We start from the raw sequence: 144,179 nt of genomic DNA on the forward strand, positions 1-144,179 counted from the left end.
TGCGCATCGGATCTGCGTCGGGTGGTCGGACCTGCTGCACGTCCGACCACCCGACTTGGGACCTAGTGGGGCGGCGCGGCGGTAGAGGGAGCAGGGGGGGCTGGGGACGCTGCGGGGGACACAGGCGGCATAGAGCCGGGCAGGGGGAGCCGGCGGGAGCTGTCAGTATGGAATAAAAAAAAAAAAGCCAATACAATGAATGGGCGGCCTGTGATTGGCTGAGCGCTCTCTCAGCCAGTCAGCAATTGGCTGAGAGCGCTCAGCCAATCACAGGCTGCCCATTCATACATAGCAGCAGCGGGGACGGGCAGCGCAGTGGCGGCTATTATATTTTTAAAATACTTGTCAAATGACCGGCCGCTCTCTGCTTGGCTGAGAGCTCTCCGGCCAATCAGAGAGCGGCCGGTCATTTGACAAATATTTTAAAAATCTAATAGCCGCCACTACGCGTCCCGTCCCCGCTGCTGCTATGTGGAAGTACACTGCCCGGCCAGATCAGCAGCGCTCACCGCACCCGCCGCCGCTGCCCGCCCCCGCCGCCGCTGCCCGCCCCCACTACTCCTCACCGCCCTGCAGCTCCCCGGGTTTTTTTTTTACATGGGATAAATCGCATGCGATTTATCCCATGTAAAAAATGGCACATCAAGTGCCAAATTGTATGTGAGCCTCCCGGGGAGCTGCCGGGCGGCTCGCAGGTAAATTGGGTCCGACTTGTCCCTAGGACAAGTCGGCCTAATGTATGGGGGCCTTTAGACTGGGTTTGAAAGGTGGCCGTTATCACTATTCGAATCTACCCCTCACAAAGCGTTTTCCATCTTTGCTCGGATTTGTCAGCCTTATTTGTGTAGTATGAAACTTCTTTGTAAATGTCACTGTACAGGTTGAAGTGCTTAATCTTTCAAGACGTGCATGTAAATGCGTATGTGTGTCTGAGAGGGGGGATAAATAGGATTGCACTGTAACACGTTAGGATTAGGTAATAATCAAATAATACATTTGTCACATTGCAGCTATGCAGGGTATCAGTGTCAAAGTTCACTTGTGATATTAAATGGGTCTGACTGGAATGACTTTCAATGACTTAATTTACTTATAGAATCTCTGGCCTTGGCTCTCCTGCAATCTGCAGCTCTTAAACCCATTACTGCTTGCCCAAAGCCTTTTAGGTGGGCAGAGGCTTTAAATCTATGCATCATTAAATATGGCATGTAGGAATGATGGCCAAAGACCTGGACTCCAGAGAAGTAACCCTCTGCTGTGTATGGTACTTCTGCACCCAGTATCCCGCTGCAGATCACATGATCACAACGCTCTCCTCATTGCAGTAGAGTGCACTACAGTCTAAAAGTCAGTCATAGTCTGACTTGCCCCCTGGGAGGCTCACTTACGATTTGGCAGTTGATGGGCCATTTTTGCATGCAATTTATCGCATGTAAACTCCCAGCCAGCTGCAGCAGCAGCAGGATCTGGGCAGCAGCAGGGGTGGGATGCGGCAGCAGAATTTTAATTTTTTATTTTTTTTTAAAGACTCTTTGGCCGGTTATTGGCTGAGAGAATTCTCTCAGCCAATCAGCGGCCAGTAGGGATGCCAATCGCGGGATCCCGGGATTACGGGATCAAAATGCGCATTTGATTCCCTTCTCATGTGTAGCACTGAGCAGGCCAGGGAGGAGGCGGTTAACTTGAAGTCCAGGCAGACGTGGCGGTGTTTGAACACTGTGTGGTTGCGCAGCGTGACCTCTAACATCAAGCTGCGCTGCATGGCAACAAGGTTGTGTGGCTACGCAGCGTGATGTGAGTGTTCACATCACGCTGTGCAGCCACACACTGATTCCCACGCCACTGCATCTGCCTGGACACAGTGTTACCCACCTCCTCCCCGGCCCGCCGAGCCACCTCGCCTCGAATGCTGCATGCCGCCGCAAATTTCCTCTATGCTTAGAGGTAACTTTATTAATCATTGGGCATATCAGGAGGCCCGGGATTGGCCTCCCTAGCGGCCAGCCAGTCTTTTGAAAATATTTGTTTTATATTCTGCGGTCGCTTCCCGCACCTGCCACTGGCCCGCCCCGTGGCACCCACCAATGTCCGCCCAGCACATAGGTGTGAAGCACCGCTGGCACACACCTACGGATCGGACCCAATACATGTGCCGCTGATGGGTCAAATCCCATAGATTGAACCTGCTGCAGGTTCAATCTGTGGGGTCTGACCCGATGCGCACGGAACCGTGCATCAGGTTTGATGGGATGACACACACATCCAATTTGGACCCATTTCTTGGATGAAATTGGCGCAAATCTTACTGGTGCATGGGGGCCTTAAGAAGCTCTGGAATAGAGGTAGGCAATAAGTGGCACTCTGACTGCTGTGAAACTACACATCCCAGCATGCCCTGGGATGTGTAGTTTCACAGCAGCTGGACTGCCACACATTGCCTTCAATCCCTTCAATATATTCAGAAGCATGGGGCGGCCAAACTCAATGTACGAGTTTGGCCGGCGTCCCACACAGCCCCCGAACTTGAACAACATAACATCCCGCACATAGGGCCTTATTCTAGTTCACTCTTTCTGACAAAGTCCTTCTTAGATGGACAAAACCATGTGCACTGCAGGGGGGTAGATGTAACATGTGCAGAGAGAATTAGATTTGGAGGAGTTATTTTGTTTCTGTGCAGGGTAAATACTGGCTGCATTATTTTACACTGCAATATAGATCTCACTTTGAAGTAAAACCCCACCCAAATCTAATTCTCTCTGAACAAGTAACATCTGCCCCACCTGCAGTGCACATGGGTTTTGTCCATCTAAGAAGGATTTTGTCAGAGTGAACTAGAATAAGGCCCATAATCTCACCCCAAAAATGTATGGCTTTTAATCTAACTTTGCATTTTTGGTACTTGTTTCCTAGCACGGCCACACCGATTTACATCGGGGTGGTCGTGTCGGAAAAATCGGGTCGATCGCATCGCATGCGATTTGGTCGCATGCGATGCGACCGACCGATTTTCGACCCGATTTTTTTATTGAATGAAATGTAAATCGGGTCCCTGGGACCAGATTTTACATTGGATTCAATGTAAAATATTCCCAACCCCCCCCAAATTTCACGGCGTACACCCCACCCCACGATAGACGCCATCCCGAAGCGTGGCGAGCGCAGCGAGCCCGCGAGGGGCGGCGGTGCGCGTCCTCCGACCTTTTCATTCCCCTACTATCCACGTCGGCGTGGAGTTGAGAATAGAATAGTGTGGCGAGCGCAGCGAGCCCCGCGAGGGGACGCGTATACCTGTGTAGTTATACGCGTCCCCTCGCGGGGCTCGCTGCGCTCGCCACGCTTCGGGCTCGGTGGCTCGCTGCGCTCGCCACACTATTCTATTCTCAACTCCACGCCGACGTGGATAGTAGTAGGGGAATGAAAAGGTCGGAGGACGCGCACCGCCGCCCCTCGCGGGCTCGCTGCGCTCGCCACGCTTCGGGTTGGCGTCTATCGTGGGGTGACGACGGGGACATCTATAATGTGAAATGGGTCATATTGGCCCATTTCACATTTTTCACATTTTTTCACGATTTCAATGTTAAAAAATCTTTTAACATTGAAGCCTATGTAAAAATCGGGGGCATCGCGTCGGGACCTATGTTAATGGTCCCGACCGACGCGATGCCCCCGATATTTTACCTTTCCCGACACGATTTCAATGTTAAAATATTTTTTAACATTGAAGCCTATGGAAATATCGGGGGCATCGCGTCGGTCGCGTCGGGACCAATGTTAATGGTCCCGACCGACGCGATGCCCCCGATATTGTCTCCTAGCCGGCAAAATGGACCTGATTTCAAAGGAAATCGGGTCCATCGTATGGATCGTGTACCTTAACTTAAAGGTACACGATCCATAAGATTGTGGCCGTGCTAGGAAACAAGTACCGCATTTTTTTATTATTATTTTTTAAATATGTGGACTAATCAATGATTATCTAAACTTTCTCCTTCTCTAATTCTTTGTCTACAGGATCTTCACCAGAATTTTCTCATGTAAAATATGCCCGGAAGTGATTGCATCAAATTTTTTTTTTAATTTTTTTTTTATATATATATATACAAAGAAAAATTTTGTAATTTTTTTTTCTATTTTTCAATAAATCTATTTATATGCACTATTTTTTAGCACTTGTATAAAATATGTATTTTGTAATATGCTGAGTAGCGTTTGGGGCTTGAGGCACAGTCACACTTTCCTCTCTTCAGGGACACAATGATTTTGGGAGATCACCGGTTGGTCAGTTTTTCTTTTTTATGTTTTGTTTACAAAACATGTTAAATCACATGTATAATAAGTGTTTTAACTGGAGAGTACAAACAAAGTTTTATATATGTCAATGTGTTTCTATCGGAATATTGTCCCCTACTACTTGTAATTGTTTCCTCCGTCTTCCTGTCCGCCCATACTAGTACAGTAAGTGTGGGATCAACCAATAAGTGGCAAATTGTTAATAAAGATGCTTTTTAGCCACTTTTTTTACATCGTTCAAATGTGTTTTTGTTTATTACTTATTGTCAAAAAAACATTCCCGACGAACGGACGCAAGTTTAGCAGGGCTCCTGCACTTACCCGCTACAGACTGCTTGCTGAGGGGTTTGCCGCCCGCCTTACACCCTCCAGATAACAGCCCCCACTGCCTGGACACCGGGGACACCCGCCGGGACGAGCTGCGGAGCCGGGGGACGCCGTATAGCGTCTTTGCAGGTTGCGGCCTTCCCGGCTGGAGAAGCCGGGGACTAAAGTTTGGAGGCCTGCCGGGTTCCGAGCTCCGTGGCGCCGACTGCCGATCGCGGACCCGCAAAAGGTAATTAATCACCTCCTCACACTCCCCACGGCCTCCCCTACCTCTGGAGACACCTGTGGAGGCCCCAGATAACACCCTCAAGGGGCTCTGGAGGAGAAAAGAAGCAGTACACAGGCTGCTCTCACTATAAGCCTGCAGCATTGGCGGCCATCTTAACTCTGCTGCCCTCAGTATAGTGACTCCCTGGCTGTTTTATAGACTAAAAATAACGGGCTGAGGTACCCATCTCCTCCCCACACATCTCCCACCACCTCCGGAGGCCTTCCCCTGTCAAGCGCTCCCTATAAAATCAAATAGTGGATGCGTCTCTGGACATCCAAGTCACCCGACCCCCAGAGACTGGCCGCCATCTTGGGAACGCTGCACCAGCACATAGCAGACCCTGGGCTGCCTGCTTCAGCCCCCAGGTTACAAACAAATCTCCACAAACCTCCTCCATTAGGCTGCTACAAGTGCCCAGATCGGGTGGAGCAGGACCCCCGGCACACACAGAAAGAAACACTGTGCCAGCTAAAGACACAGCGCCCAAACCCCCACCCAGCTAAAGGAGCCAAAAGAGAGAGGGGAGGAATTAGGCGGCTGCTGTTATCAGGCGAGCAGTGGGTGGCCTACTGACCTCAAGCTGGTAAACAGGGAGACAAGTGACATACTGCTACAGACCCTGTGACATCTGAACTACTAACCACTGAATCTGCCATCAGCTTTACACTAGTCTCCCCTGGGCATCCTTCTTAACTGTTATCTGTGTAGGTCATCCTAAACACTTCATTGGCCTTCGTCCTATAACCTCAGTGTAATACATCACCCCATCGTGCTACACTAAAGGGACCTTATTCTGAGAGATCAACCTGTAAATTGCCTGTGTACGTGGCTTACTGCTGCAGGTCGGAGGAGCTGCGACACACAGGAATACCAGTGGCACAACAGACTAATACTATCATAACAGCTATATTTTGTCCTACATTATGGATAAATATGTAGCAAAACCACAACGGGCACAGAAAGGTGGACAGCAGTCTAAAAGTCGGGGGAAATCGGTTACATCTCACTCCCCCACCTCTCCAGTGTCGGGACAAGAAGGAGATTCTGACGCACCATCATCTCCAGGCCCACAATCGACATCCACACAAGAACTCACGGCTATTTTAGCTTCATTACTGGATCAAAAGCTGGCACCTATACAGCAATCGATCGATTCTACCCTCACCCAGCTGACACAACATGCACAGAGGCTCTCGGAGGCTGAACAGAGAATCTCGGATCTAGAAGATGAACTGGCAGCCTCTAAGACGCTGGTAGCAACACAGGAAAAATTGGTGGCCACTATCCACGATAAGCTTGAGGACCTGGAAAACAGGAATAGACGGAACAATATACGCATCATAGGGCTACCCGAATCCGTAAAGACCGCAGAGCTTATGCCGTTGGTGTCGTGCTGGCTTCCGAGAGAGTTGGGATGTGTACCCCAGGAAGGATCATTAGTGGTTGAGAGAGTACACCGAATAGGCCCGGAAAGACAGAATACACGTGAAAGACCTAGACCGGTGATCTTAAGAATTCTTAATTATGCAGACAAGGTCCGCTTATTGGATGCATACAGAAAGCACAAAGATCTGAAATTCCAAGGTAGCAAGCTTTTGCTATTTCAAGACTTCTCTTTCCTCGTGGCAGCTCAACGGAAAGAATTTGCACCAGCATGTAAACAGCTATTCGACATGGGACAGAAATTTGCCTTACTCTACCCAGCCAAGTTGAGAGTAGTCCACGAGGGAAGACCATACTTCTTAGACACCCCACAAGCGGCAAGAAACTTCATTGACTCCTTAAAAGATGGTGCTGCTTCACACATGTCAGACGCGGATTGACCATCTGGATCTGGTAACATTCAGACATGTATATCCCTTGAGATTTTATATGTTGAGGGCCTCTTGCCCTGTTGAACCTGGGACTCGAAACCTTTCACTTATATACCACGTTATATTCTTATTACTCTCAATGACTCAGAGAATGCTGAGTTTAGATGTCACCGTTGTGACGTATTTTTCAGATTGGTGGAACTCTGGCCCATATCTACCAGGAAATGTTTGGGTAGACTTTACAGTACAGACAGTTGTTAATGTTTCGACACAGTGCTTTGGTGCTGCACTGTTTTTTCTTACAAGTATCCTTCATATGAGATTGATGTATTACCTAGTTACAATGCAGCTCTCCTGGCTGCGTTATTGGTTCTTGAAATCGATCAAAACTATATGGTTAATAATTACTAATGTTACTTACACGAATTACTCTATGTCCTCAGGTACAAGCTATTATAATGTTACTTATTCAGGGTACCCCGACCCGCTTGCTGGGACGGGAAGGGGACCAGGCACAAGTTATACATTTATTGTTATGTGGTTTAGAACAGGTATTGGATAGAAATGGCCACAGAGACCAATAAGGTCACTAGAGTACAGTCTTCTCTTAAATTTATTTCATGGAATGTAGAGGGGTTGAACACACCGATCAAGAGGAAAAAGATTCTGGCTCATTTGAAACGCTCTAAGCCGGACATTGCATTCATACAAGAGACACATTGGAATAGAAGCGACAACAATGTTCTGAGGGATAGTTGGGTCGGGGAATTTAGAGCAGCATCTTTCACTTCAAAAAAGCGGGGAGTACTGATCTTATTTCGAAAACACCTCCCCTATGATATTCGGGATGTATGGTCGGACCCAGAGGGACACTTTATTTTTATTAAAGTTAAGCTGCTTGGATCAGTTTACACACTGGCTGCAGTTTACGCACCATTGAGTAGGCATAAAGTGTTTTTCACAGATGTTTATTCTAAATTACTGACATGGGCGGAAGGTGAGATCATAGTGGGCGGCGACTTTAATTGTGTGCAATCGGCTGGGCTTGACAGATCCACAGGTAGAGGAGAAGGAGGTGAGGGAAAGGAGACCCCGCCAATAACACTCTTAATTGAGGGATTGGGTTTATGTGATCCATGGCGATGTCACAATCCAGTGTCCAGGGAATATACCTTTTATTCCCATCCCCACCACTCCTCCTCCAGGATTGATTATTGGTTAATGTCAAAATCCCTGTATTATAGAGTTCTAGACTCCGGGATAAACCTGATTACCTTATCTGATCATGCCCCAATATGGTTTACATTATCACTTAAGAACCCTCTACCTACCTCTTACAATTGGAGGTTCCCCTCTTATTTAAGTAACTCCAGTGACTTTAAGTTGCATCTGAAACATGTGATTCAATCGTACATGCAAGACAACGCAGAACATGAGCAAGACATTAATTTATTTTGGGCAGCCTCTAAGCCAGTGATAAGAGGCCAGATTATGGAATATGTGGCCAGGAAGCGCAAGAAATTGGCGAGTGCTATAGCAGATTGCAGTTCCCGTTTAACGGAAGCCTACGATGCTTTACTCCAAACAGACAATACTGAAACGCGTACCTCCTATAAAACAGCCAAACAGGCGTATGATGCCTTATGTACTGAGAGAGCTCAGTTCACCCATAATATTCAAAGAAATAGATATTATAGAGGCTCCAATAAGGCGGGGAAATTGTTGGCCAACTTAGCCAGGGCCCACACAACTCCCTCCCAGGTTCTCCAAATTGAGACATCCTCGGGGCTAACTGAGGAGGATCCATTAAAAATTACACAGACGTTTCAGAAATACTATGACCAACTATACGCACCCCAACCAGACAATCCAGAGGCAGGTACAGATTTCCTGAGGTTGGCAGACCTACCGATGCTAACCCCTGAAGAAAGGGAAGCACTTACATCCCCTGTCACCGATTTAGAGTTGACATCCATCATTAAATCATTACAGAAAGGTAAATCACCGGGCCCAGACGGGTTTAGCTCAGAATATTATCAGATGGCGAAGGAGCAACTACACACTCCACTAATGGCCTTAATCAACTCCTTACTATCGGGCAATTCTTCTCCTGGGGGATTCACAGAGGCTAGGATTGTGGTCTTTCCCAAACCTGGGAAGGACCCCAAGAAGGTTCAGTCATACAGACCAATTTCCCTGTTAAATCAGGACTTAAAAATCTTTACTAAACTAATAGCGCGAAGACTTCAAGACATTTTGCCCAGGATACTACATCCAGCTCAAAATGGTTTTGTACGGGGACGTACATCCGTCCATAACGTACGTATGATGACTGCTGCCTTGTACAAATTCCAACAACAAGCTAACAAGGAGGCCATAATAGTTAGTTGCGATGCGGACAAAGCATTTGATAGGGTTTCCTGGTCACATGTTCTAAGGGTTCTACAGACACAACAATTTGGGGAGGGATTTATAAACATTTTTAAAATGCTTTATTCTTGCCCCATGGCACAAGTAACAGTCAATGGGATAAACTCCTCCTACTTCTCACTATATAGAGGGACCCGACAAGGATGCCCACTTTCGCCACTATTTTTTAACCTAGCCCTGGACCCTTTGATTAGAGTATTCTTAAAAGAAGAAGCATGGAAAGGTGTCTCATTAGGACGCTCAGAAATAAAGGTCTCGGCCTTTGCCGATGACTTATTATTGTATGTTAGCAATCCCAAACAAGCCATCCCAAAAGTGCAGCAAATCCTAACGGACTTCCACGAAATCTCAGGATTTCTAGTTAATTTTGATAAAACAGAATCACTGGCACTACACCCAGAGGCCACTCAGGGGTGGACACCACCATTCCCGTTTCGATGGGCACAAAACTACTTAACTTATCTAGGTCTACGTTTCCCTAGACAAATATCCGATCTATACCTAGTGAATTATTCCCACTTCATAGCTCAAATGAAGAAAGACTTTGATAGATGGCAGCGCCTCCCATTATCATATCTGGGGAGATGTCAATTGTTTAAGATGGTTTCCTTTCCTCGTCTTCTCTATCCGGTCCAGATGTTACCGTATTTACTACACAAGAAAGAGATCATGTCAATAAATAAGGCAATCACAAATTTCATATGGGCAGGGAAACGACCGCGTATTGCTTTGTTTAAGCTTCAGCAACCCATGTCTCTGGGAGGCATCAATTTACCAAATATCCAAGACTATGCTTTAGCTTCAAACCTGCGTTATATTCTGGATTGGGTAGGGGGGACGAGTCATTATGCTAATCTAACGCTAGACAGAACCTTCCTGTCCAATATGTCACTGGTGACACTCATGCATATGCCATTGTTAAGTGTGGGACAGGAAGTGCGATCTAACCCCCTACTCTTCACCCCTTATCTAGCCTGGCGCACGATACGCAGGCGCTTCAGTTTACCCCCTAATTACTCTCTCTTTTTGCCGCTAATTGATAATAAAGGTTTTCAAGAGGGAAGCCCAGACAATGTGTTCGGGGAATGGTATGCTGGGGGCTTAAAATATGTTTACCAATTCTTAGATACAGAACGCTCAAGCGTGCTCACACTATCAAACTTAAAGGAAAAATTCCCAAATATTAACTTCCCACTCTTTGCATATTTCCAGGCCCGAAGCTATATATCTAAGCTGCTTACCACCTTACCCAAAGCTGAGTCAACTAACACACTAAATAACTTAATGATCACAGGCAAGGACAGATTAACATCCACCTCCCTGCTCTATGACCTAACACGAAAAAAATTGGACCTGTCAAAGCATACTACTGGATTAGCTAAATGGCAAGATACAACCCCCGAGTTGAGCATTTTTGACGTAATTAAATTGACAGTAAAATTAAATAAACAATTAGTGTCAGCGTCCTACGCTGAAATGCAATATAAGATACTGCATAGGGCCTACTATACCCCTAAACTAAGACAAGTCACAGGATTAGCTGACAACTCTAATTGTTTTAAATGTTCCTTACCGGGGGCGGAGATAGCTCACTGCTTATGGTATTGTACTACCGTTCAGATTTTCTGGGACAAGATTCAGACGTACATCACCAATACTCTGAATATCACTTTCAAAATTAACTTACCCTGGGCCTTATGGAACTATTATCCATTGTCTCTCACGCCTAAACTTACACAGGGAACACGCCTCCTCCTGGCTAAGGTCGCAGCTGCGGCTAAGAAAACCATACTATCACAATGGATAAAACCCGATAACATATCTCTAACCCTCTTTTTGCCTAGACTTTCCTATATGTACCAAATGGACTGGGTGGAATGTATGTTGGATGTTGAGACAAGAGCCTCGAAATTTTTCGATATTTGGCTGCCTTATGTCCATATCTTACCTGCTACCGATCAAAACAATCTCAGACAGGCTGTGAGACTTTCCACCTGGTATAATATGGCTGTCTTAGAAAAGGGAACACCACCCTTCTGATAGATTTTAATGGTCAAAGTTACGAGATGCCCTCCTAACCGAAAATTCACCTTTCCTCTTTACAGACTGTATTTTTTGTGACGAGCCGATACATGGCTGTCCCTGCTAATTTAAACTTGTTAACGCTTGTACCTACGATGTGACATAACCTGATTTGCTAAGTTGAGTCATCTTGTTGTATTATTCTTTTCTACTTACTTAACCAATAAAAAATATTATTGAAAAAAAAAAAAAAACATTCCCATTGTAGTGCCGACAATTTGCCTGGAACATCCAGACTGTTGGTCTTTTAAAGAAAGGCAATTCATTCCTTGACCGTTCCAGCAATTGAAGAAACAATCCATCTTAAATTACCCACCTAATTGCCCCGTGCCCTCAGAGACCCCGATGATTATCTTGTAGATCATCTTCTAGGCTTCTGTGTAACTAACTCTGGATTTTAGTTCCCCTTCAGTAAAAGTTTTATGTATGAAGTTTTCCTGTGGGAAATTCCTTTGACACTACAGTCTTTCTTTGCATTTTTCAAGAGACCCTTACATTGCTATTCATTGATTGATTAGTTAGTCTGTGCTGGATCTATTCCACAATAGTTCATAGCTAAAATAATCTGTGCTACTCTTAAAATTCTTTTTTTTTTTCGACTCTAAACAGAGAAATGGTACAAAATGAAATCACAATTGACATACAAGATACAGGTTTCTCATATTTTTAAAATGTAGCTGTATAAAAAAAACCACATATGGGGACTGGAAATCAAGGGGAAGGAAAGATGAACAAAAACAGGTACAGATGTATTGTGACTGGAGGAAAATATTAGTAAACCAGTAACCAAAATTGCAAATATACATAAATGTAAGACTTTTACTGTGACAGAGGCACATTCTTGTGGGGAACCTGGTGATGGCCTGAAATAGTAGAAATACCAAATCTAAAAACACACCAAGAATAGTTGCTGAAGATGTAGGAGAAGAAACATGAGCCATATGCAGGAGCCAAGGGCTCCAGATAATGTCAAATTTATGGGGACAATCGAGGAGGTAGTAAGTGATTTATTTTCTTCCATATTAGCCTATGGAAAAATATAATTTATCAGGTCCGAAACCAAAGAGGGGTTAGGGCATTTCTATTTCCTAGCAATGAGAGATTTGGCTTCAAATAAAAATTGGGACAATAATTTATTAACGGAAGAGTGGGGTATCAATCCAGTCCAAATTTTTAGTCCGGTGAAAAAAAAACTGCAGTTTTCTCCCATTTTTAGTGCGAATTCGACTAGCCCTATTCCATCCTCATGCCGACTTTTCACTTGGTTGTAAAATCCAGCATCTGCATAAATCTGCGAAATTCCTGCATATTCAGGTGTTGTTTTTTTTTACAACTTGCAGAAATTTTTGCCCATGGCATTGGTGAAGATGTACTCAAACGCCCATGATTGAATACTAATAGGCAAATCTTTGCAGTTTTTTCCGCCTGTCAAAAAATTTGTCTGCGATTGAATACCCCATTTGAAATAGGCAAGCGAATAGGAACAACAATGGGTCTAGGGAGAGCAGAATACCTGATAGAAATTTTAAGAGGAGTACATTATTCCAGAAAGGGAAGATAGAGGGGCAAGTCCACCGACTCCCCTGTGTCCATAATTACTCCAGCACACAGGATTAGAGGAGGGAATGCTTTTAGACGGGCTCACTGGAGTATAATACAATTTGTAGGATGATTCCTTAAATCGGGTATAGAAAAATCTTTTAGCTATAATTTTCTTAACTTCTTCCCATAATGAAGCCTAAGGGGGGGTCCTAAAGTTAGTTCCCAGTCCCTTTCAGGGCGACTAAGGGAAACCACCTCAATTAGCATAGAATACAGAGAGGAAGTAAGGCCCTTACATAGAGGGCAGTATAAACGGAGTCAAATTGGGAGGGAGCATGGAGGGCATCTGATTGAGGGAGGGACATATGTTAATGACTGAGTTGGAAATATTCAAAAAAGGTTGGAGATAAGGAGGGGAAAGAATGTTTTATAATCATCAACAGAGGCCCAAGAGCCTTGGACAGTAAGGTCATAGACAATATGTACACCACTCCAAGCTTTGAAGGTCTGTTCCACAGAGAGGTAAGGGGAGAGCAGGCAGAAGAAAGTTTGTGGTTCGAGTAAGAAGAATCCTAGATCGCCATACAAAATCTGAGAGAAGACACGCAACCTACAAAGATTTATGGAACTTACTCAACCCCCAAATAGAGGCAAAGAACCAAATCCCTAAACAAAAAGCTCCAGATCAACCCAAGAAAGAGGGATTTTGTACTTACCAGTAAATCCTTTTCTCCGAGTCCACAGGTGTCACTGGAGTTACACTGGGGAATAGAAGGCGACCACAGGGAGCATGGGCACTTTAAAAAAAGATTAGAGTGGCTAACTCCTCCCCTTCTACTTCCCCCCCCCCCCCAGGCCAGTCATAAAGTTTGTGCCCGGAAGGGAGCAGGAAGATAAAACACACTTCCAAGAGGAGGTTAATACCACATACATCCTTCCATACTAGAAGTAAAGAAGAAACAAAAAACAGTGAGAAGAAACACTGAAAACTCAAACGTTCATAGTCAACAGACAACGTAACATAATAACATAACCTAAGGAACCCTAGTAGGGAACTCTTAAGTATCTTGAAAGTAATTGGAGAGAACAGCGCTGGGCGGGCGTCCAGTGACACCTGTGGACTCGTAGAAAAGGAATTACTGGTAAGTACAAAATCCCTCTTTCTCCTTCATCCACCAGGTGTCACTGGAGTTACACTGGGGACGTCCCAGAGCCTTCAACCCGGGCGGGTGAGCGCTGAGAACCCCATAACACCCTGCGGCCAAAGACTGAAGCAGAGGCCGCAACGGTATCAAACCTGTAGAACTTGACAAAAGTCCTACAGCCCGACCAGGTAGCAGCACGGCAGAGCTGTTGGAGAGAAACCCATCGGGCAGCCGCCCAAGAAGAACCCACCGATCTGGTTGAGTGTGCAGTGATGCACGCAGGCGGGGTTTGAGAAGAGGAGACATAAGCCTGACGGATAGTCAACCGAATCCACCTAGACAGTCTGCTTTGAAGCCGGCCATCCACGACTTATCGGGTCGTAGGTAACAAAGAGAGTGTCCGACTTTCTAATGGGGGCTGTACGTCCTACATAGATTCGTAGAGCCCTCACTACATCCAGAGATCTTGCATCAGGTGTATCATCTGTAAGGGCTGGAACCACAATGGGCGGGTTCAGGTGAAAAGCCGATATCACCTTAGGCAAAAAAGTAAGACTTGTACGGAGCTCCGCTCTGTCAGCATGAAACTGAAGAAAAGGGGATCGACATGACAGAGCCCCCAATTCTGAAACTCGTCTGGCTGAAGCCAGAGCCAGTAAAAGCATGACCTTCCACGTCATATAGCGAAGGTCCACTTCCTCCAAGGGTTCAAAAACCGAAGTTTGCAAAAACTTAAGGACCAGATCCAGGTCCCAGGGAGCCGTTGGAGGACGAATGGGTGGCTGTAAACGAAGCACCCCCTGAAAAAAGGTTTGTACTTCTGGAAGGAAGGCCAATTTCTTTTGAAAAAAGATGGAGAGCCAAGACCTGAACCTTTAAGGTATTCAGTCTCAGCCCTGAAGTCAAACCCTCCTGTAAGAAAAGGAGGAGCCTCGCCTTTTTGAACAGGCATGTGGAAACCCCACGCCTCTCACACCAAGCCACATATGAACGCCATATGCGGTGATAGTGTGCTGATGTGACCTCTTTCCTAGCTCTAAGCATAGTTGGTATAACTGCTCGAGGTATGCCCGCTCTTCTCAGGATGGACCTTTCAGCAGCCACGCCGTCAAATGTAGACGACGTAAATCTGGGTGAAAGAACGGACCCTGACTGAGCAGGTCGTCCTGAAGAGGCAGGGGCCACGGCTCGTCTATCAGTAGAGATGTCAGATTGGTGTACCAAGACCGACATGGCCAGTCTGGTGCTACCAACAGAGCCGTGACACCCTCTCTCCGGATTCGCTGAAGTACTCGCGGATTCAACGGGAACGGTGGAAAGAGATACACATACTGGAAGGGCCAAGGAGCGACCAGCGCGTCCACCCCTTCGGCCTGAGGGTCTCGCGTCCTTGCGAAGAACCTGGGAAGCTGAAAGTTGTGGCGGGATGCCATTAGGTCCACTTGGGGGTAACCCCAGCGGTGGATCAATTTTTGAAAAACTTGAGGGTGCAAGCACCACTCCCCTTGATGAACGTCCCGCCGACTGAGAAAATCTGCTTCCCAGTTTTCTACTCCGGGTATGAACACGGCCGACAGGATCAGTGCGTGGTTCTGGACCCAGAGCAAGATTCTGCTGACCTCCCTCATGGCTGCACAACTGCGGGTGCCTCCCTGCTTGTTGATGTAAGCCACAGCTTTTCCCTGTAGAAGAGTCCTGGCCTGGAGAAGAGCGTAATAAACCGCTCTGAGCTCCAGGACGTTGATCGACAGGAGAATCTCCTGAATTGTCCAAAGTCCCTGGAACTGATGTTCCAGGGTGACCGCTCCCCAACCTCGGAGGCTGGCGTCTGTGGTGATGAGGGTCCAGTCCCAAATCGCAAACCTTCTTCCTTGATCCAGGTTGGAGGTGTTGAGCCACCAAAGTAAGGACAGACGAGCTTGAGGGGACAGAGTTACCATCTGGTGCAGGTGTAAGTGAGAACCCGACCACTGCTTGAGGAGCGACAGCTGAAACAGGCGGGAGTGAAAACGCCCGAACTGTATCGCTTCGAATGTAGACACCATCTTTCCCAAGAGTCTGGTGCACAGATGAACCGACACTCGTCTGCGACTCAGGACCAGCCTGACCAGGACCTGCAGGGATTGGATCTTATATCACAAAAAATGACAGAGTCACTCCTCAAGCGCCAAAACAAAGTCCCGCAGCTATATGTCCCCAAACGGTAGTACAACTGTATACTAGGCACAAACTTCAGAAAAAAATCAAACAAGATTTTTGAGGTTCTTCCACAGCGCTGGACCTTTGGAATCAGTATAACCAGGATGGTTCTTATACTCTCAGATAAATGCAATCCACTTCACTTTAAAAAGTTCGCAAAAAATTTATTCAAAAAAACATGAAAAACTCCACACATAAAAAATAGCTTCCATATATCGTAAAAAAACTTTAAAAAATGGACAGTTCCTTTCCACAACACGGTCACTGTTTCCTAGGGAAATAGGTGATTTTGGCTGTAACAAACCAGACCTTCTCTGGGCGACTTGTGATTATGCTAAAAAAGCAAACAACTCCTAGGGACAGATGTACTTCCCGGGTATCTCCTATGGGGCTTTTTAGACACAGTTCACAGTCACTTCTCCAAAGGCTTGGAGCAAAGATAGATAAAGAAAAGGACCACTCTCACCCCTCCATTATGAATACTGTTAGGGACCCCTCCTCGGATTGGGGACGTCACGGCCTCCCACGCTGCCACAGCGGTTGTCCGTGTTACCCCTTTCCTCTGGATGCTGTCTATTCAGGGGAAGATGTTGTTCCCAGAGGCTGCCCTGCCACTGCAGTTTCTGGATTCCCCTGTCTTTCAGTATCTCTGACTTCACTGGCGTTAATAGAAGCAGGGCCTGGATTTTACCAGCCCGTCTCTCACTTCGGTGCCCTGTATATTACACGGCTGTGATCAGCTGTGCGCCTCTTGCCTCCCCCGCCACTTATAGTCAGGTTCTTAACGGATGGGTGGTATCTGCGGGACTGTCCGTACACCTGTCCGTTCTAACCGATATCACAGGTGTCGCTCAGCTCACCGCCTGCCAATGGTCCTCCTCTCCTGCTGTCACCTTAAGTCCTTATCTGCGAAAAACAGTGGACCGATCATAAAACTCCAAGCTGCTGCCGCCAACGCGTTTCTACCCTCAATGGGTCTTTTTCAAGGCACAGCTGGAGTCAGCGTCTTCTAATTATTTATACCCGCCCTGAGAAAATCTGGTTTGCTCGTTCTGGGGCACTTCTATACATATTCCATGGTTCTCTTAAAGTGACATCACTCCTTTCCTACTATCCTGTTTCGCAACTCAATCTGATACTTTATTTCAGCAATGGGTTGCGATTTCAATCTCATAAAACCATACATGATACAAAATAATAAAATACAACAACATATAATAACAAAACTACCTAAAACTACATCTGCCGAAACAAACTCTAAAGTAGTAATGGTACATACTTAAATCGCTGGGGAAACACTACCTATCATTGCAAGAACCACTTCATTTCGAACTCTCCATTTAACCCATTGGTTTGCAGGGTGTCTTATTCATAGATCCAGCGCATTTCTGCGCGTGCCAAATCGCCCATTATATCCATTTTTCTCCAGTTTCCCTTTATACAATCAATGATTTTGAAACTGACTATATCACTAGGCGAGCACTGATGTATTTTTTTTTAAATGCGCTGACATACAGTGGGACTCAACACCTTTTCTTATATTATTCAGGTGTTCTCTTAACCTTATTTTAAAATGTCTTGTAGTTCTTCCCACGTACTGTTTCTTACATGCACACTCTATTAAATAGATAACGTTTTGACTATTACATGTAACGAAATGCTCTATTTTGTATGTTTTTTTGGTTACATTTGACATAAAGGTATCTATTTTATTTCCTTCAGAGCTTTTGCAGTGCTTACATCCTGCACACTCCCCGCATCTAAAAAATGTGAGGAGTGCATCAGCCCCCAAACCCAATATGCTAACAAGGATTAAAAGCAAGGGATTTTTTAGATGCGGGGAGTGTGCAGGATGTAAGCACTGCAAAAGCTCTGAAGGAAATAAAATAGATACCTTTATGTCAAATGTAACCAAAAAAACATACAAAATAGAGCATTTCGTTACATGTAATAGTCAAAACGTTATCTATTTAATAGAGTGTGCATGTAAGAAACAGTACGTGGGAAGAACTACAAGACATTTTAAAATAAGGTTAAGAGAACACCTGAATAATATAAGAAAAGGTGTTGAGTCCCACTGTATGTCAGCGCATTTTAAAAAAATACATCAGTGCTCGCCTAGTGATATAGTCAGTTTCAAAATCATTGATTGTATAAAGGGAAACTGGAGAAAAATGGATATAATGGGCGATTTGGCACGCGCAGAAATGCGCTGGATCTATGAATTAGACACCCTGCAACCCAATGGGTTAAATGGAGAGTTCGAAATGAAGTGGTTCTTGCAATGATAGGTAGTGTTTCCCCAGCGATTTAAGTATGTACCATTACTACTTTAGAGTTTGTTTCGGCAGATGTAGTTTTAGGTAGTTTTGTTATTATATGTTGTTGTGTTTTATTATTTTGTATCATGTATGGTTTTATGAGATTGAAATCGCAACCCATTGCTGAAATAAAGTATCAGATTGAGTTGCGAAACAGGATAGTAGGAAAGGAGTGATGTCACTTTAAGAGAACCATGGAATATGTATAGAAGTGCCCCAGAACGAGCAAACCAGATTTTCTCAGGGCGGGTATAAATAATTAGAAGACGCTGACTCCAGCTGTGCCTTGAAAAAGACCCATTGAGGGTAGAAACGCGTTGGCGGCAGCAGCTTGGAGTTTTATGATCGGTCCACTGTTTTTCGCAGATAAGGACTTAAGGTGACAGCAGGAGAGGAGAGGAGGACCATTGGCAGGCGGTGAGCTGAGCGACACCTGTGATATCGGTTAGAACGGACAGGTGTACGGACAGTCCCGCAGATACCACCCATCCGTTAAGAACCTGACTATAAGTGGCGGGGGAGGCAAGAGGCGCACAGCTGATCACAGCCGTGTAATATACAGCGCACCGAAGTGAGAGACGGGCTGGTAAAATCCAGGTCCTGCTTCTATTAACGCCAGTGAAGTCAGAGATACTGAAAGACAGGGGAATCCAGAAACTGCAGTGGCAGGGCAGCCTCTGGGAACAACATCTTCCCCTGAATAGACAGCATCCAGAGGAAAGGGGTAACACGGACAACCGCTGTGGCAGCGTGGGAGGCCGTGACGTCCCCAATCCGAGGAGGGGTCCCTAACAGTATTCATAATGGAGGGGTGAGAGTGGTCCTTTTCTTTATCTATCTTTGCTCCAAGCCTTTGGAGAAGTGACTGTGAACTGTGTCTAAAAAGCCCCATAGGAGATACCCGGGAAGTACATCTGTCCCTAGGAGTTGTTTGCTTTTTTAGCATAATCACAAGTCGCCCAGAGAAGGTCTGGTTTGTTACAGCCAAAATCACCTATTTCCCTAGGAAACAGTGACCGTGTTGTGGAAAGGAACTGTCCATTTTTTAAAGTTTTTTTACGATATATGGAAGCTATTTTTTATGTGTGGAGTTTTTCATGTTTTTTTGAATAAATTTTTTGCGAACTTTTTAAAGTGAAGTGGATTGCATTTATCTGAGAGTATAAGAACCATCCTGGTTATACTGATTCCAAAGGTCCAGCGCTGTGGAAGAACCTCAAAAATCTTGTTTGATTTTTTTCTGAAGGGATTGGATCTTGTCCGCCGGCAGAAACACCCGCATCTGGCTGGTATCCAGGATCATTCCCAGAAATAAGAGACGCTGAGTGGGTTGAAGGTGTGACTTGGTCAAATTGAGAATCCACCCGTGAGAGGCGAGAATCTTCTGTGTGAGCCGAATGTGTTCCAGCAGGGTCTCCCGGGAGCGACTCTTCAACAGAAGGTCGTCCAAGTAGGGGATGATAGTAACACCCTGTGTGCTAAGAACCTCCATCATGACCGCCATCACCTTGGTGAATACCCGAGGTGCCGACGAGAGGCCAAACGGTAGTGCCTGGAACTGCCAATGGCGATCCTGCACCGCAAATCGAAGATATGCCTGGTGCGGAGGCCAAATGGGAATGTGCAGGTATGCGTCCTTGATATCGATTGATACCAAGAACTCTCCCCCTTCCAAACCCTGGATCACAGACTGCAGGGATTCCATCTTGAACTTGACCACATACAAGTACGGGTTCAAATTCTTTAAGTTTAAAATGGGACGTACCGAGCCGTCCGGCTTCGGTACTAGAAACAGACTGGAGTAGTAGCCCCGGGTACGCTGATCTACAGGAACCGGGACCACTACTCCCATGTCCTGCAGTTTTGCAATGGCTGTCAGTAACTGATGCCCTTTTTCTGGAGGCAGGGGTAGACCTGTCTTGAAGAACCTGTTTGGGGGAGACAGACTGACACAGATCTTGTAACCGAAGGTTATCAGATCTCTTACCCAGCTGTCTGACGCTTCAATAAGAAAAGTGGAAGCCTCCTGAATCTGTTCCGACAACTGCATAATAGTTGCTGGATCTGAGCCGTCACGTACCTCAGTTGAGATCTGTGACGCCCATACCCCAATGGCCTTGTTCACCCAACATCCAATCTGCGCCGGACGTTGTAGAATTCCGGCTGCAGAAAAAATGTTTTTCAAGGTCATCTTCAACCTACGGTCAGAGATGTCCTTAAGGGTGGTAGCTCCTGGTACCGGGAGAACAGTCTTTTTAGACAGTCGTGACACAGATGAGTCCACCGTAGGTGGAATCTCCACCTTTTTACGGCCTTCTGGGTGTAAGGGATAATTCTGCAAAAACCTCTTTGGGGTTTGAAACCGTTTGTCTGGAGACTTCCAGGCTTCGGTAACATACTCATCCAATTCCTCCGCTAAGGGGAAGTTAGGGGACAGCTTTTGCTTTTTTCCCAAAAAGGGAAGGACGTGAGGATATTTCAACCCCATACGTCACATTGCAGGCAATCTTAACCATTTGGATTAGATCCTCAATCCCCTGAGAGGCCTGAACAGGATCCTGTGTGTCAGCAACCCCCATATCCTGCTCATCTTGCACATCCTGTGTGCCGTCCCCCAGGGGCATAGCATCCCCCCCTCCAGATCTGGCATATCATCCGAACCTATGGAGTGGTGAAATGGGGAGGCCCATCTCCTTTCTAAGAGAGGAGGTTGTGATGTGGAAGGGCGAGGCTCAGCCTGCGGGCCCAGGGCCTTGCTGAGGCTATGTACAGCAGAGGCTAAATCACTCTGCTGGCTTCTAGATGTCTCTCTATCTCTCTGAGATTGTGATAATTCAGAGGACAAGCGAGACATGACCTCTGTAAGCTGTGCAGCCCAGAAGGGGGGGTCCACAGGGACTTGTGACTCAGAGGGTCTTACAGTGCATTTATCACAGTAAATCACCTCAGGAGAGGAAGGAGTAAATTTGGAATTACATGTCTTACAGGCAATTCTCTTTGCACTTCCCCCTGCCATTGTTATAACACACATGGGGGGCTGCTGGGAGTTCCTTACGTGTTGCTCCGCCCCCCCCCCCGCCCGGCAGCTCCATCTCTTCCGGTGCCAGGAATTAACCCTCTGCTAGCCGCCAATTTTTTTCTTGACGACGCTGCTAACAGCGTGTCCGGGCTTACTTACCCGCTTCTGCCGTCGGCGGTCAGGCTGGACCGCGACGTGCTTTGGTGGGCAGCGTCCGTTGCCTCCCGAGACAGTGGTCTCAGCAGCCAGGGAGCTGGACGCAAACCCCGGGCAGCGGGCGGCTCCCTCCGGCAGGTCCCACGAAGCAGGCAGATAGTGTAACGCTATCTGCCTGATCTGCGTTGTAAAAATAAAAATAAAATCTTTTCTGAGTGCTCCTGAGAGCAAAAGTGTGTCCGCTCCCTTTCGGGCACGAACTAAGACTGGCCTGGGGGGGAAGTAGAAGGGGAGGAGTTAGCCACTCTAATCTTTTTTTAAAGTGCCCATGCTCCCTGTGGTCGCCTTCTATTCCCCAGTGTAACTCCAGTGACACCTGGTGGATGAAGGAGAAATACAGGTCAGGTAATAAAACTTAACATCAGGATAACCCCTACTACCCTCAGATCTAGGCAGATTAAGAACTGAAAATGCAATTCTTGGAGTCATGTTACTCAAAACAAATCTCAGAAAAACAATAACATAGAGCAATTGAGGGACCACATTCATTTTTATTGCGAAGATCCTGCCCAGCCAGGAAATAAGTGACCGGCATCTAGCACGGTCCTGTTAAAGCTTAGACCGAAGCCGAAGAAAATTTTCAGAATACAAGTCGTCATAATGTACACCCCAAGATATATAATTCCACGATCCCAGTGAATGAGTAGGAGGAACATCAAGTGAACTCCAGATCAAGGGGGACATGGAGGAGCAATTCATCAGATTTGGAAAAGTTATACAGTTATAACCTGACCGTTTGCCATATTCGAACAATGTCAGTGAGGGTCATTAGTGAGGATTGGGGATGAGTGAGCGATAGAAGGACATCCTCTGCGAACAGGGACTTTTTGAATTTTAGGGAACCAACCTCTATCGGAGAGTCTAATAACAGCTAGGGCTCTACTACTAAGGCCAAGACTAGTGGTGATAGGGGGCATTCCTGCCTCTTGCCACCGGATAGCGGGAAGGGGTCTGAGAGAAGTCCATTAGTGAGGACTTTGGCTATAAGTGGAGAGTGGAGTATGAAGCTGAAATCCCAGTAAGGAATTAATCAGAAATACCATATGCTTGTAAGGTGTTAAACAGAAAAGGCCAAGAAATGTGATCAAACGGCTTTTCGGCTTGTAGAGAACCTCAATGTTTACGATTAAGACTCTGGATCATATCAATTGCACGTCTGGTATGATCCCTTGCTTGGTGACGGGAATAAACCCCACTTGGTTATAATGTGTGAGGACACCATTTAATCTAGAGGCCAGGATTTTGGCGTATAAATTAATAAATGAGTTGAGAAGCAAAATTGTCCTGTAACTAACAGAAAGACAGACCACTGCTACTCGGGCCAATGTGTCACCCCGTGTGATTGCATAGGTCAATTGCACCTAGAAACAGCCCAGTAAATAGTCAACGTTTATCCAGAGAATTGACATGGGACAGGACAAAAACAAAAATTGTTAATGCGTTTATCTGGTATCCAGTCTTGAAATTTAACTTTTATTGTTTTGACTACTACAATTCAATATATTGCATTTTGTTCCTGTTTATTTAATTTTTATAGTCAGGAGAGAAATAAAATTCAGCTAAATGACATTAGGAGAAAATGACTAAGTGATGATAAATTAAAACCTTGTGGTAATTCCAGATTTTTAAACAGGAATAACAAAAAATACTATTGAATGAATACTTTTCCACAAAGTCTTCAAATGTAAAGAAATTATCAGGAGTAATATTCAGAATATGATAGAACTAAAGGTCCCCTTACACTTGCCCAACAAGTTTATTGACTCAAGATTTATCCTATGTGCAGGAGGATCAATATTTAGCAATCTCTTGGTTATACCCAATGGCACAGGATTGTGCATTGTGTCCTACACATCAGGCACATCAGATTTTGTCAGATAAATTGACCCAATCAACCTGAATTGGGTCAAATCTGACAAAATCTCACAAGTATAAGGGGTCCTTAAGTTCTTTAGTACACCTGCAAGCACTGGAAATAATACAGAAATGAAGTAATGAAGAATGTATCCCAAACACTCAGCAACCTGTCCTGAGAATTAAATCAACTTTCCTTCCAAATATCAACATCTGTCCTCTAGTTAGTCTTTCTGGATTTGGTTTCCCAAGATGTTGTACAAATCTACCGAGGGGAGTTTATACAATACTAGTAAGCCCGCTCGAAGCAAATGCTTCGAAAGCTAGTGTGCTACCTTGTGATTGTCTCTGTTTGTGCATGTGAGCGAGAGAGAAAGATGTAGCTTCACTCGCGGCCAACAGCTGACAGGGTTTTGGAGCCACACAAACGGACACTAGGCCTATAAATAGATGATGTACAAAGAGGAACAATAAGATATCCATGGTATACTATATAAATATTGGAAGGAGTGATGATGAAATATTCAGATAAGATATTGCAATGTTGCCCAAAGAGATGTTCCCCTCAGAAGTGATGATTAATGACTAATGTTCAATCTTTTAACTATTTTCAAATATACCAAAGGGCCTAAGTCTGAGGGTAGTTTGGAGAATTTGCGCTGAAATTAGTGATGGTGTTTAATTTGCTGCACGGTTCCTGGATATACTGCACAATATCCTGCAGAGAGAACTGGTATTGGGAGTGGTGGTGGAACCTAGAGATAACTGGTATTGGGAGTGGTGGGGGACTCGCCCATGGGACTGCCCAGCATTTCCTGGGCGTTCCCATGGAAGTGATGTGGTCGCCATGGGCCGGGTAGCTGACATCACAAGATGTCAGCTGCCCGCCCACTTCCTTCAGAGTGCACACGCACATCTAAGGTTGCTCTTAGCAACCTAAGATGTGTGTGTGCTTTCCACATCATTCGATGTTAGTGTTCCCCTGCAGGCTGCGAAAGGACGTTTGTGTCACACGCATTCGCAGCCAGTGCGTGCAAACACACGCTGCGAATGGGTGGCGGCCTGGCCACCATTCGCAAGGCGGGGTTTGGCGGACTCGACCAGAATAACCCCCATAGAGTTTCATTTTACCAGCAGCCTTGCTCATTGGTAGATAAATACATTGATGTCTGTTTCTCTGGTTCATTCAAGACATCTTATCTGTAACATCTTTTTTTTGGAGAATTACCTGGAATCAGCCAGATGCGGTGTGTTGGATATCTGTGTTCTATTAGGCTAGCTCAGGAACCACAGATGGGTTGTGTTATATTTTTGGACACTTTACAATAAAAGCATAAATATACCTATAAAAAATGATGTATCGTTATTTATGATTGTTTTGCTATAAAGCATAAAAATTTTAGTTGAAAAATATATATTTTCTAGTATTCTTGGCGGTAAATGCATCCCTAATTACTGCCACAATATGGAAACAGGCGTATTAGTCACAATGGTTATTAATCTATCTCATGTTCCGACTAGTGCACAGCTGTATTTGGCCACTATTATTTTTTGTACCATATGTTGTTATAATTATGAAGAGCACAAGTAATCTAATCATGGTAATCCAGTAAAGCTGAGATTATAGCCCAGACTATCGTTATATAGCATAAGAAAACTTCACTAGTTTCCTGTTTAATTAATGGCCCATGTATACAGCTTCTAAATAAATTAATTGATATTTTTTGTATGTCAGACACAATCCAGTTAAATTAAATTGTACAGTTTTGGTAGATACTGTATATATTAACTGCTATGGGGAAAGACAACGTATGCCATGCTAAAACAGCTCACAGTTTATTAATCCGCCCCATCCTCATAGTCCTCTATTTACTGTATTTCTCTATCATCCATAAGGGATACTGGGGATTCACTTGGTAAAATGGGATATAGATGGGGTCCAAAGGAGCCTGTGCACATAAAATTGTTTAGAATAATGTGTAATCTGGAGCTCCAGAGAATTGTCTTTATTACTTTAAACTTTTATTTATTTGGACATGAGCATGCCTGCGACGTGGGAGCTTAGGAGGGGGATGGATACCGACCTCCTCAGCTGCCACTGCCAGAACTTGTTCTGGAATATCGCCTGGCATTGCGCCATGACGCACATGCCCACATCTTGCCGCACAATCCTAACATGTCTGAAAACATCTGAGTGGTGAGCAGAAGCCGGGTACCCCAGTTAATTTGTGCAGCACATGCGCAGGGGTGCACACTGGCAGCCTTTTAGTAAACAATGACCTTCGGGCATGGTTTTTACATGTTATATACAGTATATTGCCAGTGTAAATATTCTCAGTAGCTCCGGCGCCTTTACAGGGGGCGGAGCTACTTCAGCGCGGGACCAGCAGTGACTCAGTGCCATTTCCTGCAAGGAACAGCGTGCAGCTTGTTCTTGGTCCTCCAAGGGACTCACCGATTCACTAGTACAGGGGTGTTAAACTATGGGAGAGTCGCTGAAAACTTTAGTCGCTTTAAGGGCTTGTTTCATTTTTATATCAGTGTAAATTCCACTGATAGCAACATTGCATTCCCTCTGGGTCTGTTTGGCAAGTGTGCTGGTTTCCTTCCCGATGGGTCCCTTACACGGCTGGGGCAGACTTGCTTTTATCCCCCCTGTGTTTTCCTTGTGTGTATATCTGTGTACAAGTCAGGGGCATAACTAGAACTTTGTGGGCCCCATAGCAAAATCTTGAAAGGGGACCCCAATGGCACAGATGGGGATGGGTATGTTCACATTGCACACCCCACTGTGCGCCCATTTCACATTACACCCACTGTGCTCCCAATTCACAATACACACCCCACTGTGCTCTCGAATCCCATGACACTCCCCACTGTGCCGCCAAATCACATTTCATTCCCTACCGTGCCGCCAAAATCATATTATACACCCTATCGTGCCTCCAAATTACATTCTACACCCCATTGTGCCTCCAAATCACATTATACACCCCCATCGTGCCTCCAAATCACATTATACACCCCACCCTGCCTCCAAATCATATTATACACCTTGCCGTGCACACATGTGAAAATGTGCCCCAGCTCTATTATGCTGCTGTTTCAAAGCAGCGTGAATGTACCTCAGCCAGTGGTTATAGTAACTACAGCCCAGGGAGATGGTATCTGAAGAGGAGAAGGGAGTGGAGCGCCAGGCCTGCAACTTGACCCTGACTGCCCATGCTCCTCTATACTGACGTGTGCTATGACAAGTGCTATGCAATCTTTGCTAACTCTGTACTATGTACATACAATTCATACAATCTACATTAGATTTGTACTATATAGTCATTGCTGCCCTGTCTATCTGGGTTTCGATTTGTGCTGTCACGGGAGCGCGCATCGGGATTCGCGTCATTTTAGCCCCACCCTTCGCTGCGGTCCCGTGAAAACCTGTATTTTGTGCTGCATGGAAGGGGGGTGCAGGGGTTGCCTGGCCAATGCGGAAGGATTGCCCACCTTCTGATTTTTGCGAGCCTCTCAGCAATTCCAGGAGGGTAGGCAAGCCTGTCTTCTCTCCACTTCATCTCTTTTCCAGGCTTAATACATTTACCCCATTCTCTGTAAAGCGCTGCGGAATATGTGTGCGCTATATAAGAAACTGTTAATAAATAAACTACCTCCAGATGGCATTACATATTGCAAGCAGGGACAATAATAATCATAATTAATTTGTATAGCGCTCTTTCACCAGTGGAACTCAACCACCGCCTGCATTTACATTCCAGGGAACACACTTTTTGGAGCGACGATGCCTATATAAGGGGTTAGCTCACACTGCTTCACACATTTCCCCCCAATATCCTCATCCTTAAAGCCTGCATGGCTTATAGGCTATAGCTCCATTGCAGCAGCTGTATCATAGCAGGTTCTCTGTGTGACTGACCTAGTACAACCACCAGGTGGCGCATGGCTAGGGAAACTTCACACTGCCACACACTGCCTATCACACCTCCAGTTGGGGTTACGCGCTGCGCGACCCTGTGCCCAGCACGTGTGGGGGGAAGAGTTTTATCCGCTCAATGAGTGCTCAGCGACATACGTTGTAACCAATAGGCCGATGAGGGGGCGTGGTTACGGGCGCACAGCTCGCCAGCGGGGGCGCGCTAAGTGGGTGTGCCTGCCCGCCGTAGTGAATGAGTGACGTGCGCTGCGCCGCGTTTCGTCCTGTTACTAGGCAGATTCCCGGCTCCCATCGCAACGCTCTTACACGCCCGGCTTCTCATCTGCGCGCACCGGGCCGCTCCCAAGCGCGCTCCCGAGGCAGGCCGGTCCTGTGGGGATGGGAGCGGAGGCAGCAGGGAGAGGAGGAGAGGCCTGAGCGGCGCCGGGCTGAGAGCAGCAGGCAGCGCAGACTGAGGAACGCGCACCGTGCACTAGGGGGCAGTGAGCTGCAGGGGGTTATGCGGGCTGTGTGCCGGGAGCGCTGGGGGAGAGCCGGCTGTTGTTGCCGCTGTTAGGGGACCGGGATGGCGGAGAGAGGGGGGTATGCGATCCTGGAGGCTCTGCCCGTGGAGATCCGGGAGAGTCTGGCGGAGCTGGAGCTGGAGTTGTCTGAAGGTAAGCGGGGGAAGATGCTGATGGTGCAACTATAAGGGTATATAATAATATATATCCTTGTGTCTGGGCAACTACAAATCCCAGCGTGCCGTGACAGCCTCTGTCGTGCAGGCCATGCTGGAACTTGTAGTGCTGCCAGACACTCCTGCATGTATTGTAATGTAACCATATGTCAGACGTGATGCAGACCCATGCAATACAGATATATACAGTATACACCCCCCAGCTGCAGTGCCCAGGCCTGGCTCTCTGACAGCTGTCATACCCCACTTGTACCACTGGCTCATACACAACTGCATATGGCAAACTTTGCTTTCTAGTAACCATTTTTTACACTGTTACATGCCCACTCTGCTAACCTACTGTGCTGCTCTAGACATTTAAAAGGGTCCCCACCATTTTTATATGTAAGGTGGACTTTGGGAATAATATTTGGCTGTCCCCTACCCTTGCTTATGTCCTGCAATTGTGGGGTGAAGCTGGCATGCCAGATGGCACCGGTACCTTAGTCCCTGATTGGCGTCACCTGTCAGTGCCCATCACAATGTGTAATAATGATTAGTTTTGTCAGACCTTGTCTGTCTGTAGAGATCAGCTTCCAGGCAGTGATCTTTCCTCCATTGATAAGGACTGGGTGATGGCAGTGCCGGCTGTGTGACATGACAGTGGAGGCAGTGATATGTCCCCCAATGATGAGGACAGGGTGATAGCAGTGCTGGCTGTGTGACATGGCAGTGGAGGCAGTGATCTGTTCCCATTGATGAGGACTGGGTGATAGCAGTGCTGGCTGTGTGACATAGTACTGGCTGTTGGCAGATCAGGCCGCTCTATAATTTAGTAGGATCTGTCTGACTGTTGGGATCCCCACTGTCGGAGTGTCATCTGGCACCCCACAGCTCTTGTATGTAAGGATTTCTGTATTCTCTCATTTATATTCTTACTATGATTCTCCTTATTTGCATATATATTGCGCCTCCACATGTTGCTACCTTTAGGGCTCATTGTGTGGTTTTAGAGATTCTCATTTCAGGTTCCAGGCGGTGTTACATGTGGGAGTCTATAGGAAAGCCATTGTTTAGGATATGTAACATGGAGCCAGGCAAATGCAGATTTACTTCTGCTGAAACTATGGAGGTTACAGACCAGTTTCTCAAACCTCCGCTATTGTATTCCTGGTGTTAAGGATATCCATGCCTGAGCACAGGTGACTTAATTAGTTTCTCAGTCAATATGATTTAGCCATTCAGACTCAAGCAAGGATACACTTTGGGGAACTGCCCTAAGGTACCCATACACGGTACAATAATTGAATGCGTTATTGGACTAGATCGCAATTTACATGCGATGCGATCTAGTTAAAAAGTATGTGCAGCACATCGTTTTTGAGCTGTATGATGGGATGTGCGCAGGAGCGCGCATCTCATCGCATCCAGCAATTGTACCCTTTATGGGCACCTTTAGACTGGTAAGCCCCATACATACTAGATGAAGTGAAAGGTTATTGTTTAGAAAGGCCTTTCTGAACGATCTCTTTCACAATATTGTCTAGTGTGTACGCTCCATATCATTAACAATGCGTGCTCCCACACTTCGCTAACGATGATTGATATCTACCGATTATGCAGGTCAATTTGGCAATATAGCCGAGTGACCTGCGTGTTTAGCGGGCCCTGGTGATGTCACTGAAAGATATGGGTGACCGATATTGTTCAGTGTGATGGCCGATATGGTTTAAGTACTCCAATCTGTAAGTGTGAAAAAAATATAGTTGTTAAAAAAATTGTTTTAATGTTCTTGCTGTACTTCTTGCAGTGTAGGGCAGGGGTGGGGAGCCTCAGCCCCAGGGGCCGCATGCGGCCCCCATAGCCAGTCTGAGTGGCCCGCCCGGCGGTTTTGCTGGGAATCAAGTAGAGGAGATTCTCACAAGAGGTCGGGAGTTCTCGCAATATTCTCCTTAATCAACAGCAGCCGGAGACTGTCAGTCAAATTCAGCGGCAGCCGCCGGAGCGTGGGACGGCTACAGCAGGACAATATGTGGGAGAAATTTTTACATATGGCCCCCAAAGGATTTTTTCCCCATACAAATGGCCCTTGGCACAAAAAAGGTTCCCCACCCCAGGTGAAGGGGATGTTACTGGTCCATAAAGCAATAACCATGAATGAATACAAGACCTATTTACATGACTGCAAATAAAATACAGAGTTGGCATCAAATGGTGAAAATGTTACTATCCACTAAAAACATTAATGGTGCTAAAGCATCGATGTTTATCACTATGCCACGCTCGGGGCTTTTAGTGAATACATTCTGACCTAGTACCTGGGTACCACAAATACTACCACATCAAGTAACACACAGATGTAACATTCTACTACAGTCATGTGTCAGGCTGGGCTTAAAAAATTACAGACAGGAGCTTGCCTTATTTGTTGGTACTTTACCTCTCTCTAAAAAAAATTCAAAATCTCCCCATAAGTTACTTCTGTGCTATTCCAGAAACAGTGCTCACCTGATCTGTTCCCTTTCTACATACGCATGCTAATAAATACCCTGTTGTACCAGGTGACAGATCACATGCCCCCGCCTTCTAATTACTGTTATTTGGTCCATCCTCTCCATTCTGCAAAGCTCAACACGGGTGTCTGGCGGTGACTGAGAAGTGCACCCTGGTGTCCTGCTCCTGTGAGCCCTGCGCGAATCAGGACGTTTGTTCTCTGAGCACCACCGTGTCCTATTGCTTGTACATGGCAGCAGGGAGCTCTGATATAAGCACTTAACACTGGCATCTGGTGTCCAGAATACTGAGGGCATGACCTGGTATTTTCGAGTGCCAATGTTTGATGGAGCTAGTACAACTCCACAATGGCATGGAAGTAAATGATGCGTGTTGAGGTCCTGTTTTAGTAAATATGTGTGTGGACGCAGCAGTGACTGAGGAGGTAATAATAAAGGATAACGTGTTATTGACAGTATAATAGGTTAATGTCGGGGTGCAAATCATTGATACAGGGAATATTAACTGTGGTTTGGGGGTTAATTAAGATTAATATAGCAATGATATGGAGATACTGGGTGCAGAGTGAAAATGGTGATAAAGGGATATTTTAATAGGGAATTATGGTGAGGGGGCAGTGCTAAACTGTAGTGTTTGGAGAGGGTCGTCCTGGTGCTTGGCATACCGGCGAAGGGTTTCAGGAGTAAATATGTCTTAGTGGGACTTAGTGTATAACAGTCCCACATGTACCTCATGCAGATGAGTTCTCATACAGTGTGGCTCAAGGTTCTTGCAACTTAAGGCCCATACACACTGGGTGATATTGAGCTGAAGGCCACTCAAAACAGCAAGTGGTGATGCGGGTACCAGCAGATAAGACTTAGCGCTGCACTATGCAAAGCCATCCTCCCCCCGCTGATGGCGCCGGGCAAGGGGAAAGCCACTCAGTGTGTATGCGATGACAGCAGTCATTGCTGGGCATAATCGCCCAGTGTGTATGGACCTTTAGGCTGCGACATAAGATCTATTTAGTAAAAGTTTCATCTTCTTTGCACTCTTAAAAATGACAAGATACGACAAAGCTAAATTAACAGCGGACACTGACCTCTGGGGCTTGCGGTACTTGTGCATCTTTGTGCAACTAATACAGTCACATTGCTCATATCATATGTTCCTTTTTACACAGATTTGCAACTCATGGTCGTACCGTATGGCGTATAGACGCCAGCTATATGGAGACATATTTGTATATGATTCCCACTAACTGTCCGCTATGTCTATAGAAGATGGGAGTGTATTGGAGCAGACTAGGTATTTACCATTAGTCCGTGTAAGGGTATCAATATTACAGGTAAGATATTACAGGTTGCTGTATAAGGAACGCCAATCCAGACAGCATATCTGCATGTGAAATAAGTGGTAACCAATCGTACGCCGCCGATAACTGTTTGACTTGTGTAAAATCCTCAGTTGCATCTGGACAAGATAGAATACAATGGAAGATGTCTGCTGGCGGTTACAGAATGCATCTTGTGATTGTACCCCACATGGACTGAACAATGCTGCTCTGTGCTCTACTTCTCATTGTGAGAGGAAGTCCTGTAACATCTGTATGTAAAGTCCAACAAGCTTTGTAAAGAACCTTTGACTTGGTTGAACCATATGAATAATGAATAAGATAAAAATCTAGGTATGGTATGATTAAACACATTCTTTCTTACCTGGGTCCCTCTGTTTTCCGAAGTGTTATGGGGTGTACACTCCATTCGATTTGGACACATTTTCGAATTTTGCTTCTTGAAACCAAATCGACCCTAAATAACAGTGTTAACTGCCTTCGACCTCGATTCGCGGCCCCATGACATCAGGATCGACAGCAGAAATAAATTTGCCTGGCAAGTCTGTTTCTGCTTCGATTTGGAAGATCGGAGGCAGAGTAATGTTGATGTCAGAGACCCTCTTCAAAAACACCTGGGCATGCCTGCCTTTTAGCGCAAACAGAAAATGTCAGGTTACCGCCCCCCCAAACGCCGGCTTCCTGTCAGTCAAACTGCGGCTACATTGCGTTTATGATTTCTACGCATTTTCAGTTCCTTTTTCCCCTTGCACAAGTGCGATGCGAATGGTACACTTGCCCAGTCGTTCTATAATCGCTCAATATGCAAATTCTCTAATTAGTGGTCGGTGCTGAATTAGGCCCCCAATCTGTGTCCACGGGGATGGCAAAGTATGATTATTTTTTTTATTATTTAAATTTGACTTTTGCAAAATGAAACAAGTTTAGCTAATGCCACCTTCTTCCTTGGCACACTTTTTCATACACATTGGGCCTTATTCTAGTTCACGCTTTCTGACAAAACCATGTGCACTGCAGGTGGGGCAGATGTTACTTTTGCAGAGAGAATTAGATTTGGGTGGGGTTTTACTTCACAGTGAGATCTATATTGCAGTGTAAAAATAAAGCAGTCAGTATTTTCCCTGCACAGAAACAAAATAACTCACCCAAATCTAATTCTCTCTGCACATTTTACATCTGCCTCCCTGCAGCGCACATGGTTTTGTCCATCTAAGAAGGATTTTGTCAGAAAGAGTGAACTAGAATAACCCCCATTGTCCACAGTCACAGGTTCACTGCTCTACAGACTAAATTGGGGCTTTAAGAACTTTGATATACTGAGGGACTTCATCAATGTAATTGTTAGTAGAACGTCTGATTATACCCCTTTCACACCAGAAAATGCAGGGACCCACCCGGGAAATTGGCCTAGGGATCATGCCAGGGCATTCCCAGGTAGGCCCCTTTCACACCAGAAAAGTCCCTGCATTTTCTGGTGTGGGGAGGTGGACGGGAGCTGGGATGGCGGCAGAGGCAGTTTACAATACTCACCCTGGGTTGCTGGTCCTCGGCGCAGGCCGGTGATCCACACAGGCGGTGGGCGCAGATGACGCAGCTGTCATTTGTGCCCGCCACCTGTGTTGATCCCTGGCCTGACAGCACACCGAAGACCGGCAACCCGGGTAAGTACCCCCTACCCCTTTCACACCAGCCAGGTCCCTGGGTTGAACACGGGAACAACCCTTTTGGCCCGGGAACCTTACACACCAGCGCTAGTCGCGGGTTGTTACCGGGCCCAACCCGGGAAATTAGGCTGGTGTGGAAGGGGTATTAGTTGTAACCTGTATATCACACACTGCTGAGAAGTGCTGCAAGGGGTGTCAGACCCACTAATAACCCTTTCACACGGTTTCCAGGTCACACCCAGGATTTAGACACGGGAGCGACCTTGCATTTGCGCTGTGTGCTGTTTACGTAAACCAGGTCACTGACATCATCCGGGGGGGGGTGAAGCATCAGGTGGGGGAGGAGGCAGCACTGAGGTGACGCTGCTGCTTCCTCCATAGAAGTGAACAGGACCCTGATTCCTCGACCCGGATTACCTGTTCACACTGCCCAGAAACACTGATCTGACCTGGGAATTTCGCTTCTTTTATCCCGGGTCAGGTTGCTGGACCCAGGATATTTAACATGGCCCTTTCACACCGTACAGTGGCCCCGGTTATTTTTGTGGTATGAAAGGGGTATAGTTTGGATGCTACATTTTGGATTAAGGATGCTTTGTTTTCCTCCTGATTGGAGCACAGTACGCAACTAGGAATTGATCAACAAGCAAAATGATAAATGTGGCAAAATGTCCACTTGTTTGAATTGATCTGAGCTCAACATCTAGAAATGTCTGCCATTGGTTTCATGCTATCGTTTCAGCTGCAGTAAGCAGCGCTGGGTGGGCACGTTAAGGGGGATCTACAAATGTGACCTGCCAGGATAGTAACACAGTCTCTAACAAGCCTTCATTCCTGCTGTCAGGCCAATGACCCACTTCCCTACATGTCATTTAGGGTTTAGTTTCACAGTCTGTATTTAAACACCCACACGACTCTCCTGGCACCTGCCCCGACATGCCGACCTGTGTGTATCACAGCTAATTTGTGTGTGAACAGTATAATCCTTCTATTCTTCACTCGGGAAACCATTTCTACTCTCATATAACAATTTGTATGGACTTAAGTGCATTTCTTGTCATCCGGTACAGAGGTTGGCTACTCACAATGTTGGGGGGGGGTTCTGCATGAATAATTTACATTCATCCAAACGTTAGTTTATGATCTAAAAATGGGTCTATTTACTAAGCCCCGGATGCAGAAAAAGTATACGGATTTAGGGGGGTAGTCAATAATGGATTATGTCTGTTGGAGGTACAGGGCTTCTGTCCTGCATTGGGGTTGCCTGGAGGTACAGGGCTTCTGTCCTGCATTGGGGTTGCATGGAGGTACAGGGCTACTGTCCTGCATTGGGGTAGCTTGGAAGTACAGGACTTCTGTCCTGCATTGGGGTTGCCTGGCGGTACAGGGCTTCTGTCCTGCATTGGGGTTGCCTGGCGGTACAGGGCTTCTGTCCTGCATTGGGGTTGCCTGGAGGTACAGGGCTTCTGTCCTGCATTGGGGTTGCCTGGAGGTACAGGGCTTCTGTCCTGCTTAGGGGTTGCCAGGAGGTACAGGGCTTCTGTCCTGCATTGGGGTTGCCTGGAGGTACAGGGCTTCTGTCCTGCATTGGGGTTGCCTGGAGGTACAGGGCTTCTGTCCTGCATTGGGGTTGCCTGGAGGTACGGGGCTTCTGTCCTGCATTGGGGTTGCCTGGAGGTACGGGGCTTCTGTCCTGCATTGGGGTTGCCTGGAGGTACGGGGCTTCTGTCCTGCATTGGGGTTGCCTGGAGGTATGGGGCTTCTGTCCTGCATTGGGGTTGCCTGGAGGTGCGGGACTTCTGTCCTGCATGAGGGTTGCCTGGAGGTGCGGGACTTCTGTCCTGCATGAGGGTTGCCTGGAGGTACAGGACTTCTGTCCTGCATGGGGGTAGCTTGGAGGTACAGGACTTCTGTCCTGCATTGAGAATATGTAGCTGTCAACATTCTGTAGTTCCCAAGTAACAGTTGACTTGTTTTTGATGACCGATGACCTAAAAATGTTTTTTGTTTATACCGTAGTCAGTGAAACGGTTAATAATATGTGCACTTGAGAGAATGGACTGGATATTGCTCTCTGTCCGGCTTATTGTTATTACAGGAAGAAAGGGAGGAAAGGGACCCAGATGTTGAAGTGCTCATTGTGCGGCAGTCAGGGTGACCTCTCTCTGCACTATTGATTCCTTTCTGTATGTGTCAGACCCCTCTTGTGTCTCACTTCCAGCCCGAGGATATAGTACACAGAGCTTACACATGCCTGATCAGACCGGCTGCCCGCAGGTCCTAGCAGTCGTCGGGGACACATGTACGTTTCCATTTGTGGATGCCGTGTACCAAGTGCAAACGTGTTTAACCAGATACAGAGCTGATAAGCCAACCAAAATCCTTATTTTCTTTACCGTATATTTATGGATTATTAAATGACCAATGTGACTGCTGGGAATGCTCACGTTGGTTTCATTTAACCATTTTTGATCATTTTGTATTTTTTCTTTCCCTTTATCTATACAAAAGGGTAAGCTTGTGAGCAGGGCCCTCCTACCTATATGTCGGTTTGTTTCTATTCTTTTTTTTTTTTCACTGTTGTCTCCAATTGTAAAGCGCAATGGAATATGCTGTGCAATATAAGAAATTGTAAATAGTTTGTATCCATTCATTTTGATATGCAGTTATAGGTTGTCCATGGGGTCTCTCCCCTGGCATTACGACTGTTTTGTGTAATTGCTGCCTCCTTTCAGTGCTTGAGGTGGAGCTAAACTATGACCATGGAGGCATCCAACTACTGAATTACAAATGAACTTATCTTTTTATGAATTTCTAAACATGAGTAATTACACCCCCCCCCCCCCCCCACCCCCGAGGGAAGTGTATGAGGGGCCTTGAGAGTGTGTATATTACAGAATAATATTTAAAAAATTGGTAGTTTTGTGCTTTTTAGGGAAGTGGTCGCGATGAAGAGCTGCTTATTCCATGAAGTAAATGTTCCATCTACTGTAAGGCACAGAGTAGTAGCTGCACTTCTCATCGTATCACTGTTATTTGTATAAGCCTTTATCAGTGGGGCTGTAACAATCCACCATTGTGCCATAAGGTGTACGAGGTCATTAAGCAGCTACATACTTGTACAGAGCAAACCGTCAGAATCGCCCTCCAGCCGCGCAGATGGTGTCCTTCAGGACCTGTAATCTCGGGGACTAATGGCTATTTATTTTAGATTTGGTCACATTGCTTTGTGTATGGATTATCTGTCCTGACAAAGACTAATTACACCCCCATTATAGCTTTATTGTTGGAGGGGTTCAGGTCAGCGAGATGGGAAGTTATCTGCCATTGCACAGCGGCAAACAATGCCTGGGTGCCTAAATATGAGGGCAGAGTATTGGTGGTACATTGGGAGCCGGATACAGTCGCTAGGTTGACACTATGAAGATCGGCAGGTGGTATTTCCTAACCTTCCATCCACTAGGGCAGGGGTGGCCAACCGGTCAGAGGTAAAGAGCCGAAAAATATTGGTAGTCAAGCTAAAGAGCCAACATCATGCGCGCGCCAAAGGCGCATGCGCCAAAAAAAGGGGTGTAGTCTATTTTGACCCCTTGGGTGGGTGTGATACAAATATGCCTCCAATAGTGCAGTGCCAGATACACATTTGCCCCCCACGGTGCCAGGTATGCACCACACGGTGCCGGGTATGCCCCTATGGTGCCAGAAAGCTGGTATGCCCCCACAGTGCCAAAAAGCTGGTATGCCCCCACAGTGCCACAAACTGCTATGCCCCCACAGTGCAAATTTCCCAGCAGCAGCACTCACCGTTGTTGCTGCTGCTGCCGGGTGGGGAGAGGACAGTCTGGTGTCCCCCTGCAGTCCTCCTGTCATGTCACCGATGGGAGGAGAGCACAGCACAGCACACCGCGCGTCTCCTTCCCCCTCACTTCCCTGTGACTGGGCCGTCCACCGATCAAAGCTCGCTGGCCGGCTCCTGATTGGCTGCTGGCCCGCAAGCTCTGATTGGCAGACAGCCCAGTCACAAGGATGCACAGTAAGGGGTAGGAGAGATGCGCGATGTGCACTCTCCTCCCCTCAGAAGGAGAAGGGATTCAGGGAACCGGCAGCAGGGGGGACTGGGATGGACGGTGGGCGGCGGGCAGCAGTGGGAGCAGGAGCCGCACTTTACAAGTGGGAGAGCCGCATGAGGCTCAAGAGCCACGGGTTGGCCACCACTGCACTAGGGCGTGGAGGGAGAATATAATAGTGTGCCAGAAGCATGGCGAGCGCAGCGGTACACTGTGATGTCTATGTCGAAATTTGGGACAAAAAAAATGTGAAAAACTCATGTTGACCTAATGCTTGATATCTTCCATCTGTAATGAGGGCCCGAGTGATCATATTGCCCAGAACTGATGTAGGGCTCTGGGTGCACAGACGTATGTGGTAATGGTGCTGTTGGTACTGCATCCCATGGTACAGTGTGTGCTACAGTAACCGTGTATCCGGTGTCATGTCAGAGGGAGATGGGTGTGGTGAGTGCTGGGGAGAAATGCACACTATGTAATTGGAATGAAGGAAGGGGTGTGCTCGCTGACCTAGTCTCAATATCTAACTAAATATGTGCGGTTGTTACACATGGGAGTTCTCTCACATCCCTAGGAGTGTAGTAAGATAAGCATTGGGGAAAGTGAGGATTATGACAACTGAGGAAGTGTTCTGTGAGACTTCCAGTGGCCGGGTAGCCGGGACGTGTAGGTGGTGGTCAGGGAAGAGCAGCATACAATGTGCTTGGATTATTACAGACGTGTATTCTGGTTATTATCATTACTGGGTTACACAGCATGCACGCCGTAACACAGAGCTGTACCCGCATCCCTGAGACACACAGCATGCACGCCGTAACACAGAGCCATACCCGCATCCCTGAGGCACACAGCATGCACGCTGTAACACAAAGCTGTACCCGCATCCCTGAGACACACAGCATGCACGCTGTAACACAGAGCTGTACCCGCATCCCTGAGACACACAGCATGCATGCTGTAACACAGAGCTGTACCCGCATCCCTGAGACACACAGCATGCACGCTGTAACACAGAGCCGTACCCGCATCCCTGAGGCACACAGCATGCATGCTGTAACACAAAGCTGTACCCGCATCCCTGAGGCACACAGCATGCACGCTGTAACACAGAGCTGTACCCGCATCCCTGAGGCACACAGCATGCACGCTGTAACACAGAGCTGTACCCGCATCCCTGAGACACACGGCATGCACACTGTGACACAGAGCTGTACCCGCATCCCTTAGGCACACAGCATGCACGCTGTAACACAGAGCCGTACCCGCATCCCTGAGGCACACAGCATGCACGCTGTAACACAGAGCTGTACCTGCATCCCTGAGGCACACAGCATGCACGCTGTAACACAGAGCTGTACCTGCATCCCTGAGGCACACAGCATGCACGCTGTAACACAGAGCTGTACCCGCATCCCTGAGACACACAGCATGCACGCTGTAACACAGAGCTGTACCCGCATCCCTGAGGCACAGAGCTGTACCCGCATCCCTGAGACACACAGCATGCACGCTGTAACAGAGCTGTACCCGCATCCCTGAGACACACAGCATGCACACCGTAACACAGAGCGGTACCCGCATCCCTGAGACACACAGCATGCATGCTGTAACACAGAGCTGTACCCGCATCCCTGAGGCACACAGCATGCACGCTGTAACACAGAGCAGTACCCGCATCCCTGAGACACACAGCATGCACGCTGTAACACAGAGCAGTACCCGCATCCCTGAGGCACACGGCATGCACGCTGTAACACAGAGCTGTACCCGCATCCCTGAGGCACACGGCATGCACGCTGTAACACAGAGCAGTACCCGCATCCCTGAGGCACACGGCATGCACGCTGTAACACAGAGCTGTACCCGCATCCCTGAGGCACACGGCATGCACGCTGTAACACAGAGCAGTACCCGCATCCCTGAGGCACACGGCATGCACGCTGTAACACAGAGCGGTACCCGCATCCCTGAGACACACAGCATGCACGCTGTAACACAGAGCTGTACCCGCATCCCTGAGGCACACAGCATGCACGCCGTAACACAGAGCTGTACCCGCATCCCTGAGACACACAGCATGCACGCTGTAACACAGAGCTGTACCCGCATCCCTGAGACACACAGCATGCACGCTGTAACACAGAGCTGTACCCGCATCCCTGAGGCACACAGCATGCACACCGTAACTTGCCACCCATCAGGCTTTCTGATTCCCTTACCTCCTTCAACCGCTCCCTCAAAACCCACTTTTTTCGACTAGCCTATCCCTCCTCCTAACCTCTTTTGATCCTCCTATCCTGCCTCCGTTCCCCTCTGTTCCTACTTATCCTGTTGTTTTTCGTTCGTCCACCCACCTATTTTTAGTATGTTAACTCTTATGAGGGTCCTCCTGCCTCACGTACTCACCCTACCTCTTTACCTCACCTGTGCTCCTGTCCTGTTCTTCCCTTCCTCTACTTCATCTTCAGTCTCCTCGACAATTTTGACACCTACTTCTGAACTGATGCTGATTTTATTTCTACCAGCTATACCCCTATTTATACTGTATTTTTCAACACACCCTGTACGTTACCTTGTCATTTGTTTTTTTGTTTGCTATGTACGGCGCTGCAGACACTTTGCGGCGCCTTATAAATAAACGTATACTACTACATGGTACATGCCTGTAGTGGGGGAGGGAGTTTTCTGGCTACGGTACTTGCGTGTATGGGAAGGTGCTTCTGTGTTTGAGGAAGGGAGGGGGGGGTTTGCAGTGTATGGTATGTGTCTGAAAGTTTGTGGGGGGGGGGTTGTTGCAGTGTATGGTGTGTGTGTGTGTGTGTATGGGGGGGGGTGGTGGTGTTTGGTATGGTATGTGCCTGTAAAGGGGGGGGGTGGAGGTTGCAGCGTATGATATATGCCTGTAAGGAGAGGGGGGGGGGGGGGGGGGTTTGCAGTAGGTGCTTGTGTGAATGGATATGTAGACTGCAGTGTTGAAGGTAATTGGTCAGTGCAGTGTACAGTGACTACATGGATTATTAGATTGCAGTGACCTCCAGCATGACCTTGTTATAGAACATTGTCTATATTATGCGTTCAGTTCTATTCCTATAGCAGTATACGGTACTTTCACCTTTTATCTTTTGCTCTGATTGTGCTCCTGAGTTACAGGATGGTCTGCGATACCTAATCCATTAGTAGCACCTTTTTCATTGAGTGGAATTCATGGTTGTTTTAAAATAAATTTAAGTGTCTCAGCAAATAAAAAATATCAATGAATAGAAATTCAGGACTACTGAATATATATATATATATATATATATATATATATATATATATATATATATATATATATATATATATATATATATATATGTATGTGTATGTATATATGTATGTGTATATATATATATATATATATATATATAGATATAGATATAGATATAGATATAGATATAGATATAGATATAGATATAGATATAGATATAGATATAGATATAGATATATATATATATATATATATATATATATATATATATATATATATATATATATATAGATAGATAGATTTACACAGTATAAACAGGACAACGACCGATATGTGCCAACATGTCAGATGTCCACAAACCACAAAGAGATAAGGCGTTGTGGCTCTGAATCTAGAACAAATGCCCCATGTGTATGACTATAGATTAGGGGTCCGGTCACAGAGCTGTATATATATATGGCTATACCATTGCATACTTGGCATGTGTATGTGTGTACATACGATGGGGAATGTAGACTAAGCTCCACTGGTGCAGGTGCTGATGTCAATGACTATGACACCTCACATATGCGCTCTTTACCTCTGACCGGTTGGCCACCCCTGCGCTATATAATATTTAAGGTTTAGTGTTCCACATTCAGGTCCTTAGGCCCGGAGTCTCTGTCAGACATTGGCTTGTGTGACTGTGTACAAGTTGTAACCGTTACCTTCTGTTGCTCTCTACTGTTACTGTAATGAGGGATGAGCACGTTGTTTGTAGAACCCAGAGTCAGGCACCTCCTGCTCCATGTAACTGTCATCAGGCTGAAAGTCTGCCTGCTTCATCTTCAGTTCTCCTTCAGTAGCCTGATGGGAAGGCGATGTGACAGCGCAGTACAGGCTGGTATAAAGTATAAACACACAACGCATTCATTGCTAATAAAGTACATGTCTCCAAATACCGACAGGAACTTATCAATCAATCATTGTGTTCACCCATTTTCACCAGTTAAAAGTAATTTGCCGGTTGCTACTGGTTACTGGTCCCTTTTTTTTATTTTTATATCACACCATGGCGTTATCAACTGGTCATGTGTAGTGTGATGCATGAGCCCATTGGAAGTGTAACTGACTCACCTAGCCAAAGACGTTGCATAGGGTTCTTCGTTTGAAGCTGGGCATACACTAAGCGAGTTGCCTGGGACCTTCCCGGCGGCAGGATTGCATGCGACATATCACATGCGGTACTTTTGAATGCGGTCCCAGCAAAGCCTGCCTGGCTCAGAAGCTATCTAGCAGATGGCTTCTGCAGCCGGTGCGAGTCGCAAGCTCCGCACCGCGCATCGCATCACACCTGCTATCAATCACATGCAATTTGGGCAATTTATGTGTGATTGATTGCTGCAATCATAGGAAAAGGGCCCAAATTGCATGTAAATCACCCTATTTTATACACTGAGGAGCCAAGTTATCATGATCACTGAGCGATGTTGTAAAAGTATCCATTCTACAGATAATGCTGACCTTGTCAGCCAGCCATCGCAGTTCACCAGAAAAGGAAAAAGAACCGTGCACTTGACATTTAAAGGAAAATATGTAACAACTGCATATACTTTTATCAAAGCCAGAAGAGCCAATACATGTTTTTGTGTTACTTCCTTTTGAACCTGATCTTGTTATGCAATGTAAAGAGAAGAATGTGGTTGCAGAAATTCTTCCTGTATAAAAAGCAGCGAGTGGAATAGTGATGTGATGGGTGTGTGGTATATTAGGGAGTCTTGAACAAAGTTTTTCAGGTTTTTTTATGTCCATGTCGTTATCGGAGTACGTGGACATCCAATTAGTGTAAAAATCTGATTACCGGGTGCTGTGGTGCGTTTGCTGTGGTGCGTTATCACACGTAGGGCCGGTTTGCGTGGCGGAAGTACTGTTGTGGTTGTGGTCACAATTCTTCACCCGGCCCTGTGAGATTAAACTGCCTAAGCCAGATCTACTGTTGGTCTCTGCTGTCGCCATGGTGACAGTAGCTGCCCCCAAACATGGGGTTAAGCGTTCCTGGGTATCTTTCTAACAGCAAACATGACTGTACGGAAGAACACCAGGCTACACATTCTTATACCCCTTTTAGACATACTACCCGGGAATTACCCTGAATTTTGACTGCTTGGTCATTTTTCCGGGTGCAACTTTTCACACTTAGACGCAAATTACTGGGTGAAGCAGTTCTACCTGGTAATTCTTATGTCTGAAAGGGTCAACCCAGGTCGTAAATCCCGGGTCCTCAACCCAGGTAAAAAGAAGGGTCAGAGAACCGGGTTTTAACACCCAGGTTGACCCTTTCAGACATAACAAAATCCCGGGTTGATGCGTGTTCATGTGCAAAGACCTGGGGGGGGTATGTCTGAAAGGGGTATTACTTGCTGCATGATCGTAGGAAGGGTATTAGTGTTCATTGTAGGACCCTGCACCTTTCAAAACCCATGCAGAGTTTCTTTCCTGCCTTGGTTGTCGCTCTCTGCTGTGGTGCTTGTAGCACAGTGTGTTCTATATATCAGTGCTGAGAAACAGACCAGACTGTGCTAGAAGCACCACATGCATGGGTTTGAAATGTGCAAGGTGCAAGAATGAACACTAGTTACGTTACTGGTTAAAGATGTCTTGCAGAAAGTAGAAACCTTAACCAACTGTATTGGGCCCCATAAGTCCCTCTCTCCATTCACCGCTGCCTTACAGGGAGATGATTATTCTAGACTGCAATTAGGCACTTGCAATTCCCCTGCCAGTGATTTCAGCGACCCGTGGAAGTAGCCCTCTCCGTGTGGTATCCGGTATGCGATAAGATTTTATTGGGCTTCAGTGTAGATTTCTTTGGCTTCAATTCCCATTGGAAAAGATCTGCAGAGCTTCCGCTCCAATAAAATGCTGCGTTTAACTGCATGTACTGGAATGGAGCTTATAGATTTCTATTCTATATGGATTTCTAGATCCAGTTTCCATGTGGGCAAACGGCTCAAACTCCAGATAAAAAGGCTCCACTCCATGATTGGATGATGATTAGACTTTACCGGCGATTGTCCAATAAATAATGGAACAAAGACATGTGTTTTAGTCACAGGTGTTCCCACATTATTATAAGATACATCTAGATTTGCAAAGCAAGAATGTAAATTTTCACTAGTTTAGCACATCACATATACTATCGCTCCGCTTCCTGGTTCCCTGCCGCACACTGGGCCTGATTCATGTTAGTGAGTAATACATTTAGATTTTTCTGTGCAAGGTAAATACTGTCTGCTTTTGCATGTAGCCCACACATGCAGCTTTATTCTTTCACTGCAAGTTAGATTTCAGTTTTGTCATACCCCACCCAAAACTGATGATAGATAGAGCTTAATTAGGTCTAGTCAATAGGTTGACATGGTGAAAATGTGGACATGTACAAAAGCTCTTTACATGTGGCTTTAAATGGTAACTGGCACCCCCAGGTGTCGACCCAGTGATCCATACCCAAATCTTGATCTCTCTGCACATGTTACATCTGCCCCCCTGCAGTGCAGCATGGTTTTGCCCAGTCGCTTGCTTTTTGCTGTACTCTTAAACATGAATAAGGCCCACAGTGCCATTAAACAGTGCACATGTCTGTGGGGGTGACAGAGAAGGATCAGGAGGATCCCTCCCCCCCCCCTTCCCAAAAAATAAATAATAATAAAGAAAATATCCATTGCAGCAGCACATAGGCTACTTTTAGGCAAACAGCATTTCAGATTTGTATTCTATAGCTTGTAAATCAGCCTTCATTAACACATGGTGTCAATTTTGAGAATCTGTGTTAATTATAGTGTGCACAATGGCCAGTGTGTATCAGAAGATATTATGAAGGACACCGTGCTCCTGGATGGTGGCCACTGAGAGCGCATAGCTCTCGTCCATGTGCTATAATGTTCCATGTATACAGGGTAGCTATGCATCCTTATATCTGTCATCCCGTCTGTCGACAGCCACATCATCTAGTGTTGGGGTAGCCAATTCCAGTCCTCGAGAGCTACCTACAGCTAATGTTTTCCAGATCTCACAGAATCACATGTGAAGTAATTAGCTCTTCCTCTGAATCTTTTGAACTGTGTCAGTGAGTAATGAGGGCACCTTTGCAGCAGCTAGGTTGTCTGTAAATGTGAACTGTTGGTAGCTCTCGAGGACTGGAGTTGGCTGCCACTGGTCTAGTGTGCACTCTGGTTACTAGTCGTCCTACGCGGACAACTCCTTTTCTGCCCTACATCTCCGCTGTATTGTGTACTGAGCATTGTGGTGTGACTTCTTACCTGTGCTATGTGGTAGTTCTTTTATTTACTGTGTGTGTTGTTCTAATGTGTGCTATATGTACGGCGCTGCCAACCAGTTGTGCTGCCTTTTATAAATAAAATGTAATAATAATCTCTCCAATGTCTGCCTGTGGACATTCTGACATGCAGCTTCTGGCCAGCCCCTATATATTTCCCATGTAGCTTCCTAAGAGCGTTATTACGGTCTGTGCTTGGCTGCACTTTCCAGGAACAGTGACCATAATGGTTTATTGCTGCTGTAATAATATCTATATAGCACGTGCTGGGGATCCCTCTGTGCAGACAGAATATGGAGAACTAATTTAAAGCCCGTCATGACAGCTTAGTCCCTATCTGCTCCTACCTCTAATCTCTGTCTTCACAGTTTAAATCCCATACACACTTGCTGAAGGCCCCTCCCGCCGATATTGGTGGCGGGGGGCGGCATTGCTCCGAGGTAAGCAATGGGAGGGGGCTGTCCTTAATGAGGACCTTCCTCGTACGACATGCTGGATGAGGGACGGCGTTATTAATGATGCGCATCATTAAGGACAGGGAGTGTACACACTAGGCAATCCTGTCCACAATACCGCTCAGAAAGCCCTTTCAGAGCGGTATTGGGAATATTGCCTAGTGTGTATGGGGTATAACTCTATATTCAGCAAGTTTGAAACAGATCATTTTGCTTTCAGTTTGTGGTAAGGATTCATTTGGTGCATCAAGTGGCCTCTAGTGCTCCCTGGTGGTATTTCACCTCAGAGGTGAGGAGTGGTGGTTAGGCTTTTATATATAGACTACTAGGTACACATTCTTTGATAGAATTAGGATCTAGCTCTGGAAACCACTTTCACACCCAGAAATAATACCCCCCTCCTATGTTGAACCAAGTTTCAGGACATTTAAGAGCATGAATAATTCTCTGACATATAAAGCTTACTTGGTAGCTTGTTATTGCATGATAACACATGCTCTTAATCATTTACGGGTTACTTTAATAAGCTTGTTATTTAGAGACCTTCATTGTTAACATTTATGACACCCTCTTCAAGCCTTTTAAATGTGTTGTGATGCTGAGCAGTGTAAAATGGATAGACGTATACTACACATACACTTCTCACAAGTATTCTGTGTGTCCATTTAACCCTAACTGCGGTGTCAGAAGTGATTATGTCCTGTGAAGTACAAGGAGTGCTGGGGGTGCTTATTACATAGTAAAGTGGTTCCCAAACTTTTTTGACTCACGGCACCCTAGAGCAGTGGTTCCCAACCTTTTTTCTCTCCCGTAGATTAGGCTTTTCATTTATAAGTACCCCTCCTCTCAATTTGAAATTTCCACAGTACTTATGAGTGGAAGTGAGCAGTATGCATGTCCTAATATTAAGGAGTAGCAGTGGATGGTCAGGAATCAGGTCCGTCTTTGTCTGGTCGCTGGCTGTGTATTGTCTCCAGAGTTCCCACTAACGCCTGTAGGATTAATTCTTCTTCCACCCATGTCAGTGCTGGGCAGATGTTCACAGGAAGCTCTCAGTGAATTGCTGGTTGGGCAAAACCACGTGGAGACGCCGATGACGCTGCAGATGGAACCGGAAATGACACAACATGGCTTGTTTCCATGTCAATGGTAGACTTCTTTTGCCATTGGGAGACTTTTTCTTCTTCTGCCATTACCAATATTATTTCCAAGTACCCCCAACTGGTCTGCAGAGTACCCCCAGGGGTACTAGTACCCCAGGTTGGGAACCACTGCCCTAGAGCATCAAAACATTTTCAAGGCACCCCTAGGCCAAATGCTTCTTATCGAGAAATTCAGAAACAAAATATTAAATGAAGTACATTGTTTGTATAGGTCACAGTTATCTGGTGAGAGACAGGATTTGCTTCTGTTTGTCCACATATATTATGATTGGCAGCCACCAGCACTGGTTTTGCCTGGTACATTGACCATAAATAATATGAATTGGTCTTGGTCCACCAACCCAAGGCACCCCTGCAAGTGTCCTGAGGCACCCCGGGGAGCCTAGGCACACAGTTTGGGAACCACTGACATAGTACGTTAGTAAGGTATTTGACAGACTGCTAAATAAACCTGAACGCCTGGGATTGGTTTCTAAAACAGTTAAAATGGATAAGAAGCAATTTTAAACAAACATACGTGGGATAGACATATGAATATCCTTACAAAGAAATAACGATCCAAAAGATTTGAGGTTGCCTAAAGCAGGGATGGGAAACCTTTGACCCTCCAGCTGATGTTGAACTACACATTCCAGCATGCTCTGCAGCTGTTTTAGCATGGCAACATAGATAAATTGCAGCAGGGTATGCTGGGATGTGTAGTTAAACAGCTGTAGGGCCAAAAGTCCCCCATCCCTGGCCTAAAGGGTAAAAAAGGGGCAGACTAGATTGGCCTAGTGGTTCTTAAATGCCGTCAATGTCTCATTTTGGAGACGAGTCAATCAATGCTCTGTTGTCTGCAGAAGTTTGCTTGGACTGTGTGAAAATCTCTCCGGACATAAACATTGTGTTTCAGTACTGTAAGCGGTGGTAGGAAATGTAATCCTCGTATATCCGTCACATTCCTGCAACGTTTGGCCTGAGCAGGTTTCTACAGTAGAGTTCAGGAGACCGGGATAATGTGGGGTGATTTATGGGATTAGTGCACAACAAATGTGTGACAGGGATGGATGCAGTATTGCAGCTTTGCCTTGTACACAATTCCCTTTTCCCATTACGACTCTGTCTGGAGAACCTGCATGCTGCCTATAGGGTGGGGTTAGCCCAGGAGCGCGGTGCCTCTGTTTTATGAAGGGTGTAGTTGGCTTTATTGATCATGCTACAAACATTTATGCAGTCCATGCACCCAGAGCTTGTTGTATGGTCTTAGTTTTGGTGAGACTCTCTGGTCACTGATATAGAATCATTAACCTACAGTATATAATAATTAACCCTTTGAGTGCCAAGTGAATTTGTCAAAATAGGTGTAAAGCTGCCCATACACGGTCCGTTTAACGGATCCGTTTGGGACTTATATAGTACACATCGCATCGCATTGCATGCCTTGTACATGCAATGCGATGTGATAACCAGCTAGTACAAAAAGTATGTGCAGCACATACTTTATGTACTGTACGGTGAGATGTGCGGGAGCGCGCATCTCATAGTACAGAACGGACGGTCTGGGAACGGACCGTCTATGGGCAGCTTAACAATTTCCAAGCAAACATTTTTATCCACCATAATGACCTGTAATGTTACCTTATATAGGAAATATAATCTTTTTCTTTTTTGTACACAACATTTTTTATTTGAATTTATATAACAAATGTGAGCAACGCTGGCATGTTTTGCGGGTATTTTGCCCATCTCTCACACAGATGTTGGCACTGAAAGGGTTAACACTACAATGTAAAGCCTAATGTAAAGCACGTATAAAAATATATCATACAGCGAATCCCTAATCTATGTCATCTCCATTGGAAAAGGGAAGGTTGTGTTCATGGTCCCCTTGTCTGACATATATAAGCAGTTTCTGAATTACCACCAACATGGGCGACATACCTATTCCTTATGTTGCAGTAAGGGGTTAATGGGAAAGTGGACACAAGAAAATTCTGTGGTAACCAGTCGATCACACAGTTATTGGGAATTGTGTGATAGCTTTTAAAAAACTGATCTTTACTAAATATATCCCATAGCTTGTAAGCTTGCGAGCAGGGCCCTCCTACATTTTGACTGTCTGTAAATACCCTGTTTGTTGTATCGCTGTCTCCTTTGTAAAGCGCAACGGAATATGCTGCGCTATATAAGAAACTGTGGTACTTGGGTACTTTCACGACGCCAGCATGGCGCCTTGCGGGGCTCGCTTCGCTCGCCACGTTATATAAAATCAACTCCATGCCAACATGGATAGTGGGGGTATGAACTATCCATGTTGGCATGGAGTTAAGTTACTTTATTTTAGATAGTTTGTTTGCTGGCGCCGTGAAACTACACAAGTACCGAAACTGTTAATAAATAAATAAAATAATAGCTTCAATGAAATTCCCTTACTGACCAATACTGTCCAATAAAGCAACACCAAATCTGAATTACAGTTGGGACATTACCTAAAATGCGATAGCAAGGAATGTTGTTTATCAGGTTGGTTGGTTGTGTGTGTGTGTGTGTGTGTGTGTGTGTGTGTATTTATTTACAGTATCTAATTGTTGTTTTTTTACTGTACATTTTTTATTACAGGTTGAGTATCCCTTATCCAAAATGCTTGGGTAATGGATTATTCCGTATTTCGGAATATTTTAATGTTTATTTGGTACTTGTTTCCTAGCACGGCCACCCCGATTTACATCGGGGTGGTCGTGTCGGAAAAATCGGGTCGGTCGCATGCGATGCGACCGACCGATTTTCGACCCGATTTTTTGATTGAATGAAATGTAAATCGGGTCCCTGGGACCCGATTTTACATTGGATTCAATGTAAAATATTCCCAACCCCCCCCAAATTTAACGGCGTACACCCCACCCCACGATAGACGCCAACCCGAAGCGTGGCGAGCGCAGCGAGCCCGCGAGGGGCGGCGGTGCGCGTCCTCCGACCTTTTCATTCCCCTACTATCCACGTCGGCGTGGAGTTGAGAATAGAATAGTGTGGCGAGCGCAGCGAGCCACCGAGCCCGAAGCGTGGCGAGCGGACGCGTATACCTGTGAAGTTATACGCGTCCCCTCGCGGGGCTCGGTGGCTCGCTGCGCTCGGCACACTATTCTATTCTCAACTCCACGCCGACGTGGATAGTAGGGGAATGAAAAGGTCGGAGGACGCGCACCGCCGCCCCTCGCGGGCTCGCTGCGCTCGCCACGCTTCGGGTTGGCGTCTATCGTGGGGTGACGACGGGGACATCTATAATGTGAAATGGGTCATATTGGCCCATTTCACATTTTTCACATTTTCTCACGATTTCAATGTTAAAAAATATTTTAACATTGAAGCCTATGGAAAAATCGGGGGCATCGCGTCGGGACCAATGTTAATGGTCCCGACCGACGCGATGCCCCCGATATTTTACCTTTCCCGACACGATTTCAATGTTAAAATATTTTTTAACATTGAAGCCTATGGAAATATCGGGGGCATCGCGTCGGTCGCGTCGGGACCAATGTTAATGGTCCCGACCGACGCGATGCCCCCGATATTGTGTCCTAGCCGGCAAAATGGACCTGATTTCAAAGGAAATCGGGTCCATCGTATGGATCGTGTACCTTAACTTAAAGGTACACGATCCATAAGATTGTGGCCGTGCTAGGAAACAAGTACCGTTTATTTTAATATTTCAATTATGTATTTTGTAGTATTTTGCATTTATGCTGTATAAACACATTAACCACATGAAATACACACAAATATATTCTATTTGTGCATAAAACAAGGTTTCAAAACATGAAACAAAGTTTGTGTACTATCTCAGGCACTGAATGTGACTGCCAACCAATCATTTTCTTGCAGATATTTAGTGCCAGTTACATATCATGTCCTCAGTAGTGTTGTTACAGATGTCCCCAGTAAGTTTTTAAAAAATGTATGGTTTTCGGAATAATTCGGATAACGGATTTATTCAGATAAGGGATACTCAACCTGTACCAATAATTTATATAGCGCACATATTCCGCCACACTTTATAGAAACTATTTAGTCATTCATATTGGTCCCTGCCCCATTGGAGAATACGTGTTAAACACACTAGGGTTGTTGTCAGAAACCAGTTATCCTACCACTTTATATATATTTTTTTGACTAAGATTGGAAACTGGAGTCCCCAGAGGAAACCCGCACAAACACGTGGAGAATATACAAGCTTCACTCAAATAGGACCTTGGTGGGAATCAAACCCAAGACCTCTATTATTTATTACCAGTTATTTATATAGCGCACACATATTCTGCAGCGCTTTACAGAGAATATTTGAACACTCACATCAGTCCCTGCCCCAGTGGAGCTTACAATCTATATTTCCTACAACATGTACACGCGCACACAGACATTCTAGGGTTAATTTTTGTTGGGAGCCAATTAACCTACCAGTATATTTGTGGGATGAAACCGGAGTACCCGGAGGAAACCCACAGAAGCATAGTGTTCCCTCTAGAAATGAGGGCGGGCAGGGCGCCGCTGCACGGGGGCAGCGCAAGGTGGGCGGACCGGGCCCGCCGACGTCACAGTTGTGGGCGTTCCCGGGCCGCGACGTCACGATAAGGGGCGTGCCCAGGCCGCAACGTCACGAAAAGGAGCTGGCCCCGTCACTAAAGGGGGCGGGCCCGGCACCGCCGAAGTTACCGTGCTGCCGGGGAAGCGCTGGGAATCGCAGTCTAAGGTGGCGCTGCGCTTCCCCATGCACACAGCCAGGGCAGGCACCACGCTGTTTTAGCAGGGCGCTGCTAGCAGGGCAGGGCGCATTTTGCCCTGTAAAAATCGGGCAGGGCGCAGCACCCCGCTAAAACAGCCTAGCAGGAACACTAGAAGCATAGGGAGAATATACAAACTCAGTAGTTATGGCCATTGTGGGAATGGAACCTCAGTGCTGTGAGGCAGTAACGCTAACCATTACATTATCTATGCTTTGAGCCAGTAATACCAACCACTGCGTCTTCTGCGCTACCCCCAGTTGATGTTGCCATAGGAAACTACACACAAATAGAGCCATTACAGATTTCAAATGATTGTAATTGTGCTTTTCACCGGAATTCCCTAACCTTAAAGTGGAGCTGTTGCTATTCCTGTCAGTGTCTCTGCTTTTTGGGGGTCTGGGTAAAACTGCGTATGGTAGCTCCTACCGATGCATACATTTTACTGACCATATAAAAGATCATATATTTATGTTTATTTATGCAGTCTCTCAGCAGGTCCATTTCTCACCTTTATAAAATAATCAGGAAATTTGCAGGAATCAAGACTTTTTTGTAATGAACCTATTGTGAGACAATCCTAAAGGATCAGCCTGTAATGTCATTATATTTCCATTGAGCGTACTTGCTGTATGCACCTCAGGCTGTCTCTTTGGCTGAGTGGTAACGCCTCCAGTCTGTTGTACGCTGTAGGGGGCTACTTATAGAGTACTGCACTAATTGAGCCCCACGTGTGGTAAATTGGAAGCTGACGGCTCAGACCAAACCGTTCTAACTGAAAATGTTTGGGGACAACTTTTACAAGGTCACAGACAAACTCCAGACATTTTGAAGGCAAACCTATTGTATCTGTAAGTGAAATATGATTGATTTCGCGGTGTCATTTAATTTGCTTGAAATGTGTTGGTAAACGACTTTCCGTTTTACTGTTAAGCCGGTTACGGCCTTAAGTGAGGCCCGTGATTATTGTAATGTTAATTAAGGACCGTCTGATTGTCTATTATCTTCCCATGCTGCACAGGGGCCAGAGAGCAGCCCCAGAAGGATTTAGCATGACCGTGCAGTCTGCTTGTCTCAGCCCAGTTACTTGCAATGTCCCAAATTTAATTGTAGCAGATGCCGCGGAAATTTTTTTTGTCCCTGTTCATTTTCTTTTTTTCAATGTTACTATACAGGTTGAGTATCCCTTATCTGAAATGCTCGGCACCACGAGCATTTGGAATAAGGGATTTTTCCGGTTTTTGGAATATATTTTTTAATCATACTTACCTGGTTCCCCGGCGGCCTTCAGGCTCTTCTTCAGCGGTCCCAGGGGTGCATTGCGCGAGTTTGAAGACTCGCAGTATCCTAAAGGCCGCCATGGACATCAGGGGACTTGGTAGGCATAAAAAAAGGGTCGGGGTTTCGGATAAGAGATCTCCGGTACGGGAGACTCGACCTGTACTACGTGGTGTTAGAGAAGCAATTGTATTTCTACGGTGTATCAGTGTGTAGCCCTGAGTTGAGAGAGGCCACGCTCCCTGTCAGTTACATGTCTTATATACATTGTTCACAATTGGTAGTTGCATACGGCCCTGAAACTTTTTGTGGTACAGTACTTGTGTATTATAGCGGCGCCCCCGATGTTGGTCGTACAATGTTTTTATCGCATTGTATGCCATACAACCGATGGCATGCGATGCGACGCGATTTTACACCAGTATTCGATTAAAAATTGTACAAGCACCCTAATGGGTGATTTTAAGCACCCTAATGGGTGCTTACAATGTGAAATGCACCCCCCCCGCCACCCCCCACTATAAATGTGAACCCGAAGCGTGGCGAGCGCAGCAAGCCCGCGAGGGACGGCGGTATGCGTCCTACGACCTTTTCATACTCCATTATCAACGTCTGCGTTTAGTTCATTTTATATAGTGTGGCGAGCCACCGAGCCCGTAGCGTGGCAAGCGGACGCGTATACCTGTGAAGTTATGCGCGTCCCTCGCGGGGCTCGCTGTGCTTGCCATGCTTCGGGCTCGCTGCGCTCGCCACACTTTATAAGATGAACTCCTCGCCGACGTGGATAGTGGGGGTATGAAAAGGTCGTACGACGCGTACCGCCGCTGCTCGCCACGCTTCGGGTTCACGTTTATAGTGGGTGGTGGCGTGGGGGTGCATTTTACATTGTAAGCATCCATTAGGGTGCATTTAACATTGTAAGCACCCATTAGGGTGCTTATACAATTTATAATTGCATCCCATCGCATTGTATGGCATTGTATGCCATATACAATGTCATACAATTTTAAAATTGTATGTCATTGTACAACATGGCGCTATATCGCATCGCATACCATCGTATGCCTTATGGTATACGATGCGATGGGCGCCGCTATAATATACAAGTACCCTTTTTGCCTTGGTGCCTACATTATATCTAATGCCACTGGACCTGCTCATTTTATAATGTGGTATAAAATTAACATTGTGGCATTATAATGTTGTGGAGGCACTATAGTATGGCATAATATGAACTAGGCAGTGTAATGTGGCATAATATGAAGTAGAGGCACTATAGTATGGCATAATATGAACTAGGCACTGTAATGTGGCACAATATGAAGTGGAGGCTCTAAATGTGTCATATGAACAGGGTGCAGTATAATATGGCATATGAGCTGGGGGACGTGACATCTCATAATGTGAATTGGGGGTACTGTGTTGCATAATGTACTGGCAGCCATACAATGTGGCATAATGTGAACTAGGGCACTACTATGGGACATAAAATAAACAACTGCAGAGAGGTCTCTCTCGAAGCACTCGGACAGGACCCTTTGTTGCTATGGGTCCTACAAAGTATTGGGTACTCTCTTCCTACTATTATAGAAAGTCATTACAATAAGTAGCTGGTGTCGTTTGTCTAGAACAGGGGTGCTCAAACTATTTTGCTCTGGGACCCCATCAGACAATAAAAATTATTACTGGACCCCAGCAAGTTACTACTGAATGGCCGCCACATGTGTGGTCAGTGAAGTGACCGCTATTGTGACAGGGAGTCAGTGGGTAATGGGGGGGATGAAAAAGGGTGACGGCGATGGACGAGGGAAGCAGTGGGTGTTTACTTAATGATTTATACCCTGTCTCCCCTCCACAGGCACATTTGCCTGATGGTCAGCAACATAGACGTGACCCCATGCTGAGGTGGTTGGGACCCACTGTTTGAGAACCGCTGGTCTAGAACAAATGCAGCCTGATTATTTTGTCGTTATCTGTAACCCTGAGACTGTTCTTTTACGTACTATGCCCCATTTGAACTTTCCAATCCTCCTAGAAATATACACAAGTTAGGCTTTAGTCCTGCACATGATAAATCTCTTTATGAGCTTGTACTTGGCATTACTACTGTTTTCTTTCTTTCTTCTTTTAGGCCGCTTACCCACTAGTGTTAAAATAAGTAAAATGTTTGTGAAAGCTACTTCTATGTTACAGTAATGGTTGTCATGACCTCACACCCGCCTTGGTTTCAGTTGATAGATCTACAGTGTCTAGATAGACAGTTAATAGGTCTATCACCAAAGATTGACAGGGTCAAAAGGTCAACATGACGATGTCAACTTATTTTTCAAGATTTATTTTTTTGCGGCTTTTTCTGAAGCTGTACGGTGTAATGGTTAGCAATATTGCCTCACAGCACTGAGGTCATGGGTTCGATTCCCACCATGGCCCAGTGTGGAGTTTGTATATTCTCCCTGTACTTGTGTGGCTTTCCTACGGGTACTCCCACAATCCAAAAATATACTGGCAGGTTAATTGGCTCCCAACAAAATAAATTAACCCTAGAATGTCTGTGTGTGCGTGTACATGTGGTAGGTAATCTAGATTGTAAGCTCCACTGGGGAGAATGCAGAATTTGTGTGTGCTATATAAATAACTGGTAATAAATACATTTCACCACCGATGTCTGCATAGAGTGAGAATATAATAGTGTGCCAACGGTAGCGAGGTACCGAGCCCAAAGCAGACACAGTTACGCTAATTGGGGGGTCCATGTTGACAGTTGTGGACATTGTCACCAATTTTTTTTTTAAACTCCTGTCGGGTGATTTTGCGATGAGGGTTTCAGTTTCACCGTTTGAGCTGCTTTCAGCTCAAAAGCCGCCGAGTGTGTACAGGGCGCAAGATGAGTCAGGAGTGCGCGCTCCCGCACCATCGCCGGTGGCCACCGTTCATCTTCTGGTATGACCAGTGGACTGAACAGCTTTCCATAGCGTCCTGCTAAAGTTATTCGCTTTATCTGTAATATCAAAGTGTTCTAGCTGTTAGGCCCTTTCTGAAGAACTGCTCTCATCAGCCCAGATCAATGTGTGATGTACTGGGGTATGTTCTAGATATTTCATTATAGCAAACAAAAAACACACCCACAGTTATAACGCGCTTTACGGTTCCACAAATCTCTGACCTGTATAATGAATAAAATAGTGCAAACTGGTATCCAAAGTCCAGGGGTATTGTCCAATGAACAGAGGGAGTCCATAGACCCTACAGGAACATGTAGTCAGAAATAGGGATATACATTGTGGACATTGCCATCGATGGCAATAGTGCAACTGGCCATCGAAAGTGGCATACTGTGGTATGGATGACATCGATGTTTTTTACCTATCGATGGTCAACCATTTTCTTGGACTGGGCCAATCAAAACACGGGGGCGGGTCTATGCACAGTGTTCTGGCTACTTGGGGGGAAAAATAAAAAAATTATCTCGCTGCCCACTCCGGCCGCCACTTCAGCAGCTCCGCCGCCCAGCACCACACCCCGAAGACTGCCCCACTTCTGCCGCCTGCCCTGCTCCCCCAAGCAAGTTACGGGGGATGTTGTGGGGGACGGGGGTGTTTTTCTTTTAGGGATGCCCATCTTGGGGCATTTTTTTCAATCCAGGGAATCGGGATTGCTCAATCCCGGGATGCTCAGACGCTGCCCGGCATTAGACTGCACATGTGTAATCTAATCCGGGGATTGGAAACTCCAAACCCGGGATTGAAATCCTGGACGTTTTGGGGCCAAATACCGGGATCCCGACCCCAGGATTGGCCACTCTAATCGCAGTAGTGTATGACCAGCTTTAGAGTTTTTATCTTACAAGTCATTTTTATCCAGAAACTGCTACCAACATTAACTTTAATCTTACAGATGTAGTTGTACTCAACTCATCATTGACAGAATTTAGCTACAAATGCTTGTTTGTCGCAATTAGTTTGTCGCGTGTGGCGTCGGGATCGCACCGATCACCAAGGAAGTCGCACGTGGCGATTGCCGCAGAAACTTCTGTATGTAAGGTTTATATCCTGTGACTTGTTTCCATTTTTCCTTTGTATACTCTGTAATAATCTGTTAATGTCTATCCTGTCTCTAAAGGTGGCCATACATCAGAAAGATATTGTACCCAATCATACAATCTCAATCGATTGTAAGATGGATTGTAGGCAGATTGTGTGCACATCTTGTGTATACAATCAATCATAAGATGGATTGTATGACTGATTGTAAGATGGATTGTATGCAGATTGTGTGCACATCTTGTATACACAATCATGCAGCAGATGGATTGTATGACTGATTGTATGATGGATTGTGAGTAGATTGTGTGTCCAAAAACCACCAAGGACTGCCAGGGATTTCAAGGGAAATTGTACACAATCGTGAGCTCAATCGATCTTAAGATCGATCTTTCTGATGTATGGCCAGCTTTACACGCATGTTCAGTGTGAGTTGGGGCAGGCGAGTTCCATGTGTCCACTGCTAGGGAGATGGGGCAGACTGAGCTGGAGAGGAGGTCCTGGTGGTCCACACCGGTAACTCGGAAAATCTGTGAGCGGTGGAAAGAAGCTTTGTAATTCCTCCTGTATCAGACCTTACTGAGTAAACCCTATGGGGTGTGTTTACTAAACGTCGATTCTCATCCATTTCAGATGAAACAAAACCGATGTTGGGCTTCCAGGGCTGAAATACACATTTACTACTGTGTACCCTACAACATGACCCATTCCATTAGGTACAAACTGCTCTGTTCCTGGGCTTCCCTGTGGCCGCTCCAGAGGGGGGCTGTATTACAGTCCAAAATTCAAAAAGGGGATCCCCACCAACTGCCTCTGAGTTCTGTCCAGTGAAGCTTGGCAGCAGTTGGTGTGGCTCCCCTATTTGAATTTTGGACTGCGCAACAGCCTCACGACTGCAACTGCCACTGGCATGGAAGTCCAGTAAAGGAACCGTTGGTACCTTCTGGAATGTAGTAGTTTATACTACTGCACTTACTTGCATTCTGTATTAGAATGCAATACAAGTCCATATCATCATTCTGATAGCGTTAGCGCCGGTGATTAGTGTGTGTACCCTGCAGCCGCCTAGTACACAACGGCCCTCACCCCAGCCACACGCTTCATTCTTTATTCTTGACTATAAATTGATTATGCAACCGGTATTATCCAGGTTTAATTCTGCCTAATTAAAAGTTTAAGAAACCTGCTGAGGAGTTTAATTAAAGTTTTCTATTGAGCATCTAGAACCGGATGTCGCACACAGCAGTCCGCAGCTCTCTGTGTATCCAAGTGACTGGTTAAGTATCCGCCAGAGATTTGTCTCAGGCCTCTGCAGTTGTTTGGACCTTTGACTTATCACTGGGCGCTTTTGTCTAACTCTGCACCTCTGGGCACCATTGGGGGAGGTTGCGAGCCCTGACCACAGTGTTAGCGCTTTGTATTTCGGGACAGCGGAACGCCTGGGAAGACGGATGGATAGTGCCCTTTCCCATGAATGGCAGTGATATCTTGTGGGCTGTAGAACGCCTGCTTCTTTCCATGAATGGGGATGGCTGTGCATGAATAGATAACTCTAGCTGTAGTCACTGTGCTGCAGGGCTTAGTCATGTCCCCAGGAGAAGTCATTGATGTGGGTTTCCAGGCTGTGTGTATAATGATCCCCTATACAGTCAGCCTGGCCATTGCAATGGAAGTCTATCTCTCGGCACAGAACCTCCCCTCCCCACTATCTTATATATTTAGTTACGTGGCGGTAATTATGTTAATTTGCGTTCTATCTGCTGCTGCCATGGTCTGTCTTCTCCCATGATCTCGTAGCTTCCCAAGAGAGGCTCTGCTGTCTGCGCTCGAGGAGAGCAGCTGTTTTCCTGCAGTCTCTATATGCTTGTGGGACAGTTAGAGACTGGAGGAACCAGGGTAATGCAAATGATGGGTTAATCTCCCTCCATGGGGTGGAGAGATGTTCCCTTGCTATTCTATTCAAAGAAGAACAAAGGGATGTGATCACTGCAAAGAGGACAGCATTCAGAGCTTGCCGCTTTGCTGATCATTCTGAATTTGGTCCTTTCCTGACGGTTGGTGATCAGATTGAGCCTGATGCACTGGGCATCCTTCCCAGGTCCTGAGTGTTGGCTCCCGGTCACACTGTTGGAGCTTGCAGGCTCAGGAGCAAGTAACAGAAGGTGCCGATAGGTGCGTTGCTTAGCGCTGACCGGAGGTAAGTTTTGGCACCTATACTGTGACCTATAGCCTGACTCGGATGGCTGCCGGTCACACAAGCTTCAGGAGGCCTAGATATTTCCTGGGCACTTATCTCCTGGCTGCAGCAGGCAACTGTCACTGATGTCTGATCTGACATGGGAACTAGTGCGTGGATCACATAGCCTTCTAAGCCACAGACGCCTCACAGGAAATCCCTGGTTGGGCTTTGTGCCTCTGATCTGTAACTGACCGTACTGAACATGATTACAGATGATGTGCAGATTCTTCTGGATTATAGCAGTTTGTAGATTAGCCTGATAGAGGTTTGTATAGTGCTGTAGCCTGTCCTTGTATCTGTGATCATACTCCGGCTACATTTGTTGCTGAAGGAATCCAGCTCCTGACCCCATAAAAAAAATCAAACAAAAGAAAAGCCATCATTTAGGTGTTGGCCTCCGCTAAGTCATTGGTTGTCCTCCGACTGAAACGCACAGACAAAAGGCTGACTAGTGCCAGCTAATCCTCCGTAGTACAATATCCTCCTACACAGCAGAATAGTCACTTCCCTACGTATAGATTGGTGTTCTAGAGCAGGGGATTAGTGTTTGAACTTAAACTCAATGTAATTGTTTGTAATCATTAAAGTAATGGTTTTATTGTTCTCTACTGGCTTATTGGTTCATTACCATATTCTTTCTCTTTGTGTGTATCAGTTATTAACGTTTGGAAATACTGTTGGTTTTTTTTTTGTTTTGTTTTTTAATTCCCCTTAATGGCTGGATAAATAATGTGCAGTGTTGTTCAGTGTGTAACCCAGTTTTTATAGATTCTTACATTTTTTATTATAACATTTATATGAATCACTGTTCCGCTATAATACACAAATGCTGCTAATTCTGCACATCCGCACAAGGAAACTTTGGTCCTTGTGTGCGCGCACCAAATAACCATTCATAATAAATGTATTTGCACTATAGTATTCTTCTGTTTTTCCATAGTGTCACATGCTTTCCCTCCATTCAGTCCTGGTAAGGAAACTCCCCCACTTCCGTCATCTTTTGCACACCCCCAGTCCTTACCAGCATCAGCTGATGCGCATCGGATCCTATGCTCACGCTGTGAGGAGAGATGCTTATATCTGCACATAATGCTCCCTATTCTCTCTGTCAGACCCACAGTTCCTGCTGTGGAGTAGTGACATGGCTGCACCCTGTACACTGGTCCTCTATACTGACTGTCAGACCCACAGTCCCTGCTGAGGATTAGTGACATGGCTGCACCCTGTACACTGGTCCTCTATACTGACTGTCACACACAGTCCCTGCTGAGGAGTAGTGACATGGCTGCACCCTGTACACTCTTACTCTCTATACTGACTGTCATACCCACAGTCCCTGCTGAGGATTAGTGACATGGCTGCACCCTGTACACTCTTACTCTCTATACTGACTGTCATACCCACAGTCCCTGCTGAGGATTAGTGACATGGCTGCACCCTGTACACTCTTACTCTCTATACTGACTGTCTTACCCACAGTTTCTGCTGAGGGGTAATGACATGGCTGCACCCTGTACATTGGTCCCCTCTATACTGACTGTCACACACAGTCCCTGCTGTGGGGTAATGACATGGCTGCACCCGGTACCCTGGTCCTCTCTATACTGACTGCCATACCCACAGTCCCTGCTGAGGGGTAATGACATGGCTGCACCCTGTATACTGGTACCTTCTGTACTGACTGTCCTACCCACAGTCCCTGCTGAGGGGTAGCAGGGGCAAACACAGGATTTTCAGAAGGGGGTTTCCAGAGAGGGGTGGAGCAAAGCACAGAGATGGACACTTAGGTGACCCAGTATATGCCAAGTCAGTTAAAGTATTATAGATAGACCAAATGTATATAAATAATAATATATATATTTAAAAGCAGTGTAGAACCCTGGGCATAGCAATGTATTGGGGCCCCAACCGATCCTCCAGCGGTAGGGGTGGGGGAAGCTTTGATGTTGATGGTAAGGGGTATTATATCAACCGCTCCAGCATGTAGGGCCTGGATCAGTAATTTCCACTAATTACCCCTTTGCTGCACAGATGGTGGGAGATGGGGTGGGAGAAGGGGGTATTGGGCTGAATGAAGGGGCCCTGATACATAACTTCCAGGGTGGTAGAGGATGTTTAATATGCAGAGGAGGGGGGTATAGTGGAGTGGGCTTATTCATAATTTTCTGGTGGGAGGACAGCTTGCTTGACTGCAGATATCTCCAGTTCCTGGAAATAGATTTCTTAGCTTTTAATGGAAATTGAATTAAAAACTAGATAATCCCACCTACCAAATGGTACTGGGGACTAGGGGATCAGAGTTCAGTAGGCAGAGCAATCTGCCAATGAGAATATAAAACTACATACCAGGTGTGTGGAGCGGGAGCAGTAACCAGCTGCTGGAAGACTAATATCTCTGGTTCTGGGAACAGTAGATATAAGCTACTAGTGTCCCTCAAAGGGGGAGAGTCCCAGCTTTTGGAATATACCCTCAGAAAAACTCTAAGTCAGAAAGAACCTGAAATATCTGACTGGGAAGAGCAATTAACAGGCTTGGATGGGGACCACTCCTTTGAAGTCAGATATCTCCAGTTCGCCTGGGCCGATTAGATCCCTGCGTGCACTACTGGGTAGTGACATGGCTGCACCCTGTGCACTGGTCCTCTCTATACTGACTGTCCTACCCACAGTCCCTGCAGAGGGGTAATGACATGGCTGCACCCTGTACACTGGTCCTCTATACTGACTGTCAGACCCACAGTCCCTGCTGAGGAGTAGTGACATGGATGCACCCTGTACACTGGTTCTCTCTATACTGACTGTCAGACCCACAGTCCCTGCTGAGGGGTAATGACATGGCTGCACCCTGTACACTGGTCCTCTCTATACTGGCTGTCAGACCCACAGTCCCTGCTGAGGAGTAATGACATGGCTGCACCCTGTACACTGGTCCTCTCTATACTGACTGTCAGACCCACAGTCCCTGCTGAGGGGTAGTGACATGGCTGCACCCTGTACACTGGTCCTCTCTATACTGACTGTCAGACCCACAGTCCCTGCTGAGGGGTAGTGACATGGCTGCACCCTGTACACTGGTCCTCTATACTGGCTGTCATACACACAGTCCCTGCTGAGGAGTAGTGACATGGATGCACCCTGTACACTGGTCCTCTATACTGGCTGTCATACACACAGTCCCTGCTGAGGAGTAGTGACATGGCTGCACCCTGTACACTGGTTCTCTCTATACTGACTGTCAGACCCACAGTCCCTGCTGAGGGGTAATGACATGGCTGCACCCTGTACACTGGTCCTCTCTATACTGGCTGTCAGACCCACAGTCCCTGCTGAGGAGTAATGACATGGCTGCACCCTGTACACTGGTCCTCTCTATACTGACTGTCAGACCCACAGTCCCTGCTGAGGGGTAGTGACATGGCTGCACCCTGTACACTGGTCCTCTATACTGGCTGTCATACACACAGTCCCTGCTGAGGGGTAATGACATGGCTGCACCCTGTACACTCGTTCTCTATACTGGCTGTCAGACCCACAGTCCCTGCTGAGGGGTAGTGACAAGGCTGCACCCTGTACACTGGTCCTCTCTATACTGACTGTCAGACCCACAGTCCCTGCTGAGGGGTAATGACATGGCTGCACCCTGTACACTGGTACTCTCTGTACTGACTATTAGAACCATAATCTCTGATGAGAAAAAGCCAACTCTGTATATAGGGCATTCGGAAAGTATTCACAGCGTTATCTTTTCCACATTTTATGTTACAGCCTTATTCCAAGATGTAATAAATAAAAAAAATGTGCTCAAAATTCTGCACAAAATACCCCATAATGACAATATGAAAAAAAAAAGTTTTTGGGAGATTTTTGAAACTTTTATTAAAAATAAAAAGAAGAAATTACATGAACATAGTCATTCACAGACTTTGCCATGAAACTCAAAATTGAGCTCAGGAGCATCCTGTTTCAACTGATCATCCTTGAGCTGTTCACATGTGGTAAATTCAGTTGATCGGACATGATTTGAAAAGGCAAACACCTGTCTATATAAGGTCCCACACTTGACCGTGCACAAACCAAACATGAAGTCAAAGGAATGGTCTGTAGACCTTCGAGACAGAATTGTCTGGAGGCACAAATCTGGGGAAGGGTACAGAAAATATTTGCTGCTTTGAGGGTCCCAATGAGCACAGTGGCCTCCATAATCCATACATGGAAGAAGTTTGGAAACACCAGGACTCTTTCTATAGCTGGCCGGCCGTCTAAACTGAGCAATCGGGGGAGAAGGTCCCTAGTCAGGGAAGTGACCAGTGTTGATGGTCACTCTGTCAGAGCTACAAGATTCCTCTGTGGAGAACCTTCCGGAAAGGACAGCTATCAGGCCTGTATGGTACAATGGCCAGATGGAAGCCATTCCTTTAAAAAAAGCAAATGGCATCCCCCCTGGAGTTTGTAAAAATGCTTTGGCATGAATGCCAGGTGTCATCAACAAAGTATTGAGAAAAGGCCTTGAATACTTTGGTACATGTGATTTCTTAGTTTTTTATTTTGAATAATTTTGTAAAAATCTCCCAAAAACTTTTTTCACGTTATCGTTATGGGGTAATGTGTAGAATTTTGAGGGTTAAAATTAATTTAATCCATTTTGGAATAAGGCTGTAACATATAGCAAAATGTGGAAAGGTTGAAGCGCTGTGAATACTTTCCGAATGCACTGTATGAGTTGGAAAAACTAGGTGACCATTCTTGAAATGACACTGATGTATCGAAAGGTATGTGGTCTGGTCATTCTGTTGGCATTGACACGATGTCCGCTGTGAACTTGTTGATCATCCATTCACCTCCTCCGCTGCCGCCGTTACTGTCTGCAGGGTACAGCAGCCAGCAGCGGAGGCTGTGTGTGCCCCCCCATTCATGTAAATGGGAGCCGGGTCGGATGACCCGGTGTACCAGTTTACACAGCCCTCTACCCAGGTCCTAGCCGTGTTCAGGTCAGGACCTGGGTAGAAGTCCCGTGTAAAGGGACACGGCACGACCCATTTATACCCCTTTCAGACAGAAAAAAAGACCCGGGAATTTCCCTGCTCTTGCCGTGTCGACCCGGGTTTTTCTTCTGTCTGAAAGGGTCAACACGGGTCTAAAGTTCAGGGACTTCGACCCAGGTATTTACCTGGGTTTACCGGGTCTGTATTCCAAAAACCCGGGTCGCTGGCTGTCTGAAAGGAAACGACCCGGGTTTTTGGGATTATTACACATTGTTAGGCACTGATTGGCTCTCCTGGTGGGGTGCTGGCTGATTGGTTGTGAGGATAGGTTTCTCTGATTGGCTGGGAGGGCATGGCAATGGAGCTGGCCTCTGAGGTCATTAGGGAGCTGAAAAAAGCATAGCATGGCCCACTGGTAGAAGCAAGAGGTGAGAGCTGCTAGCAGTGAGAGGGGAGGAGGATATAGGCAAACAGATGACTGGGACAGTCAAAGATGCCACAGTGTACTCAAACATTGCAAATATACTGACAACCATGTGAGGTAACATGTACCTTCCAGTATATAAAAACAATAAAACTTGTTTACAACATATCCTTGTGTCATGCCATGGTTAATGCAATGCAGTGAGCAGTCACCACCCACTTTTGAAGATCTCATCTCTGTGTGCCTTTAAAACTGTCCTATTCTTATGACACACAGAGTTTTGCAGGAAAAATCCGGCTTCTGTGTGAAAGGGGTCGACACGGGAAATACCCGGGTTTTTGCTCCTGTGTAAAAGGGGGTCAGCCCCTTGCTGCCTAGTTGTACCCGGGTTTTTGTATCCGGGAAATACCTGGGTTTTTGGGATTTTTCTGTCTGAAAGGGGTATTACACTGCCGATGACCCGGGTTTTCGGCAGTGTAAAAGGGGTACTAGTGAGCAACATTTGGGATGATACAATCTTTTAAAAGTGGCGATTCTGTGAATGTGTAACATACACAATAAAACGAAACAATAGTCTCCGCAACAGGCTCAACAACCATTCCCATTAACCAGACTGTTCTCTTCATATTAACAATACAATTGTTCTGAATTATTCAAATTGTTTCCGTTTAAGAATACAGACAATGATCATTCGCCAATCCTTCTGCTGACTTGTGTGCCAGCCTGGGGTTAAAAAATACTGCTTAATCCTATCTCTTAGCAGTTACTGTTAGCGCTGGCTGGGCGCAGATTGGTTGTCTGCCCGCTATGCTGACAGGCGTATGTTTACATTGGCACAGTGCTGAGAAAGCTACACTGGCACAGTCCTTGCAGGAAACCTCTGAGCATGTTCTTCTATCCGCAGGACTCTCGGTCCAGGGGCAGCTGCTTATCTTCTGTTTGAGTCCCAGTCTTGGAATCCTATTACAGGGCTTACTTTGGGTTTTATGCCGCCTGCTCGCCCCTATGCAGGGTCTCAGGAGATAAGCCGCCTTGTAATAAAGAGATTTTCAGTGCATTAAAATTACCTCCCATGAGGTCGGTCTGTTGCTGTCACACTGTGTTGTGCTTCTAGCTGCGGTCTCGCTGCCTGGGGTGAACTCACGGCATATTGATGGGATTGTTTTACAAAGCGTTGGAGCTAGTCTGGGGTAATCCGTGCTGTGATCTGTTAAAGAAGCACCCGGACACCTCCTCGGCCATTTAAAAAGCACTTAGACATAACTACATTTAAGTGGTATTGTATCAATTGGTAGATTTTTTTTTTTTTTTTAAATAAAATAAAAATGTGGGTTTTTTTTGTACTTTATGATACATGTGGGCTACAATTGAGAAAGTGCTAAGCAAAGTGGGGGTATGCATCTCGTTAAGTGCGGGTCTATCTTGGCAGATGTTGACATACACGAAAAGTAAAAAAAAAGTACGTGTCGACAATTTCCATGTCGACCTAATGATTGTGGGGACCTTTTCTTATGTCAATTTACGGCATGTCAACTTTTTCCCCCAATGTCGACCTAGTAATCCACACTCATATACATACAGCAGATTATTAGCAGGGACACTCGAAGACTTGTGAAAAACTTTGTGTTCGGTGGTCTTCACACCAAAGGGGGTACGCACCCTGAAATGTTAGCATTCATATGACCGTTTAATAGAAAGCTTCCCACTTAATACAACGTTTTTGAGCGTTGCTGCTTATTTTTTGCTATACATCAGGCTGTTTTCTATGTAAGTGTCGGACTATTTACTATCTTTAGATATATTGTATATAGATAGATGTATACACACAGTATGTCCGTTCTATGTTGTATGGGCATTTTGTCACCCCTGTGCTTGTGTTTTCCAGGAGACATAACGCAGAAAGGATATGAGAAGAAGAGGGCGAAGCTGCTGGCTCGCTACATTCCGCTCATACAAGGTACCTCTGTAATGGACATCTATGACATATGGGGCAGTGCGATTGCAATGATCTATGTACACGTGGCCCATGTTAGTTCCGGTCTGTTTTTTACGTGTCTGTAAAAGTCGGTTCCAAAGTATAAAATATGTGATGTGCGGAGGCAGATCCAACCTAAGATGCATCTGTATGTGAGTGTGGGTGTGTGTGGGGGGCTCGTGCTGTATACACCTGGTCATAATTTATTTATTACCAGTTATTTATATAGAACACACACATATTCTGCAGCGCTTAACAGAGAATATTTGAACATTCACATCAGTCCCTGCCCCAGTGGAGCTTACCATCTATATTCCCTACCACATATACACGCACACACATTCATTCTAGGGTTAGTTTTTGGGATCTCCAATTAAAATGCCAGTATATTTTTGGAATGTGGGAGGAAATCGGAGCACCCAGAGGAAACCCACACAAGCACGGGGGAGAATATACAAACTCTGCACAGTTAGGGACATGGTGGGAATGGAACCCATAACCACAGCACTGTGAGGCCGTAATGCTAACCATTACACCGTCCATGCTGTCTGTACTTTACAAAGTGTATAATTACCCTATAACTATTTGACTAACTTTGGAAGAGTAGTTGTTTAGATCTAAGGTGTAAAATTTGAAATTGAAGGTAAATCATGATTTATTGACAAACTAGTTATTAGCCTATCAAAACATAACCATAATATCAGCACCTGGGACTGAGCACCCCCCGAACAGAGCAACTCTTGAATTGCTTAGTCGGGCACCATCTAGTGACCGCTTATGCGCCTCCCCCTTAGAGGTAAGGAGCAGTTTTAGCCTTTTATTATATTTTCTAAATAGTCTAATGAGAACCTCCTGATGGGCATAGTCCAAATCTGTCAGACTAGGCCCATCAGAAGTACAGTGCAAAGTACATGACAAATTAAGTGCCCACTGTATGTTTTTGGGATCTGTCATGGAATCTAGTTGTAGGGTCCCACCATATAACACAGGCGCATTGGGGAATCCAGATATAAGGGCCCTACATTCATACAGACCCACTGGGGAATTGACTTTTAGTTGCCCATTATATAATGCACAGTTTACTGGGGTATTCCCCAGCGAACTGCATATTATATAATGGCACGCTTTTCCTTCCATTACCTGTAGTTTGTTATAAAGGGAATTGCTTGGTGACAAATAATTAAAACGGATTCTTATAAGATTGTGGGACAGTGATAGTACAGTGATCCATTATCATATCACTAATATATATACTCCATCTAAGGTCTCGGCACAAAAGTGCTTTCATCATCCTCCTTTATAATCTCTGGTCCACCAGTATTGGGCTGCACTATAAGCTAGTGTTTCCTAGAAGGGGGGGGGGGGGGTGGGAGGGTGTGCTGTATCTTATGTCAGATCACTCACCGCATAGGTTAGAGCGCAGCTAGCTTGCGTCTACTGTTTCCTGCTCCCTTTAGTTTCCCAGGCTCTGAATGAGTGATCTCTGCCGAGCCTGCGCCTGTGCATCCAAACCGATCTAAGTAGCACTCTTCTCTCCGTCCTTTCTTTACACCAGTGATGGGGAACATTTGGCCCTCCAGCTGTTGTTGAACTACACATCCCAGCATGCCTTGCAACAGCTGGAGGGCCAAAAGTTCCCCATCACTGCTTTACACCATGCCAGATGAGAGAAGATTCTTCTTCTTCTCACTGTTTGGAATAATGGTGTCAAACCAGTTTAGGAACATTTAGGTGCATATGCAGAACCTCTTGCTTATTGTATGTATTGATGATACATTTTGGGTGATACAAGGTCTCCACAGAACCAAGAGTAGGATTATCTTATAAGGTGAAGCTCTTTGTTCAGTACATCGTGGCTAGTTATGAGGAATACATTCATTTATTATTTGAAATCCTGTTATTTCCTCCCAGGGGTAGATCCTTCACTGCAAACAGACAGCAAACTCACAGGCTTGTCCCAAGTGACCACAACCACAAATAAGCAGCAAAGGTCCCGTTCCACCAGCTCACGGGATGAGAGATATCGATCGGGTTAGTGATCTCACACAGAAGACGTGGGACCTTGTGCATGCTTATGGCTTTGCCAGCTTTAAGACCTTTTAAACCCCAAAACGTTCAGGCTTACCCCGCCTGGATCTTTAGCCGTGCCTGTTTGTGACACAAGTGGAAGAAAATAAAGAAAGCATCTCCTGTAATCTGAATGAACTGGCACTTCTATAGGGCTAGAAGCTGGTGACCACACACACACACACACACACAGTACATAGCATGTTGTCTGTGATTGCTGTAATGTACATTAGTGTCTCCCCCCTGTGTCTGCATCCAATGTACTGCAATCTGTAGAGATCGTTTCTGTTACTTCTGGTAAATCTATGAGGCTTGGAGAAGTAGTGTCTATCCCCATAATGAACGTTATGTGCAAGGTGATAATTCACCAGCCAATCAGCTTCAATATGTAAATTGCGGGTTAGGAGATGATTGGCTGGAGCATTGCTGCCTTGCACATAACGCGGAAGGTACCACTTCTCCAAGCTTCATTCGTTTACTCCTCTGAGGCTTGTGGGCCAGTCATAGACACACTGGCTTCCAATTGGCCCTTTCAGACGACGCCCGCATTCTCTAACCTATAAAACAGATCTTAAATATATACACACCAGTTATTACTATTAATCACCTCATTAGCTGCTGGAATCCTGTACACAAGTGTTTCCCATACATGGCGGTAGATTTAATAAGGCTTAATACCAGACTAGTGGTGTTGGCCAATCAGTTTGTCTATCACTTTCTAGATATCATTACAGAAATGATAGGTAGAATCTGATTGGTTGTTATTGGCAACGCTACCACTGTCTCATATAGAAGCTTTAGTAAATCTGCCTCTTGGTCCTCAATGTACCCCGATAGCCCATGTTTGATCACGGATGGCTTAATTAGCACCTTGGTCATTTTGATTTAACCATCTGTGCCCAATCATGGATATCCTTAAGATCTGGACTGTCAGGGTACCTGGTGCAGTGTATTTCATTGCAGTGTTTTTCTCACGCATGCTCATTCTGTCTCACCTCTGCTTTAGAGAACACATGCGCTACCGTTACTATTTGCTCGTTCTTCTCCAATGTCTCCATCACTAGACCAACTTCTTGTCTCATGTGCAGATGTTCACACAGAGGCTGTGCAAGCAGCGTTGGCCAAATACAAGGAGCGGAAAATGCCCATGCCTTCTAAACGACGCTCTGCTCTCGTCCAGTCTTCTGTAGAAACCTACACCCCACCAGGTAACTATAGCACTGCCGGGAGGAAGCGTACAACGCATCCTGTCTGCTTACTAGTGTCTGTTGTCCCACTGTGTCCCTGTACCGGTGATGTTACCCTCCCTCATACAATAATGAGTTTCTTTTCCCATGCCTAAACGGACTGTTTGATTTTTCCTTTTGGTCCTTAATGTATTCTGCATTGTGCAGCCAGCATTGTGACTTAGCTGTCATGGTTATTTTACTCACAGACACCTCGTCAGCTTCGGAGGATGAGGGCTCATTGCTCCGTCAGGGACGCATCACATCCACGCCGCTTCAAGGTCATTCCAGCGTAGAGCCCTGGATTAGCAGAGTAACCCAGGGCTCCTCCACCTCATCATCAGCATCCTCCACCTCATCCCACCCAGGAGCCAAGCCTGCTGCCTCCAACAGTTGCCCTGTCATCGCAGCTGCCACCATGCTGGCAGACCTCATGGCACATGCCCAGATAGGTCAGTATCGGGGCATGTGCTGCCAATTCTTAACGAATAGAGTAGCACTGTAATATTGGCCAAGTAGACTAAAGGTAGACTGCCAACATATCCGAAGCGGTTGGTGAATGTCATGGCAGGGTGTTAGGGATTTTGGCATACGTAGAAGTGGTTGACATTGGACGCTTGTTTTCAAAGACATTTCCTTTTGGAAAGTGTACAGCCTCCATAGAAGTCGGTGAAGGCATTAACTAGCAGAGCAAAAGTTTAATTACCACTAATATGTCATGGCAGTGACCAAGACAGAGGCTTTTGATAATTGGGTAACTTCATAAGGTTTCAGACGATGATCAGTACCATGTGTCATTTCTTCATCCTGATAACCAGAGAGTCTTTCTGCGCCACCTGACGTGACTACCGGACTCCTAGGAAACTCTCACCATGAGCGTCCGCAGGTGGCATCTGTTCGTGGAGTGCCACGGGGGTTCAACAGCAGCATATTAGAAACAGCAGATGGTGCGTTAGTATTATTAAACGCTTTGAGTAGACATGCTAAACACGAAATGCACACATTGGTCTTAACGCTCCACGTTCCTCCCCGATAGGTGTGCCGGTGAACAGCAGAGTCTCTTCCAAAATTCAGCAGCTTCTCAATACCCTAAAAAGGCCAAAGCGTCCCCCACTCAGAGAGTTCTTTTTGGATGATTTTGAAGAGCTTTTGGAAGGTAATAGTGGAGGACGTGGGTCTGTAATTTGGAGTGCTGTGTCTATCTTTGTTTTTGGGAATGAGTACTTGCTCCTCATACTGAACTATTACACGGTCTCATTGTTTAGTCCAGCAGCCAGATCCCAACCAGCCAAAACCTGAAGGCACAGAGGTGGCATTGCTCAAAGGAGAACCTCTTGGCGTTGTGTCGAACTGGCCTCCGTCATTGCTGACCGCTCTTCATCGTTGGGGCACCACTCAACCCAAAGCCCCATGTCTTACCTCCTTGGACACCACCGGGAAAGCATTGTACACACTCACCTATGGTATAAAGCTCACACTTTTTTTCTCTGCATCCTTTTAGTTTTGGATGGATGACTATAAAAGGTCTTCTGTCCACTAGGTTTGGATTTTGTGTCTTATAATGTGGTTATGACGTCTGGGAACCGAAATGTTAAAGAGTTGACGATGTAAGCCATCTGCTTGTCATCTTCAGATTAGGGTTCTGTTCGGTGCTGAACCATTTTAGTAAAATTATTGATTTCTGACATAATATGAAGAATAAAGTATTATTATCACAATAAGTGAAGGCGCTAACCTGTACCACTAGCCCTGTGCAAATGTTTTTAAAGTTGATCATTATGATTTTAATTTAGGGAAGACTTCATTTTTATTCCCCCCCCCCCCCCCCCCTTTTCTCTATTAGGCAAACTATGGAGTCGGAGTGTTAAACTAGCATACACGCTGCTAAGCAAACTGACCAGCAAGAATGAGTCTCTTCTTAAACCAGGAGACCGGGTAGGTAATAGTCAAATGCCTTCAAGATGCCAGGCACATACGGAAAGGGCACTGCTAAGGGATTATATTGCCACCTGGAGGGTTAGGGGCAGAAGTCAAAATGCAGGTTCTTGAAGAATAAGGAGATGGCACAGTAAGTTTGGGATCATGTCATGGTCAGTTCACACCTAGTCCAGACCCTCCAACGTGACTCCTTCCACCAGCTACAAAATGCTCTGTTCCCAGGCTTAATTTACGGATTTGTGTTTTAAAAACAAGAATTCTCATCAATTCATTCAAAACAGGTGACTGCAATTGTAATTTAAGTGGGAAAGTCCATGTGCAAAGCATTTTCTACCTGGATTAAGTGGTCATGTTAATGGGTCTACTAGTCATGTGCCAAACTCTTCTGCCTGGAGTTCCACAGCTGCAGCTAATATCAGGATGATGTCATTCCAACCAGCCACGTAGTTAACTGGTTACTGATAATCTGGCAGTGTTTGGGAGCAAATTATAATAAAAATGAAAACTCGCGTCACCTTGCTAATCTCGACCACATTCCCGTTGATCATTCCCAGGCGTCGATCTCCCGTTACTGTCTTATCTAATCGTTGTTGACCAAGGTTAGGCGTCTAACTATAGACATTCAACCACTAGTGGTCAGTCATGGTATTGTCGACCTGAACATGAGGGATCTGCCGTCCAGATACGGTGTTTTAGTTGGACAGTCATATCTTGCGTGCAGTAAATGTTATTGGTGTGTATTGAATCTGTTAAAGAGCAAACCATACACAGGGGAGGGGGTGGTGATGTATCAATCATTCTAATGAGTGATGAGGTTTCCCATAACAACCAATCCGCTTCTACCTATCAGTTTATAGAATGTACATGATAAATTCTAACGAGAAGCTGGGTTATAATTTTGCCCAACATTTTATTGGAGAAAATTAAATAAAACTAATATTGTGTGTTCTGTGTCTAAAAGGAACTTACTTAGATATGTCCACAAATATAGAGATTTATTACAGTATTAAAATAAGCTTTTAGTGTTTCATTAATGACAATTTTATCTACTGTTCATTACATGTGCAGGTGGCTCTTGTGTTTCCCAATAATGACCCTGTGATGTTCATGGTGGCATTTTATGGGTGCCTCCTTTCAGACCTTATTCCCGTGCCCATTGAAGTGCCCCTAACCAGAAAGGTAAGTTACACTGTCAGTAGTATTATATTACATAGTATGATGGGTATACCCAGTGTCTCACACTTTGCTCTTCCGCAGGACGCGGGAAGCCAGCAAATCGGCTTCCTCCTGGGTAGTTGTGGGGTGTCATTGGCACTTACAACAGATGCCTGCCAAAAAGGACTGCCTAAAGCTCAGACAGGAGAAGTGGTGACATTCAAAGGTAAAGTTACCCTCCGCACCCACATGAAGATACTCTATAGCTTCTTTCGTGAGATGTCAACCCAAAAATAAATAATCATGTAGTCTGGGACCGAGTGAGTGTGTGTGTGTGTGTGTGTGGGGGGGGACGACGACTTGATCTACGAGTATTATTCAAAACTGCGCCTGTTTTCGACAGTTTTCCGGCAATGCAGTTTGACCTTTTTTTAAAAAGGGAAACTGCATTGGTGGAAAATCTGCCTGAAAACTGATGCCATTGAATATGGAAAGTTCCTTATTTTTTCTGCTAGTCAAATAATTGAATTGAACACTCCCCTGAATATAAATGTATAATAAGTGATCAGATGCAATTTATATAGATATTGTTTGCAAGAGAGAGTTTTTATAGTTAATATGAAGTTGTGGATTCTAGTAATCTAAGCTACATTGCTTGTTTAGCACTGTCACCATGGACTGTAGACCCTGTCTTTAGAAATGTGGACACTGCAAATTGGCTGCTCCTCCCCAGGCCACATGCCCCACATATAATGCTATACTAAGACACCATTTAGACTTGTACTTCTCTCTCTATCTCAGCATGCCAGGTTATGCACATTGCAGTGGTGCAGTGCTAGCGTGCATTCACATAACGTCATTATCTAGTACCATTATATAAGAGTCGGGCTTGCCCTCTTGTTTTTTAGGTTGGCCTCGTCTTGCATGGTTTGTGATAGATGGAAAGCACTTAATGAAGCCTCCCAAAGATTGGCATCCGCATATCCGAGATGCCAGCGATGATCCAGCTTATATTGAGGTAAACCATATAAATCGGAGCTGTGGGTTATTTCAGTTGTATCTCTAAAACCTCACTTGGTGTATTGCTGTCCCACTGGCGCAGGAAATGGGCAGCATGGTTCCTGCAGTGCCACAGATCTGTAACATTGTAACCATACTCATTACTCCTGTCCACTGGTGTCTACCTACAGTCTCGCGTGGTAGTGTCCCAAAAAGCTTATGAAGAGGAAATAAGTGTAACCATGGTTATCCTGCATAGCCTGTCCGCACTATATTCCCTCAATCATATCTTGTTGTGAACGGATTCTGATGTATTAGGAGCTGCTGTACTTAACGCCTGATTCAGTATTGCTCGTTAAGCAGCGGCCGTTCGCTTAGCGAGGGGATTAACGCAGCTCGAGTGCTTAACCTGCCAATGCCGTTTGCTGCTAGGGATTGCACATGTGCAGAAGTGCGCATTCACAGACCCTGACAACCAGGGCTGGGCGGAATTCGGAACGCAGAAAGTGATCCTGAATGGGCCCCTTAGTTCTGCTTAACCCTCTCAGAAGGCACTGGATACTTGACCACATTTTTACAACCAATTTTTTACTTGCTGTGTTGGTTTAAAGATAATACATTTCGATTCGCGTTTAGAGAAGAGGACAATGTCCAAGAATATTTCACTTCTACATTGGCATAACTATTTAGATCGATAAGTATAGACGCCAAACATTGAATCCTCTAAGCAGCTCGCAAATCTAAGACAGATGACCCTAAGAGGCGAGAGCCCCATTCTCAGCATTCACAGATTTGTAGCGCTAATCAGACCAGATGTGGCTCATTGTGTGTATTGGGGCTGGGTGGACTGCGTGCTCAGCCAGAGATATTCATATGATGTGTTACTGGTACATACAGGGTTCCCCATGTGGGGTGCAATATGCAGGAGCCAGGTCATTGTACAGGGATCTGTGGAAGGTCTGGCCACTCAGCGGGAGCAGTTAGGATTTGTCACCACCATTATATACATTGGCACCTGCATATGTGAATCTCTTTCTATAAATCTATTGAAGGCTTAGACGTCTCCTGTGTTGGAGGGTTGCCCATATAGAGGTGGAACTGTTCTGCCTGGACTAATTCCAGGCGCTTTCCGTCAGATTCCTATCCCTCTTTATCACAGTAGTAGGTGTGGCCAGAGAGCCATAAGCCTGACCGCATCTGGAATTCATTCATTCTGTTATAATACTATTTGGCTCCGATATTTTATTGTATATCTTCAAGGTGTGTGTAAGATATCTGCTTAAGATCTGGGGATTTCAGCTGTTTCCGTTCAATTTAGAAAAATTCCCCTTTTTCCATTTTCAACAATAGGAATTGGCAGGCAGTAACATTACCGTTGTGCTTATTTCACGTCTATGGCTTCTCTGGCTGCAGGGAAGCCGAGTATTGAGACCGCTAATATAATATGTTACATACAGTAACTCACATAGGAGGCCGCGTTGTATCCATTGCTCTGTGCCGTACCTGGCAGGCTTCCTCCAGTAGCACAAGGGTATATTTGACCTAGAACATAAGCACTATAGTCCAATATGCAGGCTTATACGCCCATGTTGTCAGACTACACTGTGGTCACGCCCAGCCTGTCTTACTAAATGTGTGATCTGGTGGAACAGTGACCACGAGAGCATAGAACATATGTTGTGTACACGCGGTGCAAATCAGGGTCACTTTCTATTCCATTTGGACTATATAGTCCAAATGGATAAGAAAGTGACCCTGAATCACTTAGTGTTGGCTGCATTCGATTTCCATTCCATCCCGGTGCGCGGCTCCTGCATTTTCGGAATCGAAAGCAGAAATAGATTGTTCAGGCAAGTCTATTTCTAATTCGATCTGCAAGAAAAGGTGTGACCCCCAGCGCCGTCACCGCCAGCTGATGGTGCAGCCGTCCATATCGATGGCCTGTCTGTACGCCCCAATAGACTGAACCTTTCCTATAAGCTAATTTGTTGTTGTTTTTTGTTGTTTTTTAGCTTGTTTTCTTTTGTGCTTAATTTGGTTTTCATTGTTTTTTTTGTTGTTGTTTTTTGCTTTGTTTGTGTTTTTATCCCCCCCCCCCTGTTTTTGTTTACTTTTTGTATTTCTCGTTTGCAAATACTTTTTGGCGCCATTAATACTGTTTTTACATTGCAGAAATGGGTATTGACCCTGTATTCTTAAATGGGACTTTAAAACGGGTCTGAGCCTTGAGACCTTTCACATTGCAGGTGAAATCCGTTTTAAAAATCATTTAATACCATTCAAACATTCAACCCGTTTAACCCCCAAGGGACACGTTTCAAGCCATTAAAATAGAGCTGTTCAAACTGCCAAAAAAACGGCTTTAAAACATGTAGGACTCTGCTTTTTAACCGTGTTGAAATACCAGGTAACTTTAACCGGAAAATCAACTCTGGCACTTTCACATTGCAGCCTTAAACATTTTAAAATGGAAAAAAAACGGCAATATGCCGTTTTAAAAGTGCGATGTAAAAGGGGTATCAGCTTGCATCGCCATTCAGATCCTGTCACTGCATTACAGTCAAGTATGGATCTTCTTGTAGAGATGATTGGTTAATCCTAAGAAAAAGTTACAAATTTATGAACGTTTCAACTCTTTTATTGCTTAAATCATCAGGTTTTTTTTTGTTTCATTTACAGTACAAAACCAGCAAAGAGGGCAGTACCATGGGGGTGACCGTGTCTGAGTGCAATATGTTGTCTCATTGTCACGCGCTGACACAGGCATGTGGCTATTCAGAAGGTCAGTGTGATTGGATGAGCTGAAAGGGGGATTCCACATTCTTTATATCATTAGTGTACTTAGGTCTGTCTTAAGAAACTATATCTTGTAGTAAAAATTCCTGAAAATTCCAATACAATGATTGGGGGCAGCACGGATGGTGTCATGGTTAGCATTACTGCCTCACAGCGCTGAGGTCATGGGTTCGATCCCCACCGTGGCTCTAACTGTGGGGAGTTTGTATATTCTCCCTGTACTTGCGAGGGTTTCCTCCGGGTACTCCGGTTTCCTCCCACAATCTCTGAGGTGGGGATACTTTCTGGGACCCTCTCTGTAGAGAATGTGCTTTTAAAGTTCCAAAATTAACATTGCTGCACTGCACAAAGGCCCCTCTTATTATTTTATTATTTATTACCAGTTTCTTATATAGCGCACACATATTCCGCAGCGCTTTACAGAGAATATTCGAACATTCTCATCAGTCCCTGCCCCAGTGGCGCTTACAATCTATATTCCCTACCACATATTCATGCACACAGACATTCTAGGGTTAATTTTTGTTGGGAGCCAATTAGCCTACCAGTATATTTTTGGATTGTTGGAAGAAACCGGAGCACCCGGAGGAAACCCACGCAAGCACAGGTAAATTAAACAAACTCCGCATAGTTAGTACCATGGTGGGAATCGAACCCATGACCTCAGCGCTGTGAGGCAGTAATGCTAACCACTACATCATCCGTGCTGCCCCGTATATATAACACATGGTGGGGATAGAACCCATGACCTCAGCGCTGTGAGGCAGTAATGCTAACCATCACACCATCCGTGCTGCCCTCTTCTGATTGCCTCGCTCCCCTGCATGTTCGTGCAGGGGAGCGATGACAAGCGTCTGTGCATTTATGTGGGCCGTGGTGAGGCGGCGACGGGCTGCGCCCATGGAAACGCCCAGGGTTTCATGGGTGTTCCAATGCAAATTACCTGGTGGTGCGGGGGTCGGGCAGCTGATGTCGGCTGCCCGCCCGCTTCCCACTACTGGGGAGCTTGCACAGGTAAGACACCAGAGAGGGCCACAGTGAGGATAGCCAATGCACCCACCCCCTTCTTTCCTTACGTTAGGCTTTATTTAAAGCAGTGTTTCCTAAACTTAGTCATTAGCACCTGCTTACAGACCAGGGTTTTAGGATACGCATGCTGTGTCTGTACAGTTGATCAAATCAAAATGACTGAGGCACTACTTAAGTAACCTGTGCTCAAGCATGAATTTCCTTAAACCAGGAATATTGGGATAAGTTTGGTAAACACTTATTTATACCATATGTTTGCCTACCTTCTCCCTATCCAGCAAAGTGGAGTTCCCATGTCATAAAATCATTTCTCTATTGCACAGGTTCTCAAACTCGGCCCTCAGGACCCCACACGGTGCATGTTTTGCAGGTCTCCTCACAGAATCACTAGTAAAATAATTTGCTCCACCTGTGATCTTTGTAAATGTGTCAATGAGTAATGTATGCACTCTTGCACCTGCCGGACCGAGTTTGAGAACCCCTGCTCTATTTCATCCTAGAAAATGATCGACAGGATCTGATTTGGTTGCAGTGGGCAACATTACCTCTTTATTATTATCTTTAGTATATTTACCCCTGGGACTCTCCTCTATCTTGTGCAGAGAGATAATGATAAATAGATGTTTGTGAGCCGGCACTAAGAAAGGATACAAATAACTGTCTCAGGCAGATAAGGACTCCGTATATGCTCACACTGATCTAGTATAACATTAGAATACGTTAAGGTTCCCATTAATTGGAGTTCGGTGCATGGAGATTCTGTTATTTTGATTTCAAATAAGTTGACACAGCAATGACTGGTGCAAGTAATCCTCATACAGCTTCTGTTCTTGTTCTGTAGCGGAAACATTAATTAATGTATTGGACTTCAAGAGGGATGCTGGCCTGTGGCACGGCGTGCTGACGGTGAGCAGCTTTAAGTTCCTGCAGGCCCTATTATATCGCTGTATTAATGAGTCCCAGCTACTTACCTGCATTATATGTTCCAGAGTGTCATGAATCGCATGCATGTGGTCAGCATTCCGTACGCTCTGATGAAGGTGAATCCACTCTCCTGGATACAGAAGGTCAATGTTTACAAAGGTGAGTTGAGCCTCTGGGGCTGATTCAGACCATGATGCAGGGCTCAGCCGATTATCGGAGGACCGCGTATGCGCACAGTGCATATGCGCAATCCCTCCATGAAGCCACAGCCAGTGACGACCTGTGAATCCCTCCATGAAGCCACAGCCATTGACGACCTGTGATTGGCAGGCGTTTGTGGGCTTCACCCCAGTGTCTTCTGGGAGAGAGGGCCCCGTTCTCTCCAGGGCCATCGCAGCGAGGCACAGGGTTATCCATTCGTTGGTGAGTGATTGCTAATGGATTTCCCCCTCTTTGCATGGCTGCGAAGCCATTGGCAGCCGTACACATTGGCGGGATATCACTCTGGTGGGAGGGGCTAACTGATCGCAGTGCACGTGCACTAACCAATATAAAGGGAGGCACGATCTCACTGCACGAGGCAGCAGACGCCGAATGCAGCTGAGATAGAAAAAATACCAACTCCTAATAACATTCAGCCAAGATGCATTGTAAGTCTTTCCTTATGATAATGATGGCTTGTGTTCTCCTGGATACTGTTTGGATTTCTTCACAAGCCTTTCATGTTGTCTCCTTTCGTAGCCCGCGTAGCACTGGTGAAATCTAGGGACATGCACTGGTCTCTCCTGGCACAGAGAGACCAGCGGGATGTGAGCCTGAGTTCTCTGCGGATGCTGATTGTAGCAGATGGCGCTAACCCATGTAAGTAAGAACGGAAGGGGCACTACTCAATCACTGCTGCGTTTATGGCAGCAGGAAACAGGACAAAACAATATCCTCCTATTTACAGGGTCTATATCGTCTTGTGATGCCTTCCTCAACGTCTTCCAATCCAGAGGTCTGAGACCTGAAGTCATCTCCCCATGTGCCACCTCTTCTGAGGCTCTCACCGTGTCCATGCGCAGGTCAGATTATCCAGTCATCTTCTGTGTGTGTTTTCTCAACTACTTCCTGGATCATCCTTCCTATGCCCTTTAATCTTCTTCCTGCCTCATCCTCCTATTGGCTTATTCAGGCCTCCGGATCTGGGTGGAGTTCCTCCGGGGAAGGTGGTGCTATCAATGAATGGTCTGAGTTACGGCGTCATTCGAGCGGACACGGAGGAGAAGCTGTCTGTTCTCACCGTGCAGGACGTGGGACAAGTTATGCCTGGAGGTAAGAGCAGAGTGACTGAGATCAGCCTCTGGCAGTATTGTGTGTGCGGAGAAACTCTGCTATTGTCCATGTTATGGGTCATAGCTGCGAGGTTGCTAATGTGTTCTCTTATTTGGCTCCTCTTAGCCACCATGTGTGTGGTGAAGGCTGAAGGGGTCCCATATTTATGCAAGACCGATGAGATTGGAGAGCTGTGTGTGTCCTCCAGCTCCACAGGGACTGCATATTTTGGTCTGCACGGAATTACCAAGAATGTCTTTGAGGTAAGCTGCCTAGATAATATGTGTGACAACAGGAACGCTAGTATTAGGGACACATCGCCAGCTCACTATTGTATGGTGATTTATTTTCTGTTCCCTTTCCCCCTGTGCCTCCCATCTCCCCCATGTTTTTCCCCTTTTGACTGGTAAATTCCATTTTATTATAAGACCATTCGCGTTCCTTCCGGGTAGGAGTGACGGGGGGTTAGCGGGAGGAGAGGCTGTGCTGCCCAGGCAGCCAGTGAGGGGATGGGAGAGGGTGGGGTATTTTCAGCAGTTCCCTGTGGTTGTCCATGATTGGCCTTACAGTGTTATATAATAGCAACAGGGATACAGTTGGCTTTGAGAGCAAAACATGACTATCTTGTATTTCTCTGTTCAGACTATTCCATTAAATGCCAGCGGAGATCCTGTCTCTAGCCAAACCTTCGCTAGAACTGGGCAGTTGGGTTTCATCGGGCATGTGAGTATACACAATGAAGAGCAAGGCTATATCATTGTATTACCAAGCATACCTAACGATACCTGTTCCCATAGTTACATGTTAAATACTTGTGTCCCATTCCATTTGTATACTGTGTCTGCGTATAATCCGCTCTAATCAAAGCGGTCAGTACATAAATGTTTAATACACGTCGCTTTGGATGTGGGTTTGTTTAGCTCATATTGTCTTTTGGTTTGAATCTGGGTAACGCTTCTTGCAGGAACGATTGGTGTTTGTTGTGGGGAAGGTGGATGGTCAGATGGTTGTAAGCGGGCGCAGGCACAGCTGTGACGACGTAGTGGCGACAGCCCTGGCTGTGGAACCAATGAAGTTTGTTTACAGAGGAAGGTAAGAAAGTAGTATATTGGGTAAATGTGTTATGAAATGATGACCAATCTAGAGCGAGCAGTATATGTGGCAGAGCACCAATCTAGGGCGAGCAGTGTATGTGGCAGTAGTCGAGCACCAATCTAGAGCGAGCAGTGTATGTGGCAGAGCACCAATCTAGAGCGAGCTCTATATGTGGCAGTAGTTGAGCACCAATCTAGAGCGAGCAGTATATGTGGCAAAGCACCAATCTAGAGTGAGCAGTATATGTGGCAGTAGTTGAGCACCAATCTAGAGCGAGCAGTATATGTGGCAAAGCACCAATCTAGAGTGAGAAGTATATGTGGCAGTAGTTGAGCACCAATCTAGAGCGAGCAGTATATGTGGCAGTAGTTGAGCACCAATCTAGAGCAAGCTTTATGTGCAGGAGTAAATGCATAAGCGACTTTTAATATGACCGAACTTGAGATAACATTCAACTTAACATACAGGTTAGTTTGGTGTGTCCTAGATTCCTGTAGTATGGTTGGATGTGTACACAGTGGGGAGGGACTGTGCTGAGACCTGAAGATGGCAATCACTGAGTTGGTGTCATCTGAGAAGAAGACTTGGCCTGCAGAAAGAAGCCATTTACATGTTTCGGATGCTCTGCTCTCTGTTAGGATAGCCGTGTTTTCTGTGAGCGTGTTACATGATGAGAGGATTGTGCTGGTAGCAGAGCAGCGTCCGGACTCCTCAGAAGAAGACAGCTTCCAGTGGATGAGCAGAGTCCTACAGGTAATTCAACAGCACCTCTGCTGAATCCTCATAAGTCCCTTGCTAATATAATACCAAGCGTCTCCTTTATCCTCTTCTCACAGGCAATAGACAGCATTCACCAGGTGGGCGTATACTGCCTGGCACTGGTACCTGCCAACACGCTCCCCAAAGCACCTCTCGGTGGAATTCACATCTCGGAAACCAAGCAACACTTCCTGGAGGGTTCTCTGCATCCGTGTAACGTTCTCATGTGCCCACACACCTGCGTCACCAATCTGCCTAAGCCACGACAGAAGCAACCAGGTAAAATCAGGAGTCACTGGCCTAAAATGATTTCCTGTTCCTTATCTGCTGTTGCACCCTATAGATGGAGGACTATGTACAATAGTACAGCAATTTATCAGTTGGAATAAAAACTGCAAAATTGCCACTTCCAATCTGGCTGCTAAAGTTGTAGCTGACCTATTGGTTATACAGTCTCTGGCTGGTACAGAATGTATACCACAGAAATTCAATATATTTCATTTTGGCTACTGCTTATGCCTGTGATGGATCAGTAAAGCAAAAAACATTATTGGTTTATTTATTTTTTAAAAGATGTGGGCCCAGCTTCTATGATTGTGGGTAACCTAGTGGCCGGAAAAAGAATTGCACAGGCTTGTGGGAGAGACGTCAGCCAGCTGGAAGACAATGACCAGGCAAGGAAGGTAAAGCCGTCTGTAGCAGAGCATGATAACTTTGTTATTCTTCTATACACAAACTCTGACTGTTCCCTTCCGGTGCTTCTGATTCCAGTTCTTGTACTTGGCTGATGTTCTACAGTGGAGGGCACAGACTACCCCAGACCACCTCCTGCTTCTCTTACTGAATTCCAAGGTGAGGGACATGATTTCGCTGTGATTTGCTCTCCGCTATAACTCCAGCGAGTACTGGGCTCCATGATATTATAATAATGTTCGTGTCTTGAGGTTAAGTGATAAAGCCATCTACTTGCATCTAAGCACAACGTTTTTTTGAAGCAGTACACACTCATTAGTTTCCTTCTAACTCTTAGCTGTGACATTATGGGTAATCTGCATTCAATGTAATTAGCTTGGGCAGAAAACATCCCAGGTTTCCTAGGAGCACACATTAAACTAATGATATGATCACATATATTATTGTGAGGCTTTTAACAAGACAAATAGAGGATGGACACAAGCTTCAGTTTTCTATATGGGAGGGACTTTCTGAGAAATATGGCAGTATGTGATGAGCAAATTCTGAATGATGATTAACCTTTTGTGATACTTAGGGGGGTATTCAATTTTGGCCAATATTTCAGAAAGGGGAAATAGCGGCCGTCACCTATTCAATGCCAACGTTTCCGACAGCATTGAAGGCAGATTCCGACAAAACAGATCCGACTTTAAAATAAGTCGGGTCTGTTTTGTCAGAAGCGATGGTGGATTGTGGAATTTAGTCGTTTTTCGACAATCCGTTCCTGTTTTCGCCGAAATGCCAATTTGTCGGCACTCAACAGGTGGAATATTGAATTCCGCCTTTCGAGTGGAGCAATAACGGGCAGGGATTCCGACTGTCGGAATGTTCTGACGGTCGTAATCCCGGATTGAATTCCTCCCTTAATAGGATGACCGTACTGTTCATGAATTATGTGTTTTGTTCAGGTTGAATTGTATGAAAAAGTTTAAAGCATTTTATAACCCCCGTGTTAACTGCAAAGTTGGTGGAGTTATTTGTATATGTACATTTCCCCGTAAGGATTCCATTTGCTTTGGAATGAATGACGTTGTTTGGTGAGACTGCAGTTTTGATCTTTAGCACTTACTCTGGTGCCGCTGGACAGTAACCCAATAATTGCCGTACCCTCCACAGGGCACCGTGTCCAGCTCCACATCCTGTCTGCAGTTGCACAAGAGAGCGGAACGTGTGGCTGCTGGATTGGTGGAGAAAGCTCGGCTCAGTGTTGGTGATCATGTTGCTCTTGTTTACCCCCCAGGTGAGAATCATGACGGCAGGGCACAGTTATTAATCAGGGTGTTTACCAGGCTCTGTGTGCACGAGAATTTACCACTAGCCAATATGGACTATGGGGGAAATTTACTGAGTTGGGAGTTCTATTTCACATGGGATGTGGGCAACCAATCAGAGAATACCTCTGATTTATTTAGCACCTTCTAGAATATTATAGATAGTATCTGATTGGTTGTCAATAGCAACATCCCATGTGAAGTAGAATTCCCATCTTAGTAAATTTCCCCCTGGGTCTTTTTAATGGAGATCGTTTCTTATACAAGTATTCATCGTCTTTGTTTAGGGATTGACCTTATTGCCACATTTTTTGGCTGCCTCTATGCCGGCTGTATTCCCATCACCGTTCGTCCTCCTCATCCACAGAATCTCACAACGACCCTTCCCACTGTCAAGATGATTGTAGAGGTGGGTGCAGAATTTAATACCAATGTCCTTCTAACCGTTCTCCTGCAATGATTTCAGACTCTGCACTTCGGGTATACGCTGTTGTGTTTCCATTGGATTGAGCTATTAGGTGTAAAGTGAATGCAGGGAAGCCATGATCCAACATTGCAGTCAAACACTACGACTTACGCCCAGGATTAGACCTGCAGTGCTGGAAGTGCTCACTAGATATTTGTCTGTGCTATAACAGAGAGGAGTAACAGAAAGGGGACAAGAGAAAAGAAGGAGGTTGTGAATTATACCCCTTTTACACCCCTGCAAAAACCCGGGTTTTTCCCGCCTAGACCCGGGTCAGCGGCGGTGTAAAAGGGGTTAACCCGTGTCCCTTTTACATGGGACTTCTGACCAGGGTAGAACATGGGCAGGTTTGGCGGGGGGCGCACACAGCCTCCGCTGCTGTCTGCTGTACTCTTGTCATAGCAGCCAAGTCTCAGGGACCTCTACCTGCCCAGCATTTATACATGACGCAAAGCATATTGTATTTCTCATTAAACTGTATGTATATATAACACACATTTGATTATGGGTTTGGCAGCAGCCTTTTCAGCACATTATTCACATTGCTGTGTGGTTAGGGGACATCCATAACCACACAGCAATCTGGTGCATGGACCGTGAAATGTATTATGCTCATTCCCTATTATTCCTCTGTATAGGTTAGCAAATCCGCTTGTATACTGACGACACAAGCAATAATGCGTTTGCTCAAGTCAAAGGAAGCTGCTGCTGCTGTAGACATCAAAACATGGCCGACCATTCTTGACACCGGTAAGAAGTGTAAACTTTTCCTTGTGACTCTTGCATCCAGAGACCATACGGGGTCAGTGCTAATACTGGTCGTTGCTTTGTTTCTGCAGAAGACATGCCCAAGAAGAAGATCGCATGCGTGTTTAGGCCGACGTCACCGGACACGCTGGCCTACTTGGATTTCAGTGTGTCTACGACGGGGATATTAGCTGGGGTGAAGGTGAGATGGAAACTAGACTGTGTCATAACCTCGGTGTTTGTAGGGTGGGGTATCCGTGTGTACATACATTGACTCATTTAGTGTTCATTCTAGCACCCTGCATCTTCCAAAGCCTTTGCAGTACCTCTTCCCTGCGGTGTCGTTCTCTGCTGTAATGCTTGTAGCACAGTGTGGTCTGTATATTAGTGCACAAATACAGACCACACTGTGCTATATCTGCACCAGAGCAGAGTACGACACCCCAGGCAGGGAAGACTTAATTACATGGGTTTTGGAAAATATAAGGGGCTAGAATGAACACTACACATTCCCTTACCCTCCTCCATTGTACAGGGCATGTTTGTGAAGCAATATACAATCAGTGTTATTCCTTTCAGATGTCACACTCAGCATGCAGTGCCTTATGTCGGTCCATCAAGCTACAATGCGAGCTGTATCCATCACGCCAAATTGCCATCTGCCTAGACCCATACTGCGGCTTGGGGTTTGCTCTTTGGTGCTTGTGCAGGTAAAATGTCCTCTTCCTTCTACCTGACTTAGCTGTCCTCTTTACCTGATAAACTGTACTTGCTGTCTAAATGCAATGGAGGCGTCCATTTTGTCAGCCGAACCAATGTGTTTTTTACTTGTGTTGTCACTATTTTACTTATGAATTAATAAGCTGAATGGTCAGATACACTCATAATGGACTGAGGTGCGCGTGAGAGGCCATTAAGTTGTGGTCGTATGACCGATACAGAAACCTCTATGGTCGATGTGTGAGCCGGCTGAGATGCCTGACTTTATAAAGCTAGTGGATTATATATAGTTTACCTCAGGGATGCAAGTTTTCCTCAACAAAAGAAGAAAGTTTATGAAGTTCATTAAGCAACCTCCATTTACATTTTCTTTTTTGTCCTCAACAAAATGTCCTCTCTCCCACAGTATTTACTCTGGGCACCAATCCATCCTTGTGCCGCCACTAGAGCTGGAGACGAATGCGTCTCTATGGCTGAGTGCCGTCAGTCAGTACAAAGTACGGGTCACGTTTTGCTCCTATTCCGTCATGGAGATGTGTACCAGAGGCCTGGGAACGCAGACGGGCACCCTTAAGGTATTTCCTATGTTACTATGTGGCCTTGCTTCTTGTCTGTGGCATTTTTTCTTTTACCCACTTCTGTTTTTTGTTCCCTCATTTTATTCCTAACCCTGTGTTTTTTTTATTCTATTCCTTACCACCAACCCTTCCCGTTCTGCTTTCTATCTGTGTCCTGTGCTTCTTTCCCAAATCCCTGTACTCACTCCTGATCCCTTCCTTTCCCCCCACCAGTCACGAGGTGTGAATTTGTCCTGTGTACGCACGTGCATGGTGGTAGCAGAGGAGCGGCCACGAATCTCACTGACTCAGTCCTTCTCAAAGTTGTTCAAGGACCTGGGGCTGTCTACCAGAGCGGTTAGCACCACGTTCGGCTGTCGAGTTAACGTGGCCATCTGTTTACAGGTGAGGGGTGTCCTGCCGGGGCTATATGTGCCATTCTGCTGCGTTTGGGGAGGCCTGTGTGGAGCTGATCATCTTACTACATGTTCCTAAGGCAGTGTGGAGCTGTTGTTGTTGTGACATTTGTGTGTGCAGATGAGTCTCTGTCACCTCTGATTACTCCCGCTATCGCTGTCTTACCGTTTCGTCTCTCACTTTTCTCTGTGGTTCCTCTTTCAGCCCAACAGACTGGGCAAGCTTGCTGATCAGGTATGGTGTCTGCATGTATGTGCGCTGGCCCCGCTAACTGACCTCGCTTCGCTCTGGGCTCTGCTGGGCAGTGCAGCATAGGTGTGTGTGTGAGTGCACTGGAGCGGCTGGGGGCTCATTGTCAAGGACATAAACTTTATTGTTATTTATATAGCGCACACCTATAGTGCTTTTATGGAAGTCATTCACATCAGTTCCTGCACCAGTGGAGCTTACACTCTAAAGTCTATTAGACGCTGGAGTTTTTTAGTTATTTATTCATTACAGAATCCACTTAACCTATCAATGTTTTTAGATTGTGGGATAGAACTGGTGTGCCCCGGGGATACACACGCAAACATAGGGAGGGTATAAACTCCACACAGAGGTTGGGCATCAAACCCAAGACCTCAGTGCTGTGAGGCGCAGTAATGCTAACCACTATGCCAGCTGTGCTGGGGCTTATTGTTGATTTAAAATGCATACACACTGTACAATTTTTTTGACCAATTTAGTTGAAAGACATTTCCCTTGAACCCATTGTCCTGGACGAAAGATGTTGCCGAAAGATATTGATGACAGACGAAAGATCTAGCTACAGTTTATAGGCTCTTTTTGAAAGATATCCAAATTGAGCTTTGTGCACAGTTGACGAACAATCTTGATGAACAACTGGCGTGTATGCGCATCATCATTTGTTGTTCGTCTGTCGTCAATATCTTTTTTTTAAACATCTTTCGACCAGGACACTGGGTTCAATGGAAATGTCTTTCAACAAAATTGGTCAAAAAAATTGTACAGTGTGTATGCACCTTTATTTAAGGACTTAGGAGTTCTATGTATGTAACGGGAGGGTCAGATTAGCAGGGAAAGGCTTGGATGTACATGAGGACGATACACCACGCGCTTTATAGGGTGTGTCTGTACTGCTTCTCACCCGCATGGCAGCTCCCGCTCCTAGTCCTGTTTTATCCAATGATCTCGTTATCGCCTGAAAATTAAATGATTGCATCCGCTACTTCACAGGGTACGGCCGGTCCTGACCCAACCACTGTCTTTGTAGACATGCGCGCTCTACGCCATGACAGGTATGGACTGTCCCCCCGCCACCCACCTGTTATATCTGCTGCCATCCCCTCCATCACCTTCTCTAATGATTTCTGTTCTCTTAAGAGTCCGGCTGGTGGAGAGGGGTTCCCCGCACAGTCTGCCGCTGATGGAGTCCGGAAAGGTGAGATCACTGTCGGTGTGACTTAATGCTACTGTAGTTTAGCAGATGTTATTATAAAGACTACTCCGTAAGTTCAGAGCCGCGTGCGTTGTCTTGTTTGCGCTCTTTGGAGCGGTCACTTTCTGGGTCCAAAGTCTCTCTCTTATATTCCTAGATCCTTCCTGGTGTGAAAGTCATTATTGCGCACACAGAGACTAAAGGACCCCTTGGCGACTCTCATTTGGGAGAGGTAAGTAAGCTGGACGGTTGTCATTTTAACTATAGATGACCATAAAAGGAGTAATGTGTTTTACTTGACCGTGTCTTTACCAGGTTTGGGTCAGCAGTCCGCACAATGCCAACGGCTACTACACGGTGTACGGGGAAGAGGCTCTGCACGCTGACCACTTTAATGCACGCCTCAGCTTTGGAGATACACAGACGGTTTGGGCACGTACGGGATACCTTGGCTTTCTCCGCAGAACTGAACTGACTGATGCCAGTGGAGGTAAGAGACTGTTGTCGGTGTAGAGCCTGAAGGCATAAAGACAAATGACATTGCCATTAACATTGAAACCTTTCACAGAGCGGCATGATGCTCTGTATGTGGTCGGATCTCTCGACGAAACCTTGGAACTACGGGGCATGAGATACCATCCGATCGACATAGAAACCTCAGTGATTCGCTCACACAAGAACATCGCTGAATGGTAAGTATAAGGGTAACCGGGTTACACGTGTAGGAAAAAAATGTGCCAGTTATATTCCTCTAAAGCATTTTCTTCTGACTCCTCCTCCTCAGTGCGGTCTTCACCTGGACAAACCTTCTGGTGGTCGTCTTGGAACTAGACGGGCCAGAGCAGGAGGCCCTTGACCTTGTAGCCCTAGTGACCAACGTAGTCCTGGAGGAACATTATCTGATTGTGGGAGTCGTGGTCATTGTAGACCCAGGAGTTATTCCCATCAACTCTCGAGGGGAGAAGCAACGAATGCACTTACGGGACGGATTTCTTGCCGATCAGCTCGACCCTATATATGTTGCATATAATATGTGAAATTAGGACAAACTGCTTATTGCCTTACACGATCATGCACTTGGGGGGGGGGGGGGAGCCTGGGAAATGGATCGCAGCTGAGATAGGAGACTACGTATTACTTCCATTCATCAAGGTGCTGGATTGCTGCTGTCTTCCTTCTCAGGTGGTGAGTCTTCCCACCACCACCACCACCCGATTGTGCTTCTAGTCATAGACGAAAGATGTCTCGTTGCCAAGAATGTAGAGCAGATGTGACTAGCGACCTGTAACCTCTTACTGTGACAGTGGATGTAGCTTCCCTCACACTCACTCCAAGTGACTGGTTTTTCCTTTCTGTGCGGCGCACCCCCTGCCTCCTTACAGAGCCCAAACTCATGCAATAATGTGAACCTGGATCTACTGAATCATCCGAGCACAGATTTATTAGAATTATTTTTTATCTATATAGCTAAAGGAGGTCATTGCACCCTCTGCCGGACTTGTCCAAAGTGTGAATGTTCACCAGCCGTTAATGCGCTGCTACTTCACTTTCTCCTCCTCATCATTGAACTGAATGTAATTATGTACAGAAACTGTATAATTTATTAAGTGCATCAGCCCCGCAGGACGCCCTCATTGGTTCCGGAGCAAGAGGGACAGAACCACTTCAATTTTAACACTGTAGTTTTTATAGCAAAGAAAAAAAATATATCTAAAAAAACAAAACAAATAAGAACTCCATTAAGCACTACAACGCCTGACAGTTACCTGTGATATTACAAAAGGATAAAAAGCACATTAAACATTTGAAAAATGTCTGTGGTATATTTAGTTGCACTGCCAGTCTTTAGCTTTGTGATTCATTAAAGGAGCATATATTTAGCACATACAGGTGTGTCCTCATACAGCTAGGGATGAACATCAATGATTTAATGTTGAATACTTGAATCAGATGGTTCCCCACCATCAATGATTCTGAAGCAATGAATATTTTCTAAATGCTTTTTTACAAAGTGCCAGGATTTGGAGCGTAGCTCCGCGCCTGACACTCCTACAGATCTCCGCCTACAGCCTAATGTATTTTAAAGCAGGGGTGACTATCGGTGGGTGAAACCATTAATGTTTCCCTTTAGACATGTGCTTTTCGGATTTACTCGATTCTTATCGCCTAAATTAGTGCAACTACGGATTTTTCTGATTGGTTGTCGGCTGTCACATGTTTTGAATAGGCCATAAGGTCCCGCTTTGAGATCCAAGTAAATTCGGTTAAACCGAACCCGCACATCTTTAGTTCCCTTGCAAATGGTTTCACACCGTTGAGGTAACCCATCAATAGTACCATCAATGGAGAACCCACCAATGGTCATGCCTAACTCCTACATCTAGCTATATGGTGTGATACAGATGCTCTGGATGGTGCAGTGCATCATATTTTTCTACGGTACTTGTGTAATATCTGGGCCCCCGATGTGTTGAATCCAATGGAAAATCACGTGCATCGCATGGAATTTGGTTGCACCTGATCAAAAAAAATCGGGCACCCAGATATTACACAAGTACCTTTTCTACAAATTTTGCATCGCATTGAAGATGCTACAAACGCCACTTGGTGCTACAGATGCTGACCTGCGACTCCAACTGCACAGGAATTAGTCTTACCCATTGTGGCTGCTGCAACATTATATTAAATTAATTAGTGCATTTTAGCAACATAAGCTTGTTCCCTTCAGTTTATCAATGTGAATAAGAGCGGTGAGGGGCTGTTTGGTGTGACTTGAGCAACAGTGTATGAGGACACATCTGTAGTTGCCCTGTGGATCTCATGCTGTGGAACCACAGCTCCCAAAATGCTGGAGAGTGAAAGCCGCTAGCACAAAGTAATGCTTATGGGATTTAGTTAATAATCTCCTAATATTATTGCACAGCTGTGTGTGGGCATCTTGCTTGTTTCATATAAATGCAGTTCTCCAAATTGGGCTCATCTCCATATTGAGTATTCCTTGCAGCCAACCTGCCAACAAGAGGAATATATTGTTACTTCACTGACCAAGCCCTGTGTCCTTATTGCCCTATGCAGGTGGCATACTCACGCTGGGCTCTGCTGGCTGTGCTGTACTGGTAATAGACCAGCTCAGGGTAACTGACAAGTGGCGTCTCCAGGTAGGGTTCCTGCGGAATATGGCAGAGCCGGTTATCCAGTCTCCTTTGTGGACTCTCAGAGGCTGATCCAGCATGAAGAGCGTGTGCTTCCAGTGTGTAAGCCTGCAGGAGACCAAGATGTATAAACAGATGTACCGATTCCGTATACACGACTTCCAGAGAAGGGCAGTGGATGGGATCTGTCCAGCGTAGGGATTGCCTGCCTGATCTAGCTTTGGGTATGGATCAAGAATTGAGAACCAAATGACAATTTTGGTTTACAAAAGGATCTGCATTTTCACCTTCATCCAATCTGGGGGTGGTGGTATCTGCAACAATGGGTTGTCCCAGGGTCTGAGACTTAAGAGACTAGTGTATAGGACAACGCTTCTCCTCTCTGTAACTCCTGCTCATCAAATTATTTAATGAACATTGGGGGAAAGAGTACAATATACACAATAATTTGTAGGGACATAAACCAGCAATACTGGAATAGGATGAATATAAGAGATAAAGGGGATTTGATAGGAAATTAATTGACATATACTAGACCCTTGCCATCTGTCTCCTGCCTACAACCACCACTGGCCCTTAAACTCTTATGATCTTGGACGCCGAGTCAAATTCCCCTAGAGCTCTACTGCTACCCCACACCCACAGGACTGGCAAAAGTCCTTTTAATCCTCCAATATTTTCCCCAAATGCACATTACTGTAGTGGAGGGTTTCTCACGCCACCACAGAGCTACCCTGGAAGGGTAAGCAATATCAGACGATGACTTGTGGACAACCCCCATCAAGACTGCTTGTAATGTCTCAAATCAAATTATACAGAGATTAGCCAATACACAGGTTTAGTTAACATCTTACGGGTGGAAGGGACCAGTATTCAATTCCACTGGTCCCAGGTTGTCCATATTTTGGAACTGAACACTGAACCAAGCTGTAAATCCATGAAAGGAGCCATCACGCCGTACATGAAATTTGAAGTCGCCGACCATTCTCTAGACGGAAGATGCACAAAAGCCGTCCGTTACAACATAATATCATCTTGTAGTGAAATTTTTTTTATTGGGGAATTGTTTTTCACCTCTAGTTCTTCCACCTTCAGTGTCCTCATGTCCACACTCAATAAGACACAAGGCTGAGACAGACAGTCCTCTGGTTGTAGCACATAATCCGGCTTTGGTCTGGACAGGAACTCTTGTATGGCCACAGGCCTGTGGTGGAGGAAACATCAGAAGATCATCATCAGCCGACACTGAACATTGCCACTGTGTAAAAAGAAATGGCTGGTTATACGTGAATGTTGGCATTCCGTGCGCCTGTGAACATGGCCAAATATCTGCTTTTAACAGTACATTTAATTGTCTTTGATGGGGAGGTAATTCCAGCGGTTGGTATAAGAATACTAACTTTAATATACTGAAGTCCAGCTCATAGGGCGAGTCCCAGAAGAGGACTTTGGATGTATATTCCTTATCTGCACTGCAGGGCACCAGGTGAATACAGGCGGTACTCGGCCACATGACCCCATCCGCCTTCAGCCAGAGGTCACGCGCTAGCAGGACGGATTCCACCATAAACTCAAACTGCAGATGGAAAACAGAGTTCCAAATGAGAAAACCGAAAACCAGTGGGTAATGGATCTATGTATTAAGCCTTGGAGACAGAGAGACATAAGTATATACAAATATATCGGGCTTATATAAAGAACCATCGGGCAACCTTTTTGCTTTGAGGTTGGAGACCAGGACATGCGGGCGTGCGCTCAGACTGGAGGAAAGAAGATTCTGTACCCTTAGATGGAAAGGCTTTTTTTTATGGTCCGGGCAGTAACAGTATAGAACTCTCTTCCAGAAGAGGTGGATGATGGAAGATTCAATGAGTACATTTAAAATAAGGTTGGACAAACATATATTGGCAAAAAAAACTTTAACCACTTTTTATCCCAGAGCTGAAAAAAAAAGTAAATAAAATGGGGACATCACATCTAGACCATACCCTGTAATGGGGCTGCTAAAAGGTTGAACTTGATGGACGTATGTCTTGTTTTCAACCTCAGCTAATATGTTAAATGTTAGCCAATCAGTTATTATCTACCATGTTACGGGTTGTGTTAAAAAAAAAAGTGACAGAATCTGATTGGGTGGTACTCTCACTCTCTCCAAGGCTTAGTATATAGACCTCATAATCACTGATGCCTAAAACAATCATAATAGCCTCATGTCTAAAACAGGCATGGGAATAAAGACCGCCTTTGTAGCTTCCCTCCTGATGGAACAGTTCATAGAGTGTTGTAGAGATCCCTTCCAAGGAGAGGCTGAATGTGACAGTAGAGGATTACAAAGAATCAGAAGAATAATGGAAAGGAACCTCTTACCAGCAGACAAGTCCCCATCCACTCAGATACAAGAACATCAACCTTTGTAGGTAAATCCAGATCTTCTGCTCGCTGACTTAGAACCTGCACTTTGCCTGAAAATCCATTTGCTTCAACTAATTTATGGGTCTGCTCCACGATGTCACTTGCCTCTACCGCATACACCTGAGACCAGCAAAGTCATGTTGTCAGTCGCACCCAAACCACGTCCAGCAGCTACAAGCGTTTTTAGGCAACGCAGTATGCGCTATAAAATAATTCCCTCACGCCCCAATACATGTATCTAGCATCTTTCAGGTTATACGACCACAATCCAGAACGTAAACACTGCTTGGCTGTAATAAAAAAAAAAAAGAAATCTATTTTCACCTTCATCCACTAGGTATAGGTGTTACTGGAGTTAGTTAGTGGGGAATAGAAGGGCGACTGCAGGGAGCATGGGCACTTTAAATTAAAAGTTAGTGTGGCCAACTTCTCCCCTTCTACTTTCCTTCCTAGGCAGTCTTAGATTGTGCCCTGCGGGAGCTGGTCGCCCTTCCGGCTTCTCTCACTGGCCAAGGCATTTGAAGAGTATAGGCTGTATGAAAATTGTGCTCCGAGCGTTGCGATCTAGTCCATAATGAATACAATAATTGTATTGTGTATGGGCACCTTTAGGGTTTTAATCCATTTTAAACAGCAATATGCAAATTGATGTCTCATCACTAGCAACAAACAGATTATGCAGCAATTAATTTAATCCACAACTAACATAAAATCCATCATTTGATATCTGATGAGAGGGAACGTCTGTTTCTGGGAAGGGGAAGCCACAGACACACTAGAACAAAACCTGACTAAGTGCGTAACCAAAACCTCATGTACCGTGATAGAATACTTACAACTTCCGGCTGTGCCAGCTTCGCACAGAAAAAGCTTATGATCCCGGTTCCGCAGCCCAGGTCCAGGATACGCTTCCCCTTCAGGGCTTGACTATTCTGCCTAATGACATCTCTGTAAGCCTGGGTGCGAGGGACGTCCGACAACATCTCCAGGTGCAGCTTCTATGGGTAGGAAATGACAACTGAGAGGTCTGCTCGGTGAAGGCCCCTGGAGGAAGCAAGAACGCGGGACTCACCAGTGACTTGTAGCTTCCATAATATTCATCATCCTGCCAGGGGTCATCTTCCTCTGCTTCATTCTCATGATCATCCATTCCACGCAAGTATCTGGATGGCACATACCCACAGTCACCATCATGTAAGACCCACCACCAATCTGCTGTCACTGCCGAAAGTAGGAGAACCTGGTCTCCCCGAGAGAGGCTCAGCTGGAAGGAGAAGAATGGAAACCTCCAAGAAAGGTATTTATATAGATATAGCAAACACTAAAAAGTAGAATATAAATTACATAACTGTAATTAATGCTTAACCCTAACCCAGGGGTGGCCAAACCGGTCCGTAACATCCACGAATAGGCCACGTTTTTCAGTCCACTTAGCTGGTTCACAGGTGTAGTTCTCACTAAGGGCTGTTTCACACAGTACGGTTCCTGCCGCACGGTGAAATCCCGTACGGCCAGGGAGCCGTGCCGCACTCAGCAGTTGTGAATGGACACTATTGTGTCCATTCACACGGGACGGCCACGGCCCGGCCGCACGGCTGCAGCCGGATCCCCCCACTGGAAGGGACGGCTGCCGGGCTGTGGCCATCCCTGCCATTATAAAATTCTGAGTGCGGCGCGGCTCCCTGACCGTACGGGATTTCACCGTGCGGCAGGAACCGTACTGTGTGAAACAGCCCTAACTGTCACATTTGCAAACACGATTCATTCATTCCTAACCGACACATTCTACAGATCCACAGGTGGCCTGGAAAACATGACCTGTTGATAAATCTCGACCATTGGGATCCTGCCGTAGGCCAATCATACCGAACCCCACTGCAGAAGTCGTCATTTTGACAAGCTTTTAACTAGTGGGTAATATAATAGATTCTGAGATCAAGGAAAGCAGCAATCAGATATCAGGCTAGTTTTGCTTTGTAGCCGATTGTCTCTTTAAAATTTGCAACAAAAGCGTAAAAATCGCACCATTTTCTTAATCTCAAAACCTATGAACTAACCTTCATGGTATCATACAAATGTAATCACATCAATTATCGCTTACAAAGGAACAAGATTTATAACATTCCCGGCTCCTTATATGTGTCCGACGCCTGCACATTATTGTTTGCTGGAAATTTTCCAGATATCACTAATTAAATCACCAGTATTTGTGAAAAATGGATGATCGTAGGCGCTGTATCTTCACTGTATACACCGTACAGTAAATTCAGTTCTCACGTCCAGATGTTCAAAATAGGACACTGTTAACTGACCTGTATTCAGTGCCCTATGTGCACATCAAGGTTTCTTTATTCCTCCTTCTGATCCACCCGACAGTTATAGGGCATAAATCCCCATTTTTTATGGAATTTTTATCTGACTTTTATCGATATTTTTGGAATGTTGGATTTTGTGTGAACAATAAAGTGTACTTTTTCACCAAACTGGATTGGACTTTTATCAGTGGTACCTATTGTATGTGGAACCGGTCCAAAGATACCTTTTAAGGAAAATAGGGCTTTGACCCCGGGTGAGTTCTATTTCAGTTGTTCCAGAGGGTGCGAGTGTGTGATTTATGCCCTATAACTGTCGGTTGGATCAGAAGGAGGAATAAAGAAACCTTGATGTGCACATAGGGCATTGAATACAGGTCAGTTAACAGTGTCCTATTTTGAACATCTGGACGTGAGAACTGAATTTACTGTACGGTGTATACAGTGAAGATACAGCGCCTACGATCATCCATTTTTTACAAGTGCATCTTTTCAGGATTCTAGGAGTCTTGGGGTTGATCTGTGGCAGCAGTATCTGGGGCGCGGTCACTATTCTGTAATTTTGTTCTGTGTTAAATCACCAGTATGGCTATCCTTAAGGCCTGGACTGTAATTAGTTTTCCTAGGGTATGGCAGTATGAAATAGCTTGTCCACCAGGAATTCATTGGGTGGCAGAGGTATTCAATGCCACATCGCCACCAGCGAGGGTTCCTTAATGTTTGACCTGGTATTAAATGCATATAATATTTTTGAAATATTCATATATATTTATTACATCTTTATTTTAACAGCTGCGTTGCATGGGGATGTTATTCATATTAATTCGCCAGATCTAGGACACTTCCCACATTGATAAATGGGCCCCTTCATCAAATACCCCTATTGGTGGTCGTGAAGTTTACAATGGAAAGAGGGGGGCCCTAGACTGCACACCCTGTAGCTACCTTGCTGAGATTTTTAGCTATATGCAAGACAGAGGGGTTTGCAGGTGCACTAAGCACTCATTACTGCTAACATGTATTCCTTTTATAATTCATTTATGAGGATGTTAGCATACATTTGGCCAAATATATCTACCTGCTCACCACGTTATGGTCACCTCATTAGCAGGGCCGGCGCCACCACTAGGCAGCTCTAGGCATTAGCCTAGGGCGCCGGCACCTGGAGGGCGGCAGTTCGCCCCTCACCCCCAGCGAATTGTGTAAAAAAATTGCTGCCCCGGCGTCCCTGCAGTGCTGGGGCGGTCAGGGGTGTCGGTGCCGTCATGTGTATAAAGCTGGCTGCGGCCGGCGGGGTCCCTGTAGTGAATAGCAAATAACTAGCGCTATGCGCGCGGCGGCGCGGGAAGCGCTAGTTATTTGCTATTCACTACAGGGACCCCGCCGGCCGCAGCCAGCTTTATACACATGACGGCACCGCAGGTACCCCTACGGCACGGACACCCCTGACCGCCCCAGCACTGCAGGGACAGCAATTTTTTTACACAGGTACCACCACCCCCCCCCCTCCACCGGGGCACCCCGACTCGCCTGGGGCGCTCCGGTGCCTTGCACCGGCCCTGCTCATTAGAGCATTTCCCTAGCACTATGGGCTCTAATGACACTTTACACTCTATTACACAGCTATATTTTATTTATGTGATGCCCTGGGTTGGTTTTGCTGGACTGGTTTGGGGGTGCCCTGCACCCCAGGCATGAACCCCATAGTGCTAGGGACCTGCTCTAATGAGGAGACCTTAACGTGGTCGGCAGGTAGATATATTTGGCCAAATGTACTGTATGCTAACAACCTCATAAATGAATTATAAAAGGAATACATGTTAGCAGTAATGATTGCATAGTGCACCTGCAAACTCCCTGTGCGTTTACAATGACCATTGAAAATGTGAAAGAAATAATGCCCCTCCCCGTCACATACCCGGCATACCTGCGTGTCATCCGCCGCCACGTAGTCACACGTCATCACAAATTCATTGTTGCCGCAGTTCTCATATGGATAATTCCATCTGCAGTCCTCTGCGCCGCACACTGTGTCAGGAGACGGCGCAGAACACTCCCCAGCTCTGCAGCCATTTACACCACAAGTTCCTTCTACACATCCAGATGGGCCAGTGTCTCCACATGGCGTTGCTTGGCATTCAGGAGACTCATTGTCCTCTATACTTACTCCATAACCAAGCTGATGGGCGCTCTTACTGCATCCATCAATACCACCGCCCATCTCTCCTCCCTTATAAGCACCTTCATCCTTTTCTATCTCATTTGTTCTGCAATCAGCAGGGTCACCCTCTCTGCCAGAAGCAGCAGCCCTGCCCTCACCAACTGCTCCATAACCCACTGGATCCATCTCCTTCATTCTACAGTCAGCTGGGTTCCAGCCTTGGCTCCCACAGCCAGTTTTGTGTATTTCTGTAGGTCTTGCACTGTGGTAAGTCACATTTCCATCGATCTCCCTCAGTATACGACCCAGCGGTTTCAGATCCATCTCATTGGCTCTGCAGCCCTTTTTAATCTCCCTCTCTCCAGAGTCTCCTTGAGTCAAGCTATGCATGTCTAGCTCCCCTTCTCTGTGTGGAAGAGGAACCCTGCATTCCTCATCTGTATCATCAGATTTACATACTCTTCCTCCTTTATCACTGCTCATCTCCCTCAGATATCTAACAATTCTTCTACAGATCCCTATTTTCTGACCAGGACATATGTCCCTAATAATCTCCCTGGTTCTAAAGCAGCTCAATGCCTATGACCCTTTTTTTCTAGATTAGCTCAACAACAATGTTCCCCTTTCTTTATTAGCTTTTTCAATGTCAGTATCCCACATTCTAGATCAGCTACCTATTGGTGTGCCCTGTTTTAGATCAGCACCATACAAGTGTGCCACGTTCTAAATAAGAATTATGTCAATGCCCCAGTGTAGACAAGTGCCACCCCAGTGTGTCAAATTTCATGTTAGTCCAGCATTCTAGACAAGCGACATGCAGTGTAATGCCAGTCGATAAGCTCTAGTGCTGCGTCATGTGATGATGTAGATTAGTTCCAAGTCCATGTTCTACATCAGATCTGCGTGAATGTCACACATTATCGACCAGCTCCATGCCAATGATGTTATAGATCCATACCAACAAGCGATGTTCTAGATCAAACATGTACAAATGAGCAATGTTCTAGAATAACTATGCACCAACATACGTGCTAGAGTAACCACATAACAAGCAACATTCTAGAACAACTATGCACTAACATACGTTTTAGACCAACCAGTAACATTGTAGAACAACTAGGTACCAACATACATTCTAGAGCAACCACATAACAACGAGCAACGGTCTAGATCAGTGCAATGAAAGTGGTTCACGTTCTAACTGTCCATGAACGGCGTTCTAGATTGGCTTCATGCCAAAGGTTTGCATCTAGGTCCGCTAGATGCCAATGACCGGGGTTCTAGATCAGCTACATAGAAATGATCGGCGTTCTATAGCATTGTATTGTATAGCATCCAGTAAACGTCCAGGCTTCCAGGACAGTCCCATGCCAAAGCCCCCGGAGCCGCCCCTGGTCTCTGCAGTCAGCTGGCCACTGTGGTGGCGCGAGTGACAGCCGCGGGCGGGGCCCGCTGCATTGTGCTGCGAATTGTGGCAATGTTCAGTCCTGGAGAGGCTCAGGTTCCTGCTATATATTATACACCCAGCACGGAGCCGCATTCGCAGAACGATAGCAGGACAGCAAGTAGTTTTAAAAGTAACAAAGTATCCTGGGACTTGTAGTTTGCCCTGCATGCGTAAATGCGCATGCTCAGGTTCCACCCGGCCGGTGATGATGATCCTGACTTGCGATGTTGGCATTGCAAAGCAGAGAGCAGCATCGTATACATGCAGCATATCATTTGAATTGAGGTTGAAAACTGGTGTCTCAAAACAGACTCTTGCTACTTATAGGGCATTCTGGTGTTTGTAGTTCTACTACGACGGATGCACAAATAGTTTACCGACCAAAGTGTAATCAGATGTTTACGCGCAGTTCTTATACAGACCGCCAGATGGCAGAGTAACATTAAAGACACTCGCTTATTCTCAGAAACTTGAGCAACACTGACATCTAGAGGCCACTCGAAGAACAGCTGACGATAGGCTTGTGCTGGATACTTGTACTGTATTTTCCTTTATGTCATTGTTCTTACATAATCCGCTAGGTGGCAGTGTTAAATAGTATAAAGAACCCCGTTTATATTCACAGAAAACATCAACAACACTGACATCTAGTGGCCACTCACGGAACAGCTGACGATAGCCTTGTGCTGGATACTCTACTGTATTTTTATTTGTGTCATGTTCTTACACAATCCACTAGGTGGCAGTGTTACAAAGTATAAAGAACCCCGCTTATTTGTCACGGAAAACATCAACAACACTGACATCTAGTGGCCACTCGCGGAACAACTGACGATAGCCTTGTGCTGGATACTCCACTGTATTTTCGTTTATGTCATGTTCTTACATAATCCGCTAGGTGGCAGTGTTAAATAGTATAAAGTACCCTACTTATATTCACAGACATCAACAGCACTGACATCTAGTGGCCACTCGCGGAACAGCTGACGATAGCCTTGTACTGGATACTCCACTGTATTTTCATTTATGTCATGTTCTTATACAATCCGCTAGGTGGCAGTGTTACATAGTATAAAGAACCCCGCTTATATTCACAGAAAATATCAGCAACACTGACATCTAGTGGCCACTCGAAATACAGCAGGTGAAAACCTTGTTCCGCATGCACAATCTCAGGGAGATAGACAGATTGAGAGACAGCATCAGAGAAGGGGATGTAGAGGAAGAAACATAGGAAGAGATGAAATGTCAGAGAGAGTGGTAGAGAGAGAGAAAGAGTGTAAGAGAGTAAGTGTCAGAGAGAGAGAGAGAGAGAGAGAGACAGTGTAAGGGAAAGATGGCGATAGAGCAAGAGAGAGCATCATGGAGAGAGAAAGGGCGGGATGTATTAATATACATCGCTGCCCCTCGCCGCCCAGCCGCCGTGATGCTACCGCATATGTAGTAACATATGCGATTACCATTGGGGTGCGGTGACGGAGACCCCCGCGATACCTGTAATGTGGTGTGCGGGGGTCTCCGTCACATCCCGGCAGCTGTCAGTGTCCCCCGGCGTCTCCTCCTCCCTGCAGCCGGATGTCCTTCCGGCTGTGACACCTGCTGGGGGAGGAGATCGATGGAGGACGGGAGGGGGGGTCGCGCGGACGGTGGTCAGCTGACGGCGATATAGAAGCCCATAGGCTTCTATAGGGTATCGCCACCCAGAGGTGGTGATACCCTGCCCGGCGGAGACGGGGCGGACGGGTAATGGTACATAGAAAAATGCAGTAAAACCCCAGTTTTACCGCATTTTCCCTTTAGTACATCCCGCCCAAAGAGTGTTAGGAAAAGAGGGGGAGAGAGACAATGTTAGAGGGAGAGAGTCGGTGTCAGAGAGATAAAAGAGAGGAGAGAGAACTCCTCACAGAGAGAGACAGCGCCAGGGAGATTGAGGGAGAGACAGTGCCAAAGAGATGGAGAGCAGGCCGGGCCACCAAGGCTGGGGTAATGATTGCATCCACTATTTATGTATGGTGTAGGTTCCTGCGTTACAGGAATTAGGCAACGTTGGGAGGTATGCGGAAACTACAGCAGTCTCTGGAGTCCGGGCCCACGTAGGTGCACTACTGCCGCACCACTCGCCCAAACCTAGTTACCTGTTTTATCACGCATTTATAAGCACAAAGCATGTATAGCAAGGTTGCCGACCCTCCCGGAATTTCCGTGAGTCTCCCGAAAATCGGGACCCCCTCCCGGCCCCCCGTAAGGGTGGGCAACCCTCCCGGATTCAGGGGGGTCCCCCGGATCACGGCATTAAAATGCCGCAATCATCGGGTCTCAGAGGAGGGGGCGGAGCTAAAACGGCACAATCGCGTCATTTTAGCCCCGCCCCCTCCACTGAGATACGTGAATTCGGTGTTTTACCATCATGGGGCGGGGCTTAGTGATGTCACTCTTAAGCCCCGCCCCCTGAGCGGCTGCTGAACCTCTCCTCTCCGGGCTTCTCCCGGAGAGGAGAATAATAAAGTCGGCAACCCTGATGTATAGATGATTTTATTTGTGTACAAATGCCTCAAGAAATCGCATTGCATGATGCAGTCTTATCAGATAAGAGATTGTTTATAGAATGAAATATGTTTCACAAATAAGCGATAGGTCATATAGAAATACAATGAGACAAGTATCATTAGACCATAAAACAAGGCTCATCTGTCAGTGGGTGAGATTTATCACAGCTTTGTGAGAGTCAAGTACCAACCAATCAGCTCTTACCATTTTTCAAACAACAGCCTGTAAAATGACAGCTGAAAAATGATTGGTTGGTTCGTCATCTATTCTCTATCCATGCTTTGATGCATATTCCGCAATATATTTAAAACACTCAGAGGTAGATGTATGAAGCAGTGATGAGAGAGGAGAAGTGATAAAGTGCCTGGTACTGTATCACCGGCCAATCAGCTCCTAACTGTCCCTTTTTAAACCCAGCTTGTAACTTAACAGTCTGGAGCTGATTGGCCGGTGATACAGTACCAGGCACTTTATCACTTCTCCTCCCTTATCACTGCTTCATACATCTACCCCTCTGTTCTCTGGCAATCATAGACTTTCACACATTTTTTTTTCCTCAAGTTCAAATCAAGTAGAATAAATATATTTTCTATTGATAAATGGAATTGGAAAGTTTCTGTTTCCGAGGCTGCCGCTAACCGTACCACTAATTTTGGGAACACGTTTCTCCTCCACCTTCGCTCCTGGGGCCCATTTTGCGACTTCTTTTTGCAGTTACTATGGCCCCAACTACGGTGATGGCTACGGTCAGTGTGATCACCAATACGGTCACTGTTTCCGCTACACAGAGCCGGGTGTGCAGTGAAGTCAGGGGCTTACCCCTCAGGGCGGGAGGGTCTGCACAACGCAAGTCCTCGCCATCTTGCAGACTGATTCTATGCAAACTGCCCAACTTCCCAAACACACGCTGCAAATCGCAGTCACATTCCCAGGGATTGAAAGACAGCGAGAGAAGAGTCCCCGGCGCTGACAGGCCGCTCAGAGTCTGGAAACGCAGGTGGCGCAGCTTGTTGTGCTGCAGATTAAGGAGGATGAGGGAATGGAGAGGCACCAGGACCCCAGATGGCAGATCTTGGATCTGGTTTCCGGACAGGTCCAGGAACTCAAGTCTTTGCAGCACTGAAAAGTCCTCACTCCTCACACTTTGCAGCGCATTGTTCTGCAGCTGGAGACGGCGGAGCTGGATAAGGAATCTAAAAGCTCCAGGCTGCAACTTGGAAATGAGGTTCCCTTGTAGGTCCAGCTGTTCCAGGCTATGCAGGTGTTGGAAGCTGTATTTGGGAATAGTGTGCAGCAGATTGTGGGCAAGAAAAAGATGAGTGAGGGAATCAAGACCCAAAGAAAAACTTCTGCTGAGAATTCCTATGTTGTTCCCTTTCAGGTCCAGGATTTGCAGGCTCTGCAATCCCCTCCAGGATCCGTCGCCCACTTCCAAGATGGCGTTCTGTGCCAGGAGCATGGTGCGGAGTCTCCAGAGGTTGTGGAGGGGAGGCAGAGTGTACAAGGAGCAGCTTGAGAGGTCCAGGAACTCCGTTACAAGAGGAGGAAAGATTAGGAAGGCGGAAAGGTTTGTCCCCGAGCAATTTACAAAGAGAAACTTGGAGTCACAGAGACAGAGAGATGGGCAGAGGGAGAGGGAGGAGAGAGCTGAGAGAGTGGGTGGGACTAATGTCAGGTAGGACCACAGCCATGGTAGGATGAGGTGTGCACGTGATGGCAGCATTAGGTAAGGGAGATGCATCGTGATCCTGCAATGACAATGTCCCATAGTGTAACTCACAGGTACAATGTATAATGAGACTGGTACAATCTATGTATATTAAGGCTGATTCTGAGTGAAACGCGTTAGTGCGAACTCGCATGGAACTACTTGCTGCTGCGGATGCATCAAGCGGCTCATGTGCAGTCCGTGACATGCAGATTTCAGTGCATGTGCGGCCTGTGTCATGTCGCTTCTGCACTTGCATCCTACTCAGAATAAGCCACATTATGGTCAGTGCTGGAGTAACAGCTATAGAGGGGAAGCAAATGCAGATTACTCCTCATTCTGTATATAAACCAGTATGACAAATGATATATACTATAAACTCCATTAAATTTCTACCAAACAGTGATAATGGTCTCTTTACATTGTCATTACTAAGTGTTAGTAGACAGATGAAGTTGCCCTTGTAAGTATTATTGTTATAGACCGTACCAGATAAATTATACAAACTCTCTTGTTGCCATAGGCAACTTCTTCACTTCTTCACCTCTCCAAGGTTTGATACATCTCCCCTCTACGTCCTCCCTTTTCTACCGACATCCTGTGTTACTGCTAAGTATAATCTCCACACAAATGTGCATTATCATTACACTCTTGGCACCAGCTTTGGAATGTTCTCTATCTCTGCCATAAGGCGCACTGTACACAGGTGTGTCACTGAGAGGAGAGTGTTATAGTTGTGCAATGTAGATGTATGGGTATTGCAGAATGAGAGAACTTACCTTCATCTGGATGGGCACCGAGTGTCTCTGTGTCTAGTTGGAGACTACATCTGTATGCGGTGGGTCAGGAGGTCAGGGCTATTGTACCCTCGGAGAGGTGCTGATGTGTGTGTAAGACAAGATGCTGACACTGAGCGCTTGTGAAATTCACCCACACGAGCTGTACGCTTCAGATACACTGTCAGCTGTGGTGTCACTCAATACTGCGGTGTGTGTGTGGACCATTCACTGCAACCCTCTCAGCCCAGGTGCTAACAGTAGTATCCATTACTCTGTTGTCATACAATTTCCACATGCTGACTAGATGTACTAAGTGGTATTAAGCAAACAAACAAAAAGACAGACGAGTTGCAGCACTCAGTGTTAGCTTAGGGGTTAAAGTGTGTGTGGGGGACAACGACGGGGTGGAACTGAGTTACACCACTTGTAATGGTGAGGTGGAACTAGTTTAACCTCCACCTTGGCCATGCACAGTAATTCTAACAGAAAATCAATATTGTTTTCAGGGGGTGCCAATAATCCTACCAGTGGCCCTGGCTCTGCCAAGTGGGGGGAGGGGTGGTGTGTTACAGCGGTCCGACAATCGGGATTCAGAAGCCTGCCCGCCAGTACTCCGACAGGGGGGATAGCGCATCGAAGCCCCTTATGGGTTTGCTGAGCTCACCACAGGTTCTATTCTACCTCTATGGGGATCGTGGACCCCCACGAGGGAAAATAGCCCCTGTAGGTTGGGATACCGACTTTTGGGCATTTAGCAGTTGGGATTCCGATGTCGGTCTACCGTACCTCCCAACTGTCCCGTTTTTCGTGGGAATGTCCTGGTATTTGGGGACGTTCACGCGTCCCACCCAGGGCCAGCAGTGTCCCGCGGTGAGGAGGGCAGTTGGGATTCCCCGCTGCCACCTGCTTGTCAGTGGTGAATAGACGCTGTGCGCATTCCTCGCAGGCAGAGTGATTGATTTGAAGGCCACGCCCCAAAATTTGAGGGGCGGGGCTGCAACACGTGAAAAAGTCTCGCTGCGTCACCAATGAATGTTGGGAGGTATGGGTCTACTGACCGTCAGAATCCCAACTGTTGGGAGGTGATCCAGCACCCAGGGAGGGGATTAGGTGGCAGAGGGAAATGAGTTCCACCACCTCTCTAGGACCACTCGAAGCCCTGGTGTAGTTACATCATTATTTTCATTCATTATTTAGTAGGAATAAACAATTTAGTGTAATGCGATCGGGTTACTTTGTTTCTGTAGACAGAATATATATTTTTATGATATATTCAGTAATGGGCATATTTGCTGTATGTATACAGGGCGGATCCTATATTGCTATATCCTAGCTGCTAGCTCTGAGTGATCTGGGATTGGTTCATTAGATCAACAGAGAGAGTTTGTTTGTTGTAGCACATGGTCCCCCATTTAGTGTACTACCCCACCCCCCTTTTTTTTTTTACCGTTCCCAATCATAGTCCACGCGTATGGCAACATAGGAAATGTTCCAAAAAGTGAAAAATAAATGAAAAACTTTTGTATCGACAATGACCATGTTGACTTAATGTATGTGGGTGAGGAAAACCTTTTAAAAAATAAGTTTTTAGAGCACGATAGTGTAACTATGTAAACATAGTACGACTACGAATCTCTGGGGGGGCCAAGGTTTGTTGAGGGGGCCTTACGGGCCCCCCCCCCCCCTGAATCTGCCCCTTTCTACTGGGCCCATGGTTCGGAGCCTGCCTCGTGGCAAGATCTGCTTGGTAAATTCACCTGAAAAAGTTTGTTAAAAACCTTAATTACATCCGCAAAAAATATGCAGATTGTGACAATATGATGTGATGATCCTCGATGTTGTTGGCACCCAAACAGGAAAACACAGCAACATGGTGTAAATCTGTGATGCAATGGCCTCTCGACCTATTGAGTGTCAACCACCGACCGCATACCATACAGGCTGTGCGCAGAGATCAGCTTTGTATTGCATTTACTTGGAGAAATCCCGTATATTGGTGGAGTAGAGCAGGTTGTGCTAATGACAGGTTTCTGAAGGAGAACAAACAAACCGCTGTTAACGTATCCCAGATATATCTTCTGTCAGTTCTGAGAGTGGTTGGAGTCAGTTTGATGGGGAACCGCTCTATTACTAATAAGAGATGACAGCAACTGACACCCCATATGAATTATTCAGGCAGCTACAGATGATGGTTCTATCCCCGGACTCCATCTTCAAGTTACCAGCGGCATGAAGTGTAGCGGCAGCTGATGTCTGTAATAGAGCATGATTACGCAGCTGGTAATCCCGTATGCATTCGACCAGGAGGCCTCAATTATAATAATGGACATGAACAGTAATAATGTCAGAAAATGAGTAGAGGCGACAATGACGGTATTACCTGGCTGAGGCTCAGACCTGCTTGCTGCGTGTATTGGCAGCAGGTTAACGCCGCCAATACAAGTGCATGTGTACGCTTACTCATTTGCGTGCATGCGCCCGCACAGGGGAAAACCCATTCGATTGTTGCTCACCATCAAATGATTTTTCCTCTATCAAAGGTAAGTCAGGACTAGGGAGGCCAATCAGGGGATCGATGGAATCACAGGATTTTGGCTTAAAACATTTGGATTTGAAGTCGGGCAGCGCTGAGCACCTTTAGTATACTCTGCCCGGCTGCTACTGACCCCTGGCGGTGTGCAGCATGATGTTAGGGGTCACGCTGCACAGCCTGGCCGCCGTTCCACTCCCGGCCACCCACCATAGTGCTGCCGGCCGCCCACTAGGTGTTCTGCCTCCATACTGCTTCCACCCGCCACACTACTCACGGCTGCCCACTATATTTACCATCGCCGTACTGCTACCACCTGCCTGCTATACAGATCCTGGGTGCACACTGGCGTATCGCCCACCGTACTCCTACTGCCCACCCACCAGGCATACTGCCCTAGAGAACACAAGAGGGTCCTGCCACTGTCTACCTTGTAAGTGGCCATGCAGGGCAAGGGGCTGTAGGGGAGGACGGGATTTATGCATAATTTCTAAGCAATCTAGACAGATTGGTAAGAAAATAGGCTAAAATTGCGACGTGTGTATGCCCCTTAAGTCTGCCATTAGCATCATGGCCCTAGTTTGTCAGATTTTTGCTTTTACCTCAGGAGTGTACAAGCAGAATCCTCACAGCCAACGGACTAGCTCTGGCCACTCATTCCTGGCACTATCAGGGGGCGGATTGGCAATAGGAACCACAGGGAAGACTCCTGGTGGGATGACATGTCTGTGGGCCTGCCTGTGGCCAGAAGAGGGTCACAGACTGGTGGTGTGGGAGTTTTAACGCATAGACTGTGGCATGCTGGTGAGGGTGTGTTCGGGAGTAGAAGGTGTCAGGCTGGTGAAGTGAGTGTGTAAGGGGGACACTTTTTTCAGCAATTTTTCCACAGCCACGTTAAATTCGGGTGTGGTTTATGGTCCCGACAGTTATTAACCCGACGGATCGCGACTGGCTGGACTCAGACAGCATGGCGAGAGCAACAAAGCCCCTTGCGGGCTCGCCAGCTATTCTATTCTCCCTCTATGGGGGTCGTGGACCCCCACGAGGGAGAATAGCCGCTGACCGTCGGGACCCCGAGTGTCTCGGTTTTGACTGTCGGGATCCCGACGTCAAGGTAATGACTGTTGAGATCCCGACTTTCGGGAAACTGTCCGGCACCCGTTAAATTATTAGTCTGCCCAAGACATCAGGGAAGTGCACCGTAGGATAATTAGCATATTTGCGGACGCAGCTGCAGGAAAAGACACAAGGATAAGAAAGAAAGAATAAACCGAAGTTAATCCTGGGTGCTTACCACGGGTGGTACCTAGGGCATACCTCCCAACATGACCCTCTCCAGGAGGGACACAATGCGAGGCACTGTGCCCGAAGCCAGGGCCGGCGCTACCCACTCAGACGCTCCTGCAAAGCAGGGAGGCGCCATGCTGAAAAGGCGCTGTCTCCCTCCATGCTCTGCTAAAGCTGCCTCAGCCCTCACTGCCACTGCCTCCTGCACGCCGCTCGCAGTGCCTGTCTGACAGGCGGGCGGCAGTATAAACAGCTGCTTCCTGCACCGCGAGTGCAGACAGCCTGCACACCGCCCGCAGTGCCTGTCTGACAGTGGGCGGCAGTATGGAGAAGCTGAGCAGCTCCCTGCACCGCGCACACACTGTTCTCCTCCTGCAACCTGCCCCCTCTTACTCACAGACACTTGCGCTGAGGCATGTAGCGCTGTCTGTGAATGCCTGTATGACATGTCATGTCTGGATCCGCCCCCTACCCATTGCTCCCTGTGCCTGTCAGCTGTCAATCAAATGACGAACAGGCAGCAGCGCCGCCTCCCCTTCCTTTCCTCTTCTCAGTGAGCTGTGCCAGTGCCACTGCCAGTCCTCAACACTCCACCTCCTCTATCTCCTCCCTTCTTTCTCTCCCCTCCTTTCCCCCAGTCACGAGAGGGGTGTAATGGCGTCCTCAGCGTCCTGCCTACGGAGATAGAAGAGGAGGGACTGCATAAGAGTTAAACAGCAAAAGAACAGTGAGTCTTTTATTATACATGTTTATAACAAATTTTTTAATAATTGTAGATTTTTTTTATATTAATTTAGATACTTTTTAAATAATGGGCTGGGTTATGTGCCTAAAGGTGGCCATACACGCTGCAATAGCAGCATACGATGTGATGTGCGCTCCCGCGGGCATCGCATCGCACAGTACAAAAAGTATGTGCTGCACATACTTTTTGTACTGCTTTCGGATTGCATCGCACACACATTGCATGCATGCCGTGTGATGCGATCTAGCCCATAACGTATGCGATTCTCGCAGCTTGTATGGGCACCTTTAGTGCCTGCAACATTTTGCGGACACAGCACTGAGATGGTGTATGCATACATGTACATGCACCAGAGATCCTCCATAGGATCGCATGTTGCATACGCTCCCACTATCGGGCTGCAGCTTGTTGCAATGGCAATGTGAAAGGGCGCAAATTTTATGGTTTGCAGGAGGGCGCCAGACACCCTAGCACTGGCCCTGCCCGAAGCATCGTGAGCAAAGCGAGTGCACTTCAAACTGTGTCCATGTTGACTGTGTCGACATTCCGGTAAAAAAAGTGAAAAAAACCATGTCGACCTTTTGACTGTTGCGTGTGTCGACCTATTGACTTTAAACCAATGTCAACCTAGATGCATGTCGACCTTGTCCCATGTCGACCTAGAACCATGTTGACCAAGATGCTGTAGACCAGTGGTTCCCAACCCTGGTCCTCAAGTTCCCCCAACAGTGCACGTTTTCCAGGTCACCCGGCAGGTGCACTCATTATTCAGGCACATTTGAAAAGATCCACAGGTGGAGCTAATTATAGCACTTGTGATTCTGTGTGGAGACCTGCAAAACAAGGAATGATTACTCTCACCTGTGGTGAAACACCTTTCTTAGCAATGAATCTACACAAAACAGGTGATGGTAATCATACATTACCAGGGAAGTGCAGGAGCAGAGCAATGTGTCCTCCTGGAGAGGGTCATGATGTTGGGAGGTATGCCTAAATTAGCTGCGGCTTATAGTGAGTAGTCAGTCCCCCCAAGGTAGATAAAGTTGCCATTTCATTCTGGGAAGCGTGTGACCTCACGACCGCTACGCTACTCCATTGCACCTGCTCATTACTGGACCTTGTTTTCAAGTATACTGAGGTTCCAGTGCACCGTGCAGGTTATATTTATGTTTTTTATTTATCACATGTAGTGGTGCTGAGCTGTTTTTAGCTTTTTTACATTTTCTGTGTGCAAGGGGCATTATACCGTGTAGTGTGGTCATGAGGAGTCCTTTGACCATAAGCCTGATTGCTAAAGACGTAGACAATCCCTCTCCTCGTCGCTTCTGCACACATACACAGCAGCATAGCACAGTACACATCCACAGCACAGAGAGAGTGACTGTCTACAAATAACAGAAGTGGTGAGTGTGGGTGACAGCGGCAGACGGGCTGTAGAAGGCAGCAGGCAGTAGGGAGGGCGCTCCCGTGACGTCACACAGTGCGCCGCAGACGCCAGGAAGGACCCCGGCGCAGAGTGTCCCTGGAAGGGCAGAAAGATGCTGGGGAGAGCGGCGCTCAGTGGCCTGAGGGTGACCGGGAAGACAGGGATCGTTGGCGTGGTGAGGAGTGGGACGAGTAGCGGGGATGTGCGCGTACCTCTGAGAGGCCCGGCTGTCACTGGCTGCAAATCACACACACTGCATGCCAGATGCTGCCCTTCTTCCCAGGGATGGTCTCACTACATACAGTATTTCAACACATACATTCTATATATTACCCAGCACTTCCTCACAGTGCCCTCCTGTCTATTCTGTATATTGCTCAGCACCCCCTCACGGTGCCCTCCTGTCTATTCTGTATATTGCTCAGCACCCCCTCACGGTGCCCTCCTGTCTATTGCCCAGCACACCCTCACGGTGTCCTCCTGTCTATTGCCCAGCACACCCTCACGGTGCCCTCCAGTCTATTGCCCAGCACCCCCTCATGGTGCCCTCCTGTCTATTGCCCAGCACCCCCTCATGGTGCCCTCCTGTCTATTGCCCAGCACACCCGCATGGTGCCCTCCTGTCTATTGCCCAGCACACCCGCATGGTGCCCTCCTGTCTATTGCCCAGCACACCCTCATGGTGCCCTCCTGTCTATTGCCCTGCCCAGCACACCCTCATGGTGCCCTCCTGTCTATTGCCCTGCCCAGCACACCCTCATGGTGCCCTCCTGTCTATTGCCCTGCCCAGCACACCCTCATGGTGCCCTCCTGTCTATTGCCCAGCACACCCTCATGGTGCCCTCCTGTCTATTGCCCAGCACACCCTCATGGTGCCCTCCTGTCTATTGCCCAGCACACCCTCATGGTGCCCTCCTGTCTATTGCCCAGCACACCCTCATGGTGCCCTCCTGTCTATTGCCCAGCACACCCTCATGGTGCCCTCCTGTCTATTGCCCAGCACACCCTCATGGTGCCCTCCTGTCTATTGCCCAGCACACCCTCATGGTGCCCTCCTGTCTATCCTGTATATTGCTCAGCACCCCCTCACGGTGCCCTCCTGTCTATTGCCCAGCACCCCCTCACGGTGCCCTCCTGTCTATTGCCCAGCACCCCCTCACGGTGCCCTCCTGTCTATTGCCCAGCACCCCCTCACGGTGCCCTCCTGTCTATTGCCCAGCACACCCTCACGGTCCCCTCCTGTCTATTGCCCAGCACACCCTCACGGTCCCCTCCTGTCTATTGCCCAGCACACCCTCACGGTCCCCTCCTGTCTATTGCCCAGCACACCCTCACGGTGCCCTCCTGTCTATTGCCCAGCACACCCTCACGGTGCCCTCCTGTCTATTCCCCAGCACACCCTCACGGTGCCCTCCTGTCTATTGCCCAGCACACCCTCACGGTGCCCTCCTGTCTATTGCCCAGCACACCCTCACGGTGCCCTCCTGTCTATTGCCCAGCACACCCTCACGGTGCCCTTCTGTCTATTGCCCAGCACACCCTCACTGTGCCCTCCTGTCTATTGCCCAGCACACCCTCACGGTGCCCTCCTGTCTATTGCCCAGCACACCCTCACGGTGCCCTCCTGTCTATTGCCCAGCACACCCTCACGGTGCCCTCCTGTCTATCCTGTATATTGCTCAGCACCCCCTCATGGTGCCCTCCTGTCTATTGCCCGGCACACCCTCATGGTGCCCTCCTGTATATGCTTTGTATTACCCAGCACCCCTCATGGTGCTCTCCTGTGATTGTCATTATTCCCTAAGCATCCTGATAAAGTTCTCATCAAAAGTACAGTACTGCACAATCTGCAACCTTGGTAATGTTATTTGTGCAGTAGTAGTTTGGCTACTGTATTATATGTTGATGACCGCACACATCACAGTGGAACACACCAACAATTGAACCACCCACCATTGGGCATATTCTGGAAACACTTCTAACGCACACCTATGTACTGTTAAAATGTGTCTGTCCTGATGATAGTCAATGCCCTTAACTATCTATAGATGAGGAATACCTATTTTTAGCATTAAAGTGTTTAATCTGTTCTTATTTCTGTTCTTCCTTTCCTGTTTGCGACTCACACAGGCCCAGCTTCATGTCAGCTCAAGACAGGGTCTGAAATATGGCTACTGGGCATACATGTTGGGTGAGAGAACCACCGAACGGTTTGGGCCAAACAGTAAGATTATCACAGTTGATGGGAACCTGGCATCTGGCAAAGGGAAGCTGGCGAAGGAACTGGCTGACAAAATGGGTGAGATGATCTAGAACTACCAGTTAAGCGATTCTTCATTGCCAGTGTGATATTTGGAAGGCTAAAGCTGGCCGTATATTTTAAGATGATCTGTCTAACCAACCATTTCCCCGTTTGGAATGAAAATCTAGTAATGTTCTGGAGTAAATGGCATTGGCTTTTTTCTCCCAATTTAACCAATTTGTCTAAATGACTGTTATTGTCCATTTTCAGTGTTTGGGAACAAATAATAGATTCTTAATCAGTCTTATACATTACCATATTGTACATCCAACCATCAAATCGGTTGCCTGGACAAATACTCTCAAGGTATATGGAAAGCTGTAGGGATTGCCAACTAATGCACAGGATATAATGTAACTTCTTGTCTGGCTACAGAGTTAGCTGCTCAGTTTTCCTTCTGGTCTCTTATTTCCTTTCCCAGGTATGAAACATCTTCCGGAAGCAGATCAGAATTATGTAAACAAGGCTTACTGTGATGGGGCAGCCCTGCCCACCAAGTTCACTGGACTCTGCAGCCTGGACAAGTTTTATGAGGACCCCTGCTGCCCTGATGGCAACTCGTACCGCTTGCAGTCATGGATGTTCAGCATGCGCATGATGCAGTACTCTGATGCCTTGGAGCATTTGCTGAGTACAGGTACCCAGGCTAAAATGATGTGGTTGTAAGCGATTCAATGTAATTTATCTATGGACATTGTTAGTTTGATCATGTCTATTCCACATCATGAAGGCATTCAAAGAGTATTCTGTGAATGATGAGTCTTATGTAGGCCAGGCTACTGATCATCTGATGTTAATTGTTTATTTATTTGAATTGTGAATGGTCACACTAGGTGCAGTTCCACACACTAGATGATATATCATTTAGAATATTTTTGTGTGTATCGTCTAATGTGTTTATATACACTATATCGTAACCATACGCGATCTCGAGGGTCATCGGTGATGTCCTTCATCGTTTGTACATGCAGGATGATTGAACAAGTAATACTGAAATGTACTTATTGGGTGCAAACTGAGTATCTATTGCTCCCAAATGTTAAATGTCTATGTAGCAGGAATATGCGCCTAATGAATATTGGACCTGATTCTAGCCTGATCAGTCCCCTGCATGTTCGCACGGGGACCGATGTTGAAGCTCTGCGCTTATGCGCATGTGCAGGGCTCCTGTGTGGGCACCTTCGGAGACTTGCATAGTCTCTGTGGCGCTTGTACAGGGGGGGGTGTGAAGCAGGCGTTCACATGTGAACGCCCTGCGTTTCCTTGGTGTGTCAACCAAAACGATGTGTGCGCCCAGGAAAACGTTGGCCGTCCCCATGCAAACACAGGCGGCAACCTGCCTGTCGTGGGGGGGGGGGGGGGTGGCTGACCTTACAGGACGTCAGCCGTCCGCCCAGTTCTTGGAGCAGGGTGCCGCAAGTATAAGTCAGCAGAGACTGACTTAGATTTGCGAGCACTGTAGAAATCATTCGATAGTCGGCAACCATCGAATGATTTCTGACCCGCATGCTATACTGCGAATGGATGTATATTGAAATCATCTATCCGCTGGGCGGAGGGTACATTCGCTGGGGGCGGGTGGCGTAACAAGTCTCGCTAAGCAGCAAACTACCACTGCTTATCCAGCCAACCAGATCAGGCCCAATGTACGTGTGCCGGCACAAAAGAATTGGTCTTTGATTATAAAATTCTCCAGTTTATTTTTTACTCTTCTCAATGTTTAAAACCACCAATCCAAACCTGTATACTTTGGACATTTATACAGCTTTTCAAAAATAATTAATAGTTTTTGATTTTTTTTTTTTTTTCAATATCCGAAAGTGTTTTCAGTGAGAGTTTAACACTGCTGAGTGATCCTTGTGGCAGTCATGTATGTGGTGGTATTACAGCTCTCCCACTACTGGCGCATGGGGAAAGGCCTAATAATTGTTCTAAACATGATTTTGCCATTTGTGCGGAGTACAGTCACATTAGCACACTAAGACCAAGGGTGCAATATGTTTTTTTTTTTGTTTTTTTTTTTACTTTTGTTTTTTTTTGTGGTGTTCATTCATATTAACCCCCTTCCCTGCAGACCCATTTATACACCTTCTGTTCTGTAAGTAATTCCTAGGCGACATGCTGGTTTATGTGTAAATGCTATGCCGGCACAGATATTTGGAATGCTTTCATATAATTGGAGCCTTCTGCTGTTTTCTGTAGGTCAGGGAGTGGTAATCGAGCGCTCTGCTTACAGCGACTACGTTTTCCTTGAAGCCATGCAGAAGAACGGATACATCCGCAAGCAGTGTGAGTAGATCCCCTGCACAATGCAGTGGTTACTTAGAAAGCTGTGATTATGTCCTGGATAAACCTCGGAAACTCTGACTCTGGGTCTATTGCATTATCATATCTCTAACTGAATTGCCAAATCTCACAGCCATTGGTTATTGAGTTGCATTAGGCAATTTTCTGACCACTCCCAGCTAATTAAATACACCCATTGGAGTCCCAACCTATTGCTGTTCTTTACCGTAATTCCTTTTGGTGGGTATGATGTCATCGGATGTCAATCACATTTGGCCGCTTTTCACCCGATTTCTCGCCCCGACACGCCAGAATCAGGCGAAGTGTCCAAATCGCACTAGTGCCAATCGCTCCAGCTTAGGCCAGTGTCCGATTAATTTCCAGTGCCCCTGATGTACGTTCACACACATTTATGTGATATACTGTAGTTGGATATATTTAGCCGCTGTGTATTGTTAATGGTAAAGATAAGAACACACTAACTATACATTACGCATCTTCATGTAGACTATTTACAAGTGTTCAAACACACATTTGCTAAGATTGAAAGTGGAATAAAGAGGCTCCGATACGATTCCATGTGCTTAGACGTCTTCCATTGCAAGAGTCTGGTAATGTGGTGATAGTTTATTTACCGTAGTAGCATTATCCTCACCCCTGGCTACTCGGCTCACCAAAAACCATTCACATGTAAAAGCGAAAGGTTGACAAGGAAATGATCAATCAGGAAAAGGTCGACTCGAGTTTCTTTGGTGTCTACTTCTGCCTCGGCACACTGGGATCGTGACGTTTAAACAATTCTGTTTAAAAAAAATAAAACCCATAGAAAATTTGTCAGCCTTATCAGTCGACCATTGACACGTCAACCTTTTGCCAATGTCAACTAAGTCCAAGTCGACCTTTTGAGTCCACCTATTGCCTGTCAACCAATTTCGACCTATCAACCAGAGCCATGAATTATTATATTAACAATTTGGTCAACTTTATATTTTGTCCATTCAAATCCATGCAGCTGCTGTATTACTGCTTCTGTTAATGGATAGTATTCTTGGTTCTTCCGTTTGTGTCTCCCAGGTGTGGACCATTACAACGAGCTGAAGAATGTGAGCATCGACGAATTCCTGCCTCCCCACTTGGTTATATACGTGGATGTCCCGGCCGCTGAGGTGTACAAGAGAATCCAGGAGAAAGGAAATGTAATCCGCTTGGCATCATTTGCTTTGTTTGTTAATCTGGCATCTTTAGTTGTGTGGCTTCTTCTTCTCGTGTTTACAGCGGTTGTTCTTAGTCTTTCTACTGTCTGACTCCTCACAAGACCCTTTCCTCTGCTTCCATTTGTCAGGCCATTGAGAAGAAAGTCGCCTTATCCTATCTTCAGAGCATCGAGGACGTTTACAAAACCTCCTTCCTCCCAAAGATCAGGTGAAAACTTTTAATGTGATTTCTTTCTCTGTTCACTATGTTTTTTTGCGGAGTGGCTGTCTGGGTCACAGTTACATGAGATGTGTATTTGTGGGTTGTGGTTGCGTGATGCTGATTTCTCATTGCAGTGAGACCTCTGAGGTTTTGCAGTACACCAGCAGTGAAGCACAGAATGTGGAACAGGTAAGGTCTTTGAAGAAATGGACAATAGTAATTATGTTTTGTAATCCTATTTCACTAACACGGGTTGGCTGATCCTGATTACTGGTGTCGCTGCATCCACCAACATTTATACCAATTGTCTTTTGCTTGAACAGGTAAAATTGTGTTCCGGTTACTGTGCTTAATGAAGGGAGGAGTCATTAATGACATGCGGGAGCGCGTCTTGTTAATGATACTCAGTGTACACACTATAGCAGGGGTTCTCAAACTCGGTCCTCCTGTCCCCACACAGTTCACGGTTTCCAGGTCCCCCGACAGGTGCACTCATTACTGACTGACACATTTTAAAAGATCCACAGGTGGAGCCAATTATTTCACTTGATTCTGTGAGGAGACCTGCAAAACATGCACCGTGTGGGGTCCTGAGGACCGAGTTCCTGTAATTTTTAATATGATCTTAGCCAGCTGGTTTGGGTCACTATTTATTATATGTTGGCATTATGCCGCTCTTTTTGTAAACTGTTCGTATTACCTACATGTGTTACTGTTATTGTGTTTGATTTGGTTCGTTTCCAATTATGTGTCTTTTGTATGCCCATGATTGTTACTATGGGTTGGGAGCATTTGGTCTACAGCATGATGGTCGACAGGTCATTAGTTCGACAATGTCTAGGTGGACAGTCAAAAGGTCGACGCACAGTCAAAAGCTCGCAATGCGTCGGGCACACTATTTTATTCTCCCACCTTGCCCTAGTGGATGGTAGGGCATGAAATACCACCCGTCGGCTCAAAAAACAGTGAAAAACCCCATGTCAACCTTTTTGACTGTCGAACTAATGACCTTTCAACCTAGAACCATGTCGACCTAATGACTGTCGACCATCATGCTGTAGACCAAATGACTGCATCCCGTTTCTATGTATATACTGTTTATACTGCTACAGTTTACACTGTTTTTGCATTTTTTGCTCTGTACTGAGGAAACATGGTATCTTATAAATAAAGGTGGTAATAATAATAGCAATCCTACCAATCTAACCACTGTTAACACAGTATGTTCTTTCTCCTTCATCCACTAGGTGTCACTGGAGTTACACTGGGGAATAGAAGGCGACCACAGGGAGCATGGGCACTTTAAAATAATTAATCAGTGTGACCAACTCCTCCCCTTCTACTTCCCCTCCCAGGCAGTCTTAGATCGTGCCCAAAAGGGAGCAGGTCACATTTGGCTCATCTCCTGGGCTTTTTGATAATTAGGGCATAAAGCAGCAAGTTTTGCCTTTGAGGACAGGCAGATAGTTGCTGCTACTATCTGCCTGCGACGTGGGAGCCTGCCGGAGGGAGCCGGCTGCTGCTTAAGGGTTTGCGCCCGGCTCCCTGGCTGACAGAGACCACCGTCTCTGGAGCTGTAACGGGCGCCGCTCTCACGCAGCGTGCACCCGATCCTCCCCCAGCCCCACCGCCGACGGCATGGCCGCAGCACTGTGAGTATTACCCTGCCTTCCTATTAGAGGAAGGTCAGGGACACAAACGGCGGTGCAGCAGAGGGTTTTTTAAACCTGGCGCCATTATGGGTGACGGAGCTGCCAGGCGGGGGGCGGAGTTACCGCGCGGTACTTCCCAGCAGGCCTTGGCATACCCCAGCGTTCCTGCAAGTCGCGGCGGCCATCTTGGACATTTGGCGCCGTTTGAACACGCTGCTGGAGGCTCCACAGTTGCGCTGCAGATCTATCCTGACTGCAGTTGGGCGATTCCTGTCCCCTGGTGACCGTCCTGCTGAACGCTCTATCCGGTCTGTGAGTTACAGTGGGGATTAGAGCTAGGTGGAGACAGTTTGGGCTGTGTCTCAAACTTAGAGCTATAGCGCTCCTAGGTATATGCCATAGCGCTGTACAAAGCTCTGTGACAGCTCTTTTACTTTCACTGTCTCTCCCTTCCAGCATAATATATTGCTGCCTATCCTATACCTACTATCTGTGATCAGTCTGGTAGTGTGTGGTGATTGCTGGGTGTTCTGTTGAACCATGGCAGGGGGTAGCTCCAAGAGGGTTACTTGCAAGAAGTGTGCTGTTAAATTTACACCTTCTAAGGAGGGAGACTCTGTATGTGATAAATGCACTGCTTTACCCCCAGCTCCAGAGTCCCCCGTTCATACCCCTGTTTGGGCATCACAATTAGCTGATGTGATGTCTCATTTAGCTTGCGAGCTCTCTGCAGCTCAAAAGGACAGAGAAACTTCCAGAACTCAACAGGCTTCCTTGACTTCTGCTGTGCAGAGCTTAACAAAGGCCTTGACACCAGCAGAGGGCGCCATTGCTTCATCTTCTAGGCAAAATCCCCCTACCTTACTCAGGAAAAGGGTATTACAGCCCTCTGGGGATTCTGGGGAGTATGACGATATGCCTGATCTGGAGGAGGGCGAATTTGCCCTTCCAGATAACTATGATGATGATGATGATGATGATGATGTGGAACCTGAGGCTCAGGCGTTAGTTACGCAAAAGCCGGCCCCAGCCACTCCAGGTCTGGAGGACCTTATACATATGGTAAAGGTTGCCTGCAAGGTGTCAGATGACACAGACATTCCTGCTCGTCCTTCTTTCTTTGGAAAGAGACAAAGGCAGTCACCCACCTTCCCCCCAGCGGAGGAGTTGGATGAACATATATTGCAGGCTTGGAATCATCCTGATAAAAAATTCCAGGTACCTCAGAGGTTTCTGGCTGCTTATCCTCTTCCACCAGAGGGTAGAAAGAGGGTCGAGATTCCTCCAGTAGTGGACTCTTCAGTCTCTCGACTGTCCAAAAAGACGGTTCTCCCGGTGCCGGGTGCAACTACTCTTAAGGATACTTCTGACCGTAAGTTGGAGGTAACCCTTAAGAACATTTTTTCAGCAGCTGGAATTATTCAGCGTCCGGCCCAGGTCGGGTGCTGGGTAAATAAAGCCATGGGGGTATGGGCTTCTCAGATCCTAACAGAGGTCTGTGAGGGCTCTGACCCTGCTTCTATTGTTCAGCTGGCTGAACAGATCCAGGAGGCATCCAATTATCTAATAGACGCCTCTTCTGACGTCTGCATGGTTGCAGCCAAGGTTTCGGCCTTATCTATATCAGCTCGCAGAGCTCTCTGGTTACGCCAATGGCAGGCTGATGCAGAGTCCAAGCGTGCTGTGGAGGCCCTGGCGTTCAATGGGGAGGTTCTTTTCGGGCCAGAGCTCGACAAGTGGATCTCCCAAGCAACGGGGGGTAAGTCCCACTTCCTTCCCTCAGCGGCTCCTCCAGCTACACGCAGGACCCCTCAAAGGCCCTCCTTTCGGTCCTTTCGGCCTACGACCAGATTCAGAGGTCGTTCCAGAGGCGGAGCTCCATCTAGAGGCTCCAGAGGACGAGGCAGAGGCGCCTCGGCAGCTGTCCAGGAGCCCAAGTCCTCAAAGCCAGCCGCATGACTGTCCACGGTCTCATCTGGGGGATCCCAGAGTCGGGGCCCGACTGCTGTCCTTCTGTCACATCTGGCTGCAGTCTTGTCAGGACTCGTGGGTAAGGGATCTCGTGACCCAGGGTTACAAGATCCATTTCAGGTTAGTCCCTCCAAACAGGTTTTTCAAGACCGGTCTCCCAGTCTCAGGAGACAAGGCGCAACTTCTGTTGTCAGCAATCAACAAGCTGCGGACAACGGGAGTTGTGATACCAGTACCCGAGGATCAGCGTACTCAGGGATACTACTCCAGTCTGTTCCTTGTGCCGAAGTCGGATGGCTCGGTAAGGCCTATACTAAATCTAAAGGATTTGAATCCGTTTCTACAAGCGGTCAAATTCAAGATGGAGTCCCTGCAGTCGGTGATTCAGGGACTGGAACAGGGAGAGTTCCTGGTATCCTTGGATATCAGGGACGCATACCTGCACATCCCCATCTGGCCTCCTCACCAGGCCTTCCTCCGGTTCGCTATACAGGAACAACACTGGCAGTTCCAGGCCCTGCCGTTCGGTCTCTCATCGGCCCCCAGGGTCTTCACCAAGGTGATGGCGGTGATGATGGAGGTCCTCAGGGCACAGGGGATTACCATCATCCCCTACTTGGACGATCTTCTTCTGAAGAATCGTTCGAGGGAGGCCCTGTTGTCCAACATACGACTCACCCAGGAGACTCTCATCAGTCATGGGTGGATTCTGAACTTTGCAAAGTCTCAGCTACAGCCGTCCCAACGTCTTCTCTTTTTGGGGATGATTCTGGACACCCAGCAGATGAAGGTTTTTCTACCACCCGACAAAGTTCAGTCCCTGCAGGTCCTGGTCAGGTCGGTCTTGCGACGGCCACAGGTAACGGTGCACCTTTGCACCAGACTCTTGGGGAAGATGGTGTCCTCCTTCGAGGCGGTACAATATGGCCGCTTCCACTCGCGCCAATTCCAGTTGTCTCTCCTTCACCAGTGGTCAGGGTCCCACCTTCATCTTCAGCAGCGGGTGACCCTGTCTCCTCGAGCCCGTCTGTCTCTGCTGTGGTGGCTCAACTCCGAAAACCTGCAAAGGGGCAGGAGGTTCGGCATATGGGAGTGGACTCTCCTCACCACAGACGCCAGCCTTCGAGGCTGGGGGGCGGTAACGCTGGAACACCAGTTCCAGGGTTTATGGACGAGGCAGGAGAGCTTACTCTCCATCAATGTGCTGGAACTCAGAGCAGTCTACTATGCTCTTCTGCAGGCGGGACACCTGCTGCGGAGCAGAGCAATCAGAGTTCAGTCCGACAACGCCACAGCCGTCGCCTACATAAACAAACAGGGCGGCACTCGGAGCAAGGCGGCGATGAAGGAAGTAAGCAGGATCATCCTCTGGGCTCAGAATCATGCTCAGGCCTTGTCAGCGGTGTTCATCCCCGGAGTAGACAATTGGGAGGCCGACTTTCTAAGTCGGCAACATGCCCACCAGGGGGAGTGGTGCCTCAACCCTCAGGTATTTCAGTCCCTAGTACATCGTTGGGGGTGTCCGCAGGCGGATCTGATGGCGTCCCGCCACAACTTCCAGCTCCCAACATACTTCGCGCGGACTCGAGATCCTCAGGCCGCAGGGGTGGACGCTCTGGTTGGCCGTTCCAGTTCATTTACCTCTTTCCTCCCTTCCCGCTGATACCTCGGGTATTACAGCGCATTCGCAGGGAGGGGGTAACAGCGCTTCTGATAGCGCCGGATTGCCCCCGGCGCTCGTGGTACACCAACCTGACGGATCTTCTAATCGACGAGCCGTGTCCGCTACCTCTTCAAGAGGACCTCCTCAGTCAGGGTCCCTTCATCTACCCAGATTTAGGACGTCTACATTTGACGGCGTGGCTGCTGAGAGGTCCATCTTGAGACATGCAGGTATCCCTAGGGCGGTGATACCTACAATGATGAGGGCCAGGAAGGAAGTCACCTCCAGACACTATCATCGTATTTGGAGATCCTATGTGGCGTGGTGCGAAAGACGCAGAGTGTCCTCTACTCTGTTCAAGAAGGCTCGGTTGCTCCTGTTTTTACAGGAGGGGTTAAACTCTGGACTTAGACTGAATACACTTAAGGTGCAGGTTTCAGCACTTTCAGTTTTTTTCCAGAAACGTATAGCTCTCATTCCGGAAGTCCACACGTTTTTCCAGGGGGTGCTGAGGCTTCAGCCCCCTATTCGTCCGCCTACGGCTCCCTGGGACCTAGAGTTGGTCCTCAGGTACTTGAGGTCATCGATTTTTGAGCCGTTAGAAGAGGTGGATCTTCGATATCTCACTTGGAAGGTGGTTCTTCTTTTGGCTCTGGCCTCGGCCAGGCGCGTTTCGGAACTGGGGGCGCTTTCTTGTCGCTCACCGTTCCTCCAGTTTCACCCGGACAGAGCAGAGCTCCGTACCAGTCTCTCCTTCCTTCCAAAGGTGGTCTCAGCGTTCCACGTGAACCAACCCATAGTGGTTCCAGCATTCACAGAGGCTTCACCTGAGGATAGGTCTTTGGATGTGGTGAGGGCCCTGCGGATTTATGTCTCTCGCACGGCCTCTCTTCGCAAGACGGATGTCTTGTTTGTTACCTACGACCCAGTGCGTCGTGGATGGCCAGCTTCAAAGCAAACGCTGGCCAGATGGATCCGTCTGACTATTCGTCAGGCATACCTTGCTGAGGCTCAGACGCCTCCTACTAACATAGGTGCGCACTCCACCAGATCGGTGGGTCCTTCATGGGCGGCTGCCCGTGGGGTCTCCTTGCAACAGCTCTGTCGTGCTGCGACATGGTCAGGTCGGCACACCTTTGTGCGCTTTTATAGGTTTGATACCTTTGCGGCACCAGCTTCTCAGTTTGGCCGCTCTGTTTTAAGGGGATCTCAGCGCTCACCCACCCGGGTTAAAAGCTCTGGGACGTCCCCAGTGTAACTCCAGTGACACCTAGTGGATGAAGGAGAAACAGGGATTTTGTACTTACCGTAAATCCTTTTCTCCGAGTCCACAGGTGTCACTGGACGCCCACCTCAGCGCTGTTCTCCACCTGTTACGTTCAGTGTTAGGTTCCTATTGGGTAACCTCTGGAGTTTTCCCTTGTCAGGGTTATTTAAACATGGTTATTACACACCTGTCTCGTCTGGTTTGACTCTGTGTGTGTATTTGTTTTTTCATATATATATATATATATATATATTCTTTTTCTACTATACGTATTGAATGATGTTATGTTGTGATGAACCTCCTCTCGGATGTGTGTTATATCTTTCTGCTCCCTTTCGGGCACGATCTTTATGACTGCCTGGGAGGGGAAGTAGAAGGGGAGGAGTTGGTCACACTGATTAATTATTTTAAAGTGCCCATGCTCCCTGTGGTCGCCTTCTATTCCCCAGTGTAACTCCAGTGACACCTGTGGACTCGGAGAAAAGGATTTACGGTAAGTACAAAATCCCTGTTTTAGTATAAATAAATAAAAAAACAGCCAAGTCAATTAATTAAAGCATAAGGTGCGTACACACGGGGGCACAGCATAAGGTGCGTACACACGGGGGCGATTTTGTGCAAAATCGCGGGAAATATGGTTGCCGAGCGACCATATTGCCCGCAATGGGAGTGTGCACCGGCGATATATCGCCGGGTGCTCGCTCCCGTTTTTGCCCCTGTGGTGATCGCTGGTCGCAGGAACATGCTCCTGCGACCAGCTGATTTCCACTGCCGGGCTCCCCTGGCAGTTTCTTTTTCATCAGCGACCATCTCTGGTCGCTGATGTAAAGGAGAAACTGAGCAATATATCTCCCCCGTGTGTAGACAGCATTAGTTAAATATTGCACTAAAAAAAAAAAGTACAGTCACTGTGAGCGGCGCTGCCATTTTTGGTGGATATTTTCCAAAGGGTTAATAAAAAGGTTGGCTTGGCAATTTTCACACCCACAATTCCATTGGCACTCAAAGGGTTAAATATCCTAGTGAGGTGTCTCCTCTTTGCAGATTGCTGAAGACGTTGAATACGTAAAGGTGACCAAGCCCCCATGGACAGAACAGACCGACGTCAGTTATCATCACTTGCGCATGCTGTGAGTGCTGCTCCATTCCTTTCTTATTCTGTGTATTTGCATTATTACACGGACAGTCTTTTTTGGGGGGTTTTATGCATGTTGACTCTGCCTTGAGTTTCTCAATATACTGCAATAACTGGCCCAAACAAAATGTATCATCCCAATGATTAAGTTCCCTTATCGGTGGTGGAAACAACAACAACAATAATAATAATAATTATTATTATTATTATTAGCGTGATTGTGTAAATCTAGCTTTATTTGTTTACTACAGGTGATTGTTGCCTACTTGTGTTCTTGTCCCTCCCTATAGTATTCCACCTCCTATGAATGTGTGTAGGGTGAGTCCATTTGCCTTATGTTTACACCAATAACTCTGCACTGTTCTCTTTTTTCTGCCTTTCTCTGCAGGGTGCAGGACAAAGCTAAGGTGGGCAATCTGTTTATCCTGCCCAGCTTTATCCCTGAAATCACAGTTGGGGGCCTAGATTATGACAAGCTGTACTATGAGTACCGAGCGGTAAGAAACCCGTTTTACATGATTTCATGATTATTTTAATATTTTTTTTATTATTACTTTCCATTTGTTTTGTGTGTCTATGCCTTGCCTAGCTAGCAGGGAAATGCTGACCGATCCCCCGCGACATGACACGAGCGGATGTGTATCCGCTCGCATGTGGCCGCACCGAGGAAATATCAGTGACCATTAAATAATTTTTCCTCTTTGCGGATATAAGTAAGCCTAGACTGGCCGCAATGGGGGCGGGCTCTGATGTCGTGATGTCATTTGCCCACCTGTTCGCAGGTGTCTGCCCAGCATTTCCATGGGCACGTCCACTGTTTTTTTTTTTGTGGGTACGCACATAAAATGCTGGGCGGAGCCAGCAACCATCCCCTCGTGCCTGTCCATCAATTTGCAAACGTCTTGGTGAGTGTAAAACTTGCCAAAGGCATTCCCTCCGGAGGTGTGCGCATGAGCACTCCCATACCGTCGAAAACGGGGCTGAGTTCGCTGCCCACTGAGCGGGGCTGAATCGCCCCTCAGTTTGCCGTGACTGAGAGCCGTTTCACCTTTTCATCCCCCAAAACACCAGGAAATGATGGCTTACAAAACAGCGCCGCTTTGTAAATAAACCCATTTCTCCAAAGCCAGGTCATCTCGTTTGATGGCTATCCTGTCCAATCCTATTGTATGGTAATTGCTCAAAATGTATACCCTTTCGGAAGCAAATTAGGAGCAAAGACTGTAGTTTATGTAGCAAAATCTGTGTTTGTAATCATTTTGCAGCTTCCGGGAAGAAAATATTCCAAGGGATTCAATGAAGATGTTGGGGACAAGTACATTTGGCTGAAGTGATTAATCAGTATTGATCTTGTACCCAAAATCCGTTCAAGTGACCATCTCCGCCTCAATGGATAACAAAGCTGTTTTGGTCAGCCGCCTGGTAATGGGGGAGCAGTAATGCTGCTTCCCCTTGTACTGCTGGACTCCTTGTGGAATAAAGTTTATTTATCTGTCACATTTGTCAGTCTCAAACATTAATAAAGAAATTCGGTACTTGTTTCCTAGCACGGCCACAACGATTTAGATCGTTGTGGTCGTAAGATAAAAAATCGGATCGATCGCATCGCATGCGATTTGGTCGCATACGATGCGACCGATCCGACCGACCGATTTTTCACCCGATTTTTTTTTTTTTTTTCACCAGATTTGTTTCAATTGCCCCCCCAAATGTTACTAAGTGGGCTAGACCCCACGATAGACGTCAACCCGAAGCGTGGCGAGCGCAGCGAGCCCGCGAGGGGCGGCGGTGCGCGTCCTCCGACCTTTTCATTCCCCTACTATCCACTAGGGCGTGGAGTGAGAATAGAATAGTGTGGCGAGCGCAGCGAGCCACCGAGCCCGAAGCGTGGCGAGCGCAGCGAGCCCCGCGTCTAACTTCACAGGTATACGCGTCCCCTCGCGGGGCTCGCTGCGCTCGCCACGCTTCGGGCTCGGTGGCTCGCTGCGCTCGCCACACTATTCTATTCTCACTCCACGCCCTAGTGGATAGTAGGGGAATGAAAAGGTCGGAGGACGCGCACCGCCGCCCCTCGCGGGCTCGCTGCGCTCGCCACGCTTCGGGTTGACGTCTATCGTGGGGTCATGACGGGCACATAAAAAATGTGAAATGGGTCATATTGGGCCATTTCACCTTTTTTATCATTTTACCCTATGTGAGATGGACTTAATCAAGTCCATCTCATCTTGTGCCATTATAATGGCACAAGACCGACGCGATCCTCCCGATTTCAATGTTAAAAGATTTTTTAACATTGAAGTCTATGGAAAAATCGGGTCAATCGGTCGGTCGCATCGCGGCCGATTTTAATTGGTCGCGACCGACCGATTGACCCGATTTCTGTCATTCAAAGTGAAAAAATTGTAAAAAATCGGCCACATCGTGAGGATCGTGTCCCTTAATTAAGAGCCACGATCACTCACGATTGTGGCCGTTCTAGGAAACAAGTACCAGAAATTCTATTACAAATTTCACCAAAAATGTTGGCATTGGCACATTAACAGCTTTTAACTTTCACAATTATTTTATTAAACGTTATATGGTGTCATGAGCGTTTCTCAGCGCTGTACATACAGTGACCAGTAGAGGGTACAATGAGTATTACATTACAGTAACTATAGCCCAAGCACAAGTAACAGTTAGCACCACAATTCAGATGGCATGCACTGTATGACCAGGGAATAATCACAGGGTGGAAACGGTTGCTAATAGTGATGGCACTACTAGGGGACTGTAGCTGCTGGATATATAGCTATGAGCAAGAAGAGATACGGGGTAGTTGGCTGCTAGGTGTAGCTGTAAAATACAGTGGGAGGGAGTATATATGTATATGAGCTTGGAGCTGTGTAGAGGGCCTTGCATGTGAGGGGGAGGGTGAGGAGTCGGTAGAGGGTTTTGTAGGAGAATGGGATCCAGTATAAGTTTTGGAAAGGCGTGAAAGGAAGACAATCTAGCTGCATTGTTGAGAATAAAGGACGTGTTCTCTCTGGATTCTTCTTCCTACTTCATGGCAGCCTTTACAATGGGTTCATCCCTCTTTTCCTACTAATTAGACAGGTATTTTTTTCCCCCAGTATCTAGCTCCTCCTCTTCCTCTCCCTATATAGTTCAGCTTCTCCCCTTCTCCCCCTTTTTTCTTGGGGGGGAAAAAACTACCTGTCTAATTAGGAGGAAGGGAGGGATAAACCCATTGTAAAGGCTGCCAAGAAGTACTTTGAAGAAAAATAATTATCGTAAGTATAATCCGTAGCTTTCCACTGGGAAATGCCCACAGTATGCATCAAATTATCTCCTGCTGCCAAAACTACAGAGGCATCCTCCTATATCTATTTGGTGCCATGTGAGTATTGGTGTATGTTATAAATCGGTTTCCACACACCTTTATCACCTGATAGTACAGTGACTCTCTATTCCCGGAGGACCGGCTTCCTCAAATTCAGTGACAACAATGTAAAAAGCCTCTTTTCTCATATCAGGCCATGGGGAAGATTTGATCCTTGGGGACATCGTCAAACTACCCATTCCAAGGGTATACACATTTCTAGTATGTAATAACACCTTACATCCTAAACCCTTGATGGCTAACCTTAACACTCCAGCTGTCGTTGAACTACACATCCCAGCATGGTCTGCATCAGATTTAGCATGGCCAATTAGCAAAACTGAAGTAGAGCACACTGGGATGTGTAGTTCAACAACAGCTGGAGTGTCAAGGTTAGCCATCAAGGTCCTACACTAATACCAAGGAATGAAGAGATTTCTCTTGCTCTGTACACCTCCCCTGCTTTAGAACGGGGATAACAATGAGTTAAGATAAGATTTGGAAACCACCTTACGCTTTTGGAGAAAGAACATCCACGTCTGTATGACCGTCTAAGAATGGAGACATGTAGGATAGAGGTCCCAGCTATGGCACCCTCTGGTAAATGAAACTAGCCAAAAGAAAGAGTTTCCAACTTCTTCCTTCTACATGACTTGGTTGCTCCTCTCTCTGTAGGAGAGATTAGATAAGGGATAGGGAGCTTCTTTCTCTTAAGATGCCAGACGCTCAACTTTACAAGTTACAAAAGAAACCCACAAAAGATGGGTAAGAAAATGCTTTTTTTTTTTTTTTTTTTTTTTTTTTTTTTTTTGATGCTATGGTATTACGGTTTCGTTGATTAAATTGTAGTCTGTAGGAAACATGTTTCTGAATTTTGTATCGTCCGTCAGCTGAGCTGTTCTAACTGCAGCAGTGCTCTCCCACCAGTGACTCAGGCTTTGTTGGGTATGTAGGCCATGGTTGGATTTGGAGAGAGCATGGAATGCTCTCTTGTAAGGGAAAGATGAGCAGGAGGGTGGAGGACAGGACTTTGGCTGGTTTAGATCACAGGTTAAAATTGAGTTCTTTAAAGTTTTGTTTTTTTTGTGAAGGTGGATGCACTCTAGTTCAGAGGTACAGAGTTTTGGGTGTGGACCCTTGTGTTCAGTACAATACTAATTCCTTGGGGTTTATTTACTAAAATGGGAGTCCTATTGAAGGTGGGATGTTGCCATGGGCAACCAATCAGATTCAATCTATTATCTTCTAGAACATAGGTCCTCAAAGTCGGTCGTCAGGACCCCACACAGTGCATGTGTTTCCTCGCAGAATCACAAGTGACATAATTAGCTCCACCTGTGGATCTATTACAATGTGTCAATGAGTTATGAGTGCACCTGCTGGGTGACCTGGAAAACGTGAACTCTGTGGGGTCCTGAGGACCGAGTTTGAGAACTCCTGTTCTAGAAGGTGATAAAATAAATAAGTAGATTATGTGTCTTTAGTTTCAAAAAGCATTACAGCAATCCACTTCAAAAAGTTAATTCTCACTTGGGAAAAACCTTTTCTTCCACCTTCTAACCTTAGGCTTCCAGAACTTGTGATAATTACTTTGAAAGCCCTGATGGATAAATGATGTTTGAGGTAACAGGTCCCATTTTTTTAGGAAGTTGCCACAGCAGACCCATTGGCACTTTAGAATGTTTGTGTACAACATCTATATGTTCACCCACCTTTGATAAAGCCACCAGGAGTGGCGTAACGCCCCCCCCCCCCCTTTCACTGAAAATCAACATCTGGATTGCAGCCCGAACCATCCCCTGGATTTACAATATTCCACCCAAGGACATCACCTCCTTGTGCCTCCATTACAAGGACAACACCTGGTAACTTACCATCCATCATCCACCCTTTGGGGAGCACTCGAGTACTTTGCAACCACTCAACTGTCGGTGATTTGTGCCAACTCCGGCCGACACGTGGACACTCGGAGGAGGATATCCCTACCCCATCAAGGGTGGTAATTATCCAATTTCACATTTTTGTCCAGGGGAATATAGGAACGGACTCTCCAGCTTCTTATCCATCTGCAGGGGGACCCCCTTAAATTCATCTACTTGCTATCAATTGTGCAATTCATTTCACCCCCCATTTTTATTAGTTATACATTTTTATGAAATGTTTTTTACTATTAATTGTGTACTGTAATAATAAATTGTTGTTCCATCGATTCTCATCACTAGTGCGCTGTTCACTTCTGTTTTTATCTTAACATCTGTATGATACTACTGTAGAATCTTCTTATTTTAATTTTATTACGAATGCACCCCCTGCAGAAGTCCATTATTAATACGAGAGTTCTATGGAAGGTATGACTGTGGGTCCATGAGTAAAAACACTTGACATTGTGTGTTAGATGCATGTGTAGTATCACACGTCAGTATGAATCTGATGCCTGCTTCCCCAACCTAGAGGTATTGTCTCTGCAGGCAAATGAAACAGGAAGCTTATCAACTGCAACAGAATATAACGCCGATCAAAACTGAATCATAATAGGCAGAAAAATGAACACAGCTAGCACCAGGAGAAGCACAAACAAAACTTTAAGAGCTATGTGTGCAAATGCTAGGAGCTTAGGAAATAAAATCCCAGAACTAATTGCAATAATGACAAGGGATGATCTGGATATTGTGGCTATTACAGAGTCATGGTGCAATGAAAATCATGACTGGGACATAGCTATACCAGGATATACTTTATTTAGGAAGGACAGAAAGGGAAGAATCGGAGGAGGGGTTGCAATATATGTGAAAAAAAGCATAAAGACTACCTTTAATACAAAGTAATGAAGAATAAAATGAGGCCCTTTGGGTGATCATAGAAACAGGGGAGAAGGCGATTCTTCGTATATGGGTGATCTTCAGACCACCAGGTCAGGAAAAGGAACTTGACAAGAGCCTATTGCAGGACATGAATAAAATGGCACTAAAAGGAGAGGTAATAATCATGGGAGACTTTAATTTACCTAATATAAACTGGGAGGTGTCTGTTGCAAGTTCCACCAGAAGTAGAGACATTCTGAATTTTTTGCAACTAGCATCCCTCCAGTAATTGGTGAGGGAGCCCACTCGTAAGGACGCAATATTAAACTTAATACCTACAAATGGTGACAGAATATCTGACGTAAATGTGGGGGAAAACCTGGTATCCAGTGACCATCAAGCAGTATTGTTCAGAATAAAGACAGAGACCGACTCATCGCACACAAAAACGGAGGTGTTAGATTTTAAGAAGGCTGATTTTGTAGCGATGGGAAACTCTGTAAGGGATTCTTTACAGAGTTAGAGTTAGAAAAAACACAAAGGAAAGGAAGCCAGTGTGGTTTGCGAAAGAAGTAGCAAGTAATGTGAAAGCAAAAAAGTTGTCTTTTAAGGCCTTTCTTCACAGTAAGAGGAGCAACAGAACACGAGGACATGCACTGAAACTAGAGGGAGAAAGATTAAGGGGAAATTTGAGGAAGAATTACTTCACAGAAAGGGTAGTAGATAAGTGCAATAGCCTCCCATCAGAGGTGGTAGAGGCCAATACAGCAGATCAATTTAAACATGCTTGGGATAGGCATATTAACATCCTTACAAAAAAATAAGGATCAAAAATGGTTTGAGGTAACAGGTACAAAAAAGTCAAATTCTATGTTTCTATGATGCAAAATAAAGCAGGGTGAATTCTTTATTAAGCTTTCCAAGGTCCAGTACACAATTCAAAGTGGGTACACAGTTCATCAGACGCAAGCGTGGTTTATATACAAGGTTGCTCCAGAAATCAACACAGATGGGTAACAATCTAGGTCCATTCCATGTTTCATTGAGAGAAGGACAGGTTGGAAGCAATGCAAGATCTCCAGGAAAGCAACTGTCTTCCCCTATCTCTCAGTGCAGGTAAGTTTCCCCTCTTCCAGTAAAAGGAGGTGCTATCTCAGGGTCCAGACAGGAATCTCAAATCTGCGCATGTGAGCACCAGTGAACACGGTACTGGAAGTTGCTTTTCTATCCACAGTTTGGGGCCAATAAGTTAAATTCCCAAAATGTATAATGCCTGGTCATCTTAAAATTAAATATCCACTCACTATATGAGCCTATCGGTACTTTAAATGACGGATGAGCTAGCAAAAAATATATCCCAATTCTTTTATGCATCTTACTCAGGAATCCAGAGTGGAAGAGGCTACCCATCATATGGAGAGTTCTTTTTTTATGAGCTTCAAAAATCAAGGTCTACGGTGTTGGCCTCCAAAAGGAACTGAGAACTGTCATCTTGATGCTTGATTTTGGAATCTGCAGGCAACATGAATGGACCAAAAAGGAGAATTTCTCGCCTTTGGCACTTGGACTATTAGGAACTCTTACCACTCACATGTTTAAGGCCCCCATACACGCTGCGGTAGGCACGCTCCCGCAGGCATCGCATCGCACAGTACAAAAAGTATGTGCTGCACATACTCTTTGTCCTGATTGCATCGCATGCAAAACGCATGCATGCGATCCGATTTAGTACAAAACGCACGGGTGCTATTGCACCGTGTATGGGCACCTGTACTTATGAAAATAACAAATTGATGGCTGAATAAGAGAGTATCTTAATGTTAGGGACTACAAAGTCATCTTCGACTGCATGTAAATGGTGTAATAACATCACAGCACTGAGGTCATGGGCTTGATTTCCCCACAACTCTCTGTGTGGAGTTTGTATATCCCCCCTGTGGAAATCCCAACAGAGGCTCCAGTTGCACCCTAACCCTCTCCCCTACCATTCCCACTGATCATAACCCTCCCTGCTAGTGCCTAACCTTAATCCCTGCACCCCATTGCCTAAATCTGAAATACCTGCTCGGCACCCTAACCCCCCTTCTAGATGCCTAAACCTAACCCCCTCACCACAGCTTAACCCAAACCTTCCCCTCCCTATAAACTAACCCTAAATCCCCCCTACTAGTGCCTAAACTTAACCCCACCTTCCCTGGCCGCCCGCTAGCTAGACCCGCATACTTACGGAATGGCTCTCGGTATTCCATCATCGGATCATGATCTATTCCGAGTTCCACCACCGGTCATGTGAAGGAAGGCTGGATGCCAGTGTCGGTATACTGAATGCTGAGATGCTGACAGCATCCCCTCTAGAGATTCCTCTTTCAGGGGTGTGGTGGTGCCAAGTGTGGAATTTCAGGGGCCAGGAACTTCCTCTGTTGCTTAAGCACCCCCACCGCTGCCTGGGTCTATTTATTTCCTGCAGTTACAGTATGAGCCTGCTGTAGTAGTAAATGTGCGCACTCTAAAAATATGCAGGAATGACAGACATTCATAAAAAAAAGTACATTAGGATTTTACAGTAAGAAGCACTTCATCCTGTGAGCACGCTTTTAAGATAAATAAGTAAATGTAAATGGTAAATAACACTTTCATAGAATTTTGCAGTCACTTAAGGAGGTTCCATATCCCTGAGGGTCCAGAGATGGCTTACCACCCCCACCCCCATAGGATTATACAGAAACATTAATACGGCTCCTAATAATCTGCTAAATACTATAAAATGTCTGTAATTACCCATTACTGTATATTGTACTGCTCCCAGAGGAGTATGAAGCGAAGGCTGTATGTTCTGAATTGGGAGCCAGTTGGCCATGCCCGCTATAAGACTTCCTTACATATCGGAATATTTTTGTGTTGATTTTTAGAGAACTATTCCCAAAATATAACATTTCATTTTTTATTACATTTTATTAATAAGGCGCCACAAGTGGTTGGCAGCGCCGTACATATGGCACACATTAGAACAAGACAGGGTACACAGAACTAGCCATAACAGTAACTGGGAAAACTAAACAGAGTACAGGTCACAATTAGCAGGACAATTCCAAGTACACAATACATCCGACAAGGGGCAGGTTGTTGTAGGATGAGATGAACCATTGCTAGTGAGAAAAGATGTGGGTATAGAGCAGGCATGTCCAAACTATGGCCCTCCAGCTGTTGTAAAACTAAACATCCCAGCATGCCTTGCCATAATTTTAGCATTCCCTAATAGCAAAACTGCGGCAAGGCATGATGGGACTTGTAGTTTCACAACAGCTGGAGGGCCATAGTTTGGACATGCCTGGTATTAGAGGGTCACTGATACCCCTTTCACACCAAAAAAATGCAGGGACTTACCTGTGAAAATGGTCCCTGGATCAAGCAGGGGCATTCCTGGGTTGGCCCCTTTCACACCACCCTTGTCCCTGCATTTTCTGGTGTGCGGGGGAACAGCGGCATCTGGGCAGTGAGCAACGGGGGCCAGACTGAGGGCTCCGGGCAGCAGCGGCTTGGCGCTCATTGCTCTATTTCCCGGGCAGCAGGGCGGGAAGTGCTGGATTTGAAAACATATTCAAAAGACTGGCTGGATGCTGATTGACTGAGAGCGTCCGGCCAGTCTTTTCAAAATGTTTTCAAATCCAGCACTTTCCGCCCCGTTGCCCGGCAAATAGCGCTACAAGCGACGGGATTCCCGCAGTCTGGACCCCGCTTCCTGGACCTGGTCGCCGGAGCAGCCCTGCTAACTAGCAGGGTTGAAATCCCAGCAAATTTTCCTGGGAATTTGGCTCAGGAAGCTTGCACACCAGCGCTAGTCGTGGGTTGTTCCGGGGGCCAACCCGGGAATTTTGGCTGGTGTGAAAGGGGTATGAGTAAGAGAGAGGGCTCTGAGAACAGGAGGGGAGAGGGCCCTGCTCCAAGGAGCTTACAATCTAGAGAACGTTTACAGCCTGATTCAGCCGCACATGCAATTCTGACGCTCACATTTGTGCTGAATCAAACCTGTTCGCTGGGCAGTCCATGCGATTATCGGTTGCCCACGCATGTGCACGGTATGCAGTGCACATGCAGAACCCACTGGGTGGCACAGCAGACCACCGGCTAAGAAACGGTACCTTAGAAGTTAAAACCACACCTACTAAGCCAGGGAAATGACATATTTACTCAAGACGATGCAAATTACAGTGCACATCAAATTAACTTTTGTTTATTCACTTTGCTCTTGGGTTTTTCTCCTAATCTTCCTTTGCTGAAGATGTAAACAGGTTTTCCACTAAAGTACCCTGCATTATTCAACAGACATTAATGTGCGCACATTACACTCCCAGTCTCGGGGAGAGCAGATTAGTTTGTAGATTGCTAACTGTTAATGGACCAACATATAAATATAGAAGATATTGTGTTGTGTAGGCTTTCAGGCACAACGGAGATCATCAGCTTGGTTGTGCAGACGGAGAAGGGATTGAGAAGTACAGACGAGGATGTGTTTTTCCACTCCTCTAGAGTCACACAAATCCCAATTGAACAGGTTGTGTTAGAAAATGTTAGGAAATAAAATGGGGGTTGCAATATATTATGTTAAAGCTATTATTTTGTTAATATATGTTTGAATTTGATATGGCAGTCTTCAGAACCTCACTATAGACAGATAGGGTGGCGATGACACCTCATTTGTGTAAAGTCCTATCTGCTAGTATATGGAAATACTAGATATTTTTTTGTATTATCAAGGCCCCCATACACTTGACAAATCGGACACAATTTCCCTTGAACTTTTCCGGCAGCTCCCCAGGAGTCCTCACATCCGAGTTGGCACTTGTTGCTGCCGGGGGAGTTCGAGGGAATCAGATGCAATACATTGCAGGTACTAAAAAGCACCCTCGATGTGCTGCTTATGGGTCTGATTTTGATTTATCCTATGTGCTGCAGGTCCGACCTCCAACTCACAATTAGGCCCTTATTCTGGTTCACTCGCAAAGGCAAATTCCTTTTCAAATGGACAAAACCATGTGCACTGCAGGTTGTGTAGATGTTATTTGTGCGTAGAGAGTTAGATTTGGGTGGGGTTTTACTTCAAAGTCAGATCTATATTGCAGTGTAAAAATAATGCAGTCAGTATTTACCCTGCACAGAACCAAAATAACTCACCCAAATCTAAATCTCTCTGCACATGTTACATCTGCCCCCCTGCAGTGCACATGGTTTTGTCCATTTGAGAAGGAATTTGCCTTTGCAAGGGAACAAGAATAAGGGTCTTAATGCACACAGAATCACGCATCGGACATCAAAGTCCTGCAATTTGGCCACTTTTCACCCAATTTCTCTGCCCAATCCAGTGAAATCAGGTGAAACCAAGCCAAATGATGTCAACATAGACACAAAAACAGAAAAAAAAGCATATCAACCCTTTCCCCTGTTGACCATTTCCATGTTCACCTATTGCTTGTGTTAACCTTTTATCCATTTTGACTTACTCCTGTGTCGACCTTTAAAACTGTGCACCAATAGTGGTCAACCTAATGATTGTCATCATTCATATTGTCGACCTAACAATACACACCCCTGCAGACTAACCCTAACCTTCCCCTCCCCACAGCTTAACCCTAACTCCTCACCCTAGTGCCTGAACCTAACCCCACCACTCCCCGGCCTGACAGTAGCCCACGCCGGAATACTTACACTAGGATTGCAGGTTGTCTGGATTCCAGCGGTGGCACCCTGATCCATTACGAATTTCTGGCTCCAGTGTTCTGGCGGCAGTTGAGATTCTGGCAGCCAACATCCCAACCGCCGGGATTATAACTGCATTCCGTATATGCAGTGCCTCTCTTTGCTATAAGAATATTAAGGTTTTCAGTAGCGCACGCAGGGGGGGTTTCTGAGTACCCAGAAACTCCCCCAGGAGTCTAAGGGCCTTCAGCTGAAAGCTGAGGGTCCCGTCTTTCCAGGGGTACAAGAATTGTAAAAATCGGCCCTTGGGAACCGGAGATATCTGACTTCAAATCAGTGGTCCCCATCCAAGCCTGTTAATTGCTTTTCCCAGTCAGATATTTCAGGTTCTTTCTGGCTTAGAGTCTTTTCTTAGGGTATATTCCAAAAGCTGGGACTCTCCCCCATTGATGGACACTAGTAGCTTGTCTCTACCTTGACCACAACCAGAGATATCAGCCTTCCAGCAGCTGGTTACTGCTCCAGCTCCACACACCTGGTATGTAGTTCTATATACTCTTTGGCAGATTGCTCTGCCTCCTGAACTCTGATCTGCTAGTCCCCAATACCATTTGGTAGGTGGGATTCTCTAGTTTTAATTCCAGTAAAATCTAAGAAATCTAATTCCGTGGAACTGGAGATATCTGCAGTCAAGCAAGTTGTCCTCCCACCAGAAAATTATGAATAATGAGCCCACTCCACTATACACCCCTCCTCTGCATATTAAACCTCCTCTACCACCCTGGAAGTTATGTATCAGGGCCCCTTCATTCAGCCCAATGCCCCCTTCTCCCACTCCATCTCCCACCATATGTGCAGTAAAGGGGTAATTAGTGGAAATTACTGATCCAGGCCCTACATGCTGAGCGGTTGATATAATACCCCCTACCACCCGCAGGACATCAAAGCTTCCCCCACCCCTACCGCTGAAGGATCGGTAGGGGCCCCAATACATTGCTATGCCCAGGGGTCTACATTGCTGTTGACTACCCTGTATGTACAGTATGTATGTATATGTATGTATGTATGTATATATATATATATATATATATATATATTTTTTTTTTTATTATTATTATTATTATTATTATTATTATTTATAAAAATTTGGTCTATCTATAATACTTTAACTGACCCGGCATATACTGGGTCACCTAAGTGTCCACCTCCGTGCTTTGCTCCACCCTTCTGGAAACCCCCTTCTGAAAATCCTGCGTTTGCCACTGGTTTTATGTAAGTTTAGGAAGTATGAAGAGATGAAAGAGTTAGCAGGTTATCTTCGACAATGGTTCTGCCAATTATGCTGCAAAAACAAAGATTACAAGCTGAAAATGAACTCCCCTTTCTGGTAAGGTTTCCAATATTGACACCATTCACTAGCACTTTATCAGAGGTATTTGAATAAAGTGCTCTAAATCCTGAAAACATCAACCCTAATCTAAAGTTTGAACAGGCAGCAAATATACAGCTATAGAGAATTCTATCAAAAGATTTCTCAGCATCTAATGAAACAAAAAAAAAAAAAATGACTTTCATTAATTTGTATGGCATGTATTATCCCCTTGTCCAGGCTGAATCCTACCTGCACATCATTGACAAAAGCATATAAAACTTTATTAAACTTTATGTTGAATATAATGTCTAGACATTTTTTTTATTATTTAATAAAGTGATTGTTGAACTTTTTGTATTTATCTACTTATAATATTTAATGCTTGTTGGTTATTTTTGTTATATCACTAAATTCAAAATTCTGGTAGCAGGATGCACTTAAAAGTTGCAAAGCTTTTGTCCTCGTAGTATTCCATACAATGGAGCTGATTCAGACAAATACACTAATGCATTCCCAGGGACGGCACCATACACAGCTTATGTGCAAATATATGCAAATGACACAGACACCTGGATATCTATTGAGACTCTCCGGTGACTTCACAGTTCCAAGCAACTGCATACAGATAGTCAACTATGGCAGCAAATGCTTCCACAACTGTGTAACCCCCTATGGTAACACAGGACTGAACCCTGGCTCAAACATTTCTCCCACTGTCCAGCTAATTGGAGGCTGTCTCGCTGAGCCAGTGTTCTAGTAAATGCCAGCATCTAGCAAGTGCGAAGAGAGATCCAGGGGCTACCCTGCTGCTCTGGTAGTGCTAGGCACACCTGAAATCTCAGGCTCCACCCCTCTCCTGCAGTCCCTCCCCTGAGGGGCTTCACAAGTTGGGAGGTATGTCAATAGACAGAAACATGAAATTATGGGGCTGAAACATCTGAGCTCATTTGTGCCACTGGGCCAAATGTATTAAGCCTTAACAAGTGATAAAGTGGAGAGTGACAAAGGACTAGTCAATCAGCTCTCAACTGTCATTTCTCAAACACAACCTGTAATGTGACAGTTAGGAGCTGATTGGCTGGTCCTGCATCACTCTTTATCTCTCCACTTTATCACTTGTTATGGCTGAATACATTTGGCCCGTTATCACATCACTTCCGGGTTGTGTTTCTGTACTGACCTTCCTCTGCTAAGCTACAGTGCCAGATGAACATTGGTATACCATAGAGTCCATCCCCAACTAGCCATCAACCACCGTTGCTAGGTAAACCTCTTTGAAGGGGCACTTTAATGGAAAAACTGTTTTAATTAGTGAGTAACCTCTTTTCATTCATCTTGTAAACTCTGCTGGAGAAAACAGTGAAACTCATCATCACAATTATGCAGTATGTGATCAACATTATGATTGTGGGATATGTATGTATGTATGTATGTATGTATGTATGTATGTATTGTATCCCTGACTTGCACTGCTGGTAAAATTAAACAGTTAACTTTCTTGATGGTGTCAGGATGACGGTCACTAAGAGTATTTCGTTAATATACAGGGTCAGAAGAGATACAGATCGATAAGTGTGGACCTCAATGACGTACAGACAGGTTCCTAAGTTGCCAGGAGACCATGGGTTCTCTTATAGCTCTTGATTGGTCAATCAATAAAGACTGGAGAAGAAGAGCCCAGGTTGTTTGGTCATGATGTTGGGAATATCCTATTCATATTAACGAAACCATGGGGACAGATGCTGCACCAGTCACTGTTACCGTACAATATACACTCTTTGAGATGATTGAAATTAAGGACAGATGTCAATTTCTTTTTATAGAATTAAATGTATGTATTCATTTTAGGGTGAATACACTTCCGTGTGGTGTTCGGCGCCTTAAATGTTTGCCGACAGGACAACTGCTCAAGTAGAAAATGAAAACATGAGGAATTTGTTCATATTTTGAGCAAAACAGTTATACTACATGGGCCCTTATTCTGGTTCACTCGCAAAGGCAAATTCCTTCTCAAATGGACAAAACCATATGCACTGCAGGGGCATACCCTCCAACTGTACCGATTTAGCCGGTACAGTACCGTTTTTAATGGTCTGTACCGGCTAAATCAGACTGTACCGAATGTACCGCTTTTTGATAGGCAGCTCCTCCGTCTCTGGGAACTGTAGTTTTCTTCTATTACACTGCTGGCTGCTCTTTGTGTGTGAGTGGCCTGATAGACTACATTTCCCAGGTAGCACTGCAGGGGGACTCAGCGGGACGGCCGTCCTCCCCTTGCATAGTGATTTCTGCCCCGGAACCCCTGCACCACGTCTCCGTTTCCAGGGGAGGGCAAAATGTGCGCACACCACAGCGCAAAAGGGGATCGCCGATACAGGGCTGATAGCCGGCTGAGGAGGGTAAAGGAAGTGGGGTGGGCGCTGCTTACATGATACCCGGCTCATCCTGGGGCCCCGGGTACATGGTGTGAATGACGCCAGTCCACATTCGGAAAGGGGACGTGGCCACACCCCCTTTTCGACTGACACTGACACGCCAATTTGGCCACGCCCCCTTTCGGATGTGCCCTGATTTCTACCCTCCAGATGTTGGAGGGTATGCAGGGGGGGGGGGGGGGGGGGCGCAGATGTAAAATGTGCAGAGAAAAATAGATTTGGGTGGGGTTTTACTTTGCAGTGTAGAAATAAAGCAGTCAATATTTACCCTGCACAGAAACAAAATAAAACATGGACATGGTTTTGTCCATTTGAGAAGGAATTTGCATTTGCGAGTGAACCAGAATAAGGGCCATAATCCAGCATCAAGGGTTCCCCAGTTCTTACATACAATGCAGTGCTTTATACACCAGTCTAATGTAGTCAACATGTACTAAACTCCCAGGTGCAGACCTCTAAAAATGTCTCATCTAACTCTGTGCTCAGGGCCTGATTCAGGTTCATTCGGTCCCCGGCCTACGATGACTATCACAGTCGCCGATGTGTTTGCACGGGAAGGGGAGGGTGGGGGGGGGGGCAAGCAGGGGCTGCACCATGGGAACGGCCAGCGATTTATTGGCGTCCCTTTGGGGATGCAGGCAGGCCGATGCCTGCCAGGGGCATGCAGCTCCCATCACAGGATGTCAGCGCCCGCCCCCTCTTTGGCAGACACCGAATGAAATAAAAGTCAGTTCAGATTTACTTTTATTTCATAAGGCAGGATAAATCATTTGAATGATCTCTTTTGCTAGCGGATGCATGCGGGGGATATGTTAGCGAACACATCCCCTTGTATGCTACCGAGGGGATTTGGCGATGGAGGGGCATCTATTGGCGGGGTGACGTTTTAGTGCTCGGTAAGCAGCGATTTTGGAATCAAACGTTTTGTTCTTTCCAGCAAAACTGGAGACATCGCAGAACAGTTTAGGGACTCCATCAGAAGATGTCATTTCTCCAATTCCTAACACACACCAGATGGCTTTTTTTTTCTTTTTTTTTAAATCGGGTATATTTTTATTGCTTTTTTCAACACAAACAAAAACAATCAAAGGGAAAAAAATACATATAATAGAACATTTAAACAATATCTGCATTTCCTAAAAAACAAAAAAATAAAGGTAAAGAAAATAACGATAAATACACATATCAGAAGGCGTCACACATTCACTAGTACAGTCCCAAGGGGTGCCAGTCGGGATCCCGACAGTCATTTACCCAACGTCGGGATCCCGACTGTCAAAACGCCGACAGACAGGTGCCCGAAGGCCACCCGCTAATTTCCACAACCCCAATAGAGGGAGAATAGAATAGGTGGTGAGCATAGCGAGCCACCGTGTCCGCAGAGTGGCAAGGGGCTTTGTTGCGCTCACCATGCTATCTGAGTCCGGGCAGTCGGGATCCTGACGTCGGGCTAATGACTGTCGGGATCCCGACTGTCGGAACCCTATACCACACCCGTCCCAAGGATAGCAACAGATATATCACTATTCTGTCTTTGTGGTTTTTAATTCAATTATGTCTGTGATTTATGCAAATTCCACTACAATGCCTACCCCATAGTTGCCTACCCTCCTGCATTCTGCAGGAGACTCCCTGAAATAACAGCAATCTCCCTCTTTCCCTCATTAGTCTAGCAATCTCCCTCATGTCACCTAGCCCACATTACACTGTTACATTTTTGGGGAAAAAAGGAATGAGAGATAGATACATTTACATTGAATAATCAGCACCATTTCCCAGTACTTTAGCAAGTACAGACGGCGCCGGCCTTATGCTTGCTGGCGAATCGCCAGCAGCATGCTGCTGGCGATCCGCCAGCAACACGGCGCGCCATCTGACTGAGACGCGCGTGCGTCCCCCACGCACGCGCGTCTCAGTATCCGGGCGGCCGGCCGGCGAGGCGGACGCAATACTGTCCGCCTCCCACTCGAGGGGGGCTGGGGGGACCCGAGGAGGCTGTGGGGGGGTGCGGGCGCCCGGTGTGGGCACCGGGCGACCGTCGGAAGGGGACGGCAGCACCGTCGGAAGGGGACGCGCGCGCACCTCGTGCGCGCGCGTCCCCTTCCGACACACAGATGGCGCGGGAGCAGGGAATGGCGATGGCGTCGCCATCGCCATCCCCTGCAAAGATGAGCCCGGCCCCATCTGTATAGTAGCTCTTACTAACTGCTTTGGGGCTCATCTACATTTGGATATGTCATTTTCAGAGATTCCTCTCAGATGTAGCAGTGCACACCCACGCTTCTAGGTGCCACATTAACAGTCTCTTCACAATCTCTCCATATATGGAACTAGACACGCCCTTTGGGTGGAGCAGGACTTAGCCCCCTCAATGGGGCGCTGGGCAAAATTCTACAACCATATATATGTATATATATATGTATATTTATTTATATATATATATATATATATATATATATATATATATATATATATATATATATATATATATATATACGTATATATATATATACCATTAATATAATCTCACTGAAACTAGTTTTCAAAAGTAGGCAAGTACGACCTACCGTGGTGTCATGGGCAAATTGGGAATTTACCTTGGCCCTGGAAAATCTTTGAAAAAAATCACCCCACTTAAAACCCACAGCCTGTTACCTTCTACCCCCCCAAACACATCCACTCCGTCATACCCCCCCCCCACACACACACACACACATACATACACACACACACCACCAATCTGTCACCCCCTACCATCATCTGGCCACAGGTGGCTCTACAAGTATGTCAGCCCACCACAGATTTTTAGGTCTGAGTTTGCTGCAGATACGTGATGCCGGCTGATATTTTTTTTTTAACCAGCAATTGTTTACAAAGCATGGTTTTTCCGTGTAAACAGGGGCGCTGGAACGTTTATAGGTTGGGGGGGGCAAGATATAATCTCATTTTGGCGCCCCCTAAATTGCTATATGTTACCCCCGGGCACTATACACACTGGCAGCGGCATATACACGTGGGCATTATACACAGGGCAGCGGCATATATGCATGGGCATTATACACAGGGCAATACGGGCACAATGCTGGCAATACGGGGACACTGCTGGCAATACGGGGACACTGCTGGCAATACGGGGACACTGCTGGCAATACAGGCACAATGCTGGCAATACAGGCACAATGCTGGCAATAAAGGCACACTGCTGGCAATACGGGGACACTGCTGGCAATACGGGGACACTGCTGGCAATAAGGGCACAATGCTGGCAATAAGGGCACACTGCTGGCAATAAGGGCACACTGCTGGCAATAAGGGCACACTGCTGGCAATACAGGCACCATGCTGGAAATACGGGGACACTACTGGCAATACGGGGACAATGCTGGCAATACAGGGACAATGCTGGCAATACAGGGACAATGCTGGCAATACAGGGTCAATGCTGGCAATACGGGGTCAATGCTGCCAATACGGGGTCAATGCTGACAATACAGGGACAATGCTGGCAATACAGGGTCAATGCTGGCAATACAGGGTCAATGCTGGCAATACGGGGTCAATGCTGGCAATACGGGGACAATGCTGGCAATACGGGGACAATGCTGGCAATACGGGCAATATGGGCACAATGCTGGCAATACGGGCACAATGCTGGCACTACGGGCACAATGCTGGCACTATGGGCACAATGCTGGCAATACGGGCACAATGCTGGCAATACGGGCACAATGCTGGCAATACGGGGACACTGCTGGCAATAAGGGCACACTGCTGGCACTACGGGGACACTGCTGGCAATACGGGGACACTGCTGGCAATATGGGGACACTGCTGGCAATACGGGGACACTGCTGGCAATAAGAGCACAATGCTGGCAATACGGGCACAATGCTGGCAATATGGGCACAATACAGGCACTATGCTGGCAATACGGGGACACTGCTGGCAATACGGGCAATACAGGCACAATGCTGGCAATACGGGCACAATGCTGGCAATACGGGCACAATGCTGGCAATACGGGCACAATGCTGGCAATACGGGGACACTGCTGGCAATACAGGGACAATGCTGACAATACGGGGACAA

General features: G+C 46.3%; 4 protein-coding genes across 15 annotated transcripts in view; 3 read left to right on the forward strand and 1 right to left on the reverse strand.

Annotated features, from left to right (window-relative positions):
* The window catches only part of PCNT (pericentrin), a 96,206-nt gene extending 91,671 nt beyond the window's left edge, over positions 1-4,535 (forward strand). For all 4 annotated transcript variants that reach the window (XM_083154593.1, XM_083154595.1, XM_083154594.1 and 1 more), the window contains one exon: positions 4,015-4,535. In XM_083154593.1, the coding sequence (XP_083010719.1) occupies positions 4,015-4,058 (44 nt within the window). In that variant the 3' untranslated portion in view covers positions 4,059-4,535. The remainder of the gene's footprint in view (positions 1-4,014) is intronic.
* A 23,152-nt stretch (positions 4,536-27,687) lies between these two features.
* Positions 27,688-90,043, forward strand: DIP2A (DIP2 acetate--CoA ligase A). Of its 8 annotated transcripts, XM_083154597.1 has the most exons (39): positions 27,692-28,115; positions 66,484-66,555; positions 68,485-68,604; positions 69,729-69,848; positions 70,076-70,318; positions 70,685-70,813; positions 70,903-71,022; positions 71,132-71,329; positions 71,710-71,801; positions 72,873-72,983; positions 73,062-73,185; positions 73,868-73,977; positions 76,638-76,740; positions 78,625-78,689; positions 78,773-78,866; positions 79,449-79,568; positions 79,657-79,771; positions 79,882-80,021; positions 80,148-80,284; positions 80,664-80,744; positions 80,986-81,113; positions 81,755-81,869; positions 81,953-82,154; positions 82,449-82,558; positions 82,647-82,727; positions 83,727-83,850; positions 84,169-84,290; positions 84,986-85,097; positions 85,187-85,296; positions 85,674-85,804; positions 86,221-86,389; positions 86,606-86,776; positions 86,993-87,022; positions 88,028-88,089; positions 88,175-88,232; positions 88,387-88,461; positions 88,545-88,719; positions 88,798-88,921; positions 89,014-90,043. In XM_083154597.1, exons 1-39 carry the CDS (start codon positions 28,025-28,027, stop codon positions 89,264-89,266), a joined length of 4,737 nt encoding a protein of 1,578 aa, XP_083010723.1. In that variant the 5' UTR covers positions 27,692-28,024; the 3' UTR covers positions 89,267-90,043. The 8 variants fall into 8 exon arrangements, with proteins under 8 accessions (XP_083010731.1, XP_083010723.1, XP_083010725.1 ...); XM_083154599.1 differs by lacking the exon at positions 86,993-87,022 and having other exon boundaries at positions 27,693-28,115; XM_083154601.1 differs by lacking the exon at positions 70,076-70,318 and having other exon boundaries at positions 27,693-28,115.
* On the reverse strand, positions 89,667-99,923 carry PRMT2 (protein arginine methyltransferase 2). Of its 2 annotated transcripts, none has more exons than XM_083154606.1 (9): positions 98,024-99,923; positions 94,866-95,057; positions 94,630-94,791; positions 93,749-93,913; positions 92,782-92,957; positions 92,456-92,585; positions 92,236-92,369; positions 91,318-91,489; positions 89,667-91,238 (listed from the first exon to the last, which is right to left on the reverse strand). In XM_083154606.1, the coding sequence occupies exons 1-9, from the start codon at positions 98,747-98,749 to the stop codon at positions 91,206-91,208; spliced, it is 1,890 nt and encodes a 629-aa protein (XP_083010732.1). In that variant the 5' UTR covers positions 98,750-99,923; the 3' UTR covers positions 89,667-91,205. The 2 variants fall into 2 exon arrangements, with proteins under 2 accessions (XP_083010732.1, XP_083010733.1); XM_083154607.1 differs by having other exon boundaries at positions 98,033-99,922.
* A 10,815-nt stretch (positions 99,924-110,738) lies between these two features.
* On the forward strand, positions 110,739-125,924 carry NDUFA10 (NADH:ubiquinone oxidoreductase subunit A10). Its single transcript, XM_083154609.1, has 10 exons — positions 110,739-110,910; positions 112,866-113,034; positions 113,459-113,674; positions 115,240-115,326; positions 116,398-116,519; positions 116,666-116,745; positions 116,874-116,928; positions 124,337-124,422; positions 124,816-124,924; positions 125,693-125,924. The coding sequence occupies exons 1-10, from the start codon at positions 110,848-110,850 to the stop codon at positions 125,759-125,761; spliced, it is 1,056 nt and encodes a 351-aa protein (XP_083010735.1). The 5' UTR covers positions 110,739-110,847; the 3' UTR covers positions 125,762-125,924.
* The last annotated feature ends 18,255 nt before the right edge of the window (positions 125,925-144,179 follow it).

This window comes from Crinia signifera, chromosome 7 (genome assembly GCF_055691185.1).
Source record: "Crinia signifera chromosome 7, ASM5569118v1, whole genome shotgun sequence".
Taxonomy (NCBI): domain Eukaryota; kingdom Metazoa; phylum Chordata; class Amphibia; order Anura; family Myobatrachidae; genus Crinia; species Crinia signifera.

Excerpts from the sequence above, each read along its gene's own strand:
- DIP2A (XM_083154597.1), top strand. The coding sequence starts at position 28,025 with ATGGCGGAGAGAGGGGGGTATGCGATCCTGGAGGCTCTGCCCGTGGAG. Across the intron at positions 72,984-73,061 it reads AAGTGCCCCTAACCAGAAAG|GACGCGGGAAGCCAGCAAAT; the intron begins GTAAGTTACACT and ends GCTCTTCCGCAG. Across the intron at positions 88,720-88,797 it reads ACTGACTGATGCCAGTGGAG|AGCGGCATGATGCTCTGTAT; the intron begins GTAAGAGACTGT and ends AACCTTTCACAG.
- NDUFA10 (XM_083154609.1), top strand. The coding sequence starts at position 110,848 with ATGCTGGGGAGAGCGGCGCTCAGTGGCCTGAGGGTGACCGGGAAGACA. Across the intron at positions 113,035-113,458 it reads GGAACTGGCTGACAAAATGG|GTATGAAACATCTTCCGGAA; the intron begins GTGAGATGATCT and ends TTCCTTTCCCAG. Across the intron at positions 116,520-116,665 it reads GAATCCAGGAGAAAGGAAAT|GCCATTGAGAAGAAAGTCGC; the intron begins GTAATCCGCTTG and ends TCCATTTGTCAG.
- PRMT2 (XM_083154606.1), bottom strand. The coding sequence starts at position 98,749 with ATGAGCAGTGATAAAGGAGGAAGAGTATGTAAATCTGATGATACAGAT. Across the intron at positions 92,958-93,748 it reads GGATGGGGACTTGTCTGCTG|TTTGAGTTTATGGTGGAATC; the intron begins GTAAGAGGTTCC and ends TTCCATCTGCAG. Across the intron at positions 92,586-92,781 it reads CTGGACTTCAGTATATTAAA|GCCTGTGGCCATACAAGAGT; the intron begins GTTAGTATTCTT and ends CCTCCACCACAG.